At 30.3% G+C, this 118,712-nt stretch overlaps 10 protein-coding genes, 1 long non-coding RNA gene and 6 pseudogenes across 18 annotated transcripts; 7 read left to right on the forward strand and 10 right to left on the reverse strand.

The window, feature by feature from the left end:
- The first annotated feature begins 2,939 nt into the window (after positions 1 to 2,939).
- LOC145192929 (uncharacterized) lies at positions 2,940 to 11,967 on the forward strand. Its single transcript, XM_090100286.1, has 20 exons — positions 2,940 to 3,180; positions 3,729 to 3,836; positions 4,466 to 4,597; positions 4,747 to 4,944; positions 5,231 to 5,419; positions 5,504 to 6,370; positions 7,838 to 8,056; positions 8,633 to 8,771; positions 9,019 to 9,132; positions 9,238 to 9,294; positions 9,398 to 9,524; positions 9,601 to 9,649; positions 9,732 to 9,779; positions 9,903 to 9,950; positions 10,040 to 10,064; positions 10,226 to 10,335; positions 10,455 to 10,541; positions 10,976 to 11,083; positions 11,222 to 11,394; positions 11,471 to 11,967. The coding sequence occupies exons 1-20, from the start codon at positions 3,145 to 3,147 to the stop codon at positions 11,616 to 11,618; spliced, it is 2,982 nt and encodes a 993-aa protein (XP_089956412.1). The 5' UTR covers positions 2,940 to 3,144; the 3' UTR covers positions 11,619 to 11,967.
- A 6,170-nt stretch (positions 11,968 to 18,137) lies between these two features.
- Positions 18,138 to 20,424, forward strand: LOC149882912 (uncharacterized). The gene is made up of 2 exons (XM_090065566.1): positions 18,138 to 18,468; positions 18,590 to 20,424. The coding sequence occupies exons 1-2, from the start codon at positions 18,378 to 18,380 to the stop codon at positions 18,892 to 18,894; spliced, it is 396 nt and encodes a 131-aa protein (XP_089921692.1). The 5' UTR covers positions 18,138 to 18,377; the 3' UTR covers positions 18,895 to 20,424.
- A 462-nt stretch (positions 20,425 to 20,886) lies between these two features.
- Positions 20,887 to 23,785, reverse strand: LOC149882913 (uncharacterized; annotated as a pseudogene). Its single transcript, XR_016456571.1, has 9 exons — positions 23,398 to 23,785; positions 23,145 to 23,309; positions 22,842 to 23,015; positions 22,653 to 22,727; positions 22,199 to 22,559; positions 22,028 to 22,080; positions 21,536 to 21,771; positions 21,190 to 21,367; positions 20,887 to 21,088 (listed from the first exon to the last, which is right to left on the reverse strand). The product of XR_016456571.1 is annotated as an uncharacterized LOC149882913 (transcript).
- A 40-nt stretch (positions 23,786 to 23,825) lies between these two features.
- On the reverse strand, positions 23,826 to 25,075 carry LOC149882915 (uncharacterized). The gene has a single exon (XM_090100918.1). The coding sequence runs from the start codon at positions 25,073 to 25,075 to the stop codon at positions 24,473 to 24,475; it is 603 nt and encodes a 200-aa protein (XP_089957044.1). The 3' UTR covers positions 23,826 to 24,472.
- On the reverse strand, positions 23,826 to 26,201 carry LOC149882914 (uncharacterized). The gene has a single exon (XM_090100917.1). It carries the CDS (start codon positions 26,024 to 26,026, stop codon positions 25,097 to 25,099), a length of 930 nt encoding a protein of 309 aa, XP_089957043.1. The 5' UTR covers positions 26,027 to 26,201; the 3' UTR covers positions 23,826 to 25,096.
- Positions 26,202 to 31,378: 5,177 nt separating this feature from the next.
- LOC149882916 (uncharacterized) lies at positions 31,379 to 39,838 on the reverse strand. The gene is made up of 5 exons (XM_090100976.1): positions 39,703 to 39,838; positions 32,175 to 32,218; positions 31,888 to 31,975; positions 31,706 to 31,783; positions 31,379 to 31,610 (listed from the first exon to the last, which is right to left on the reverse strand). The coding sequence occupies exons 1-5, from the start codon at positions 39,836 to 39,838 to the stop codon at positions 31,447 to 31,449; spliced, it is 510 nt and encodes a 169-aa protein (XP_089957102.1). The 3' UTR covers positions 31,379 to 31,446.
- A 207-nt stretch (positions 39,839 to 40,045) lies between these two features.
- LOC149882917 (uncharacterized) lies at positions 40,046 to 41,304 on the reverse strand (annotated as a pseudogene).
- A 1,710-nt stretch (positions 41,305 to 43,014) lies between these two features.
- Positions 43,015 to 44,212, forward strand: LOC149882918 (uncharacterized). The gene has a single exon (XM_090065461.1). The coding sequence runs from the start codon at positions 43,022 to 43,024 to the stop codon at positions 44,132 to 44,134; it is 1,113 nt and encodes a 370-aa protein (XP_089921587.1). The 5' UTR covers positions 43,015 to 43,021; the 3' UTR covers positions 44,135 to 44,212.
- A 75-nt stretch (positions 44,213 to 44,287) lies between these two features.
- LOC149882919 (uncharacterized) lies at positions 44,288 to 47,317 on the reverse strand (annotated as a pseudogene).
- A 15,040-nt stretch (positions 47,318 to 62,357) lies between these two features.
- On the reverse strand, positions 62,358 to 63,438 carry LOC149882920 (uncharacterized). The gene is made up of 2 exons (XM_090100977.1): positions 62,777 to 63,438; positions 62,358 to 62,662 (listed from the first exon to the last, which is right to left on the reverse strand). Exons 1-2 carry the CDS (start codon positions 62,958 to 62,960, stop codon positions 62,358 to 62,360), a joined length of 489 nt encoding a protein of 162 aa, XP_089957103.1. The 5' UTR covers positions 62,961 to 63,438.
- A 3,079-nt stretch (positions 63,439 to 66,517) lies between these two features.
- On the forward strand, positions 66,518 to 67,487 carry LOC145193160 (uncharacterized). The gene is made up of 2 exons (XM_080070574.2): positions 66,518 to 66,676; positions 66,763 to 67,487. The coding sequence occupies exons 1-2, from the start codon at positions 66,518 to 66,520 to the stop codon at positions 67,183 to 67,185; spliced, it is 582 nt and encodes a 193-aa protein (XP_079926700.2). The 3' UTR covers positions 67,186 to 67,487.
- Positions 67,488 to 68,076: 589 nt separating this feature from the next.
- Positions 68,077 to 90,296, forward strand: LOC145193225 (ranBP-type and C3HC4-type zinc finger-containing protein 1-like). 3 transcript variants are annotated; one of them, XM_090099681.1, is made up of 7 exons: positions 68,077 to 68,194; positions 73,188 to 73,343; positions 73,661 to 73,841; positions 74,087 to 74,290; positions 79,305 to 79,552; positions 81,701 to 81,902; positions 90,133 to 90,296. In XM_090099681.1, exons 2-7 carry the CDS (start codon positions 73,203 to 73,205, stop codon positions 90,267 to 90,269), a joined length of 1,113 nt encoding a protein of 370 aa, XP_089955807.1. In that variant the 5' UTR covers positions 68,077 to 68,194; positions 73,188 to 73,202; the 3' UTR covers positions 90,270 to 90,296. The 3 variants fall into 3 exon arrangements, 1 of the variants encoding a protein (XP_089955807.1); XR_016456197.1 differs by lacking the exons at positions 81,701 to 81,902; positions 90,133 to 90,296 and adding an exon at positions 80,276 to 80,375 and having other exon boundaries at positions 79,305 to 80,213; XR_016456198.1 differs by lacking the exons at positions 81,701 to 81,902; positions 90,133 to 90,296 and adding an exon at positions 80,276 to 80,375 and having other exon boundaries at positions 79,305 to 80,198.
- On the forward strand, positions 83,252 to 84,383 carry LOC145184695 (uncharacterized; annotated as a pseudogene). Its single transcript, XR_016456199.1, has 2 exons — positions 83,252 to 83,517; positions 83,817 to 84,383. The product of XR_016456199.1 is annotated as an uncharacterized LOC145184695 (transcript).
- Positions 86,481 to 88,921, reverse strand: LOC149882921 (uncharacterized; annotated as a pseudogene). Its single transcript, XR_016456196.1, has 2 exons — positions 88,538 to 88,921; positions 86,481 to 88,331 (listed from the first exon to the last, which is right to left on the reverse strand). The product of XR_016456196.1 is annotated as an uncharacterized LOC149882921 (transcript).
- Positions 90,297 to 90,965: 669 nt separating the features above from the next.
- Positions 90,966 to 115,900, forward strand: LOC149882922 (ranBP-type and C3HC4-type zinc finger-containing protein 1-like). The gene is made up of 11 exons (XM_090099680.1): positions 90,966 to 91,202; positions 91,694 to 91,874; positions 92,662 to 92,814; positions 94,465 to 94,703; positions 99,239 to 99,446; positions 100,588 to 100,757; positions 100,832 to 101,013; positions 102,817 to 102,925; positions 103,122 to 103,400; positions 115,429 to 115,572; positions 115,754 to 115,900. Exons 1-11 carry the CDS (start codon positions 91,062 to 91,064, stop codon positions 115,832 to 115,834), a joined length of 1,887 nt encoding a protein of 628 aa, XP_089955806.1. The 5' UTR covers positions 90,966 to 91,061; the 3' UTR covers positions 115,835 to 115,900.
- LOC149882923 (uncharacterized) lies at positions 108,072 to 114,261 on the reverse strand. Of its 3 annotated transcripts, XR_016456607.1 has the most exons (4): positions 113,194 to 113,387; positions 109,310 to 109,406; positions 108,895 to 109,211; positions 108,072 to 108,200 (listed from the first exon to the last, which is right to left on the reverse strand). It is a non-coding gene; the product is annotated as an uncharacterized LOC149882923 (long non-coding RNA). The 3 variants fall into 3 exon arrangements; XR_016456606.1 differs by lacking the exons at positions 108,072 to 108,200; positions 113,194 to 113,387 and adding an exon at positions 114,192 to 114,261 and having other exon boundaries at positions 108,618 to 109,211; XR_016456605.1 differs by lacking the exon at positions 108,072 to 108,200 and having other exon boundaries at positions 108,618 to 109,211.
- Positions 109,495 to 112,707, reverse strand: LOC145189092 (uncharacterized; annotated as a pseudogene).
- Positions 115,901 to 118,712: the final 2,812 nt, after the last annotated feature.

Here is a 118,712-nt window from a genome sequence, read left to right on the forward strand (position 1 = left end):
GATTCGAGCACTGGAGGGTTTCATTGGGTGTGCTGGTACAAAGACGGAGACGCAAAGTTCAGCTTTGACTCTTACGCTCAACCCCCTCTCGTCGAGCTCGTCGATTATTTAAAAAGCCCTGTCTTTTACAACAGCGAAAGGGTTCAATTTGGAAACACGTCTTATTGCGGTCACTTGTGTCTTTACGTCTTGAAAAAATGTGAAGAGGGAAACAGCTTTCAAGACGTTGTCAACACCCTTTGGTGATTGCAGATTCGCTTGCGAATTAAAACAATTTTTTACCCTTTTAAAAAATGATTGACAAATTCAACAGAAACGAGTTCAGCGCTTATTTAGAAAATCTTACCGCAGACTCAACAAGCAACGTTTATATAAAAACGGATGGATCCAGCACCATCACTGCAGACATTGATTTTAACTCTCAAAAAATCATCAACCAGGCAGAACCAACCAACTCGCACGACGCCGCCACAAAAAATTACGTGGACACGCATTCGACAGGAGGAGGAACTGGAACGGTGATTGGAGCTGCGGATTTGGATTTAAATTTTCACAAAGCGATCAATTTGAACGAACCGACAAATGCGCAAGACGCCGCGACAAAAAGTTACGCAGACGTTTTGTTACAAAAATCCAACTTTTTAGGGCTTGTTCCAAATTCAAGCTTTTCGTCCTTAGGATTAAAATTGCAAACGGTAGCATCAGCCGCCACGACAACAGTTTTCACTTACTCAGATGGACCTGGTGTTCTAAGAAGGTTATGGTTGGCTCTCAGTGGAAACTTTCCTGGAAATGTTTTCATTCGAATATTTACAGATGGCGAGATTAACGTTGGAAATTATTCAGAAACCACGGAAGGAATAGGAGTGGACAACACTGGACTTGCTTGCGACTTGCTTTTTTCTCCCATCGGCGGACCTTTTTACGCCAATTCTTTGCAAGGATGTAACGTTTTAAGCAACACTTCGTTGGGAGGATATTTTACTCTTGACATGCCGTTCAGGACAAATGTCAGCATTCAATTGATCAAAAAAAATACCTCTACAATCACTTACTGGATTCAACCGTTCATTTCCACTCTTGCTTCCATTCCTGCCTCCATCCCTCTTTTCAAACTTTACTGCAAGACCTTCAGATATTTAAACACTACATACGGAAACGAATATGTTTTGCTTGACACAAATGGAAAAGGAAATGGAGTTTTTCTAAAATACATCAGGATGCACATCATCGGCGCTTCTGGAAGCTGGTGGGAATCGAGAGTCAGAATGTACGACGGCAATTTACCTCCTGGAAACGGAACCGTTCTCAGTCCTTGGACACCTTATAATACAAACAATTATACTACTTTTTCTGGATATGACGGTAACAGCAAATGCATCTTTTCCTCGTCTGGATTAGAAGATTTTTATTTGTCTTCTTGGAACGGATCAAACGTATCCTCGTTCAACAACACATCGACTGGACTGCTGTTACAATCCAGCTCAACCATAGGTTCCACCACCACCATTTCCTTTTACAGAAATTTTGCAAATGCAGACTCCATGCCCAGCGTCGCAGCCAGAAGAAGGCTCGTCGTCACTCTCAACTCCGGCGACGCGCAAGTCGGTCATCGTCATCGTCATCGTCATCTTCGCTACCCCTCACCCTCGTCAGAGATTTTCATTACAGAAAAAATTTTTCAACCCGCGATTATACAAAAAATCATTTTTGGCTCAAAAAATTTTCAACCCCGCGATTATACAAAAAATTCAAAACGGAGATGAAAAATGGTTTTGTCCCAGAACTCTCCTTTTATAGTAGTTATATAAAAATAATAAAATATACAAAATACAAAAATAATCGTGTGCCTATTGTCCCCTTTTCAATTTTTCAATTCTACTTGCAAATACATTTTCTTTGCTTACAATCAACTTTTTTTAAAACTACAATTATACTACTTAAAAGGCAGATAAATTTGCTTTAAAACATGGAAAAAATTGTTCAAGTTGTTTATGTGGTTCTTGAACTCTTTTAAAAACCAAATTAGTCATTATCATTTCATACAGTCTTCAAGTACAAGAAATTTGTGCAGAGTAACATGCATATAGTACCGCGGATATTTATTTAGAAAAAGAGTTTTGGTTTCAGAACAATGTTTTTCAAACTTGATTAAATTAATATTATGGCTGGAAGATAACGTTCTTAACAAAATGCTGAAATTTTTAATGAGATTAACGTCCAATTCCGTAATCGCAGCTCTTAAATCCGGCTTCACAGAGAATCTGTGAGCTATGTTTTTATCATTTATATTTCTCTAAAGAGCTGTGTTTCCATCATTTATGTTACTCTAAAGACGGTGAAGCACGGTGGGGGTGATATTTAGGCATGAGGAGCTATAACCTGGCATGGTATTGGTCTGCTAGTCAAGTTAGATGAAATTGGATCAATACAAATATAAAGAAATATTACAAAAAATATGCTGATAACCTACCTGTTACTTGAATTTTAATGCCTTAAAACGACCAAACCATATTGCGAGGCTTATAAAAACTTGGCGTAAGGAAAATGAATGTTTTAGAATGGCCACACTAAATTCTCGACCTGAATCCGATTGAGAACTTATGGTTCTATTTTGGGATGACTTTTACAAGATAAACAGACCTTTCACAGGCTCATTTTCATATTCGAATTTAGAGAATACCTTTACAAATTTTAAATAGTCACAACTAAATTGGTATCCGGTAATTATATTGATAACAGGGCACATTTTCATATTCGAATTTAGAGAATACATTTACAATTTTAAAATGGTCACAACTAAATTGGTATCCGTTAATTATATTGATAACAGCTATTTTATAAATCAGTTGACGCTCTTATAATTTTTAAATGCATTTTGTTCGTTACCGCATACAACTTTTTTAAATTTCAAAAGGCGCGTGATGATGTGATCAAACAATAAAAACAGCCAATCAATAAGAGTTAAAGTGAAAACGGCTCAATTTTTAAATCCAGAAACACCTAATCATAACATTCCATTGCACATAAACTTACACAAGTCAGTTTTAATTAGAATTTTCATAGTGGTGGACTGTTAAAAAGCTTTTTAATTCAAATTTTTAATATAAAGAAAAGTTCAGCAATTATAAAGAAAGCTCAATAATGACGAGTGCCGGTAGAGTCGATCCATTTACCCAGGTAAATTCAGTGTTTTTGTGACTTAAAATGCTCAAAGTGTAATCTTTAACTATACTCACACTATATCACATTTATAAGGTGGTCTTTTTTTACTTTGTATTATCTAGTTCTTCCAGATCTCTTCTAAAATCTATTAATGGCGTAGTTTTGTGTTAATTATGACTTCTGTCTGCATGGCTTATATTTACTTATACACTTTTCAATTTTGTATCAATCAAAGCCATTTTATCTGAAAGTTCTTTTTCTATTTTTGTAAAGTTGTTATTGAAAAAAATCTACAAATTTCAGAAATTGAATAAAACATTTTAATCTTAATCATTTAAATTTTCTGGTCATACTTTTTATTCTGAAAACAAAAATATAATCATATACAAATAATAAAAATAAATACAAATAATAAAAATAAATAAATATATATATTTTTGATATTACTTTAGTTTCTCCTGTCACTTACAAGTTTTTCAGTATAAATATCTTTCATACTTTTGTTATTTCATTTAATAAAAAAAAGCATGTCATTTAAAGTAAGTTTATACTATTATTTGCAGAAACTCTTGGAGCGAACAAAAGCACGGAAAGATGCCAGAAATAAATTGCAATCTACAGCTGTTGCACAAAGGAGTCCTTTAAAAAGTATTGAGAATGATATGGTAAAGGTAAGTTAACTTGAAAATTATATTACAACTAAAGAGATATTTAAAAGTATTTCTAACATTAAGAATATAGAGTACTTCATCTAAGTTGCAAATTTTTACTTTCCACCCATTGAAGTAGTAGAAATCCTTCCAATATACCATAATATAAAGACTTTTATTATGGAAATATAGTAGAAGTGAAGCAAATCTCAAGTTTTATAAATGATTGCAAAAATAGTAAATTACAATATTAATTGCTACTCTTTAGTCAGCTGATGTTTATTTTGAAATATTATTGTCTAATTAATACTGATTATATTTATTGTTTGCAAATAAACTTTGGATCAGTTGATCAATTTGAAATAAAAGTTTGGCATGTTTTAAAAAATTAATTTTTAGTTTACTAATGATTGAAGTGTCAATAATGGCAAATTTTTATTGTAAATTAGTTCAATCTTAAAAAAAGTTAAAAAGAAAAGGAATATTTTAAACTTATACATTTAATAGTGTAAATGATGAAAAAAATTATGCTGGTGAAATTAAGAGCTTATTAATCCTTGATGTATTTTAATATCTGTTAAAAAAACATCTAATCTTTGTGTTATAATCATCTTCATGCATATAAAGCCTTGTATTTTTGTTTAATTTAGAATGAACTAGAAAATTCAGAAAAGGCAATTAAAAAAAGACCCTCTTCTGAAGGCTTCGATTCAAGTTTTGAAAAGAAAGCCAAAAGTGAAGTAGGAGATCCTCAAGTTAAGGCAGTTGCATCTTCTCTTAAGGTAAAAGTATCTAAAAAAATTTTGAATTAAATTTTTAAAATGTTGGTCTAAAAGTTGTTTTACTAAACTCCATACCAACTTACCAAAGTAAAGTTATGGTGGAGTAAAGTTTAAATTTTTTGTTAAATAATAGTTTTCTTTTTAAATAGAACCGTCTTGCACATTTAAATTATGATCTTAATGAGCGTAATGGAATAGACCAGGAAGAAAAGAAACGTCAAGATGAAGTGGAGGAGTTGAGAAATCAAAGAAATAAAGAACGATTAAAGCAACAAGAAGAAGAACGCGCAAAGAAAATCCAAGAGCGAATCTTTGGAAAAAACCATGCTTCTTCAGTGAGCTCAAAAGTAGGTTTGTTTTAACAGTAGGCTTAATCATCATCAATGTTTAGGGGAAATGTTTTACTCTAGTGTTCAAACAATTTTCATGTTAAAGTCAGACTTTAGCATGTAAATAGAGAACAAATAAATGGTTGTCAATTAAAATTTCTAATAAATTGAACTAAAATCTGTGAAAGTGTTAGGTTTTGCTTAATTCATCTCATGGGAGTTTGGGAGTCAACCATTTCTCATTTAGACTCATCATCAATATTTTAGATTATTTGAAAGTTTGAGATTTGTAAATTTTTTATAGGTTGAAGCTTGTGTTATAAATAAGCCCATAGCAAAAGAATCTGTGATTCAGAAGTCATGCAATACAAAGTCAAAAACTGAAGTAGTTGCTCAATCAGTTATTACAATAACTGATGAAAGTAAAGCTAAGCCTACAACACAAAAACTAAATTTCCAAAATAGTAGGGAGAGTGTACAAAAAGATGTAGAGGTAATTTATTTTAGTTTAACATTTTAAAAATTTTTTATGCTACATTAAAAATGTGCAACCTTTTGAATTTTACTGTTTTTTTAGATTGCTTCTGTTGGTGACAAAAAAAACATCTTTGAAGAAAAAATGAAGGAAGAAAGATTAGCAAGAGAAAAGGAAATTGAGACTGAGCGAAGATTGAGACAGAAAACACCTAGGGCTCTGTCTGTAGATATACCTGAAAAAGTGGCAAAAAAAGTAAATAAGAATTTAGATAGTAATGTAAAAAAAGTGATTCCTTCTAAAGTTACCACAGATGATAATACTGATAATTCAAAAGGCAACACAAAAGATCAAGAAAGCATACATTTGAATCAACCAGCTGATGTGTTTGATGTACTTCACCAACAACTTTTGGCTTTCAACACTCCCCCTAAAACTGCTGTTCAAAAGACTGAGCTCTCCAACAATTGTAATAAGGAAATTGAAGAAATTTCAAAAAATTTTACTGGAGATATAAATTCACCACAACCCATTGATTGCACTGATGATACACAAGTAACTAATTACACATTACCATCAGAAACTGTGACTGAAATGGCTGACACTAAAGCTTTTGATATATCTGGGATCTTACAAGCAGCTAATGAAAATATAGATGTTCAGCTACGTACCGATCGAACACCATATCGATCCTCAACAATGAAGTCTCAATTGTCAACAGTTCCAAGTATGCGACCTCTTATTGATGATATTGATGTTACTCCTGTGAAGCATTCAGAAGTTGAAGAAGAAGATGAACCTTCTGAGTTTGCTAAGCAGTTACAGTTGAAAAAAGAAGCAATTATTCAGTTAGGCAAAGAAAAAAATCTTAATTTAGAATTAAAAGTTGATGAGAAGAAAGCCATTCCAACTAAACCTCCACGACTTCCACCTACTTATTCAGAATTTCTTTCTGCAGAGCCAACAAAGGTACAGTACTTTTAAAAAAAATAGCATCATTAAGATTTTTTAGTCTGACCAAAGTACCATAAAATGAGGATAAATGATATTGATTTTATTACTATTATTATTATTATTATTATTATTATTATTATTATTATTATTATTATTATTATTATTATTATTATTATTATTATTATTATTATTATTATTATTATTATTATTTATTTGAAAGAAAAGTTGTTCTTAGATAATTTTTGAATCAAAATCATGCTAAAACATAATATCAAAAAACATGTAAAGAAAGTAAGGAATCAAAAATTATGAACCGAAGTTAGAGTAACAACAAAAGCAGCAAAATTATTTAAAATAGCCAATGCATGTTTTTTTTTAACAACTTATGCATCACTTTTGCATCAATTTTACTAAATTGTTGCAAATTTTGTTTGGAACAATTTGTAAAACTGATAATTGAAATCTTTTCTAAATTATTTTCAGCTCTTGTTTCAGGCTATTTATGAAGTTTAAATAGACCATTAGTAACTTCTTTTTCCACCTATTTCCAGATAGATTTGATTGGATTAAAGTTTTAAAGCAGGCCAGGGTATTAGATTTATTCCATTCATGCTTGATTGGTGCAAATTGTGCTGGAGGAGATACAACTTGTTACAATTGCCCTCATTTGTTTTGATCAATCAATATTCTGACATAAACCTGTTTAGGTTAATGCATTAACCTACTCTATTAAATTTAAAATAGCTCAAAGTATATTCCCATCATCAATATGCAGCCTTGGCACAACAACGGCAGCAATAATTTTCCAATTTTTTAAGAAGAATGTTTTTCATTTGAAGTTACTTTCAATGAAAGTTACTTACTTTTCTATGGACTAAGTAACTTTCTTTTTACTCCACCTTAATCTTTTATGCCTTTCTTGATGGTTGCATATACACCAATGTTTTTCTAAGTTAAATGTTTCTCATTGTATTTGAGGAAATACCTTTTTCATAGTTCTTGTTAAAGCTACTCATAAGTTCATGATATCTTACCCTTGGATTGGCTTTTACTTGACCAAATATAAAACTGTTCTGTGGTTTTTTAAGGCCTTCCAGATCCTGTATTATGTCGGATGCTTTCTGTCTTAAAGTCTTTTTAGAGTATTTCTTATCCAGTTCTTAAATAAGCATTCTTCTTGCTTGTTTTTCTATTGCTGAAAATGAAGTCATCTTTCATACCAACAATCTGCTACTTAATTCCTTTCCTCAGATATCATAGATGGCTTTTTTTCTTTCTTTTTTAATGCATACTAAAAAAATCCTTTTTGGAACTTTTTTTTAAACTCTACTCTATGCAAATTTATTGTTAGACTTCATTGCTTCAGGGACTTTTTTCTTTTTTTTTATTCCAATTTATATTAAAAATATTTGTTATTAAAATATTTTTGGAAGTAATGATTTTAATAAAAACAAAATTTTTTTAAAAAAAAGTATTTTACAGGAATCGCTATTAGATGATCAAGCCAAACAAGTTGCTGATAATTTACCAAAGCATTCAAACCACAACCGCAGAAAGACAAGACGATCTGCAAGTTTCTCTAGTGGTCAGCTGTCACCTATGAAACAATCTGGTTACAACAAACAAGAAAGCTCTAAGTTTAATGCATTATCTTCTTTTGACAAACCTGATAAGGAATTCTCCAAGAAAGATAAAATTCAGGTATTTAAACAAACAAACAAGAAATATTAATGAAAAGCTCATAAAATCTAATAGAGTAATGAATAAAAATTCTTTTGGGGTTTTCAATGTGTAAGTGATGTTTATTAAAAGAAAAAAAAACACTTATGTTCTAACACAATATGACTGTTAAACAAATATAAATATTACGCACTATCTTGACAATTGACTAATAGTTTTTCTGATGTTTCCATTGAATATTCATTATGACAACATATTTCCTGTTATCATAGTTTTTACAAAAGAAATTGTTTGTTTGCATTTCCACTATCAATGTTTGTTTGTATTTCTGACATCAACGTTTATTTGCTATGTGATCTCTTATATTCGTGTAATTTATGTTTGCTTCATTGTTATTTTTAAACTTTTCATCAGACACTGAAAAGTTAAATGTAAATTAATTTGTCAGACTTTTAATCTAATAAAACTGTTTTTTAAAAAAGACGTGGAGGAAATGAAAAAATTTGATTTAAATGCTTTGGTAATTTTTTTTAAACTTTGTCTCAATTTACTCTATCATTATGAATAAGTTTAAAATCAATCTTTGTGATTTCTTAGAGTCTACTTGAGGAGGCAGCTTACCAGCAAAATATAGTGTTACAAACATCACAAGCTTTGAATGTGGCTGAGAGTAGTAATGAAGATAAGCGTGCTTCTCCTGAAGTTATTGAAGGAGAGAGATTACTGTTGTTAGCAAGTTAGTTTTCAAACATAAAGATTCATTTATTACTGACATTTTATTTTTCTTTTTAAATTTTTTTTTAAACTTATATAATATTGTTTTTTTTCTAGGATACAATTTTTGTTTCTTATTTTGATTTATGATGTTTAAAAAAATTCACCGTTTACTTAATAAAATGTTTATCACAATTATGTGATTTATTGTTTACAATATTAAAACTAATTATGTATACTACTATCTTCATCATAAGTTATAATTTCAGCTGAAAAGAGAACAGTCTGCCTTGAAGAAGTGCGCGAACTAAAGGAAGGTACTGAAGAGACTAAAACTTATCATGATAATAATCTACCATGCAATGCATCACTTGCTTTAACTGGTATGTAAAAGTTAAAATCAGTAATTTATTTAAGATATTTTCCTACCAAACATTTTTCATCTCATAAAGCCAAGTAAATCTAATAGTTATTTATCATCTTTAAAGATATCAAGTTACCTCTTCATCCTGATTTTCTAGCAGCTTTAAGAAATGGAAAAATGGGTATGTAAACTTTTTGTACCTTCACTATTATTAGTTAGAATATTTTAAGCAGTCTGATTTTTTTAAAATCTTTAAAACACTGTTTGGTATGTTTTTATTCTAGATCTTGGGGTTTTTCACTTTGTGGTCATAGCATCATGTGGAAGTCGAAGTGTTTATTCTACAAAAGTTGTTTCTTGTTTCGATCAAACTGAAGGATGTGCTCTTCTTTTAAACAGTAATATACTGATGTAAGGTTTATTGACAACCTTTTAAAGGAGTATTATTTTGTAATTCTTAAACTTGTACTATATCCCTTATCTCTAGACCTAATGTTGCACATAATTTTACAATTACCGTTCGTGTTTTTGGTTTGGTAAGTTAAATTATAGTGTTTATTGATTTTAAAATGCTTTGGAGTTTTGAAATATATTTATAAGTTTAAAATCATATTTCAGCACATAAAAAAAAGTACTGATCCTGCAGCCAAAGTCAAAAAGTTACATGTATGGATTTACGTATTTTATTTTTATTTTTTTTGTTTTAAATATGCAAGCTTGTCTGTGTTGTGAGAATAATGTTTTTGGATTAATTTAAGTGAATCTAAAATGGTTACTTTTTAATCTTAGTCATCCAGTCAGTCATCACCTGGAAATTTAAAAAGTTTGTTTGGAAAAGTAAGTTCTTGTTTGGAAATTTAGTTTTTCAATATCATTTTAAAACTATGGCAAACTTCTGATTTTATGTCTTTCATTCTTTCATTTAGAAAAGCAAAGATGAAGAATATTTAAGTAAGTTGATTTTTTAATTCATTTAGTTTTATAAATTTCAAAACATTTTCTATTTTGGTTCAGTTGATAATGTTGATTAGAGAGTGACATGCAGGCAGTAAGCTGAGAGTTTACCATCCCTGTGTCTCTGTAATGTTGATTACAATACTTTGCATATGTAGACAATGCTTCACCACAAACTGTATTCAGGACTAGTAACTTTAAGCTGGTTGGTGAAACCAAAATAAGTTTGGACATGTTAGGAAACGGAGGAAAATACTTGCTTTTAAAGGTTTGTGTTTGTGTGAGATTATAAAAGAGCTTTGTCTTTTGACTTATTAGATTTTTTTTTGTTTATATTTTTTTCTTCGTTCTAATTATTTATTTTTTTCTTTGTTTTAATCTATTTAGGTTCCAAGTAATTGTCCTCTTGAGGGTACACTTCATATTAGAATTGGATGTAAGCCAGAATTTACAGCCAAAGCTACAGGCTTCCTTGTAAGTTTGTTCTTACTTTCAATAGATTTAGTATTTTCATCTTTATTATTATTAAATTGTCAGAGTCGCCGGAAGGTTTTACAGGGTGGAGGAGCAAAAAAAGAAGGGAAGGGGGAACAAGTATCAACAGTACAGTCAGAAACTACATTAGTTCTTAAAACATTGAACAAAAAAAAATGAATATTGAGAATTATTAGGTTATTACAAAGTTCACTTTTTTTTTTTGAAATTATTTCTTGGGATAAATACTGCCTGTTGATTAAAAAGAAAAAAGGGTACATTAAAGCAACTCAAAATAATTGGGAGGAGGAGGGAATGTCTCCTCTGCTCCTCTAGTTACGGCGCCTCTGATTATGAAATGAAAAAGAATACGGTATCCTTTATTATTAGAGTACAAAGTTAAAAAATAATTGACATTCTCTTTATACACGCAGACAGTTTTAGAGGATGTTGGCGGTTATACAGCATGGAATCGCAGATGGTGCCAATTAAAAGACAACAAGATTTGTTACTGGAAGTATCCTGATGATCAAGAGTCTAAGGTGTGATTTTTACGTATAACAAAGTTTTACTAACAAAATATCTACGAAAATTCTCTTTACTTAGCTCCTCTCACTTTTTCTAATAATTCAATGTTTTATTATGAATCGTAACGGACAAACTTCGCTAATTTATACAAGGAACCCATTGGAAGTATTGATCTTCGTTATTGCGTATCAAAATCTATTGGCTTGCTTTCACGAGATAAATGCGCTCGTCCACAGACATTTGAGTTAGAGTTAAAGCGCTCTCTTCAAAGTGGAGATGAACCAAATCTAATCACTTCTGTATGCGGGAAAAATGTTTATACAAAGTAGGTGTCTACATAGTATATTTGTTCTTATATAAAATGTTTGTGCAGACCAGAGGAAAAGTCTTTTGCTTTTTAGGTATTGGATATCAGCAGATAATAAAGATGACCGTATCGTTTGGATGGAAACAATTAATAAACAATTAAGTGATTCGCGTGCCTGGCTGAGCAGAAAAGCTAATAAAAGCCCTGGTAATACAGACAAAGGAAAGCCTGTTCCAGTTTAAGAGCTAGCCTCTTTTTTGCTACCGCTTGTGAAGTATTCATTTTTGGTCAACCATTGATTACTTAGCAAAATTACCGCAGATCTGATTGTACGAAGTATGTTTAGGGTTAATCTTTATTGGAGCGACAATAAGTGGAACGTTTTCGAGATTAGTTGGATTATTTAATTATTTTAGAAAAACATCTTGCCTGAACTCATTTTACCCAGAGTTAATTTTACTTTTGAGTAACTTTTGGTATAAAGTTCAAGTTTACTTAACTTATATTTCATTTTGTATCTTTTCGATTAGTTTTTTTTACTTACGTTTGGAAATGAGTATTTGTAAATAAATTATTTTTTCTTAACTCAAATGACCCTTTCGTTTTTCTTTTTTTTCTTTTTTTTCTTTTTTCTTTATGCGGCGATATTGGAAAATGTTGTTTTTCAACATCGCCACTTCCATTCATTTTTTTGAATGGTCGAACAGCAAACTCTACGGATTTATAAATGCTTTGGTTAGATTTGTTGTAATTTTTGTGCAATCTTCTTAATCTTTCGCTTCTATTTGTTGGTCTTATTTGGAAACCAAACGTGAATTCTACTCGACCCTTTCATGCGCACAATTGGGCTCGCGAAAAGGTCTCTATGTCATGTAACCTACTATCTCAGATTTAACACAACAGCTTCATACTTTGTCAAAATGATCACCTACATTACATAGTTTATCTTGTAGTTAATAAATTTTAACACTGTAATCAAGTGGGTTTTTACGATAATGTTAGTTCAAAATCCCCTATTTTAGGGGATTTTTTTCATCTTTTTTTTGTATTGTTTTCGTTTTATGTGTTATTGTAAAACCATACATCTTGGGTGATTTAAGGCCAGTCTGAGAAAATTTCGTTTTTTTTTTCGTGTTATTTTTGTTTAAACGCGTGTGACGTGTTTTCATCTCGCGGGATTGATCGCATTAAGAGTTGGACGTTGAGTATACCATTATCAAAGGCCGACAATAGATAAAAATATACATCTATCAAATCTATACATTCATATTTAACAAAAAATAGTACTTTATTTTTATTAAATATAAATGATTATATTCACCTATTTAAAGTGTAAGTTCTTATTGAACTTGAGGTTCCAAAATGTTACATCCTTTATAGCAGAAACAAAATATTAGTCCTTTAATTTAAATTTAATGGAAATCAAGGAAGAAATTTAAAAAATTTCTCTCTTATATTTGTATAGGTTTTATTTAGACCCACCACCGATTAAGACTTCAAGGTTGACTAAAGACAAATAGTTGAAAAACATTTGGATTAATTACTTAATTACTCTTATCGACTTTATTGCTCTAAGTGCCGTTAACGATGATTGCTTCTTTTAGTCTTGTTGGGGACAACGCCGGAAGGTTATAAAAAACGTCGGATTTTCTAATCGTACCACAAATCACTAGTTGTACAAGTGGATGATAACAATTATCGAAATGTACTAGACTGAACATTACTGGAAAAGATGTGCATAGAGATCATTTTGTTTTTTTTTTTAAGATATTCTCCTTTTTCAGAAAAGACAAAATCCGTCATAACCCATAACGTCGTAAAAAATTAATATCTTAATTTTTAACAGCTTTTGCCTGGTAACGTTCATTTTAGTGAATTGTTTGCCAAAAAAAGTTATGCTTAGAAGAAATGTTTAATGGTGCAACCGAACACTCATAAAAGCGAGACATGCCTTAAATCACCCGAGATGTGACCAAGCTGAAATTTTGCACCTAAATAGATTTGAAGATGAGGAATCAAAATGTTTATTTTGATAAAAACAATGCAAACAAAGTAAAGATAAGGTTTGTATTTCACCTATAGTACATTGGAAAAATTTAATAGATCAAGAAAGATGGCCTGGGAAAGAAGATAATATTATCTTTTTTGTCAATTTTTTTCTCTTTATAAAATACGTATTTTAAAGAGTCTTTTGATAAAAAAAATTAGAGGTGAGTTTTTAAATAATCAAACAGATTTAAGTAATAAACACTTTTGGGTGTTAGAAAATGCTTATTCTGAAATTCTTGAATCCATCATCAATAGTGCATTATGGCTGAGTTGATTTAAAGAATGAACCTTTGGGAATCATCTGTGTCTATCTGATATTTGTGGCCTGTCGTTGAAAATGACAGCGTTTTTAGCATAATATCCTAAATATGATGTTTAGGAACCAAACAACAATCATCTCTGCTGGGACAATTTTAAAAGGGCATTGTTTTCATCAACTTCTAATACCAAGCCGACCTACTTAAGTATATCATATTTGCAGATAAATTTTTCTGCTCTAATTTCTTGGAGATTGCTCTAATTTCTTGGAGTATTGAGCCTGTAAAGTTGAATGTTAAATTGGGTTTCTCCTGCTCAGAGACTCTTGACATATAAGCTTGTTGCATCCTATGGAATAAGTTGATGGAAACTTCTTGTATTAGGTAAGGTCTTTGCATTATTAAATTGGAGAGTAAAAGATTTACGGACTGAACCGCAAATAAATTTCATCCTCATTGCACCCCAAAATATTTAGCATGGTGGCATAAATTTAAGAAATGCTTACAAATTTTGTACTGGCCAGCACAACCATCAGAAAAATAGTGGATTTTTTTCAATTCTCATGTCTGCTATATATACAACATTTACTGATAGCTTTTTTGACGTGACTTCATTAGCTTACATTAACTTTCATTTGCCTAGGGAAATCTTTGCATGTTGTGGAATTCCATGAAGTTATACTGGTGAGACATCTAGTATGTCAAAACTGCTGTTTATAAGTTCTTTTTCTTGAACAACTTCTATCTCTTCATCCAAATTCGTTCCAGAAGGTCATCTTCACCATTATGGTCCTGTAATGCAAACCCATTATCTATTTTTTATACCACTTCTTTTCGACATGAAGGACACATTTTAAAACTATGTTACTACCACACCAATTGAACACATATCTTTTGTCAGTTAAATATTGATTTCTCTCAAACCACCTATAATTTTTAGGAGTAAAAATGGTCAACACAAGTAAGAAGCATAATTTAGGAACTGAGAATAGAAACTAAAAATTTGTTAAACTATTTAAAAGATAGTGTGGATATACTCTTTGTAAAAAGTAGTTGCATGATTAGTTAAAAACAAATAATTTTACCTTTTATATTAACTTTATGCCTTTTAAATGGATCAAAGCAATTCTTCTGAGAATTTAAGAAAAAATTGCTCATAATGAAAATAGATTTTAACGTTAACATTTAGTATTAATAATCCAGATCGTATTAATAATAAATTTTTATCTCTCTCTGAATAACTTGATATATCTGTCTATCCAGTTGATTTAGTGTATATCAAATTTTGAACCAAAAAAAATATTATTAATTTGTTTACTTTCAGTTATGATTACGTTATGGATCGTGAAAATCAACATGTTACAATTATGGAGTTGCATAAGGCGGGGATGCGTGCGGGTGACATTGTTCGAACGACCGGGTTCAAGCAGCGAACCATCTACAACGTCGTGAAATGTTACAAGGACACAAGAGGGACTGCTGACCGTCCTTGAAGAAGCAGTTAAAACCACTGCGACCACTCCGCAGAACACGAACAAGGTGCGATGCCAAATTCTTCGGAATCCCAAGATATCGATGTGCAAGATAGTTAAAGATCTGGATGTCGGTGAAAAAAGTGTCCGTCACTTCGTTAGGGAGAAGCTTGGACTTCGCAGTTACAAGATCGCTAGCGTCCATTTCCTGAACAAAACGACGAAGGCGAAACGGCTGCAGCAATGCTGCCGAATACGTCGGCTGGTTGGCGGTGGTCGCTTGTCACGGGTGTTCTTCACCGACAAAAAGATAACCATCAGAATCTCAGGCAGTTTCTCAAGAAGGGTCAGCTGAAGGCTGTGGCGGTAAAAATCATTGTTCGTAGTCATTTTCCATCCTCAGTAATGGTGTGGGCCGGGATCTGCGCCACCGGAAAGACTAACAGTCTTCTTGCTAGTCTTCTGCCGACCATCGTCAAGAATTTTCCGAAGCGTGTAAAAAAATATATTGAGGTCGATGGAGGCAGTTTTGAGCATTTGTTGTGATTTTTTTTGTTTATTGCTATTGTTATCGCTCTAATAAACTTTGTTATTTCTTGAATCGAATTATTTTGTTATTTATACAGTATTTTCATTCAATTGAAAATTTAAAAAAAATTTCCAGAACTTTTTCCGCGCCCAGTATTTTGATTTTTAAAAAGAAAATTGACAAATATATGGGTTACCTCGGTTAACAGGTCTTTTTTTTTTTGGTCTATTACATTTTTAGAGATAAATTATAAAAGAGAAACAATCCTTAATTGGACCTAGTTTCGATTGTTTTTTATGAAAAATAATCATTATATTCTGATTCCTCATCTTAAAAACTTTTCTTGTGCAAATTTTCAGCTTGATTCACATGCATGGCTTTAAAATAACACCTAAAACAAAAACAACACAAAATCCAAGATAGCCGTCAAACAAAAAAAATCCCCCAAAATTGGTGATTTTGAAATAAAGATATCTTAAAAATCCATTTGATTATAGCACTAAAATTTTATAAGGTAATCTATGTGATATAGGTAATCATTTTTATAAAGTATGAAGAAAATCTGAAATTGTTGGTTACATCCCTACTTCACTTCCTCATGGAATACCTCTTGTCCTTTCCTAATAGTTTATATACAGGGACTACTATATCTGCCATATTTGAAATGAACTTGCGGTAATTATTTTATTTCGTTCTCCAATTTTCTCTGAAATATTGTACGTGTTGGTAACTTGGTAGCACCATATTCTGGGTGAAATTCTATTTGCAATTATGCTGTTTTTAGTAGATTTTCGAAAGTTTTTTTTCCCCATTCAGGCTGTTCTTCAGGCTTAGTTACGTTTTTAATAAGTGATGCCCATTCTGATTAAGAAGCTGGTCTAAATATATCTTCCTTTTTCTATTATTTTAATTCTAAGGTAACGGCCTTCTAAAGGGTAAAGGGGATGTTTCTGGCTTTGCAGAATTTTAGAACTGCATTCTATCTTATGTTGATTTCAGCCTGAATATCTTTTATTTTTCTTAGTCAGAAAATAACTTATTATAGCTGTTAAGTAGCGTATTTAATATTTCACAAACTACACTGTTCACTTAGAATTATTTTTATTTTCATTATACGTCACATTCCAATAATGTAGCACTACTTCCCTTGACAACATAAATGAAGAGATTTTTATAAACTACTTTATTATGGTTAATTATTTCCTCAAATTCTCCAAGTATTTTTCAGTGGTGGTCTCGCTCACAAGCTCGCTTGGCTAAAAATATCACTTTTAATGAATGGCTTCTCTCAAGTTTGGATTTCAATCTGATGGGTTGTTCGGTATGGAGGCAAAAGAAAAACTACACAAAACATCGATACGTTGAAAAGAGGGTTGAAAAAAGGGTTGAAAAAAAGGTTGAAAAAAATAAGCTTCTTTTTTGGTTCCATGCTCTTGGTTAATTTGACATGATTCTCCCATAATTTATATAGACATTGAAGGAACAGAACTCAGAATTTTGGGTTGTTACATAACGCTTCTACGGGGTAGGTAATGAAACATGGATGTATAGAACATCTTTGATATACAACAAAACGATCACCTTGTGACCTTTTTTTTTAATTTAATGTCCTGTATGGTTAAAATAAAAATGAATGCATAAAAAGCAGGAAATAAAAAGAGCTTTTACATAAGGAAGAATAAATAGTTTTGGGAAATATTTTAAAAAAATTAATAACAATAATGATAAAAGTAAAAATATAAATAATATAATAAATTTTAAAACATTTCTTGCTTTATCGAGTAAATTACCCAGACAGCCTACGACACTGGGCTAGAATTCCGGCGAATCATCGCATTCCGTGACGACTAGATTAGTAACGGGTCAGTACTGGCCCGAGTCTGGCATGCTTCTGGCAAGTAGTCGTACGCCATTGCGATGACATTTGATATTGGGCCAACACTGGCCCGATAGTGGCGGCTACAGAGTTTTGGCCTAATGTCGTTTTGCCATAACCGTCAATATTTTGAATATTTTCTGCGTCATCCATGATGATTTTATAGAAGCGAAGCCAAATGCTTATACACGGGTACCCTGAAGGTGACCTAAGACCTTATAACATATCCCATTAATTTTTTTTTTTGATTTTGAAAGTAGTCTATAAGTACATTTCAAAACTATCAACATTTAAATCCTTTTATGGTAGCTTTTCGAGAAAACTTAGTAAGAAGTTTTATAAATAACGATGTTTTAACATTAAAATAATAATTTTCCATCGGCCATTATAGCTGTTTACTTTCTCTAATTGCAACCACGCGATTGGTGATAATAATATTTATTAGTTTCCGATTGGCTTATATTTGTTGTCAACAAAAGACTTAATAATAATGAAGACTTTAGTTATAACAGCGAGTATAATTATAAAATTACTGTGTATTTCAATTTGAATACACAGTAATTATTTTAAAGTAAGTAATTAATTTAAAAATATATAAATTATTTCTCAAGAAAAGAAAAGAAATGCCATACTTTGCTTAAGATCATAACGAGTTTTTAAAATGTTTTTGTATATGCTGTTTGAAAAAAGGCAATGATTTAAGATGCATTCAAACCAAATGCAGTAATTCATGCCCACAAAAAGGAAAAAGTTATGAAAATCCTATCAAGTGATTTTTTTGGGAAAACTTCTCTGTTGAAAACCCTGATCTGCCTAAAATGTTATGTTCAAATTGTAGAAAAAATCTAGTGAGTTTAGAAAAAGCAGATTCAAAAAGCTTTTTATTTACCGCTCGACCTAAGTACGAAGGTATGTTTTTTCTAATAAAAAATAAGTCAATAAAAACTATTTAATTTTTTCATTATTATTATTTTGCTTATAAATAATATTATGTTTTACATTTTAAAAACTAATTTCTTGTTACTTTTAGGTCTTAATACTAGAGTTATTCGAGGTGGGAAATGTGAATGTTTTATTTGTGTTAATAGGCGTACAAATGGTACTAAAATGGCAACTCCTCCACCAATGGTTTCATGTGAAACTAATAAAGATATAGATCACATTCAAAATAATGTGATTTTTTCTTCAACCAATGAATACTTTGTTCTTTTTAGAAGCTGTTTTCAATTTATAGGAAAAGGTGTTAAGCATCCTTGCACAAAGTTAGCTAAGCAAAAGAATTTGGCGCATATTGTACTATCTACCTCACCCGTAACTAAAGGAAAATTTTTATAAACCACAATCAACAATTTAGTAACCAATGACACAGAGATAAAATTGAACACCTTTGGCCCTAAGAGACTTGTTGTTTCTGTTGGAGTAGTTGAACCAAAAACACCTTACTTTTCTCTCTCAAAGCTGAAACAACTACAAAGAAAACTTCATGCAAGATATAAATTGTTTACTACAGAATTCAAAAAATATACATTACTTTAAAAAACGTTCATTTTTTTAAACATTTGTATCCAATTTACTAGTGACTATAAGATGCTAGAGATTGCTCAATTTATAAGAGTGAATGGAGGCAGAAAATCTGTTGAGTCTTGTTTTTCCAAAAAGTTAACAAAAGAAAATAAAAATCTATTGTCTTTGTTTGATGCTGAGCAATAATGCTGATGAGTTTGTTGCAACAGTTTTACAACATAGATCTCTTGAACCAGATAATGTAGATGTTTTAGTTGGGGTAGATGGAGGGCAAGGCTATCTAAAGGTTACCTTATCAATAACATTGAAGCCAGAGCTTGATGCACATTCAAGTGTAAAGAAAAGACTGAAATATTCTGATGAGTATGGATAAAAAGATTTTAAGTTTACTAGTGTTCACAAAACTTTAGATTTGGCTGTATTACCCTCTATTGATGAAAACTAAGCAAACATAAAAATGTTGTTGGATAAATTAAAACTTAACTCTCTGGTTTACTCTATTTCAGAAGATCTAAAGATTCTTCTGCTGATGGTTGGAAAGCAGTCAGCAGCTTCGAAGTATCCTTGTCCATTTTTTGAAACAGAATTACCTAGTATGCTGAGAGCTGAGTCATATTCTCTAACTTCTTTGTGTGAATGGTATAACAAATGGATGGCTACTGGAGGAAACATTGCAAAAGCTAAATATTTTAGTTACGTAGTTAATCCTCCTTTATTGACTGGAAATGTAACAATGAAGATCTTATCAATTGCCAATATACCAGGCTTACATATTTTGCTAGGCATAGTAGACAAACTTCTCAAACTAATTAAAAAAAACTTGTTGAGAGCACTAATCAAGGATTTTCATTTTAGTTAAATGTAGTATTTATGCTTTAGTAAATATTTCTTTTTTAGAAAAAAAACTAATTTACTTAGAACTTTTTATCTCAAATTCCAAGATCATTCTATAAAACCACTCTATTCCTGTAAATTTATCTTATCTTCTTCAATAAAAAAAACTAACTTTAAAAACATTATAAATTTGTCTATATTCAAACTAGAAAACCCAAGTTTTTATCAGAAATTATTTCTAAATCCGATCCCAAAGTGTCAATACAATAGCACAAATAACCAAACAAATTTTATATGGCCATTTGATCCACTCTCAGGGGTCTTAGTATGAGTCAGAGGGGTAATAACCTCTAGATTAAACAAGTATTGTAACTAAGTTTTCTCGAAAAGCTACCATAAAAGAATTTAAATGTTGACAGTTTTGGAATGTACAAATGGATTACTTTCAAAATCAAAAAAAATAATTTATGGGATATGACATAAGGTCTTAAATCACCTTCAGGGTACCCGTGTATAAGATATATTTCGCAAATTTCTTGCTATTGCTGTTGCTTTTTATTATGCTATTATTACAATACATATTGTAATAATAATAGCAAACGTACGTTTGCTATAAAATAGAATGTTACTTTTTTGTGAAAACGTATAATTATGTTGTAATTGGAATTGCAATTACCCAAGCAAAAATTCACAACAGGCGCAGTACAGCGCCAGTACTGTCTAATACTGGTGCAATACTGGCAGTCAGTACTGGTTCTGTATTGTCATTTCCATGGGATGATAACGCTTTGCCAGTACTGAATGTCCAGTACTTAACCATAGCTGGCATCTGGTAATGGCATAGTACTGCCTTAATTAAAAATTCGCAACAGGCATAGTATTGCGCCAGTACTGTTTAACACTGGCGCAAGACTGGCATGACACTATAGCATCAATTTTATAAGGTAATCTTTTAAGACAAAAGTATTATTTTTCAATGTTTTTTTTTGTATAATTAAAAAAAAAAAAATTTATAGAATTTCGTCTTCAATTTCAACACCAGCACCACTCTTTTTATTTAGCAATCTATTTTTCTTTCCACCAGCTCTATCCTTCGCACCTGAAAGCCAGCGACTTATTTGACTAGAAATTTGTTTTTCGTTTATCTCAGGAAATCTGATTGTTATTACTTCTAAAATAAACATCAAAACTGTGTATTTTAAGGGTTAAGTAAGAAATGAATAAAATAATACTTTATTCATGTTTGTTAAAGTTAGAAATAAGACAATATACCTAGCAAATATTTGTAAGTTTCTGTGCCAGAAAAATTCAATTTTTTTACACCATTTGACTCTCGTCCAAAGGCACTGTAAAGCACTTGAATATTCGGTAAAATAATCTTTGGAATTACAAAAGATAAATTTTCCGAAAGTTTTAATGTACTTTTCACATTTAACATCATGAAGCATTTCTAAAAAAAAAAAAATTAATCTATAGATAAAATTCATATACTAAATATCAAATAATTAAATATAACATTAATTATATAATAAAAAATAATATTTAATAAAACAATACTTCGTAGCAGACTTAAAACAAATATTTCTAGCATTTTTTGAATCAATACTAAATTGTTTACCAGTTTTTGAATCATTACTACATCACTCTTCAATTGGTTATCAAAATCATGGAAACTCTCTATACGGTTGAATGGTAATTCGTTAATCGTCTGTTCGGTTATTATTTTTTGGATATCAACAGTGTTATTGTTAAGACTAAATAACGTTCTTGTGATTTTTGCTTCCTCTCTAATACGATATTCAATGCTTCTCCTGGCAGACTCCAGATTAGCTTTCGACGCAGGAGCATCTTTAGCTGTCATGAAAACATATATTTTATATTTGCATTAGTAAAGAAAAACAACCATTTTAAATAACTAAATCAGTAATTAATTATTAAATTATCATTATCATTATGTAATTTTTTTCTCAATGTTTAACGTCCGTTTCCACACTTCTGTGGTTTAAACAAGGTTTCCATAGTGTCATTTCCTCATTCAAGTGAAAAGTTAAATTAATTCTTTACAATGAATGAAGAATTGTAAGTAAAAAATTTTTGACAATATCCTAACCTGCAGAGCCACATGTAGGACAATACTTATAATTTGGATTAAGTATCACATCTAAAAAAATATTTTCAAAATATTACATTTGTAAGTAATGATCAACATTCTAAAAAAGATTTCATTGAAAAAAAATTAAAATAATATTTAAATGTAAACTAAGAATTATATTGATTAACTTTTTTATTTGTTTTATTGTCGCTTAAATGTTTCCTGGTGTCTTCATGTGATATACTGGAATACTTTATCATTTCTGAAAATAATAAACTTTTTGAATAATAAAAATTGCTTTGACGCATTTTTTTGTGTGAGCAACAATAACGGTTATTTGTAATTATAAAGATTTTTTTTATTAAAGAAAACATACGGTTTTGTTTCTCTCTGTTACATTTAGAAGACGCTATTTTCTTTATTTTGGGGGACGAGAACGATGAATCATTAGATTGTTCATCACGAGATGATGATCGTTTTTTCTTTACTTTAAAGGAAACAAAGGACTCTTCTGAAATATCACTATCTCCAGAGCTTTCAATACTAAGCTCTAAAACAGATAAGATATATATATCTAGAAATGATTTTATTTTAAAAAATTAAAATAACATTTATATGTAAACTAAGGATTAAATCGCATTACCTTTTTTATTTGTTTTATTGTCGCTTAAATGTTTCCTGGTGTCTTCATGTGATATACTGGAATTCTTTATCATTTCTGAAAATAATAAACTTTTTGAATAATAAAAATTGCTTTAACGCGCTTTTTTGTGTGTGCAACAATAAGGGGTATTTTTAGTTATAAGGATTTTTTTTATTATAGAAAACATACGGTTTTGTTTATCTCTGTTACATTTAGAAGACGCTATTTTCTTTACTTTGGAGGACGAGAACGATGAATCATTAGATTGTTCATCACGAGATGATGATCGTTTTTTCTTTACTTTAAAGGAAACAAAGGACTCTTCTGAAATATCACTATCTCCAGAGCTTTCAATACTACGCTCTAAAACAGATAAGATATAGATATTATTTTAAAAAAAAACAAAAAAACAGTTATATGGTTAAATAAATCTTTCGATTTTTTAAAATATTTCAAGTAATGTTTGTTTGCAATAATAAAAAAATACCATACCTTTAAACGAAGAGATATCTTTTAAAGATGCTTTAAGTTCAGAGCTGCTTAATTTAACAGGAACAGATTCTCCTTCTGAACTATTTGGATCTTCAAAATTACTGCTCTGTACTACAAATTCAGAGCATGCCCTAATCATCCGTCGCAATCCTTATTCATAGCTTTCTATCATGTAAATAAATATCTTTTAATATGACAACATTTAAGTTAAAACGCATTTAAAATTGATTACATAAAGATTTGAATTACATACTTGCTTCTTTAATTAAAACAATTTCAAAACTCTTCCACAAAACTCCTGGTATTAATGACATTTTACTCATTGAATCAAGCGCATGATACTCGTTTTCAGATGGATATTTACAGAATAATTTGTCTTTTTTAGAATACATCCATAAAATTGGAATAACATCAATACATTCCTTTCCATGCTTTTTTTTCCATGTTTTTTCAAGAAACTTGACTACAACATGAGTTGTACTTGTCTGAAGATTCATATTAATTAAATACCTTATAAAAATAGCAAATTAAATTTAAAATTACTTTTACAAAATACTGTAATTCAGTTACTTTGAATACTGATTATTTCAAACTAAAATAAACAGTTATTGTTCAGTAAATCTGAACAAAAAATATTCTAAAGATAAAATAGTTTAAAGCCTTCAAATATTCATAACACTATTCAAATAAGATAAATCTATTGACAAATTCAAATAACAGACTTGTATTGTATGTTACATTAAACAGTCTAGTATAATACAATAATAATTGATAAATGTAATATAAAGTTAACAAATGTATTTTAGATTTTTTTATGAATCATGAAGATAAGTTATGGCAAATGTATTATCGTTGCTTTCAAACAAAACACATTTTTTAACAATATTTTCTAAAGAAACTGTTTCTTCATTTGTGGATATTCTTCCAAGTTTCATTATTCCAACTTTTGAAGAGGCACATGGATACTGAAAAACATCATTGACATCCATAAATATATAACCTTGCAAAAAGAAATTATGTTGCACTTTTTGGATTCTTGTTATTTTAAAAATATGGCCAGAACACATTTTTACAATGTCATCTGGCTTTTTAATGCTAAGTGTAACTCCTTGAAATATTATACCTTCAAAATTAACATCATCTTCAAGCATAGTATTAAAGTTCATTATAAGAACTTTCTTCTTAATTGCATTTTTATTTTTTAATTTTGGACAGGCTTTTTGTTCAGATATTCTTCTAGCCAACTGACCCAAAGTATTATTTCTTCCTCCAATTAGTCGTTTAATTTTACCAAGATGGTTTTCAAAAGGAAATGCAGATATTGTAGATCAAGACATCTTAGTGTACTCAACATCATCAGCTAAGTGGATTAAATTGTGTATATTCATTACCTGTGAACCAGTGCCATAAAATGACGGAGTTAGCTCAAAGAATTTCCTCAATAACTCTTTGGCATAGTTTACATTATGAAGGCAAAGTTGAGGATCACAAAGTATTCGACAAGCCACAACTAAAAGCAGAAAATGTTTATACATTTGACTAGGCAGAATATTGTGTAGTACCAATGATCCACAGTAATGTAAAAAAAAACGAAATTGTGTGGCTTTCCAATGTGCAAAATTATGTATATCAAATTTTTTTCTTTGAAACTCTTTGGGTATAAAATTCACTAAGATTTTCAATTTTAAATTTAAACATTTAATATCTTCCACAGATAGCTTGCATTTATGGTTTACTTTTTTAGTGCCAATTAACTGCTGCATAATCCATTTCATGACCCCAAGGTAAATTAAATGCATAGAATCCAAGAACATTGATTTAATTGGGTCAAAACCTGGTATATCTAACAATGGGGATTTACCTGAACCTAAATGGTGTTCAATTTGACTTTTCATTTCAAAACTACTTTTTGTTCGTAGCTTAGATCTCATATTAGGATAAACTCTTTTTTTTTAAATTGTCGTCCCTCTGGTCTCGCAACGTTCACATGCATAATAACCACCATGTCCTTTACATTTTTTAACAAATGATCTGGCAGGTGTGTCACAGGAAAAACCTACAACCTCTATTTTAAAGGTCACTTGACCAATATTTACTCCATTTAAAACTAAATATTTTGCTTCAGAGACAAAATCTTCTAAAAAAACATCTACACTTTGTGGTTTAGAATCCCCACTATAAACAGCTATGATAAATGGTTGTGAATTATATTCGTTGTGCAAAATAAGTCCCAAGATAGCCCAAAATTGTTGATTAGAACCATCGAATAATGGTAAACCATCGATATTAAATAATAAACGAATAACACTATCAGTATAATCCTCAGTAATGACATCATTTAAACCTTCTATACCAAGAAACATAAAATATCCCGTTGTGTTTTTTACGCTATTCATTAACTTTATATTTTTATTTGATTTTGTTTGCAACAATGTAACTGCAGACTTTGGTAAATTAGGAATGCTTTCTGCCCTCAGTATTTTTAACAAATCTTCAATTGTTTCAACAGTCAAATGGCTTCGATGTATTACAGCCCATTTTTTTAACTTTTCACAACAATTGGTTTCTGTTAAATCAGGTGATTGCTGATAAAAAGATTCATTACCTGAAAAACTGTCCTCTGGAAATGTACGAGTAAAGTATTCTGAATCAAAAGATGAATCAAATTGGAAAATAAAATTGTTATCGTGTTCAGAAACAGTAATATGAGTATCTTCAGATTGATAGGTTATTAAATTACTAGAAGAATCAATTTCAATAGATGAATCAATTGCAGTGTCCAAATATTCAGATAAATTTTCTTCTGAATAGAAAGCTTTAAATTCATTTTGGTTTTGTTGTTTAAAATGACGGTGTTTCTTTTGTCTATAATATGCAGCCATGCCTTGAAATAACCATAAATAGTATAACTAAATACAACTGAATGTTAAAATATACATTTTATCAATAGTTTTCAAAAGTAAAATTGATTTAAGGTTATCTATTAGCTTATATTTTTAAAATGAAAAACACCCATCTTTAAAATATTTTATAGCAAATACATATATTATTTGATAACATATATTATTATTATTATTATTATGACAGTATATATATATATATATATATATATATATATATATATATATATATATATATATATATATATATATATACATATATATATACATATATGTATATATACATACATATATATATACATATATGTATATATACATATATATATATAATATATACATATATATATATACATAAATGTATATATATATATATATATATACATATATATATATATATATATATATATATATATATATATATAATATATACATATATATATATACATAAATGTATATATATATATATATATATATATATATATATATATATATAAATTAGTAAAAACACTTATCTAATTTTTCTTTTTCTTTGACAGTTTGTTTCTCTATCAGTAGGATCATCAGGAAGCATATATATATATATATATATATATATATATATATATATATATATATATATATATATATATATATATATATATATATATATATATATATATATATATATGCCTATCTCTCTCTCTCTCTCTCTCTCTCTCTCTCTCATTCTGCATTAGTTTCTGGAACAGTAAATACAAATGCACCAAGAATTTCCAGCAGTTGAGGCTTTACTACAGTATTGACATTATTTATAACTTCTAAAACAGTTTTCCATCCTAATAGTATAGGAACAGATTCAGCTTCCCAGTTTTCTAGATTTATATCTAAACAAGTTTTGATAAAACAATAAGAGTCAAAAATGTCATTATCACTTATGACAAAAATAGGTAATGATTTAGTTTTATTAAGAAAATATGTGTACACTTCCTTAAAATCCTCATATAGAAATTTTTCCTTTAACATAAGATATTTTACATTCCTTGCTTCATTACAAAATCAGCCCACTTTTTTAAATAACTAATTATGGTACTATAAAATCTCACTAGAACAGAAACTACATGCTCTCTATCTAATAATGCTTCTGCTTCAAGTTTGTTTGAAAGATTATCTGCCATAAATGGTATAAATTTGCATGCAAGTGCTTGTAAAACTCCATTGATACTTCTACTGCACTTTTATCATTTCCTTCTAACTTTTTGACAGTCTCACCAAACAAATGAAATTGGGATTTTACACAATGTTGAAATTAAAAAGTGATTTCTAATAATTTATTGCTCTGTTCTTTTAAGAACATTGAGCACTCTATTTTATGGAATACATTTATAATTGTTGTTTTATATATATATATATATATATATATATATATATATATATATATATATATATATATATATATATATATATATATATATATATATATATATATATATATATATATATATATATATATATATATATTTAATAATAACTTAACTTATAACAGTATATTAACGAAAAATGATAATAGCAAAATTTGTTTTATATTTTATAAAATTCTAAACAAGTACTTATTAATCAAAACTATTTTTAACTGACAGTTTACCAAGACAAAGATGAAAAATCAAGTAACATACGCCAGATTTTATTAAATAAAAGTGAATCTGGTTTATAATTACCATAATTAATTATCGTGTGCCAATAATTATTGTGACAGATTAATCTGGCACATTAATGCACATGTGCCAAAAAAGATTTTTTTTGGCAAAAAAGAATTCGAATTCTTTTTTCGAGGCCCAAAAATCCGTTATGTGCCAACACTGGAATAAGGGATCATTTTACGTATACACGCGCAGCCTTGTCTAACATTTTAATCGGTGCTTTGCCTGCACTGGCCGGCCAACGATTGGTTAGCCAATACTGGCGCAGTACTTCGCCTGTTATAAGTAAAGGCGCAACACAAAAATTTCCGATTGGGTACTACATCCTAACTCTTGCAGTAGTAAATACTACTGTAAAAAGTTTAGATGTCGTATGATGTAAATAATGTAAATTTCACTTATGTCAGCACACATCATTACAGTAATTTTGTATAAAGGTTAACTATTTTTTTATATTAAACAGTTTGAATAACATTTATGCAAGATATTAATTAAAAAATAAAACAGAAATGGTTAAAGAAAAGGCTATTTAAAGGTTTGAAGATAAAGTTTATATATATATGTTTGTGTGTGTGAATATATATATATATATATATATATATATATATATATATATATATATATATATATATATATATATATATATATATATATATATATATATATATATATATATATATATAGTTGATGATGGTTTTGTTGTTTCACCCTTACTTCACTTGTTATAATTTAATTTGTTGAAATCTGTACTAACTCTATTTTCTTACATTATTACTAACAAAATTAATATGCTTATTTGATACATAGTTTTATGAGGTAGTAATTGAAATATTGAACTTATTTAGGTTAATTTTACTTGTGTCTAAAGTAATTTTCTTTCCTAACAATAACAATTTTATAACAACATAAAATTGTCTATATTTATGCATTTAATAGTTGCCGGTTGAAAAAATTACACTTGGTAAATGTAATTGGCATAGAAATGATACTCATAAATGTTTAATAAATTGTATTTGATATTAGCTGATTGGGCTGTTCAGTTTAGTGTTAATTAGACTACTTGTCATCTTTAGACATCTTTACTATGTATTATTTGTCTAATTCATCCTGATTTGCCTGTTTAAAAAACTCAACACAATTTTATAGTTGCATATCGAGCAGGTGGTTATAATTTTTATTTTGGTTCAGCAATTAGTTTAACAAATATTAAATCATGTTTACAATAAAATTGCAATACTTTCAGCTCCCTATGGGAAGTTGAATATCGATGGTTTGCCTTTGTTTAAAAGTAGCAAAATATCATTTTGGCCAGTTTTGTGTGTTTTGCAAGGTTTTAATTTTAAAAAACCTGTGTGATTCAAGTCTGTTAAAAATCACATTCATTATCGCACTTAGATAAAGTTAAAGACATTGCAATTTTAGATGACAGAATTCTCAAGTGTGTATTCAACAAGTTGATGATGGTTTTTGTTGTTTCACCCTTACTTCACTTGTTATAATTTAATTTGTTAAAATCTGTACTAATTGTTTTTGATTTCATATTTTATATTCATTAGATTTTTGAGACTTTTGGTATTTTGAATATATACATGTATGTATATATATATATATATATATATATATATATATATATATATATATATATATATATATATATATATATATATATATATATACAGTATCGGACAAAACATTTGCAACCAAATAATGCTAATTTAGTTTCTTTATATAAAAGTGCTGCATTTTTTCAATTTAGAGAAATAACTATGTAACTGTTTAGAGACAAAGTTCTTCAAGTTTTATTCATCACAAAGTTCATTATTTGTACACGAAAATTAATAAATTAATCAAAAGTATTAAAAAAAGTTGATTTCCTTCTGGACAAAACAAGTGCAACTCGACAAAATGTTGACCAAGCTGTATTTCGCTATCAATATTTCGTGGCGAATCCTTTGTTGTCGATCACAGCCTTGCATCTTCGAGGCATAGATTCGATCAGGTGATCAATGAAACTTTGTGGAATCGCTGCCCAGGCCTTTTGGATTTGTTCAAACAGTTGATCCTTATTACGAACACTTTCACGATTAATTCTGCGGTTGACGATCTCCCACAGGTTCTCGATAGGGTTGAGATCCGGAGATTGAGGCGGCCAATCCATCATCGATAGGTGGTTGTCTTGAAACCACTGCTTGACTACTTTTGCAGTGTGTTTCGGATCGTTGTCTTGCTGAAAAACCCATTTTATTGGCATATTCCATTCAGCATGAGGTAACATAACATCTTTCAGGATATTTTTATACATGAAACGGTCCATTATTCCATCGTTTCGATGTATTGGACCTAGACCGTTAGCAGAAAAACACCCCCAGACCATTACATTGCCTCCAGCATGCTTCACGGTCTTATGGCAATAACGTAAATCGAGGCGTTTTGCGGCCGGTCGACGTACACGGCAAATGCCATCGCTCCCAATGATGTTGAACTTCGATTCATCACTGAAAAGGACAGTTCGCCATTTCTGCACATTCCAGTCAATATGAGATGTAGCAAACAGGAGTCTTTTCTTCTGGTTTTTTAGTAAAATCAGCGGTTTCTTTGCAGGGCGTCGAGAAAACAATCCGGCTTCAACAGCACGTCGTCTGATTGTTCGGTGCGATACAGGCAGCCCTAATTGCTTTTGTATCTCGATTGATGATATCCAGGGATCCTTCTTGACGGATCTGGCGATCATAGAATCCTCTCTAGAAGTGGTGGAACGCAGTCTTCCACCTTTGTTATCTGCTGCCAACTTCCCCGTAGAACGATATTTAGAACATAGTCTTGATACGGTCCATTTTTTCACGCGATATTTATCACAAATACTTTTTTGTGACACTCCACTTACGTAATCGCCAATAATTTTCTTTCTTAGTTCCAATCCAAGACTGTCGGGAGCCATTTTCGCACTTGAAGTCATAAAGATAATAAATATTTCTGGATGCTACTGGATCCCAGACAGCCTACGACACTGGGCCAGAATTCCGGCGAATCATCGCACGCCGTGACGACAAGATTAGTAACGGGCCAGTACTGGCCCGAGTCTGGCATGCTTCTGGCGAGTAGTCGTACGCCATTGCGATGGCATTTGATATTGGGCCAACAATGGCCCGATTGTGGCGGCTACAGAGTTTTGGCCGAATGTCGTTTTGCCATAACCGCCATTATTTTGAATATTTTCTGCGTCATCCATTGTGATTTTATAGACGCGAAGACAAATGCTTACAAGATATATTTCGCAAATTTCTTGCTTTTGCTGTTGTTTTTTTATTATGTTATTATTACAAAACGTATTGTAATAATAATAGCAAATGTACGTTTGCTATTAAAAAAAATGTTGCTTTTTTTTTAAAACGTATAATTACCCAGACAGCCACCCGTTAGAGGCCCAATGCTGGCCCAGTTCCGCTTGCCACAGTGGCGCGATGCCGGCAATTGATCACGGCCCAATGTCAAAACGGCCAATGGCCCAGCATCGCTAGCCAGCACTGGCCCGGGATCATTTTCCAGCATTCGTCCGTGATCGTATGCCAGCACTGACCCGTTACTTTTAACCAATATACATTCACTAACGCACTATTATTAGCCATTTCTAATGTGATATCGCACAAAAAGCAAATACAAAAGTAAATATTTTTTGATATTTATTCCAGTTCAAATTGACAAAAATAATTTTAAATAGTACAGATATTATTGATAGTTTGAAATAGTGCTATTTATCAAACGGGTTTTTTCGTTCTTCTCAAGCCTTTCGTCCACCATTTCGATCTCCTGAAAGCTGAAAATACTCTTCAGCCAACGCTCAAACTCTTCGCTTGATGCTCCCGAGTTTAAATGATTTAGTTTTACAGCACCTAAATACAAACTTTAACTTGACAAAATTATAAATATAACAATTGAACACATACAAATAAATATATATTAAATAAAAATAAAGATTTCTTCTTACCCAATAAAATCTTTTTCTTCTTCAAGTTTTCCACTGAAATAACCAGCTCTTTTTTAACAGCTGTAAAAATCAGGATCTCTTAGAAAATTCACATTTAAAAAATAAACATTTACAAAAATAAACATTTACAAAAATAACTTAAAATAACTGAAAGTATAAATTCTAAGCATATTACTACTAACCAGTGCAATGAAGTGTTCCTTCACTCACTTTGGCAAGAATCCGTCTGACAGATGAACATCGATTGAATGTCAATGAAGACCCTGAAAACTAAAATTAAGAAGAAAAAATTAATGAAACTGCTTATTTTAACAATAGGTTAATGTGCATTTTATTGCATATTCATACATATATATACACATAGTTATAGTGCATTCCAAAAATGAGGAGAGTGACCATTGACAAAATAATTTAATGAATATAATACAAGTATCAATAAATTACAACCTTAAAAGTTATAAATTACAACCTTTAACTTAAATTCATGACTACATTGCAGTGTACATATATATACTAAAAATACCAAAGTATCTCAAAAATCTAATGCAAATAAAATATGAAATCGAAAACAATTCATTAAACATTTATGGGAATCATTTCTATGCCAATTACATTTACCAAATGTAATTTCTCCATTCAGCAGCTATTGAATGCATAAATATAGACAATGTTATAAAACTGTTATTATAAGAAAGAAAATTACTTAAGACACGAGTAAAATTAACCTAAATAAGTTAAATATTTCAATTACTACCTCATATAAAACTATGTATGGAATAAGCATATTGATTTTGTCAGTAATAATGTAAGAAAATAGACTTAGTACAGATTTCAACAAATTAAATTATAACAAGTGAAGTAAGGGTGAAACAACAAAACTATCATCAACTTTTTGAATACACACTTGAGAATTCTGTCATCTAAAATTGCAATGTCTTTAACTTTATCTAAGTGTGATACTAAATGTGATTCCTAACAGACTTGAATCACACAGGTTTTTTAAAATTAAAACCTTGCAAAAGACACAAAACTGGCCAAAATGATATTTTGCTACTTTTAAACACCACCACCAAAAATAATCACCACCTGCTTGATATGCAACAATAAAATTGTGTTGAGTTTTTTAAATAGGCAAATCAGGATGAAACAGACAGAGAATACACATTAAAGATGACAAAGCAGTCAGATTAACACTAAACTGAACAGCCCAATCAGCTAATAGGGTAGTCAAATCTGATGAGAATATTTCATCATCATTATTATAACTAAAATTTAAATATGACCAAGTTCAGTTTCAACATTAACATTGTTATCTGAAAATATATTAACAACAGTTCCAAAAACTGAATCATTATTATCTACAACTTTTTCACTTATAGCAGGAAAATTGTCTTTTCTAGATATGTATGAGGGGGTAACAGTTATCTCACCAAATGAGTTTTGTAGATTAAATATTTCACAACTGATATCTTCATTAAATATTTGTTTCAAGCTTTTTAAAATAACTCTAACTATATATGTAACAGAACAATACATTATCCCGAAGTTAAGATGGAAAAATATATAAAGATTTAATTTGGATGGCTCACTCTTATATTGAATTGCTAAAATGAGAAAAGTAACAATTGACAAAGTCCTTTCATGATTATAATGTAAATGACAATAGATTACAACCAAGGTCACTTAAAATGAGTTTAAAACTAACTTAAATTAAATAAGATTATTTTAATGACAAGTAATAATAAAGGAGCATATAATAATAAAAACAACAATAAATTAATAACAGCAAAAACAACAACAAAAATAAACATAATAACAATATATATATATTGTTATTATCTTTTCTTTGTTGTTGTTATGCCATTATTTTGTTATCATCTTTATATATATATATATATATATATATATATATATATATATATATATATATATATATATATATATATATATATATATATATATATATATATATATATATATATATTTAATATATGAACTTCAATAAATATGAATTCTCTCAATACTAATTTTTTATTTTATCTAAGAAATTTTCGCTAGATTATTGATACTAGCATCTTCAGCTTTAATTACAAATTATTTATTAAATTAAATTACAAACAAACATTAATGTCACAAAGTGACATTACCATTAATATCTAGTATAATTTTTTATTTTATCTAATAAATTTTTGCTAGTATCAATAATCTAGCGAAAATTTATTAGATAAAATATAAAAGTAGTATTGAGAGAATTCGTATTTATTGAAGTTCATATATTAAATTTATTCAACTCTCATACAAGATGTCATCATTTAAAATATATATATATATATATATATATATATATATATATATATATATATATATATATATATATATATATATATATGTATATATATATATATATATATATATATATATATATATATATATATATATATATATATATATATATATATATATATATATATATATATATATATATATATATATATATATATATATATATATATATATATATTCACACACACAAACATATATATAAATAATATAAAAAAGGTGTTAATTAAAAAACTTCATTATCTTACAGTTATTGTGATTAAAACTTTATCTTCTAACCTTTAAATAGCCTTTTCTTTAACCATTTCTGTTTTATTGTTAAATCAATATCTTGCATAAATATTATTCAAACTGTTTAATATAAAAACATAGATAACCTTTATACAAAATAACTGTAATGATGTGTGCTAACATAAGTGAAATTTACATTATTTACATCATACGACATCTAAACTTTTTACAGTAGTATTTACTACTGCAAGAGTTAGGATGTAGCAATTGCAATTCTAATTACAACATAATTATACGTTTTTAAAAAAAAGCAACATTTTTTTTAATAGCAAACGTACATTTGCTATTATTATTACAATACGTTTTGTAATAACAACATAATAAAAAAACAACAGCAAAAGCAAGAAATTTGCGAAATATATCTTGTAAGCATTTGTCTTCGCGTCTATAAAATCACAATGGATGACGCAGAAAATATTCAAAATAATGGCGGTTATGGCAAAACGACATTCGGCCAAAACTCTGTAGCCGCCACAATCGGGCCATTGTTGGCCCAATATCAAATGCCATCGCAATGGCGTACGACTACTCGCCAGAAGCATGCCAGACTCGGGCCAGTACTGGCCCGTTACTAATCTTGTCGTCACGGCGTGCAATGATTCGCCGGAATTCTGGCCCAGTGTCGTAGGCTGTCTGGGTTGACACGGACCAGACTTAAGAAAAAGAAACAAACCAAAATAGTTGCACTTGTTTTGTCCGCTGCATAATGGCACTTGTCAACGAAATTCTGCCTGTGTGCTGTCACCTGTCAGCTGATTGCTCATGTCATGGCATGCTATGACTGCAGACTCCTGAACTGTTTGCTGTGGTGGTATAGTTCGTTTCGTTTTTAAGACATGTAAAATTAGGAACACTTTTTAGCATTGTTCGATGTTGGTTGCAAATGTTTTGTCCAATACTGTATATATATATATATATATATATATATATATATATAGTTAATGTAATCATACATTAAAGTTAAAATTTTGCTCAGGTGCTATAAAAATAAATCATTTAAACTCGGGAGCATCAAGCGAAGTGGTTGAGTGTTTGCCGAAGAGTATTTTCAGCATTCAGCAAATCGAAATGGTGGACTAAAACCTCGGGAAGAACCAAAATATTCGTTGAATAAATAGTACTATTTCAATCTATCAATATCTGTACAATTAAAATTATTTTTGTCAGTTTGAATCGGAATAAATTTCAAAAAATATTTATTTTTGTATTTGTTTTTTGTGTGATATCACGTTTTCTTCAGAAATGGCTAATAATAGCGTACTAGTGTATGTTTATTGTTTAAGAGTAACGGGTCAGTGCTGGCATACGATCACGGACGAATGCTGAAAAATGATCCCGGGCCAATGATGGCTAGCGATGCTGGGCCATTGGCCGTTTTGACAATGGGGCGTGATCAATTGCCGGCATCGCGCCGCTGTCGCAAGCGGAACTGGGCCAGCATTGGGCCTCTAACGGGAGGCTGTCTGAGAAGTTTCTTATATTATTATTTTTTTAATGAAAAAAAAATTCTTTAAAAAAATAATTAACTTTGTAGCTAAACCGTTTGTTTTGATTTTTTTTAAAGATAATTTCTTACAGAAACTTAAGTATAAAATAGGTGAAAAAATTTTGATAAATAATCAAGAAATTAAGAAAGACAAGCTGAATTAGTTAAAAATAAAATTAAAGTTTATCTTATTAGAAATAAAACATACAAAAAGTTATTTGTTAGTTAGTAGTAGGGAGATGCCGGTTCTACGCCATTGATACTTTTCCATATATTATTTTAATGTGCGTGCAAACTTTTAAAAATGTCGTGCTAACTTTTTTTGACTACCTTTTGTTTTACATTATTGTTTTTAATCTGTAATTGAACATAGTCATAAGAATACATAGTCTGGAAACACGGACCGTTTCCATTATTTTTCGATTTTAACTTGAAAACTGCACAACGACCCGGCTAGGGTTAGGACTATTGTAATTGTAATTGTAAAAATTAAATACAATTACACATTACAATACAATATTATTGTATTGTAATATTACAGAAACAATAAAAAAAATTTATTTTGGTATTGTATTGCTGTGATGAAAAACAATTACAATAAGTATTGTATTGTTTTTTTTCTAACAATACAACAAAATTCAAGAACTATTGTATTGTATTGCTGTGATGAAAAACAATTACAATAAGTATTGTATTGTTTTTTTTCTAACAATACAACAAAATTCGAGAACTATTGTATTGTATTGTTTTAATGAAATAAAATTACAATAATTATTGTATTGTTTTGATGAAAACAATTACAATAGCTATTGTAGTGTATTACTTTACATTATAGCAGAAAAGCTGACGTATTTTAACGTATTTATTAAGGTTGTTCACGGAAGCAAAAGTTGAATTTTCGATAAAAAAAAAAGTTTTCGAAACTCTATTTTTGTTTCGGTAAGCTCGAAATAATTTCAAACTAATTAATTTTGCATCGAAACGATTTTTTCATTTCGAAATTGTCAAATTTGTTTCGAAATATTTTTGCGATTTCGAAATTCTGAAAATATTACCGAAACATTTTTTCACTTTCGAAATTCTAAAATTTGCTTCGAAATATTTTCGTGATTTCGAAATTCTAAAAATATTACCGAAACAATTTTTTACTTTCGAAATTCTAAAATTTGCTTCGAAATATTTTTGCAGGGATTAGAACCCCAAAAGTTCGTTTACAGGGATTAGAACCCTCAGGATAAGATAGGGGGTTGTTATTTTGTGACATTTTGTGGAAAAGGGAGGAGAGGGATCTGAAAAGTTTTTGCGTGACATAATTTGCGAATGACCACTTACATCTACACGGTGAAATGTTTCTTATAAAATATTAGTCCTCTCAAAGTGAATAAAACCTACCTATAGCAAAAGCTACTTAAGTGTTTTTGTCTACAATTTAAATTGTAAAATTTGAACGTAGAGTTTTTAAAATTTTTACTATTTAAATTTTTACTTATTGATTATTGAATGAAGATGCTTAAAAGCATCTTCATTCAATAATCAATATGATGGAGGGAGATACTATATTTTAATTTCTAATTTGATATGAAAGGAAGGGGGGTAAATATTTTATTCCGGCTCTGAAAAAACTACATTCTATTCAACAGTCATATTTGCTTTTGTTAACAAAATAAAATTAAAAAGATTTATAATGTTCAATCAAATAAAAAGATATTAGAAATACATGTATAAGTACTATTATTCAACTAAATAGACTTTTAGTCGATTAGTAGAAAATCCAAAGTCGATTACATCGACTCTTAGATTTTTAAAAGTCGACTAATTTCGACTTTTAGTCGATTTAGTCTAAGTCGATAACAACTTTGAACACTTTTTAATTTTAAATTTGCTTAACGTAAGTTTAAACTTTAGATTTAGAATTTACATAAAAGTACGTGCGCTTTTCATAAATGATATAATTATGATATTTAAAAGTTATAATATGCAATTCCTTTAAGGCCTGTAACGCACGTATATGAAATCATTGTTGCAATGTAAACGGCTAATTACTCTCTTGGGATTATTTAGATGAGATTTACAACAATTTCAAACAATTATATTTATAACTTAGCAATCTTTTTGTTACGTAACTCAAAATTTTAGTTTGAGCTGTTGAGGCGAAATCAAGTTATTAGGTTTTAAAGATTTACTAAAAACACTTGCTTTACAACACATTTTACGCCATTATGGATAGTAAAATTAAAAAAAAAAAAAAGCTGTTTTTTATTTTATTTTAATATAAATTTATTCTCATCAAAAAAAAAAAAAATCATAATTTTGATTACTAAAAAAAAACTTGTTTTCAGTTGTGTGCCACCTTAAATTTACCGAGATAGTATTATTTTGCCATATATACATATATATGTATAATATATCTATATACATTATACATATATATGTATATATGGCAAATTATTATATATATATATAATATATAATATTTAATTGTATAAATATATAATAATTATATATATATATATAATATATAATATATATACATATATATTATATATGTATATATATATATTATATATACACATATATAATATATATGTATATATAAACACCCCGTGGTAAATTATTTAGGCACCCGGATATTTTAATATTATTATGCAAATAAAATATAAGGTATTAAAATTACTTTTTGGAATAAATTTAACTTTCCAAAATTCTTTTTTTTTCTTCTTGTAATTAATTTCACTTTTCGAAATTCTGTTTTTTTCTTTGGAAATTAACATCAGTTTTCGAAATACACATTTTTTTTTCGAAGTTAATTTCACATTTCGAAATTCTGTTTTTTCTTTCGAAATTAATTTCACTTTTCGAAATACACTTTTTTTTTTCGAAGTTAATTTCACATTTCGAAATTCTGTTTTTCCTTTCGAAATTAATTTCACTTTTCGAAATGCACTTTTTTTTTTCGAAGTTAATTTCACTTTTCGAAATTCTGTTTTTTCTTTCGAAATTAATTTCACTTTTCGAAGTGCAATTTTTTATTTCGAAATTAATTTCAAATTTCGAAATTCCTTTTTTATTTCCGAAATTAATTTGGCTAGTTCGATTATCTTCATAAGTTTTTAGAGATTTCGAAAAAAAAGAAGTATTTCGGTACCGTTTTAATCGAAAATTTTCGAAATTTGCAATTTCGATAATGAACCTTAGTATTTATATTCATCTCTGACGAACTTACTATTATTTTTGCTATTTTTTTTTATTTACGGATTTGCAACATATTGGAAATTTTATTTTTTACATATTTAGATTTCGCATCACTTATCTTGTTATGTATTTCTATGCTCTAAATGGCCGCAAAATATTGCCTGTCTGATGATAGCCTTACTATTATGAAAAATAACTTTCATAAATTATTTTATTCAGCCCTTTTATTTTTTCCTCTTGATTTTAATACTGCAAAGGAACTTAAAATATATACGAAAATTAACTTTAGTAATACAAACAGTTAAACATAATATTCTTCTTAAATATAAATGTTAATGTCTTGAAATGTTGAAGAACCAACATAAAAAAATTAATGATGACGAAACGAAGAGCCAAAAGGAGATTTTTCTTGATGCGTTTAAGGCCTGAAAATAAAACAAAATGTTAACCGTACTATTTTTAACAATATCTTCATATTCATTATTTTTCCAAATATCTCATACTTTTTCTTACAAAGATTTTAATTGCTAAAAGTTATACTGGAATGAGTTGTGTTTATAAGATTTTGGTATAAGAATAAGACTATTAGATGTTTAAATATTTCCAACGAATAAATACCTGCACCGTAAAGTTGCTTTTGTTTGAATTCAGGGTGATGTGTAATCATCATTATCATCAAAACTCTGACTTGAACCACTGGAGACCTGATTAAGTTGATCTTCATCATCTTCTAAATCAATCTCTTCAAATTGGCTATGAGATGCATTGCGCTTAACTGAAGTTGAGGTTCTGCTCGAGGAGGCAGCAGACACGGAACTGTTCATGATCAGACTTAGATGGACCTTCAAGTTGACTTGAATAACATTATTTCAGCATTTTTACTCTTCTTGATACTTTGTATCAAAATATGATATTTCCTAACAGTTTTAGTCAGTTAAATTAAAAGTTTGCATTTTGACAGTTTTATAATATATTTATTTTTAATTAAATTTTTTTAATTTAAATTTTTCAAATTAAAGTAAAATCAAAAATCAAGTTGAAAGAATTAAAAAAGATAAATTTGTTACAGCAACCAACAAACCCTCTAACAAACTGCATTTACCTGATTAAAGTTGTAAATCCCACTGAATTATGACTTTGCTGCTGTTTTGATGTATATACACCAGACGAGCCACATTAGTTGGGTCCAAACGACTTCGTAGTAGAGTTACAATATTTTGTGCCTCTGAGAAAACTTGTTTTGATGCTGCAGAAGATGCTAGGACGGAGAGCACAGCACGAGCAGCTGTAGACAAAAGTGGAAATCAAAAATCATTTTGTTTCCACCAGCAAAGGACATCATTATCTTTTGGCACTTTGACTTTTGAAAAAGCTTCCCACTCCATTAAAATAAGAAGTTTCTCTTCAGCTCCAACCATTGGTCTGTTGCTTTTTCTTCATCTCTGCAGGCTTCATAAAGGGGGTCGTTTTTACGGGAAAACTCCTAAAAAACCTCTGGGCGTGTTGCAGAGGTCCATTCTTCGTAGGAAGAATGTTCATTGATAATTTCTCGTTTGACCTTTTCGAATAATGCCAGGGAGAATCGACGTAGAACCACACCACGGTAACGTGAATCTAAAAAGTTGGCTTCAGCAAAAGCTTTCTCATCGCAGCCATGATTCTTAAACTTTTCTTCATCTTAGACAAAACAGCTGCACAGTAGTTCTTCACATCTTCTGTGTTTTCTTCTGTCATGCTGTCAGAGAAGATTTTGTGCAAGTTGAACACTACGGGAATGACTTCATGAATTGATGGCTTGTCTTCAACAGACAAGGTGTTGATTGCGCCTTTAAGCCTTTTCATCAAGGGCAAAACTTTCTGCCAGATTTCAAAAATGGATTCATCAGGAATTTCTCTCCACCAGGTATTCTGCTTGACAGGGAATTCTTTTTCTTTCCTTTTCTTTGTATGTACAAAAGAATAGGCTTCGCATCTAAAATTGACTTCAAGCAAAAAACATACTATTCCAGCGTGTCTTGACTAAGCTTTGAATTTTATGGAGTGGTCCTTCAAACAAATTTTTTTGTTTCAAGTGCGCTGCAGTGGCCTCCATTTGACCTGCAATCATAAAACTAACCTTTTTACTGCATTTGATTAAGAATCTTTCAAAAATTGAAATTTTCTTTTGACTTAGGCAACTCAGAAAGTTTAACTTGTCACGCTTTTATATTGACACGCTTTAACATTGTCTGGACACGGACTGTGTCAATTCTTCCGCGGAAGAATTATTTATTACGTAATAAAAAACCATGACTATAAAACAATAAAAAACCTAATTTGTACTAGTCGGCTGGAAAGAATTAGGCAGTCTAAAATTAAAGTTAAAATACAATTTTAGACTTATCAAAGTTTAAAATTTTAGTTAATTAAACGTTTATTGTGTAAATACTAAGTAGATAGCAATTCAACATAAAATATTTTTTGAATCGGGTAAAATCGGTTGTACCCGAGAATGAACCACAAAATATTTAAGAAGATTTTAGTTAATAATATATTATATAAATTACAACTAATATAATTAATGAAATTCTATATAAGTTTTGGTATACTCTTTTTACAATACAAGACTTTACTTATAAATAGTTTTATTAGAAATTTCCCGAATTTTAAATTGCTAATTCAGGATAATTTCGTAGCAATAAGGTTTTTAGTTTCCGCTCATTGTGGTATTTCATTGGTATTATTACGTAAGGCATACGTTCGCAAATGTTCTTTTGATAATTAATCCGTACCAAATAAAAAGAGTGTAGTTTTTAATTTATTTTGTTTGCAGACAAAAAGCCGCAGAAATTTAATTTTTGATCTTTTTGACTACGTTGGTAGTGCTATGGTGGTTCTCAGTTCTTCAGGAAAAGCTAGCACTAGCTTTTCAACTGTTTTAGCTACTTAGCTAAAACAGTTGAAAAACATCCAGCAATTGTTGATTGTGTTTGTACATTAATGTCATGTTCTGGAAGGTGTATTGAAAATTGCGATTGCAGGTGTTGGAGCTATGTTGGCTGGAAAGACGTTTCCACACAGTATTAGAGTATTACGTATGATCGTGGAAGAACTAATTTCACTTTTGTTCTCTAAAGACATAAGTGATTTTGATTCTTTAAATATTCATCTGAAAAAAAACAGCAAGTAATAGTAGAGCATCAAAACATTGAATCGACTGTTTAATAAAGCCAGTTTTCATTGTGTTATCCCAGTAGGCACGGGACCTAAAGAAGATGTCTTTTGAACGTTGAAAAGACGTCCAAATCGTTCAAAAGAATTTAAAAGGTGTCTTTTTTACGTTCTGTATCCACTGGAAATATTTATACGCGCCGAACGCGAAAGTAACTGGACTTTGCATTTGTGGGCAATTTGACGAGCATTCTGTAGTTTATTGGGCCGGGCGAATAAAAATGAGCAATTGCTTTTACTCAGTAATTGGTCAGCTTTACGTGAATAAAAACTTCAACAACTTTTCTTAAGTTTTTATTCACGTAAAATTGAGCAATTACTGAGTAAAAGCAATTGCTCATTTTTATATATTCGGCAACTAGACTATTAAAACATTTATTAAGTTTTGACAATAAAATAATTTTTTTTATTACAATAACAATATTGTTATAGTATGACAAAGACGAATTACAATACAATATTTATTGTTATTGTAGTGGGTCATTACAATACATTTTTTTTTCAGATATTGTTATTGTTTTATAAAGATGAATTGCAATACAATATTTATTGTTATTGTAGTGGGTCATTACACTACATTTTTTTTTCAGATATTGTTATTGTTTTATAAAGATGAATTGCAATACAATATTTATTGTTATTGTATTACAGAATTACAATAGTTATAAATCACAAGTATTGTTATTGTTTCTAAATTAAGTTAATACAATAACAATAACTATTGTTACTGTTATTGTTTTAATTACAATTACAATAGTCCTAACCCAAGACCCGGCGAACCTGCACAAGTTTAAAAAATGGCATCTTTTAACAGCGATTTCGAGACAAATAGTGATTTAGAATGTTTGTTTGACGTGGTTGAAGGAGGATTTTTGAACAATGACATTAACTTAGTTACAGATATAGATTCTATTGTTTCTGATATCGATATTTATAGAGATAATGTCGAACAACATGCATGCATTCAGTGTCCCAAAGTTTACAAGACAATTAGAGGTTTAAAGAGACACATTGCATCGAAGCATATTTTAGAGAGTTTTGAAATAGGTTCTTCCAAAATGTATAATACATTGTCACCACTAAAGCTGAAAAGCATAGTTGAAGAATGTGCAAGTTTATTGCAAATGGACATGTATCTGCTATTTGATATAAGAAAACAGTTCTCATGTGAGAAATTTAGTTTTTCAAAAGATGATGCTGAAAATTTTTGGCAAAAGTTAAAACCAATAATAGAAAAGTTTAATGGCAATAGTGATTTATTTTATCAAGATTATTATGGATTGTTGAGCGAAAATCTACTAGCTTCTTACTTCAGCGACTTAACTTTGAGTAATACACTACTCACTGAAATGTCTTCTCTTATATTAAACAATCTTTCTGATATAAAACCAAATACTATTGAATCTGTAAATACAACTCAGGAAATAACTGATATAGAGAGAAAGAGTTTACAATATCTTATTGGATATATTTTTCAGAGAGTGTATACTAAATTCAAAAGTAGTAAAAGTGTATGTAAGTATAGCCAACAGTGTGTTTCAATTTTACTGCGCTGCAGGGTTATGGAAGATGATACTCAGACACTTGTAAATATTAGAGATAGAGGGGGTTTGTGGAAAGTAAACAATGTAATTCAAGATCTTTTTCTGACATGCGAGAATATTTTTCGTAGAAAAACAACACAAGTTTTTTCAAAACTAGATCCTGAAGTTCTAATTGAGTCCATGTTGACAAATTATATTGTTTTATCCTTTTATAAACAAGTTTGCAATGATCCAGAATCAACTGAAGTTAGTAAGAATTTGCTAGAACACTTCATTACATTATTTGTAAGAGTTCGTTCCTTTTCTTATGCCAAAGACATTATTGAAAAACATAAGATGAGAAAGAAAACCTGCAAGACTCATTAATTGCGATGCGAAATAAAGAAAGCAAGTGAAGGAAATTAACATAAATATTGAACATAAAAGGCTATTTTCATAGCCACATATCTTTTTAAAGCATTAATGGCATAAAACTACTTTAATTCTGTTTAAAATTTTCCTTAATAGTTACTTAATTTATTAAGATGGTACTTCAATAAACTTTTTGTTAGCTTTTTGTTGTAAATCTTATAGTAAATTCAGGGTTATGATCAATTGCGTATTTATATATTTATATATATATATATATATATATATATATATATATATATATATATATATATATATATATATATATATATATATATATATATATATATATATATATATATATATATATATATATATATATATATATATATATATATATATATATATATATATATATATATATATATATATATATATATACTTCCAAAATAGTTTTCAAGGTCATCTTGGCAGAATCTTTCAGAAAATAAAAATCGAACACCATTTTCAAGTAAAAATTTAACAACTGCTTTGAATGAATGCACTGTAATCTGCAAACCTTCATAAGTTTGAGAAGAAATAAACATTTTTGATTTTGAGTTCTCATCAAAACTTCCTTCTCGCTGATCTATAGATTCTTTCCACAATTTAAAGTATAAGAGGAAGTTATCTAACCAAGCAAATCTTGAATCATCTACTGATTTATTTATTAAGGTTTTAAAAATGCTTTTCTTTTTGTTATATGCTCAACACTGTTCTTTACATTCAAACAATCAAAAAACATATCCATCATTAAACAAAATTCTGCAGTTCCAGCAGCTTCTGGTGGTCCAAACTGCTTTACAACATTTCCTACCGTTTTGCTCAATACTTGGGAGGCAAGACGTACCCTCATCACAGAATATGGTGTTAAGTTTACATGATCGCTTGTTAGTTTAGGAACAAGTTTTAAACCTCTTTCTAAATCAGAATTGTAAAATGTTGAAATATGATTCCAAAGAAGAAAAAATCCACTATTCCACATGTAGCTTGATTTACATCCAGAGCCAGAATTACTTAGGCAGTTTCGAGAAGTTTTGATTAGATGAGGAACATCTGCAAAAAAAAAGATGAATCTATTATCATTACTAAATAAGTTTTTAGTGCGATATATAATGTTTTTCCCTGAGCCACCATCTAATTTTTTATGCATTTTAAAAAACTTCCTATTTGGAGATGCACCATCTGCAGTTGCAGCTATAACTTTCAAATTTATACTCTCCAGATAACGCACTGCTTTCCAAAATATTGGCATAAGTTCTGTTGATGTTACTCCAGTTGTAGCAAATGTTGCTAGACTATAGGAAAGTGGGTTTACTATACTTTTAACATGAAAAACTAAAACATAAGAGGCTAGCTCTCTCACATTTTTAAGTGTTGCATAGTTAGTTTGAATATCTCCTAAATCTACAAATCCAATTAACTCACCAGAGTATTTATCCCAAACCAAATCTTCTTGAACTTTCATTTCATCAAATAGAATTGTAACAAATTGTTCAGAACTATAGAAGTTAGAAGTTTTATTTGCAAGATCATTAATGACTTGAGGATTAAAACCTCTTGAAGGATATATATAATTTTTGTAGTCTCTCAAGGTGCGTAAACTTGGAAGAACTAAAAATCCTGAACCAGTCTTACTATCAAAACGCAAATCAGAATATGCTGACAAAGATTTAGCTGCTAAATTGGGACAAAATTTTATTATCATTGGATGATACTTAACACTACAGGGACTAGAAGCTTTAATATAATTTTGCTGCTCATTCCAAAATAGTTTCATGAAGTCTGGAATATTTTTTTGATTAAAACAAGAGTACAATGTTTTAAGGTCTTGATCAAGCTCTAAATTAACTTTTTCACTTTCCATTTTCAAAACTGTTTTCATATGTTCAATCTGATTTTCCAACTGTTTGCATTTTAAACGATGTTGTTGCAAACTTAATTTAATTCGTTCGGTGGAGGTAAATTTAAGAGGAGTACTCAGCTTTGCAGGTTGGTTTAAAGTTTTATTTTTACTATTTACTTCATAATTAGTTTTAAGTTGCAATGAATGGCATGAATAACAACAATTCTGGGATTTTATTAAAATATTACAATTAAGTGAACGATAAAACTCATCTTGATTTAATCTAGGTTTAAGAGGAAGTTGCTTAAAAAGTAAGTAGCTAAATTTTTTAGTTATAACATTTTTTCAAATTTAAAGTTTTGGTTGATTAAGTCTAAACTTTTTACTTCAACACCAGGACAAAGTACAAGAGACTCAATATGACTTATAAATTTTAATAAAGAAACATTTAAAAAAGATCCTTTATATTGAAGGTACAAAAGATTATCTACTGGTAACATCCAACCAAAAATTCTTATACAATAGTCTAGCAACTCGTCGACATAAATTTCATACTTTGGTAAAATATGTTCTGGAGAATTACAAGTAATTACTGCAAATCTATCATCCAAAGAAATTTTCCAACAATCACCAAGAGAGAGCTTTAAAATACGTTTTGTAAAATCATCAAAAGATTTGTAACATGACGGTGTAGTTCGAGAAATTAACTCTTGCGTCACTAAAAACTCCTCACGTTTGTAATGGATATTGAACTTCGCTGTGGTTGATTACTTTTCTTGGGGAGATTTAGAGTTGGCAATGCTCCATCCTTTAAAATTTTTCGAGATGAGTAAACCCAAAATTGATCTTCAGTAAAGTGAAGCTCACAAATATAAAGGTTGAAGGAATCAATTCGCTTTTTCAAAGAATCATCGATGAGTCTGTCTCTAGTAATTACGTTAATAAGCTCATTTCTCCATTTCTTATTTGCATCATTAGTTGGAGTAGGAACTTTGAAAATGCTGATACCTTTGTGTCTTCTTGAAGTTGAACAACCAAATATTGCACAATTTTCACCAGGCATATCAAAAAAATCAATTTCAATAAAAACAGAAAGACAACTTAAAAAAATGACAGGCAATTGCTATCAACAACCATCTTTTTGTACAGGTTCGGAAGTCCGGAAACGAGAAAAAACAGTATGAAAGAGTTAAAACAATGCGCTATTGTTCGCTTCCGAACTATATCTTTCTTATAACTATGATCTTTCTTATAACTATGAATTGAATTAAAAGAATTTTTTCTTTTTGTTAAAAAGTTTCTAGCGAGAACAAAGCATGCAGGTGAATTGAAAGCGTTGTTTGATCTTTTGTTTAAAAATATGAAGATGGTGAGTTTGAGCATTAGCAAAGAAGGCATTCATATGAAGACAAAAACCATCATTAATTTGATGTTTGAAGTGGATCTTTTAGCTGATCAGTTTGATGAGTATGTGTTTAATTTTGAGGAGCAGTTGTATATTGGCATTGAGAGTTATATCGGCAATGCGTTTAAAGCGATGAAAAATGACAGCACGGTGACGCTTTCGATAGTTAATCCTGGCACTTTAGTGATTGATGTAAAATCTTCAGAAAATTTTGAGTACAGTATTAAGGTGGTGACGGAGAGCGTTCAAAAAGTGTTTTTTCTTAATTATTATGCATATGACGTAGAGTCTCAGAGGAGAATTATGGTTTCAAGATTCAGCGACATGTGCAAGATGATTAAGCCTATCTGAATTCAGCGTGACCAGGGAAAAAGGACTGTTGACATTTTTAATGGAGACTCAAGGTATTTTTTCAGAAAACTTCAAGTTTGGCGAGGAGGATTTGTCGGATAAAATGCAAGTCCATTGCGTGCATCGGTCAGAGCAGCTGTATCGAATTTCAAAGATGGTTTCATTTTCGAGCGTGATTGACGTGTTTGCGGAGAAGGATAAGCCGCTAATAATTTCATCCACTGGTAAAATTGGAATGGTGAAAGTGTATTTTCTTTGAATTTTTTTTTTTTATTTTTGCAAGAATAAAAAATTTTTAAAAATTAAAGAATTAAATTTAAAACGGGGATGCTTGAAAAGGGAGAATTGGGTCCGAGCAATAAACCGGATGCAACGGATTCATGTCCTTTACCGCTTTTTAAGAAGAGTCCGTCTCCATGGACATTTTTAGACCATGGACTTATAATTAATCTAGGTCCTGCTGCAGTCAATTTAAGTCCTGTTCCATTTTTGTTCATGTAAACAACGCCTCGCCCAGCAATTTTATCCACCAAGGCAGAACCGGCAGAGGAGCCTACACCTGCAAGCAGACCGGTAGCAAGAGCTGGAACGACTCTTGTGGCGAGAGTGCTTCCGAGCATTCCTAATAAGGGAAGTAATGCACCAATAAATCCTCCTTCTATTTTTGCGTTGTGCATGAGCTGTCTTTTGCTTAGTTTAAGTGTGATGCCTTTTCCAATGCTGTACGCTTTTTTAATTTTCTTCAGTTGAGACTTTGTCACTGCCAGGGCGTGATTTCCGTCCAAGTCTTGATAAGAGAGCCTTATACTGACGTCTTTTTCTTCTTGAATGGCTTTTTTCTTATACTGACGTCTTTTTCTTCTTGAATCAGCTTGACCCTGTGAAATATATAATTTATTTTTTTGATAATTGCTCATTTTTTTAACAAAAGAAATTTTTTTTCGAATCACCGATCGACAGCACTGCTCGTGAAAAGGTCTTGCAGCACGGAGGATATTCGTTCTCTGATGTGAAATCTGACGATGATGTCTTCGCCTCTAAAATCGATTAAATGCCCATATTGATCTACAATTTGCGTTTCCATTCTTGAAATTTTGTTCACCTCGACGGGCAAGTAGATCAAGTGGAAAAGCTTTTCGCTGATTTTGTATCCTGGAGGAGCTTCTGGATAAAAAGAGTAAATATCGTTTGTAGTTTTTCCGTCCGAATAAGTCGAGCTGATAATGTCGTTGGTCACTCTGATGACTCCCAATTCTTCAATTCTTACAATATTTTCAGACTTGTAGTAGTCGATAACACTTGTCACTTTATCAGGATTCGCCGGATCTTCTTTTTTCTCAACGTATGTGTTTTCTTTTTTGTCGAATCCAAGAAGTGGTGCCAAACTGTTATTGACGTTAAAATCCACCCAATATTTTGTTTTCTAAAGGTTAATGTAGACCTTGAAGTAGTATCGCTTGTTCCAAGAACCACTCCGTCTGATCTGTACAAATTTCCGACTTGCTTTTTCATTTCTTTTTGCAGGTAATCGTTAATATCATTTATTTTATAAGCCCCTTCTTTAACGTAAATGGTGTAGCTATTTGTGCCAGCGTTTGGACTGTACCTTAAAACGTTATTTTTAGATTTGATGTTGATGTAGCTGTGATACGTCTCTAGCCCCACTAAGACCATTTCATACTTTTTGTCAAAGCCCAAATCGATGGGCACGTCAAAGTATGTTCTGATGACGCTGCTTTCTACCTTCGGAGTTTCTTTTTTCGATTTCACAATGAAATAAATTCCAGACATGTTTTTTATACGCTTGGAAAATAAAAATCGTCAAATCCGCTTCTGTATTTTCCATGATCCTTTTTAGAGGAAAAGTCGATGACGGCAAATCCGTGGGGTTGGGACCAGCAGTGTTTGCAGAACATTTTAAATTCTTCTTTTTTCATGTCTACAGCAACGTGGTCTCTGTAAATGTGGTCAATGTTTTTTGAATCCTGTGGAAAGAGACAAATAAAGTTGGCATTTTCTCTAATCGTCTTTCTGGGGAGCATGAAATAGTTTTGAGCCAGCTAGAAGCAGTCGACGTTGGAATGCCTTTCTCGGATGTAATATTTTTCACATTTGTTTTGTTTGGTCAATTGCAGATCGTCAAAGATCATTAAATTGTTTTTCGATGCGTCAAGGTCTTCAGGCTCAGGCACATCGTCAGCTGTTTCAAAAAATTGGCATTCCATGTCTGTTTTTCCGTCCAAATTTTTAAAAATTTCCTCAATGACACATTTAGGGCTCGTGTTTAATTTTTCCATTTTGTTTTGAATGTTGAAAAATTCGAGGATAATTTCTTTCGGCAATTTCTTCTCAAAAGAGCTTTTCAGTATTTTGTATTCAGGCTGGAAAAGGGACTTTCCAAACACCTGCAAGTGGTTATAATCCAACGATCCAGGTCTCAGCAGCAAATTCAGCAGCAACGTTGTTTTTCCACAGCCTGACTTTCCGACGATGATTCCTCTTATACTTCTCGGCAAAAGCTTGTTGTTGTTCCTTTTGCATTTACCGATATTCCATGACAAATCAATGACTTCCATTTTCATTAAAAAAAATTTTTTATATATGTCAAATGTACTGTGTCAAATGCAAAAGAAAAACGGAAACGATTCATTTGAGGAACGAAGTCTCTAGAAAAAACAGAAATATGCTGAAAGGGACTTGCAACGCTTGCGGAACGACAAAATGCAAGTTTGTTCCTTTGCGTGGATCCACAAAAGGGGGAAATTTGGTTGAATCGCTTAACAAACTGTCTAGCAAAATCAAGCTTCTGTGGGCTAAATTCCCAGGAGAAACGCATACTCCAGGCATGAACTTTGCAGGACCTGGCACAAATTTGGACAAAAGACTGACTTCCACCGACATGTATTAGGACTGGAGCAAGCCCGTGGACAGAGTGGACAATGCAGCGTATCACCACGACCTTGCATACAAATATTTCAACGACAGGCAAAACAGGAATATGGCGGATGAAATGATGCTTGAAGAAATTATTTCCATACCCAACCCCACGCCAAAAGAAATCAGTGAGAGAAAAATCATCACTCCAGTGATCAAAGCCAAGGCCAAATTCGGTCTCGGTGTTAAAAAAAAAAAATTCCCACGAGTGATTTGAAATGGACGGATCAGCTTGCAGAGGAGCTTCACAAACCAGTGATTCATCTTTTCAAAAGAAGAAAAGTGATTCTGAATGACATTGATGAATTATGGGCTGCAGATTTGGTTGACATGCAATCGTTTTCAAAATTCAACAACGGCGTAAAATACTTGCTTATGGTGATTGATATGTTTTCAAAGTATGGATGGATAAGGGTGCACCCTTATGATAAGGGTGCAGAAGTAAGGGTGCACCCTTAAAAAGCAAAACGGGTCTTGATGTGGCTGAAACTTTCAGTAAAATCTTCGAAAAAAGAAAGTGCTCCAAAATGTGGGTGGACAAAGGAAAAGAATTTTATAACAAGCATGTGAAAGCGCTAAGCGTGCAATTATACTCCACTGAAAATGAAGAGAAAATTGCGTCGTCGAACGATGGAATTGAACGATGAAAGAGAAAATGTTTAAATACTTTTTAGCCAACAACACCAATAAATACATTGACGTTTTAAATGAAATGGTAAGCAGCTACAACAACACAAAGTACTCTTCCATTAAAATGACTCCTGCTGAAGCCAGTGAAGAAAAGAATAAAAATAAGGTCTGGATGAACCTGTATGGAAAGGTGCAAACAGAAAAACAACAACCAAAGTTTTCCATAGGCGACAAAGTGAAGATTACTAAAAAGAAGTCCAACTTTGAAAAAGGGTACACGCCGAGATGGACTGAGGTGGTTTTCACAGTGTCAAAAATTCAGTACACGGATCCACCTACATATAAAATCATCAACGCTAATGGCGAAGAAATTTAAGACCAAAGCACCATTACTGGAGACTTGGATTAAAATTCCCACAAATTGCTCAATGTCACTGATCCGACCAATTTAAAAGACGCTACGACAAAAGGGTATGTCGACACTAAAGTGGCTTACATCAATATCTTTTACACAGACATTAACATGACGTCGCACAAATTGACAAAAAAATTACGTGGAAACGCATTCAGGGGGAACTTCAGCGGGAACGGCGTACTTGGATTTAAATTCTCATAAATTGATTAATGTGTTCGACCCTTCAAACTTGCAAGACGGGGCGACAAAAAGTTATGTGGACGTTTTGTCACAAAAATCCAACTTTTTAGGACTTGTTCCAAATTCGAGCATTTCATCCTTGGGGTTAAAGTCGCAAATTGTAGCAGGATTAACCACCACAACAGTTTTCAGCTATTCGGACGGTCCTGGAGTTCTAAGAAGGTTATGGCTGGCTTTTTATGGAACCGGAACAAACGTCCCTAGGCAAGTTTTCATTCGTTTTCATTCATTTTCATATTTGCAGATGGACAAATTAGAGTGGGGAATTATTCAACAACCACTGAAGGAATAGGCGTGGACACCACTGCCCTTGCTTGCGAATTGATCTTCTCCCCTCTCGGCGGACCGTTTTACGCAAACTCTTTGCAAGAATGTAACGTTTTCAGCACCACTTCGTTGGGAGGATATTTTACCGTCGACTTACCGTTTACAACAAGCTCGAGCATCCAATTGGTCAATAATAATGCTGCGGCAATCACCTACTGGATTCAGCCCTTTATTTCTACATTCACCACCATCCTTCCTCTTCTCTCCTCCGTTAAATTGTACGCGAGGACGTTCAGGTACCACAACTTATGGAAACGAATATGTGCTGCTGAACACCACAGGAAAAAATAATAGCGTTTTTCTTAAATACATCAGGATGCACGTCGTTGGCGCCTCTGGAAACTGGTGGAAGTCTAGAGTCAGAATGTACGACGGCAATTTGCCTCCTGGCAACGACACCGTCCTTAGTCCATGGAACACTTACAGTGCAAACAATTACACCACTTTCCCTGGGTATGACGTAGACAGCAAATGCATCTTTTCCTCGTCTGGACTGGAAGATTTTTACTTGTCTTCATGGAACGGTTCAAACATATCCTCGTTTAACAACAAATTGACAGGACTGCTGTACCAATCCACCGCCTCCATTGGTTCCACTACCACCATTTCGTTTTACAGAAATTTCGCTGAAGCGGACTCTATGCCAAGCGTTTCCACCGACAGTAGGCTCGTCGTCACGCTCAACTCTTACGACGCGCAAGTCGGCCAATCTGGAAGCTTTTACCTTCTCCTCGGCTAGGTGTATTATTACGCCTAAGGTTCAGCTCAAGCAAGAAAAATATTCTGCAAAATTGCATAAATAAATTTCAGTACAAATGAAAAAATGCCGTCTCCCATTCGAGATTCTTTTTCCATTGAAAAATTTGATCCTGAAATTGGAAGAAATGTCATTCACGTCTTCAGAACAAAGAAAGGTAAATTTTTAAGAGCACTGAGAACTAGAGAAAGAATGTTATATAGATCGATTCTCGAAAAACGAAAAGAAGAAGAAGAATACATCGCCAGACAAAATGCAAGAACCTTCAAAAAAAAATGATCAAAAAAAAAAAAAATTTTTTAAAAACAAAAAGATGCAGCGTGTGAGAAAGATTCATTTTGATGAAAGCAAAAGATGGACCCTGTTTTTCGATAAGCCTTTAGCGCACCCTCCGAAGAAAGTGCAAGATACGAAATATTTGCGCAAAAAGACATTAAATTAAATCGATTTTCTCATCAGAAAATTGCTTTTATGTTTGGAATTGAGAGCGGAATGGCTTTGGTGAATTTGAGGCAGAGCATCAATTTAAAGCTGGATTATTTCAATCACAGCCTGACTATTTCAGAGCCGGTGGATAACGTCATTATGGAAATTCACAACAACAGCGATAAGGACATCATTGTTAAAGAAGGCGAAAGTTTATGCTTTGTGAATTTTGTTTAAAAAAAAATTATTTTTTTTCGCTTAATAAAAATGGAATGTAAATGTGTGTATCCAGTTCTTCCAACGGCTCCGGCAGACGAAGGGCACGTTTACCGCCTTTAAAAAACAAGCGAGATCCAAAAAGAAATGGAGGACGAAAAAGCAAATAGAATGGCTCTCAGAAAAAAGTACCATCGCGCTTTCAGAATTATTTCGAATGTGGACAATTCGCTGCAGATGTTGTTCATTGCTCTGGGGACGGCTGGAATTAGTCTTTTGTCTACCATTATTGCCAGTCCAGCGGCGATTGCGTGCGAGGGTGTTGCCATTGGAGTGGGGTTTTTATCCATTGTCGGAGGTCAAGTGAACAAAAAGCTGGCATTAAAAGCGGAAAAGCATGAAAAATTGAAAATTCTTGCAGAGTCAAAATTAAACACCATCAACAGCCTGATTTCAAAAGCTCTCATGGATGGAAAAATAAGCGATTCAGAGTACGAGCTGATTTTGAGCGAGCTTCAAAAATTTAAATCCATGACGGAAGAGATAAGGACAAATACTAAAATAGGCATAGACAAACTGACCAAAGAGTCGCTGACTCTTTGGTCTTTTACTCTTGATGCTCTTGACGGTAAATCAACTACAGTAAAATCTAAAAGTTTGCTCAAATTTCGAAGAAACGTTAGAAAACTTCCAAAGGAATACAAAATGGGTTTCAAAGTAATTCTTGAAAAAATGACACTTTTTCAAGTGCTTGAAATTATAGAGAAAGTTATTAATTTGCATAATTCTTTTGAAGGTAAAAGTTATCATCCTAAAGGAATTGAAATGGGTCGTACTTTCATTAAAAATGTAGAGAAAATGGGAATATAAGTAGAATTTTTAATTCTTTCCACTGGAGAATTAAAAAATTGAATTGACTTAAATAAATTTTTACACAAATGAAAAAGATGATTTACACGAGAAAGGTTTTGAAAAAGTTGTTGAAAGAAAACAATGTTTCGAAAACGTCAGACACTTTGGTAGCGTTGACACTGATCGCGATTGATAACAATCTGATCGATAAAAATGTGCTAATGGAAAAAACGAGAGAAAAAAAGCCTGTGGGGAGACCGAAAGTACTTGAAAAAAAAGTAAAACCACCGAAGGAAAGAAAGGCCATTGACCCTAAATGGAAAAGGTTAGAAAACATCAGAAATAATCCTTATATTTTAAAACTGACCCACATTGAAACGGGTGAAGTGATTGAATACAAATCTGCTTACAAATTGAGAAAAGCTACTGGAAAAAACTGGCAATACTTTGAAAATCGAGACAGGTATAAATTAGAAATTATTAAGAGACCTGAAAAAACGGTATGAAATTTAAATTCTATTTTTTGGAAATTTAAATTATCTTGCTGAAAATTTTTTTTAAAAATTGAAAATGGCTTAAATAATTTTTTTTCTTTATTAAAAATGGAAGATAAAACGTTAAAAGAATTGCGAAAATACGCCAAAGACCGAAAAATAAAATATTATAACAAGATGAAAAAGACCGATCTTGTTGAAGCTCTTAGGCCTCAAAAACCGGTGCCTGCTCCGCGACCGGTGCCTGCTCCGCGACCGGTACCTAGAGATCTAATAACTTTTGACGATACTGTCGTTATTACACCAAAAACTGCTAGACCGGTGCCTGCTCCACGTCCTGCTTGACCGTTGCCTGCTCCGAGACATATCCTTGACAAGTCTGTTGTAGATTCTTCTCCCGTCATCGCACCTAGGCCGGTTCCTGCATCAAGACCTGGTTTGTTTTCAAGGTTAATGACGGTTGCAAAAAATGTGTTTACCAATGGTTTTAACCATGTGCATGCGCTCCTTGATCCATACATTCCAGGGCGGTGAAGAAAAAAGCGATGTGGGGAACGAAGTGCGAAAAAAAGTAGACTCTCTCAAATCAATGGCTCTCAAATCCATTGCGCGCGCAGCAGTTTACAAACCTCTCATTCATTTTACATTGTCCAATTCAGCTCTAAGATATGTCACCAAGCAATTTTCGCATCAAGTCGCTGGAAATTATCAAGACGCCTCTGCCTTTTTAGACTTGGCAAAAGAGCCAGCGATGAAAATACTAAGCGAAAACAGAAATACAAAAGTAAACCTTGTTTTAAAATGTAAAATGACGCGTGTGAACATTGCCACTGGACAGGAAACCACTCGCACTGTATCCTTTCCATCTAAATATGAAATTGTACTAGAGGCTACGAATTTGGGGGAGACGTATGACAGAGCGAAAGAAGGAATTCTGGAGAACATGACTAATTAAAGCAAGGAAGGATCGAATTGGAAAGTGTCCACCATTTTAAGAATGGACATTAACATGATCAATTACAATCCCCTCAGCGCTTCGTCATGGATAAAGCTTGACCCGTTTCTGAAGAGCAAAAAGGCAATTGAAAAGTCAATATGAAAGTCAATATGAAAAACAAAACTAACAATGAATGCTTTAAATGGAGCGTCACCAGGGCGCTGAACATAAAAGAGGATCACAATGAAAGGATTGACGAAGACTTGATTGAAAAGTCAGTATAGTTAAATTGGGAAGGAATTGATTTTCCAACCCCTCTTCCTCAAATCAAAAAGTTTGAAAAAAAAAATAAGGGCATTAGCGTAAACGTTTATGGATTCGAAAACAAAAAGCCTTACCCTTTACGAATATCGAAACATTGCAATAGAGTGAAAGAAATTAACTTGCTACTCATTTCAAACGAAGACATCAACCATTATTGTTTGATCAAAAGTCTTGAAAGTCGATTTGCTTCCTCACACACATCAGCACATGAGCACAAAAAATATTTTTGCAGAAATTGCCTACAAGGTTACAACTCTGAAGAAGCGCGCTCCAAGCATTGGACTTACTGCAAAGACCACAGCTCGGTCAGAATCGAACTTCCTGAAAAGAATACGTTCATTAAATTTACCAACAAAAACAAGTCAATGAGGGCTCCGTTTGTGGTGTATGCCGACTTTGAAAGTTTCATTAAGCCCGTTAATACAGATGTTGAGTATGATAATAAAAAGTCTTACACAAAACAGTTTCAAAAGCACACTCCGAGCTCCTTCTGCTATCTAGTTAAATACTTCGACGAAACCGTTTATTAAGGAAAGCCTGTCACTTTCACAGCAACAAACGAAAATAACGACGTTACACAAAAATTCGTGGACATGCTCGAAACAGACCTTACAGAGATTTTCAACAAGATTGATTTTAAAGAAGGTATGGTCATAACCCCTGAAAATGAAAAGGATTTTAAAGCTGCGACAGTCTGCCACATTTGTGAGGAAGTTCTCGGGAATGACACAACAAACTCGATATTTTCCAGTCAAATGACAGTGTTCTTAATGAAAGAACACTGTCATTTGACTAAAAAATATCGAGGGACCGCTCACAAAAAATGCAACTTGGAATATCAAATTCCTAAATTCATACCGGTCATTTTCCACAATTTGTCCGGTTACGACAGCCACTTGTTCATCAAGAAATTGAACGTTGGTAGAGTAAAATGCATCCCAACAACGAAGAAAAATACATCAGCTTCTCGAAAGAAATTAAAGTAAGAGAGTTTAAAGATAAAGAGGGTAAAACGCGTGAAGTATGGCGAGAATTACAATTTATCGACAGCTTCAAATTTATGGCCTCTAGTTTAGACAGTTTGGCTAAAAATCTGACTAATGACCAATGCAAAAACGTTGCTGAATATTACTCTGGAAAGCAGTTTGATTTATTGCGAAGAAAAGGGGTTTACCCTTACGATTGGGTGGACTCGATTGAAAGGTTTTCTGAAACAAAATTTCCTCCAAAAGAAGCGTTCACCTCCAAGCTCAATGACGAAGGAATAAGCGATGAAGACTATTCACATGGAGAAAATGTGTGGAACGAATTTGGTTGCAAAACTTTCAGAGACTACCATGACCTGTACAACGTCTCTGATGTGCTGATACTGGCGGATGTCAATGAAAACTTTAGGGACATTCGCGAGAAACACTGCAAGCTTGACCCCGCTTGGTATTACACCTCTCCCGGACTAGCATGGGACGCCTGCTTAAAAATGACCAAAATAGAGTTGGAGCTTCTGAGCGATCCAGACATGGTGCTGATGATTAAAAAAGGAATACGCGGTGGAATTAGCATGATTTCAAACCGACTTGGAACTCAAACAATAAATACATAGGCAATTCGTACGAACCTAGCAAAGAGTCCACCTACATCCAGTACTTGGACGCAAACAACTTGTACGGATGGGCTATGAGCAAACCTCTTCCCACTCGCGGTTTCGAATGGATGACTGAAGACGAGCTTTCTAATTGGAAATCCAGACCATGCATTCTAGAAGTTGATTTAAATTACCCTGAAAGTCTTCACGACGATCATAACGATTATCCTTTGGCTCCTGAAAGAATGACCATTAACAAAGTAGACAAGTTCAAAAGAATTACGTCATCCATCATGGGAGCTTGAAATTGTATGAACAAATGGGGTCAAAAATTACAAATGTGCACAGAGGCATTAAATTTGAAGAAAGTCCATGGATGAAAGAATACATCGACCTCAACACCCATTTAAGAACTCTTGCCCCTAACAACTTTGAAAAGGACTTTTTCAAACTAATGAACAATTCAGTCTTTGGAAAAACCATGGAAAACATTGAAAATCATGTAGACGTCAGACTTGTCACTAAAGAGAAAGAAGCTAATAAATTAGCCTCCAAGCTCAATTTCGAAAGTCGCACAATCTTCGATGAAAAATTGATCGCCGTGCACATGAAAAAAACAAAGCTCTATTACAACAAGCCCATTTATTTGGGAATGTGCATCTTGGATATAAGCAAGACCTTAATGTTTGAATTCCATTACGACTTTATCAAGCCAAAAGTACTCTGATCGTGCAAAACTGCTCATGACCGATACAGACTCTCTCATTTACGAAATTAAAACAGAAGATTTTTACAAAGACATTGCTGGTGACGTACTAAGCAGATTTGACACAAGTGAATTTGATAAAAACTACCCTGCCATAGAAAGCGCTGGTTTCAAGGTCGGAGTAAACAAAAAGGTTACTGGCATGTTCAAAGACGAAACCGGAGGAAAGCAGATTGAAGAATTTGTTGGACTACGGTTGAAACTGTACTCTTACAAGATCCATGAACACAAAAGATGCAAAGGGGTCAAGAAAAATGTTGTCCAAAAAAAAATCACACATGATCATTACAAAGACTGTCTCGAAACTAAAAAAGCTCAGAACAATGAATGTCATACGCTCCCATCTGCACGAAATTTACACCGAAGAAATTAACCAAGTTGCGCCGACGACGATAAAAGAAAAATTTTACAAGACGGAATTCACACGTTGGCGTACGGACATTACAGATTAAAAACAATAATGTAAACTAAAGTTAAGTTAAAAAAAGTTTGCACGCACATCAAAATAATATGCGGAAAAGTATCAATGACGCAGAACCGGCATTTCCCTACTACTTTAGTTAACTAAATTTCAGTTGTTTTATGGTCAGAAGCAGGTCTGCAGTATTTTTTCATGCAAAGAAAACTCCACCAGTTTTGTATTATTTTGGGAAACACGATTGACAAACCCGAGGCTTGCAACTTTACTGGTGCAATATTGCATTTCTTTATCTGCTTTGACTTTTTGGCTTCATTGTCTTACTTTAGTTTCTCAAGTACCTCAGATGTACTTAGACACTTGCCTTTAACTCTCGTAATGTTGACTACCTTGATTTTTATTGTGTGTTTGCTAACATGGTGGCACAGTGTAACATTTTTCAAATTGTCTTCAACTCTTTTTGTTAAGTGCTGCAACTACTGACTTTTAAGTAGTAGTCATTGGCATTTTGCGAATATGAATTGTGAATAAAACAGTGTTTTGAAACCCAGCGAATATTTGTCTTCGTGTAAATGTATCACCGGAGCTAAAGTCTTGCTTGTAGTTAAACTTTCTTTTGTTAAATTTATAACTCCATATAACTCTGTAAGTACTTTCCGCCAAAATCGTACCGTGAAGTATGTAGAATTGATAAAACCTGATATTATTGTTAATCCAAATACAGGGCTTGTAAACCAAATCACTTTGTTTACTCAAAAGAATGACGGTCCGCCGTGATCATGATATTCGTACACAACAACCTCAAAATTTAAAATCGTAAGGTTACAAACATCACTGGGATACAAATGAGGACGGTTCAGAATATTAGGAAAGCTTTTTTGGAAACCAAGAATCTAAGGGCTGTCATCACTCACAAAAACATGGAGGAAGTCAAGAGAATGAGAACTCGCGAATTTGTCGAAAAAGTGCAACAAATGGTGGACGAAAACCCGGCAAAATCGTTTTTATCAACCGCTAATGAGTTGAAGTACAGTACTAATATAATCAGATTATGCTTTTTGGAAGATTAGAGATTTCAATCTTATCGAATGCAGACTGGAGAAATGCTTGTTTAGGTCAAAGATAGGAGGCTGCTGAAATCGATTTGGCTCCTCAACAAACTGAGCACCCAAAAGAGCCCAAAATGATCTGGTTTTTCTCTGATGAGAAAAACTCTTTTCAAGAACAGATTTAGGTACAACAACCACTGGAACAATCATGAGGCCTTAGTATATGCCTCGCATAATGAAAACAAAGTTTCCAGCGATGGGCATGGTGTTTGGTGTGGTTTCAAGTGATGGTGACGTCATGCCGCCGCACATTTTCGAGAAGGGCATGAGGGTGAACAGCGATATCTATTTGAAGGTCATAGAGGGTAGAGTTCTCCCCTGGATCCAACAAGTTGCTGGTGAGAGACCACGGGTGTGGCAGCAAGACTCTGCCCCCTAACATATGTCTAACAGATTTCTGAAGAAACTAGCTGAGTATTGCCAAGACTTCGTATTGTCAGCTACTCTGACGCTTAATTTATGACTCGTTTTGTAAAAATTTGAAACTTTTTAAAAAAGTTTGAACTTTGGTTTAAAGTTGATCATTTTCAAAAGTAAAATTTGTTAAAGTGCTACAGAAAGTCATCTAATATTTAAAAACTTGTTTCAAGATATCGTATTTACATATAAATTTGGAATATTATTTGAACAAATTTAATTTGTCACTTTTTGCCTCAAACAATCATTCAGCATTTTTTTCTGAAAAGTCTTTTCGTTTACTATCAATTACTCCTCCCCCACAGAGTTTACTCTTTTTGAATGAACAATTTGTGGTTTGAATTACAAGATGATCAATTGTAACTTTAGATTTAAAAATGTTCCGTTTCCTCCTTCAGTAAAGACATGGAAAATGTGAACGTTCCAAACTCTTACTTTTGTTGTATATAATAAGTTCAAAGTTTTATTGCTAATCTAAAGTCCTTCTCTTTTGTTCGGTATGTTTTTTAAAAACATCATCAAACATTTCGTCTAAAATTCCATATATTTAAGAAGTGGAAATTGGTACATTTTTGTAGTAATTACAAATATTGAATTTCAAATAGGAAAAACTGCTGATAATTATTGCTCTTGTGCTTCAATTAGATAAATCGGTAGATTTCATGCTTTTTTTTTCTCTTTGTGTACACACGAAACTCCCCGCTAATTTTTCTCCTGCTCAGTGATGCTTTAATTTTGTATATTCCAGTGATCTTCCATCCAGTGCTTTAATTTTGTATATTCCAGTGATCTTCCATCAAGTGCTTTAATTTTGTATATTCCAGTGATCTTCCACATCTGCGATTTTCTACATCCGCATTCTTCGACAAACTTTTCTAAAAAAAAAAAAAGTTTACGAGCTGTGACAATTTTGATTTCGATTTATAGTAAGCTAATATTAATTTAATCAAGTACTGTTAATGATTCTTTCAAAAATGAGAGCAAGAAAATAATTTCTAAAGATTAGAACTGCTTTTTCAAAGTATCTTGAAGTTATTTTTATCGGTCCACAAGGAAAGTGAAGAAAAATGAATTCGATAAATATCTTAACTAAAAAGTGCTAGCGGCATGGTTATCTCTAGAAGAGGTATTTTAGGGCAAAAGTAAAGATAAAAGTGTTGAATTTTTAATAAGAAATTTTTTTGACCTTGTATTTATCTCAAGCTCTCCTCCGGTTGAAAACTTAGGAGAATGATATTGGTACCAAGAATGTTGTTTCATAATGTTCATGCATGTTTGGGGGAATACCAGGCCTTTTAATTTTGTAATGCTCCATTTTCTTGAATACTTTTAAACCATTCTCTCGAGCTGTATATGCAAAATGAGCTTTTAAGAACAAAAAAGCATAAAAAATTTCCTAAAAACTCAGCAAAAACGATGACACATGACATGTCACTTGCAGAAAAAAGATTTGAATTGAGCTGTGGACTCATGAAATCGGAACAGTATTTCGGTACAGAGGGGGTATGCTAAAGGTTATTTGCATTAATCTAAGGATTGCAATCCCGGAGGTTATTTTCAATCCCGGGATTTCGGGATTGAAAAACATCAATCCCGGGATCCCGGGATTAATCCCAGGATTGAAAAGCAGATACGACATCTATATAGTATTAAGTAGAATAAAAACATTACGTTTAACTAAAAATATATTTATTAAATGAATTCAGTTTAACATGTTAATTAAATTTCACATGTTAATTAATGTTAAAAAATTATGTTAGAAATAAGGAGATATATTTTTTTTTTGCGCTTCGAAATGCGACATCAGAAAGCATAACGCGTCCAAAGTTTCATTGCCCAAGCGGTTACGAATTTTTGTATTGAACAGTCCAGTGGAAAAAAATTCCCGCTCAGCCTCGACACATGTCAGTTTCACAGTCATTAGAAAAGAATAAACTCTTTCTAAATAATCGCCACGTGTACCCCCATTTCCAAATAGTGTCATTTCTTTTTGAATTTTTGATGACAATATTTCATGTCTAATTGGTTGTATTGATGATTGTCCTTCTTTAATAACACGATCTAAAATAACACGATCTAAAATAACACGATAAAATAACACGATAAAATAACACGATAAAATAACACGATCAAGTTCCTCTTCAATACTTAAAGTAAAAAAACTTAAAGTATTACTCTCAGACTCAGGTGCCATTTCAGTTTCCTCAATCAAATCCAGCATGTCAAACTCAACTGATGCTCTTACTAGAGCAGGATTTGAAACATTTAATCTTTCCAGCAATTCTAATAGTGTCATTTTCTGTTGGTTAGCAGGCAGCAACCTGCCAAGTTTTTTAATAACACAAGCTCCGTCGGTCATTATAGCCACAATGTCGCTGTATAGATCAAGACTACGGTCTTTAAGTCTTTTTTCTAATAGTTCAATGCACTTTTCTGCTGGTATTGAATCTGTTATTCGCACTAAACCTAAACTCCAGAACTAAGAGTTTTGTCCGTGAACGTTAATATTCATGTAGCGACGATTTCGAAGTGACATCTATTTATCAAAAGACAAAGAAAATCTCTCTCCTACACCGAATTCCGTTTTTTTGCGCACTTCAATTTGATAAACTAAACCTAATCTTATTTTTTTGCTGTACTCTACTACATGATTACGAAGTGTGTTTACTGACGTTGGTAGATTTCTGAATCCCATAGCAGTTAGAGCGGCACGTAAGTCTGTTGAAGAACAAATCACATTAAATGAAAGCCCGTCAGACGCCGTTAAACGAGCAAGTGTAGCACAAATTGTTTTATCTTCCCTCTCATAAATCGGAAAGTAATCTGTTAGTGGTTTAGATTTCTTTTTTGGTGGTTTATTTGGTGTTCATTCTCCGGTAATATTAGGTTGGGTTGGAATTTCGAGTTTCACACTTTGCACCGACAACATATGTCTTTATTCCTTTTGTTGAGCAACCACCAATTTTTAATTTTAAGATTCTACCTTATAAGAAACGCGCTTTTCTTTAGTTTAAAAAAACTGACAACAGTAAATAAGCCATTAAAAATTATTAACAATAATAACTAAGGTATTAAATAATCTAACTAATTTAACGCGTATATTTTAAAAGTGTTTACGTTAATAACTTTTTAGAAACAAAGTAAATTTGTATTACATAACGAGTTATTATAAAATAAATATAAACCGTAATATATAATGATACAAAGCGTGGGTATCGCAAGCAAGCATATTATAACAATATTTTTCATTGCTTACAAATCTATTATTTAAATCAGATCGTATTTAATTTTTAAATAGTGTATATACTAACTAACATGACAGTGCGAAGATTTTCACTTTTGTTTTTCTCTAAATCAATCCTTTTTGGTATCGTATATTATTATAAAGGGTGTTTTTTTTAGAGGTATAGAACTTTAAATTGCAATAAAACAACGATGGATTATTCGATTGACAAGAATTTTTTTTTATTAGAAAGATAATCTTGTGGCATTACATTTTAAATATAATTTCTGGCATATGACCGCCACGGCTGGCTCGGATGTAGTCCAATCTGGACGTCCAATTTTCGATGACTTTTTCCAACATTTGTGGCCGTATATCGGCAATAACACGGCGAATGTTATCTTCCAAATGGTCAAGCGTTTGTGGCTTATCCGCATTGACCAATGACTTTACATAGCCTCACAGAAAGTAGTCTAGCGGTGTTAAATCACAAGATCTTGGAGGCCAATTCACAGGTCCAAAACGTGAAATTAGGCGGTCACCAAACGTCTCTTTCAATAAATAGATTGTGGCACGAGCTGTGTAACATGTTGCGCCGTCTTGTTGAAACCACAGCTCCTGGACATCATGGTTGTTCAATTCAGGAATGAAAAAGTTTGTAATCATGGCTCTATACCTATCACCATTGACTGTAACGTTCTGGCCATCATCATTTTTGAAGAAGTACGGACCAATGATTCCACCAGCCCATAAAGCGCACCAAACAGTCATTTTTTCTGGATGTAATGGTGTTTTGACATACACTTGAGGATTATCTTCACTCCAAATGCGGCAGTTTTGTTTGTTGACGTAACCATTCAACCAGAAGTGCGCTTCATCGCTAAAGAAAATTCGCTTATGAAAATCGGGAACAACGGCAATCTAGTTTTGGACCCATTCGACGAATCTACGCCTTGCTTGATGATCGTTTGGCTTCAATTCTTGCACGAGTTGGATTTTGTAAGCACGCATACCAAGATCCTTCCGCAAAATCTTCCATACAGTGGATGGACACAGATCCAATTCCTGTGCTCGATGGCGGATAGACTCATTCGGGTCTTCCGCAATGCTACGCTCTACAGTAGCAATAGCTTCTTCTGTACGCACCGTACGGCGTCTCTGGGGATGCGAGTTATCAATCAGAGTAAACGTGGTGCAAAAACGTTCCATGGTTAATCGAATTAACTGCTCTGATGGATGATTTTGTCGAGGATAAAATGGACGTAGAGCGCGATACGTATTCCGCACAGAACCATTATTTTCGAAATAAAATTGAACTATTTGCAAGCGTTGTTCAGGCGTGAGTCTATTCATGATGAATTGCCAAACCAAACTGAGAATAAATCACTTGTCACCTGTTAAATCGGTCGCCATCTTGAACAGTAATGCCAACTTAAAGTTCTATACCTCTAAAAAAAACACCCTTTACAACCGAAAATTCAATACTTTTTACAATTTTATACTAAATGAAATTATTTTGAAACGCAAAATTGTTGTTATTTTTATATATTTTTTCATTACGCTTTGTTTTGTTCGATCTTACAGGGAATCCCGGGATTGATGTTAGACAATCCAGGCATTGCGGGATCATAAAAAAGGCCGGGATCCCGGGATTGCAACATTAATCGAAGAAGAAAGTGTGCAAAATAAGATGGGTTTATGTAAAATAAGAAAATTCCAGGAAAAGTCTGAAAATAACAATTTAATAAGACTGGCAGAGATATTAAAGATGAATTTATAAAAAAGTTTTATAAACACACTCGAAATCGAAAGAACAACCTAAACTCAAAAGTTTTGCAGAGAATGACGGGGGCTAATGCCGTTTAGCGTAAATGATTCGTTCGTTTTTACATAGGTAATTTCCTAAATATCGTTTGTAAATAACCAAATTAAAGACTCTTTGTTTTTATTGTGGCTAAAATAATACATCATTTCATACTGTACTAATGAAGTGCCAAGCTTGGAAAAAACTTAACCATTTTATAACTCAATAAATAACCAAACTAAAAAATTAAACAATTTGTTATCTAGAATTATTTTCAATTTAAATTTGTTGATTCGATGATAGTTGGTGCAAGGTAGAAGGGTATTATTGAAATGTTAAGGTTTTGGTTTTAAATTATACTAAAAATTTGTACAAGCTAACCAGGCTAGCTATGTATGGTAGCCTGATTAGCTTGTACATTATGAATTTCTCATGTTAAAACATATTTATAAGTTAATATACCACAAATTAATATAACAATAATATTTGAATATAGTTTGCTTTAGATATTTCTAATTTAAAATATCTTTTATGTTCTGCAGAAAATTACACTTTATTTAAATTAGTACAGTATGGTTCCTAATATAGAATCTTTCCAATATAACTTTTATTAAATTGTTGTAATGTATTACAAGAGATAATATATTTTTCAGTTTAGTGGCATTGCATGATTTAAAAGTTAAGAATAAAGGGTCAAAAAAAGTAGGCTGGTATATTTTGTATACTTATAGCCTTAACTCTCAGATAAATAGATATATAGCAAATATCTTGTGATTAGAATACACAAAATGTATCTATCTACTTTTGTTTTTGTTTTTTTACACACTGTTATTTTAACTATTAGCTGATAAAAAATATTCTTTTTTAGAATAAGTAATTTTAAAGTTTTATGATGAAGGTAGTTTTAGTAGGGAACATAAATGTGGGAAAATCATCACTCTTTGTGCGTTTTAAAGAAGGTAGATTTGTTGACAAACTCAACTCAACTATAGGGTTAGATCAAGTTACTAAAGAGGTAGCTATTAAGGATGGTGATAAAACAGCCAAGGTTCAATATTTTTTATTTTCTTAATAAATATTAGAATAATCTGTTGAGTATTAAAAGTTCTTTTCAACAATATACAATAATTTTAGATTAACCTCTGGGATACTGCTGGTTTAGAAGTGGCAGGGTATATGACTAGCAATTATTACAGAATGAGTAAAGGTGTTATCCTAATGTATGATGTAACACAAAGAGATAGTTTAAACTCTCTGAGAATATGGATGGATGATGCTAAACCTTACATTGACTCTAAGACTACTTTCTTCTTGGTTGGGAACAAGATTGATAGCTCTTCTTCAGAAATTGATGTAAAAAAAGAAGATGCATTGAATTTTGCAGAAACCAAACAAATACCTAAAGAAAATGTTTTTGAAATCTCTGTTAAGACAGGTAAAGGACTTGAGGAGTTTATGAGTTCTGCTGCAACAATATTAAACCACATTGAATGTCCCTCACTTCAACCAAAAGTGATTATTGATAATTCTACTAATGAAAAGAAAGGATGCTGTTAAAAACTCAAGCAGATGTATAGTCTATAATTTAAAAAAAAACTGTAATTTGTTATTTTATTAGTTGATAAAAGATAACGTGAGTTTACTATGTTAACCTCACTTTGTTTCTTTTTATGTTAATTTTTTTTGTTAATCTTTTTACAAAATATGGATTTTAACCTGTCTAAAAACTATTCATTAAAAGAAAGACTATGAAGTAGTTGTTTTTTTTAAGGATGAATATATTTTTAAAACAATAGTTGAGTTTTTACTATGTTTCATAGTTTTTTTTTTATGGATATATCATTTATGCAGTAGATGAAAAACTCTCTATATATGTTATTTTTTAAAAAAGTATTTTTGATATTCATTTTTAAAATAATAATTTGCTACATGTTTGAAAATGATTTGATTGAAGATGATTTTTTTTTTTTTTTTTTAAATCTAATCTATTACTTTTATTAAAATTTTTAATAAAGATTATCCTATTTACCTAATTGCAGTATCATTTCTTTTCATTTTCTGACTTTTAAAAAATTATAATAGAAAAGTTAATTCTAAAAACAAAAGTTAAGTCTAAAAAGTTTTCAGTTAACATTTTACTGCGACCTTTTACTTTACTGCCACTGTTTTTTAAATTGGTTTTATATTATCATATTCAACACTTTAAAATATGTGTTAAGATTTTTTAACTTTTTTATATTCTAAATAATATATGTTTAGATTGCAATTATTTGGCACATTTTTAAAAAAATATTTTGAATTCTTGTTTTACACAACCATGTAAACTTTTCATAAGTTGATGCTGAGCTTTTAATTAAAGTTTATGAAAATAAAGATAATAATTTAATCTTTTATAGAAATTGACAATTTTTTTTGTAACAAAAAAAAAAAAAAATGTTGATACATTTGTTTAGTTTAACTTATAATGTGGTTAAAGTGTTACATAATCTATTCTTCTTAAGTTTTCAATAGGGAAGTAAATGAAGATGAATCATCTGTCTTAGTAGAATAAAAGAAAAAAAGAAAGGTATATTTTTCAATACTAAGATAATGGAAACACAAGTTGGTAAACAATTTTCATAACTTTAATGTGAATATTGAAACTGTATGATTTTTAAAAGTTTAGGATTAAAATTTGCCATAACTGAAGTAGAAGTAGTGTAGTATACACCATGCATTTTATAAAAGAATGGAATGAGTATTTGAAGAGTTCCAGAGTTCATTTAAAGTAACTCCCTGGACACCACATAGTTACTTATCACTCTTAATTTGGAGTCACTACGTGTCAAATCACCAAGCACATGTTACTCTATTTTTTTGAATTTGCTAGTTTTCACATATGTTAAAGAGGTGAAAAAATGATGAAAATCTTTGGAAAACCTGGAATTTTGAAAACAAACTCCTTATGGTTCTTGAGATATTTACATTTTAATGTATGCATTTTTTGAAGCATAGTTTACATCAAATAGCAATATTGAGTAATACTACTTGAAGTTTGCTCAACTTTTCACACAAGGAATTCAAATATCACTCTTTAAATGTCTGTAAAACAACATATATGAATTGATTAATAAAAAAAAAATAAGACTTAAAATTTAAGGCATTTTTTAAGATCAAAATGGTGATGTCACCTAAAAAAATTTTTTTTTCTATTTACAACACAAAGTTAAGGTATCAAACATTTTTAAAGCATAAAAATCTGCTGTATTTTAAATCTCTTCTAAATACAGTCTTTTACTTAAAACTTATTTTCTTGTATGTTTTATATAATAAAACAAAAAATGCCAATAGTTTTATTTTTTGGCTATCAGAACATCAGAAGAGTAACTCAGTTTAATGTACCTTTATAACAGGAAGTCATAATTTATCATACATCTAAACAAATAAACACTTCATTTGTTAAGTGTTTTTTTATAAGTTGAGCAATATTGATATTTTTTAGGATATTAAAATAAGTTTTAAATAATGGTATTTTGTTGGATTAGAATATAATTTTGACTAGTTTAACAAGAAGGCAACATCTTTTAAACACATCAACATTTTGAAATGAACTTAAATCATTGCCACATCTCAATTACCGAACAGTAAATTTGACCAAAAACTGAACAGTAAATTTGACCAAAATCTGAACACAAATATAAATGTTGATGATTTTCAGCAGGGATGGTAAAGAATTCTTAACAACAAAGTTTTAAAATACCAATGAAGAAATAGCACTTAACAAATGGCAGTATACAGATAGAACAACACTGATTAATCAAAAAATGAATTTAGTGACTTTACACACTGTTGTAAAAAATGACCAAAAACTACTTTGAGCTGACCCGAGAAAACTGCTTTGACAGGGTGAAACTACAATGTTTCCTGACTCCAAAAATGTAAAATTTGAAATCTATCTATTTCGTCCGAGAAAATAATTTCGATTTTTAGTTTATAGTACTTTGCACAATAGGGCGAAATGACAGCTTTTCAAATTTTGCATTTTTACAGCATTCAAAAACTCTTCAAAATAAGCATTTATTACTCCAAAACATAACTGTCTAAAATTCACTTGAATAATAGTTTATTCTGACACAACTGATATAGTTTTTCATTAACAAGATGGAAATAATAAACACTTTCTTAAATAATTCTTTTAGTTATTCTAAGCCAAAACACAAAAACAACCTCTTGATTCTAAACACATAAAGAGCAAATGGTACATAAAATAAATTCTTCTCAATATTTGATTCTTCACAAGCATTTGTGAAGAATCAAATATTGAGAAGAATTTATAGAGGCTTCTTTCATCTGTTGTAGTCCACAACACATGAAAGAAGCCTCTTTGCATACTCAGGATGATTGCGGTCTCTTTTGTATCTCTGCCAATGTGAGCTGAAATTATGATGCATTGATTCTGTTGCCTGCTCACTAAAGATCCCCAAGGGAGCCCTTTTGATCTCAATGAATTGCTTCACATGCAAGAAAACAGCATGAACTTTTGGAGTCACACTGATGTTCATGATTGCCAAATATGAATCTCTGAAGCGATCAATTTTTTCAGAAAAGTCATCCTCCAGAACCATACCAAAACATGCTGTCACCACAGACTTAAACTTTCGAAGGGCATCAATGATTCCAAAGACTTGAAAAGCAGACTCAGTCTCTGCAATTCTTTGAAGGAGGTCAAGATTGCTGAGAAGCTTGTGACAGGCATTCCCTGCAAACTGCCCACCATGGTATGGTTCTTGTTGAATGTGGAGAGCTGAGGGCCACTTGACAACATTGGGCCAAACTTCTGTCATGGCTTTGTACATGTGATTGACCACACCAAGGAGAAGATGGAGTTCCATTGGTGGTATGAGCTCCAAGATGAGTTTGTTTTCAGAACCAGATAGCAAAGGCTCATGCACTACATTGCCAAAAGATCTTGCCTTTTTGATATCACCACCAGACTTAGCAAACTCTTGATAACAGGCAACAAGTGAGCCTAGTGTCCTCAAAGATCCTGATTGAGAAAGATGCTTTGATTCTGTGTTGCACCAAGAGCAAGGGTGAGTACTTGCATGGCTCTGAAGGCCACAAAGGATGTTGGCAAGTTTCATGTCGCATGAGACAACAAAGTTGACTTTGTCTAACTTGATTAAAGACAAGATCTGCCTCACATTTTCAAAGTTTTCTGGTAGTCCTTCTGATAAAGCCACAAGCATTTGGCACTTTACACTACTGTCTTTGGCAGTCCTCTGAGTTAAAAGTTTTTTCAGTGGTGGTGACCTTGAATCACAGTGAGAATCCAACTCCATGATGCTAAGAGAAACTTTCAGAAATCCTCCACCTCCATCAATTCCCAACTTGACAATATGATTCTGCAAAACTCTTCGAGAAAGCAGGACTTCATTCAAAAGCTCGGCAAGATCCTTGCAATGCACAACCACAAAGTCAGTGGAGTTACTCTCTGATAAAACTTGGATGCTGGTTTGAGTAAAAAACTCAGACAACTGTTTGCCAATGGCTTCAAACTTAGCTAGAAAACTAGTCTCCACAATCTTGGTGTCACTGACTCTGTTGATGGTTGATGCCAATTTCTTCATGCCAAGGTTGGACAGTCCTGTGTTTAGCTGAACTTGTACAAGATCTTCAGTTTTGATGCTGGGTTCAGGAAAAAGAGCTCTTGGACTTGAGCTTCCTAAAAATGAAATTATATTAACACTTTTTGTAATTTTAAGTTTTAAAATTAAAGGTATTCCCTCTGAACCTGCCATCTTTATATGTATATATAAAAGTATCACCTGTTTTAACTCTAAGTGGTGGGCCGCCTTTAGGATGCGATATTTTGGCAGTACCACCAGGTGTGGAAGGTTTAGTAGAGATGACTTGAGTAGCTATTTGCTCTGCAGCGAGTGGATCAGCTGTAGCTAGCTGCTTGAGATTCTCTCTAAAAGTGAATGGAGTGCACTGATGTGGCAGACCTCTTCCAACTAGACTCAAACAATTAACACATCTTTGAGGGGTACAATCTTCCACAGGTTTAGAATAGTCCACTGGGCTCTTCTCATTCAACTTCAAATGCCCAACTTGACAAATAAGACAGTTGCAACCTTGATCTCTTGTTGGTGGTCTAACTTTATAGATGAGAAAGGAAACAAAGGTGGCAGGTTAACATCTTTTCCTTCATCTTTTCTCCGAAGAATTGTTCGACATGAGTCACAAATGCCTCTTGGCACTCTGGTATCAGTCAAATCAAGACTTGTATGGTAATGCTTGAGGATCTTTTCAACAAGGAACTGTATCAACTCTCGAGAGCACTTCTTCAGACACAAGACACAGACAGATTTCCGACAATCTTCATGATTTTTTGAAAAATTTGGCATTTTGAAATTTTTCTCACACAACTGATAAGTGAAACACTTTAAATAAACATGTTCACTGCCAATTCCCAGAATTTTTAGCTTGTTTACAATTTTGATGCAAAACTTAAAACAAACATGTTCACTGCCTATTCCCGGAATATTTAGCTTATTTACAATTTTGATGCAACAAAATGTTTATAATATAGTTCAACCATGAAATTGTAGGTAAAATTTTATCTTCTGAGTTAAAATAAATACAAATTATACTTGCTATATAGACTGTTATGTTTTAGAGTAGTAAATACTAATTTTGGAGAGTTTTTGAATGCTGAAAAAAATGCAAAATTTGAAAAGCTGTCATTTTGCCCTATTGTGCAAAGTACTAAAAACTAAAAATCAAAATTATTTTCTTGGACGAAATAGTTAGATTTCAAGTTTTACATTTTTGGAGTCAGGAAACATTGTAGTTTCACCCTGTAGTTTTTGGTCATTTTTTACAACAGTGTACAGAGAACTTCCAGTTTGCTATGCAGGATGAGCTGCAAAGTTACCACTGGTACAAAGTACAATGTACGCTTCATCTTATTGTTATATTCTATAAATAAAATGATATACTGATATCTAAATTATTTCTTATATATATATATATATATATATATATATATATATATATATATATATATATATATATATATATATATATATATATATATACACACACACACACACCCAAACACATTTAGATAAATTAATGTTGTTCTACAGACATTTCAAGAGTAATATTTGAGAATTCCTTGTGCGAAAGACTGTCTAGATACCAAAGTTTGGGTTGATACATCATTTGGTTTATTCAATATTGCCATTTAATTTAAGAGCTGATAAAAAAAAAAGAAGCTAAATAAGCATAAATTAGCAAAAATTGAAATGCGTCTCAAAAACTGTAAAGAGTTTATTAGTAGCTATTTTGTTTGGCCGAAATTTATAAATTAAAATTTTTGTTGATGGTGAAAGTATTTGCAAAAAATTTTCTTATAATAAAGAGTTGATTTACTAAAATTGAAATGCCTTTTTGAAAAAACTGAAAAAACTTTTAATTTAAAATAAGTTCATAATTCTGGATTGATTATCCTGCATTCTGAACTGTACAATATGTATCTAGTTAACTTGCCTTTACATTTTTTATAATTTTAGTTTTAAATCCTTAAGATGGAGAGAAAACAGTATGTTATTGGAAGCCCAGCCATTTTAAATGAAACAGCAAAATGGGAATACTTTTGTGATGCTCCTTGTAATATTACACTTATGAACTCTATGAACTCTATGACACTCTCTGTTATGAGTGCTCAGGTATGTTAGAAAATTGAAAATTCAATTGATCAGTGGTGCGCCTAGGATTTAATCAATATGATCCACAATTTTTAAAAAATTTATTTTTTTATGTGTGAATGTAAATGAAATACAACCATTTTTATATTATATTTTGTATTAGATTGAAAAGCACATATTATAATTACATTTAACATAGTAATTTAACATGAAATATTTTATGATAAGAAAAAATTTTGGTATTACTACTTTTTTTAATTTATTTTTAGAGGAGGCATCCAGTCCTCCTCCCTTCATGACCAACTGAGATATATGAATTCATTAAATTATTTTTAAAGGATCAAAGTCTAATCAGAACAATCAACTTTTCTGACTTTCTTTGCTATGACCAACCATCCTTGGAGCAGTTTCATTTTCAGACTGCTTCTGGATCTTACAGTTTGAAAGTGTATAGTAAAATAGATGCTGATGTTGTAAAGACATTTTTGGAAAACGTTGCCACTCTACTTAAACATAGTGGTATTTATCTTTACTCATTTTGTTTCATTTTTTTTTGTTTGTTTGTTTCATTTGTATTTCCTGAATTAATCATCTTTTTTTTTTTTCAAAATGATCTTACATTTGTCTGATGATCTGTTTTACTTAATTCCTTTATGACTTTATTTTTACCTTTTCACTTTATAAGTTTAGAACCTCATATTTTACAGAAGTCTTTTTAAAAGTTTAATTGCATTTAAGAGTTGTTAATTGATATACTGTTTTAGAAACAAAAGCATTTGGGACAAAAGCTAAAATTCCAATTCCAAATTATACTTATGATGCACTGAATTTTAACTCCTTAAATAAAAGTGAAAAACAATCAGATGAGGAGCTTTTGAGCAATAATTTATATGATACCACTCAAAAGATCAACCCCATTCCTAGAGAAATAGTTATAGATTCAGAAAAGAAAGGCTTAAATGAAGAGGGTAATTTTTGTATTTATTTTACAATTATTTTTTATATGTGGAGATAACTTATAGCAGGATAATTTAGAAAGATTTCTTATCATGTACAATTAAATAGAATTATAAAATAGTTTCTAATTGGTTAACAATATTCATTACCTATAGTCAATGATATTATCCTACCTAGAATTACCATTACCTAGAATCAATGGTATATATATGAGACCGTCAGCTTCAAAACCGGCCCTTTGCACTAAAGCAAATTTTACAGGATACACTTTTTTTTTTGTGCAAATAAAAAAATTAAAAAAAACATATACACCTCATGTTTAGTCACTAATGAATGGTTTTCTATGTGAATATCAGTAATTGTGATAATCATTGAATAGAAATATTTAATTAAAGGGCATTTTTTTCAAAAAAGGGCCGGTTTTGATTCAGCCACTGCACATTTTAATAAAATTTTAATTGTTTTGTGATTAATTTTGTTGGAACCCATGGTTATTTAAAGTCCACCGCGATTTCACACGCTTTTCAGTATATTTACGCCATCTATGGACATTTTTAGAAAACTCTCTCCCCCCTTTTTTTAGCAGGATAGCCCGCTAATGTTTTTTAAAAAGTTAAATATATTTCGAAATAATTTTTGCTATGCATTAAATTTCTATTAAAATGCAATAACGTAACTAATTATTAGTGGTCATAAAAATTGAAGAAATGCCTGCAATTGAAGAAAAACCTGCATCACATGTCATATAAGTTTAGCTACCTGGGTTTTATAGTAGAAGCAACAAAACACGGAAAAAATTTTTAATGAGAAATTTATTATGGTTCTTGCAATATGTTGTTAATAAATAAATTTATGGTGTACATAAAATTTCTGCTAGACATGTATAGGCCACAAATACATGTGTGAACAACATTTAAAGGATTAAATTTACTTATGTAATAATTATATAGACAAAAATTATATAGCTTTCTTTTTTTTATATGCACCTTAAAAAACACATTAAAAAGGCAAGTCAATGTCATAATAAGAAATTCTTTACAATAAAATAGTTTCAAATTCACAAAATTTAAATTACTAAATCCTAACATCAGCATCATCAACATCAGATGATCCATCTTCACCACAGCACAGCTCATTATTTTCTTCTGATTCACTGTCCTGATCAGAGTCAATGCCATCTATTTCCTCATTAGGTATGATTTTATTGTAAAACTCAATATTTTGAACTTGTTTCCAATCAACACCATAATGAGAGTTGAATAACTTTTCTGCATCCTTTATTTTCTTCGGGTTAATTTTAATTTGTGAATGAATGATTGGTAAATTAATTGAATTAAAATTTTTACCTTTCTTGGTCAATGACTTAAAAGCATTAACTTCTACTGTATAAAAAGGTTCACCTCTCACCTCAATAATTCTTGGTCTTTTTAACACAATGATTCTTTTACAACTAGCTATTTTGAAATGCCAAGAAACATTATTTCTTAGAACTGTTTTCAAATAACTTTTCCAATCAAAAATTTCATAATCTTCTCCTAAGTGGAAAACTGCAGAATGTTTTTCAATGACCTCCACATACTCTTTGGGGCTAACAATGATCTCCTTCTTATTGATGACCTTTTCAATGGTGCCAAACACCCTATCTGGTGGAACAAAGGAGTGACCTGTCACTGAAATCCAGTTCCACTGTTTGAATATGAGGATGAGCTTTATTGTGGAGCCAATAACTGATCATACCAATCATTACTGTATTCTTATTTTGCCCAGGGCATCCATCACAGCACAATCTGACTCTTTTTATGTTGCTAGACATGCTTAAATTATTCAGAGAAAAATAAAGAGCAGATGCAATTTCATTTGATCCCTTAGATTGCTCCCCCTCTATCCAATAGTGAGAATCAGTATTTTCTTTGTTAAGTGTTTCATGAGAGCTCCCTTTAACAATTGTAAAATTATAAAAGTTGAGCTGCCTCCTATAATATGCAGCTTGATCTGATAGTTTAGGTAAGACTTGGTTCTTCTCACAATCAAATGAGAGGGTAACAAGGTCATCACTTTCTTCCCTCAGCTTGTCAAAATAAGCATCAGCTCTTTGGCAATGGATGTTTAATTTTAAAACTATTTTTTCTCTGGCTTGGAGATCTTTTGTATTTTTGATTTTAGTTTTAAGTTCAGAACATGCAGAGCAGGTGTCAACTCTAGGGGTCCCAAAACCTAGATTATACTCTGTATTGAATATATTAGTAAAAAACCATTTGGTAACTTTTAATTGACTATCACACTTTTTGTTATACATCCTCCACATTGCAGCAGTTGAGAGTTCAGCTGGTAAGTACTGCCTACATTTTGAATGTGACCTACAGTAGTACTTTTCACTAATTTGAAATGATTTTATGAATTTATTTACTTTCTCTTTTTTCTCAACAAACTTCTCTGCTTTCCTGTCTCCAACTCTACTTTCTTTGGCTGAAGTACCAGATTTGTGATATCTACTGATAACTCCAAGCAGTCTATGTTTTTTTATGCCTAATATTCCTAAAAATGTTCTCCTACAAACTGGTATTCTTATAGAGGAAGAGACAGCCTTTGTAACAAAATATTTTACAGTAAATTCTCTTTTCCTATTTGATTCACCTTAAACACGTTTCGGCTGTAGGGATGAACAATGCTTCAAAATGAAGTTGTCCTGGTCCATTTTCTTGCTTGTTTGATAAAATCGCTCATTGAAAGTGATGACATCACTCTGTGACAGGCAGTGACATTGGAAAGCACCCAATTTGTGCTTGCATGAAGGGATTTTTGGTGGACTCTTCTTTGAATACCTGCAGAAAAATAGAAGTTAAAAGTTAATAAACATAATTACAAATAATACTTCATCAGTAATGCATACCTGGCTTTCTTCTCCCTTGGTCGTTTTGTGTTTTCGGGGTCTGCCACGCATTTGCGTGACTGCAGTCTGCTTGTTTTTTTCACTTTTCGATCGTTTTCCATCGCAAAAAGTCTGTAAATGTTTAGTTAATTAATATTTCATAAATATTTTCTACTTTTTCTATTACTTACAAGACAAATCACGAAGAATTTGCTATTTCCAGAGGATAAAAGCATTAAAAACGAAAGTATTTTCAATATCAGCTGTTGTGATCACGTGGTATGATAAGTGCTTTCCCATTGGCTGAAATAATAAACTGGTTTTGAAGCAGCTGCGCAAACAAAAAGAGCCGGTTTTGCATCATTTGCTGAATTTTACATAATAAAAACTATAGGATTGAACAGGTTTTGCATCATTTTTTTAATTTTTCAATATAGTGCGAGCCATTACGAAACATTAGGCGTGCTTCATTCAAAATCGAAAAAAATGTCAAAGGGCCGGTTTTGAAGCTGACGGTCTCATATAAACTAGATATCTAACTCATGTTTCAACAGTAAAGCAAATTTTTTGCCAACCAAGTTTGTTTTGCCAGTCAAGTTTGTTTTGACAGTCAGAAATGACACAATGATAAAAAAAAAACTAAACAAAAATTAGTTATTGTCAATTTAAATAAAGCAGCTACTGGCATTAAAAATTTTAAAAACTTGCTTCACTTTCTCTTACAGAATTTTTGTGAAGTTAGAAGTCTAGTTGATATATATCATTGTCTAGAATATACCAGTCATTTGGCTTAAATTTACAAAAAATCACTCAAAATATGTAACAAAGTACATATTTTCCAAACTAAATTACTGACAAAGCACTGATTTTTGTAATTTTCTTTTTAATTACTGATACACATTTGCAACTCAAATTTTCGTGTGATCTAGTGAATGATTATATTTGAAGAGATATTGTTTAAAGATGTCATTTTTTGCATTGCATCTGCACATCACATTTTATTGTGTTTCATGATCTAGTGAATGATTATATTTGAAGAGATATTGTTTAAAGATGTCATTTTTTGCATTGCATCTGCTCATCACATTTTATTGTGTTTCATTACACTCATTACTTATTCTTATTAATAAAAAAAGATATTCTATGCTATACTTTTATATTATTGGTGTTTATTCTTAATTGTTACAATAATAGTTACAATAATTTTACAATAATTTTACAATAATTTTACAATAAGGTTACAATTATGGTTAACAAATCCAAAGCTGAGTTAATATTTAGCATCATTTCCTAGATCTTTGATGTTAATATCTTTTGCCAAAAGATGCTACATCCCGTTCTAAAAAGACTTCCTCTATTATTTGAATTAGTAGGAAAAGCTTGTGTCAGGTTTTTAGCAATAATCTTTCTGAGCACTTTTAAAGTCAAGGTTCCAATATTCAAATTTTGAATTCCAGCATAAGTTCTATTTTCGTAGCAGTATACAAGTTCTCATCATATTTCTAAAAAGCACAGTGACTGAGTGTGAGTTTATGGTAGAAATTGATAAAGACTTAGTAACAAAATACTTCAAATTTTGAAATTACTTGTTCAAAATAGAATGGTTTTATAATATAAAATATAAATAGATAATTTACATAGAAGAAGATTTTTAGTTACAGTAAGTAGATTTTGGAGCATCATTATTATTATTATTAACGTTATTATTTTTGGTTAAAAAAATCTCCAATAAAAAGTGGGTTGAAGGGGTTTTGGGTACTTGATTTTAAACAAGCCTTCCAACAACTCACCGAGATATTTTAAAATTGTCTAAATATAACTTGAATTTTCTTAAAGTATTACATAGAATAGATAATTAAATTTATTTGTATGAAAACAAATAATTGACCAAGTTTATCTAATTCTGGGATCATCAGTTTTATAAAACTCCTTAAAAATACAATTTTAAAGTTTATAATAAATACAGTTTTAAAGTTTATAATAAATACAATTTTAAAATTTATAATAAATACAATTTTAAAGTTTATAATAGATACAATTTTAAAATTTAACTTTAAGGGATTTTGTAAAACTGATGATACCTGAATCCTTGCTTAATCCTTGTTACAATTTTTTAAAATGTTAAAATATTTTTTTCAACACTGATTTATTTATAGAAACAATTTGTGAACTAATTAGAAAAGCTGTTGAATTTGGTAAAGTAGAGGAGGCCAAAGATCTTGTAGAAAAGTTAGCAGAAAAAGGCTCAAAATTATCTGTACATGTGTTATATGAAAAATACCCATGCAATGATTTTTGTATACATGTTCAAGTTGCAGATAGAGATTCATTAAATCAAGTTGAGCCAGTGTTAATTATACCTATCAACCCTTTTATTACTACTGTTAGTATGCTGAAATGTAAGGTGAATTTTTTTAAATGTTAAAAAATATGATTTGTTTGTCATTTATGTAGTTTTAGGTTGTAATAAATGTAAGTATTGTTTGAAAAGTGTTCTCAGCCTAATTCCCAGTTCTAATTGTAAAAGCTAAGTGTTCACAATCTAAATATAAAAGCTAGTGTTCATAATCTAAATATAAAAGCTGGTGTTGCAGAATATTTACAGTTATAGGTTGTATTATACAGTTATATTGTAATGCCAAGAATTAGAGCAACATAAAAAGGAATAAAAAAAACTTGTTCTATATTAGACTTAAAAATAAAAAAAATTTTATTTGAACAAAAAGCTAAGTAACATACTATGCTATATATTCACTATGATATACTAGATAGATTAGATTCTGCTTAAACCCTGTGCAGAAACTTTTATCTGCATATTTTTTATCTTATTTTCATTAGCAAAGTATTTATTAGCAATAATAGCAAAAATAGCAATTTGAATTAAAAATCAATTTCAAACTCAGAAAATATTTTTGTTAACAAGCAATTGAAACTGAAATGCACCAAACAGATTTTTTAAATAAAATTCAAACTCCTTTTTAAGATTATGATAATGCATGTTTCAAATTTGGAACAGTAAAAACTACTTTGCAGTTTAAAATACTATCTATGCCATTTTTACAAATGTAACTTTTGAAAAAGCTCAACTTTTTCAAAGAATTTTGAAAAAGGTGAGCTTTTTCAAAAGTTACATTTTGGATTTTATAGAAAAAGTTGAAGTTTTTGTAGTTTTGACTTTCCAAAAGTCTGACTTTTTCTATCAAACTATCACTTTTAAAAAAAAAAAATTAACCTTTTTTAAAGCTCTGCCTTTCAAAAAGTCAAAACTTTTCTACCAGCTATATTTTTTAAAAAAGTTAAATTTTTTCAAAGCTTCACAAAGTGCAACTTTTTTTACAAGTCCATTTTTTATCTTTTGTAAAAGTTTGACTTTTTACAGTTTTGTCATTGAAAAATTACTTTTTTTTTTATTCAATTAACTTGTAACTGTTTTATTATCTGCTAATTAGAAATGAATATTTAATGAAATGAATGCTAATTAGAAATGAATATTAATGAAATGAATGCTAATTAGAATATTAATGAAATGAATGCTAATTAGAAATGAATATTAATGAAATGAATGCTAATTAGAAATGAGTATTTATGAAATGAATGCTAATTAGAAATGAATATTAATGAAATGAATGCTAATTAGAAATGAATGTTAATGAAATGAATGCTAATTAGAATATTAATGAAATGAATGCTAATTAGAAATGAATATTAATAAAATGAATGCTAATTAGAAATGAGTATTTATGAAATGAATGCTAATTAGAAATGAATATTAATGAAATGAATGCTAATTAGAAATGAATGTTAATGAAATGAATGCTAATTAGAATATTAATGAAATGAATGCTAATTAGAAATGAATGTTAATGAAATGAATGCTAATTAGAAAGAAAAAAACTCAAAGGTTTCAAATGTTCACTTACAAAGTATTTATCTTATAAAATGCTTGATATGATTCTTGTTTTTAAAAATAATTTGTTGGCAAATGTTGATTTAGTTTCGTTATTGAAAATTTAAAGAAAATTATACTTGGATTAAAACATGACAAAATTAAATACAAATTGTGAGAAAGAATGAATAAAAAAATATTTTTTAGTAAAAAGTTCAAAAGATTTTTTAAAATGTGATTTTCTAATGACAAAGCTATAGAAATTCAAACTTTTTAAAACAATGACAATTAGACTTTTAAAAAAGTTGATCTTTTTGAAAAACAAAGCTTCAAAAAAACTTTTTTCAAAGAAAGACTGTTCTGAAATATGAAACTTCAAAAAAGCATGACTTTTTTAAAAAAAAATAATATTTTGGTTTATGAAAAATCTGGCTTTTTGAAAGTTAGTAAATATTTTAAATTTTTTTCTAAAAAATGCAGTAAGAATTTCAAAAAAGTTGATTTTTTTTTTATTGGTGAAGCTTTTTAAGAAATAAGTATGTCTTAGAACTTTTTCAACTCTGTTTCATACAAAACTTTTGTCAGTCCTAAATTACCTTAACTATCTTTCTTTAAAAGTTTAAATTACTTTTGTTTTATATTCTTGTTTTACACTTTTGTTTTCAGATATCTAAAAAGTATCAATTTCCTTATTCCTGTCAACGTTGGATAATAAATAATAAAGTTGTAAAAGATCATGAGTTGTTATCCATGTGCGGAGTGCAACATTCAGGAACAGTTATTTTTTTATATTTGACTTCAAAAGTTGCAAGGACAATGGAAAAATCTATTCAAACAGATCATGAACCTGATAAGTTGGGGTCACTAGGTAAACATAAGCAGCCTGTTAGTTTTCAATCCATTTTTGACTTTTAGTTTACTTAAAAGAAATGCAATATATTTTTGATAAGTTTAAGATTTTACACGAAATAGTTCTTTCCATTTTGAATTCACATTTTCACACTTTTAAATGTTTTCTCAAATAACATAAACTCAAAAAAATATAAAATTGATATTAAGTAATATAAGTTTTTAAATAAATATTTTAATTTAATATAATTTTTTTAGCTTTATTTTATGTAAGTTAAATTGGGACAAAAAATACTATATATATATTGCCATGGATTGTCAAATAAGTGACATCATTAAGAAACCCATCCTCTACAAAACTTCTTCAAAGAAAAAGGTGTTAATATTGAACCTGAAGAAATTATTTGTCTTGATAATTTGGAGGAAGAAGAATCTTCCTTAGATTATTCCTATAAAGATGCTTTATCAGATGAAGCTATAAGTTTTGGAGTATAAATATCAAATCCTCAAACTTGAGCAATTTTGTAGGGGCTAGCATGAACATGAATAACAAGACAATCCTGCTCTCACACCCATCTGTAATGATGCCTTTTTTATTTCAACATTAGCATTTAAGTTGTTTCTCAATGCAGAATATGTTTGCCCATGTATTCTTTCTATTTATAAAATGTTGATGTTAAAATTGTCCCAATTCATCTCACTCAATGGCAGATTCAATTAATGCTAGACATTTTTTATCTTTCACACAAATTAACAGTTAGTTGAATAGCTTATAAATTTTGTTATTCATTGCATCAACATTTTTTAAACTCTACAAATTTAAAAGTGCTTGATGTGCACTATGTATTATAGCTCTTGAAGTCACCATGAATTATCATATAATAAAATGTTATTTCTACACAGAAAGCAAAAAAATAGTTTTTACTTTTCTTTGAAAATCACTTCCATTTTCAAGCTTATTTTACATTCAATTAAATTTAAATGTTAAAAAATGTTTTATTTATAGTCTGATTGTTGTGATGGTAGCTTAGGCTGAAGTGAGCAATCAAAAAGATGATTTCTTTTAATAAGTTTTTGTTCTTATTGGGAACTGTAAAGATGAGTTTAAGGCATGCACTTTGTTTATAGGGTCAAATCATTAGATTTCAACCAATTTCAAGAAAACTTTAATACTCAAAAAATTATTTAAAAATTCTGAAAATAATAAAAAATATTCTGAAAGAAAAGTATCTACAAGTTCACTGACAATGCAAGCAGCAAGTGTAAAAATAGGTAAGTTAAATTTTATATCAAAATATTTTTAAATTTTTTTAATTAACAGTTACCTATTCTAATGAAACTGTTTTCAGTCCTTGAAAAAATCTTTTTCATTATCATTAACTGAATAAGTATGCTTTTTCTTATTGTATTTTAGGTTTAATTTGAAAAACCTGTGTTTTCATTAAAAAGACTATGGACTAAACGCAGGTTGGCATTTTTTTTGGGACTGCACATGGAAAAAGTGCATGTGATGGAATAGGTAGTACAGTGAAAAGAGTTATTCATAACCTATCCCTTCAAAGGCCAATTGGCAATCAAATTTTGATGCAAAGTGACATGTTTTTAGTTGCTAATGAAAAATTTAAGAATGTCAGGTAATAGCATTTTATTGTCAAAGTGTATGAACATTTATGTTATGATCTTTTTTCAAATAATTGGTGTCTTGTATCATAATGAACTTTTACTCAAAAATGATGAAAATGATTTTTTATGTTTATTTTTTATGTTTAGTTATAATAAGTCAATCCCAATTAAAAAATTATAATTTTGTATGTTTTGCTATAAAAAATTTTTTCAAAGATATTTGTATAGAAAAGGATTTGTTAGAACAATACCTTACTAAATACGTTTTTGGAAAAAAAAAAAGTGATGATTTGTGTTAAATTTCTTTCAGATTTCTCTACATTTCTGAAACCAAAACAATTGCTATTACACAAGAAGTACTTACTAAACAATTTGAGAATGTTCCTGTTATCAAAGAAACTCACTCATTTCATATTTTTCACCTCGATCATGCTGTTTAAAAGCTTATTTGACAACAAATAACATTTACATATATCAATGAGCATTTTGACATTTTTCACATGCTGGAAGAAATTTGTGTTAATACACAAAAAATCAATCAATTTTGACATCAATATTAATGATTGGGTGATTAGTGAATTATTTTGGCAAATCCTTTCCTGGAAAGATAACTGATCTTAAAAGGTGACACATTAGTGTTACCTGTTTACAAAAAGCTGGAAATTATTTCAAGTATCCAATAACAACAGATATGCACTGGTATCCAGTTAGTGGCATTATTATCATTATTAAGGGAAAATACAAGAATTTTGAAAAAAAGATATATATAATTTTGTAAAACAAACTACAAATATATTACATCCCTGGCATGGGCCAGGAGGCAGTTTGGAGGGGCACTGGTTTCCAATAACGCATTTTTTAAAAAAATGAGTCACTTGTTGAATCTTAGAAAAAAGTTTTAAGGCTCTAAAGTTGTCTATTTTTACAATTCTTGAAATTGAGGTGTGCCACCTGAGAGTATTTGTAAGGCTATAATTTCTAAACTGCTGCACTTGGAACTCTGAAATTGCAAATTTAACCTATTTACATAATGTAGATAATGATATCCAAAAATTAGAATAATCAGAGATGGTGTCCCACAGGTCATTGGTTGAAATATAATTGATCTGACCTATAACCAAAAAAAAAACATTTACTTGTAAAATGATCAGTTGCAATGTCCAAATTTTAACATTACATATTGCAACCTAAAATTTATTTAAAGAGAAGTTACTTTTCTTTTTTAAATTACACTTAATATACAAAAAGTGCAATAATCCCTTGAGTTTCTTTTTAAAGATTTCTTATGAAATCTATTTTTCTATACGGGTAATTCCATGTAAAAGTGGGACAAAAAATTGAAATTTTTCAGTCACCCTCTCAGATTTTTTTCAAATTTTAACCAGTGGTACCTATTAATGAAACATGAAAAAATGCAAAATTTGAACTCCCAAATCCAAACGGTTCAAAAGTTATGACATTTTGAAATTCAGCCTAAAACGTTCATTTTTTTACGAAGTCTGCCATTATGGATTTTGTAGTTGTACTTTTAATTGAATAATTTAAGATCTAGTGGAAGAATGTGATAAAAAATTGGTGCCTGACCATTTTTGAGGGTGCTGAATTCAAAAATGTAGATAAAATAGAGAAGCTTAAATTTTTTGATAGTTTTTTTTTTTATTTTAAAATGACCAGTCAAATTTTTTGTTTTGTTACCATGGGTTGCACTTTCATTAATTCCCGGAGTTGCCCAAGTCTCATGGATTCGATTTTTTTTTCAAATGAATTAGGTGATCCTAGGCTATCTTTATAAAAAAGATGGTTTTGGTTTCTTAAAGTATAATAAAGATATGTCATTTTGAAATTTAGACAAAAAATATCTTTATTTGGCCGCTATTCTCTATTATAGATTTTATAGCGATACTTTTTGTGTGAATAATTTAAGTTCTAGTACAGAAATATGACTGAAAATTGGTACCTAACCATTTTTAAAGACGTTGAATAAAAAGATGAAGAGAAATTAACCCAATTCCTAATATTTTGGAACAATTTTTGAATTTTAAAATGTCAACAGTCCTTTTTTTTTCTTGTGACTTTAATTTGCATTTCACTTTTTTCTGGAGTTGCCTTACTCTCATTGTGAAATAAGATGTTTTTGAAAAGTTTAGGTCTCTGACAGAAAATAAAAAATTCTATTGCTTGGCATAACTTGCATATTTATGATCAATATTTTCAAAAGTATACATGAAAATATAATTTACTATGCAGCAAATTGAAAAAATGATTTCTTTTTTTATTATTTTGATAACTAGGTATTATTTCAAAATATTGGTTGCATGCTAAAATTTCAGGTTACATGTTCAAATGTTGTGTTAAAAAATAAGAAACTAAAATGCAAACTTTTTTGAAAAATATTAAAAACCTGCTTTATTGAAAAAAGCTCAAAAATAAAAATGAAAAGGAATAACCAAATATTACTAAAATTGAAGTTTATATCATTTAAGTAATAAAAGTAAAATATTAATCAACTTTCACTGAAAAGATAAAACTTGTTCAAATAGAGTTTCATCTTCTTTTGAGATATGGTACTGACGCCCAGAAGATGCTGAAGGTGTTTTAACAAGAGAAATTACATTCATTCTTGGCACCCAGCAATTATCATCCCGCTTTGGCCAGTAGTACGACCGACTTGGATAATGTGGATGCATAAACTTTACCATAAAATCATCATTCTCTTTATCAACTTCAGAAACCATACCAAGCCAGTAAAAATCGTCGTATTTGCAAAATAGGTATTGTGACATCATAACATTGTCAATTTTAATAATTTCATATTTTTGTTTTTTGAGGAAGTCAAATGTAAGAGCAAAATCATCATCATCGGATACCCTTTTCATTTTTATTATTGAATGAGAAGATGGTATAAATTGATGGAAACTTCTTGTCCCAGGAATAGTGGTTGCTATTAAAAGTCTCTGAGTAAGTTTGTTTCTTACTAGCTCCATTTCTTCAGCAGTGAAGTACACAAACGTAATCCCACTGATTGACTTTTGACAGTATTCAAACATTGCTTGAGAAGACAGTATATGACCTGTGGTTGGACTCTGCAAGCTAGCTGTTGCAACAAGCCTTTTAACAGTGCCACCTATTCCATCGCATGGAGATTTGCCATGGCTTGTTGCAAAGAAATTCCAGATGCAACGAACAGAAAAATCTTGAGCGTGGTGACATAAATTGTAAAAATGTTTGCAGTTCTTATACTGCCCTGCACAGCCATCAGAAAAATAATGAATTTTTGTAATTGTGGGACAAAGATGAGTTTTTATATGATTAATGGTTTTATGCATAACTTCATTGATAAATCCAACATCATGGTTCAAATCATCTGAAATTACACAAAAAGAAGATATTTCCAAGTTCACTTTCTTGTAGTAGATGACAACTGGATGAAGGGAACATTGACTCTTACTCCAATGGTAACTCTGTATCTCGTCTTGTACTACAAAAGTGTAATTCTCTGCAAAATCTGCCAGTAAAATAGCCTCATCAATACAAATTGTTTCTTTGAGATGCTTTAGATAGCTAAATTGTGATTTAAATGAATGAGAAGCTATAAATGAATGAGAAGTAATATTATCAAGTTTTTCACACAGGAGCTCTATGAATTCATTTAATGGAAGTTTTATTGTTAATAGTTCAGTTCTATCTGTTGTTGTCCACTGTTTGAAATCCACTGACTGTTCATTTTCATCACTGTCATATTGCTCTTTTGGATCATCATTTTGTGTGAGATACTGCTGGAAATAATTTTGGGCAGCTTGTATGCCAGGACAACTATTGCATCGGTGAACCATGCAAACTTTAGATTTTCTGCTGCAGACAATCTTTTCAATGATTTCATGGTAAGATGTTTCAAGGCCTATAGCACTCAACATTAATTTAACATTTTAGTGTATTGTACATACACAAACAGAATGTGTACCTTTTGGACCAGCAAGGATGCACCATTTAGGCCGAAGACTGCAAAATTTAGAAAAACCAATTTTATGGCCTGGGTACTTTGTCTTATATGCCACATAGAGCTCCTTTAAGTTACACAAAATCAATTTTTTTGACATGTATTTTTTTTCCCCAACACTTACACAGTCTTTTTTACCTGGCATTTGCCTTGAATACTCATCGTCACAATAAAAAAGCTTTACAAGTTCTATAACATCTTTACTGATTCGATGCCGTTCAACCACATCAGGGTATGCTATGATGCCTTTTTGGTCGCGTAAAAACATTGCATTTTGAATTTTGTGTTTTGAAACTGAAAACTCTTTTGCTGCTTTTCTGATAGACCAAGATTTTGGGGTTAATGTCAAAATTTGAAGTTGCTGCCTTCTGTTAGAAACCTTAAGTTTTTCTTTCATGCATTCTACAAGGAAGTCTAGATCGCCAGCTTTGGTTTGATTTTCCTTTAGAACTTCATTTTTTGGTGCAACAAGATCGGATTCGGTTACATCCAGAGCAGTTGCAAGCTTCTTAATAACTGCTTCTTCAACTTGCTTTATCTTTCTCTTTCCAATTGAAGGCTTGTTAGAGGTTTTGGGAAAATGAACTTTTAGAGGAGACACTTCAAGTTCGCATAAAGTACTGTTGAGTAATGATCTTGTTGATTCCATTATAAGTTCTTTTTCCATATTATCTTCAGTTAATTTTATCTCCAACTTGTTCTCTTCTGATTCTTCACTTGATGCTAATTTATGTCTGCATTGTGGACAAAGTTTTTCACCTGGAACTACGAATTTGCCTTTACTGCATAGGTACTTTGCTGTATCCAAGTTGATTTCACGAAGACTACCTAAAAAAAGGGAAGAGCTCTTTTAATATGTATAAAAATTTTAATAAAATCTTAAAAAGTTTAAAGTTGCAAGGAATTTAATAGTGCACTTTCAGAAGTCAGCTAAAAGGTTAAATATAGCTAAAATAGAATTTGGCTGCCAATAGTTTCATTATTGTAACTCACAACATTTTCAGAAAACTGAAAGTTATGATTACTGTAAATACCTTTTATTACTTTGTTATGCGTATTAAATGGATTGCAGCACCGTGTTAATTTAGTTGTATAACGGTTCAAATAAACATGTTTATGATGGAGACAAGTTGTTGGTTTGACATTTATTATTGAGAGCCCAGTCCTCCACATTAATATTTCTCTTTCATATTCAGGAATATCTTCAAAAGGTTCAATACCCAGCAACGATGTATATGTTGTGAGATGACATTCACTTTCTAGGTTGATTCCAATAGAGCACTGTTGGCTGTTTGCCATGACTAAGAAACTGAATTACCAAACAAGATTTAATAATTATTTAATCTAAAATTAAAATAATTTTTTTTATTGAAATTTGTTATTGTTAACTGTTGTTTCAAAACTATATTTAGACGACATAACTGACGTCCCAAAACTATATTTATACATCACAGAAGGCGTTGCAAAACTATATTTTTCTTTATAATTCACATCACAAAACTTTATTTATATATCAAAACCAACCATAATAAACTGTTTTTACACACCACAATTGAACCCACGAGAGTCAGGCAGTTTGTGAAAATATTACCCCGTTTTATGGTTAAGTAATATTATACCATTTTAAAATTCAAAAATTGTTCCAAAATATTAGGAATTGGGTTAATTTCTCTTCATCTTTTTATTCAACGTCTTTAAAAATGGTTAGGTACCAATTTTCAGTCATATTTCTGTACTAGAACTTAAATTATTCACACAAAAAGTATCGCTATAAAATCTATAATAGAGAATAGCGGCCAAATAAAGATATTTTTTGTCTAAATTTCAAAATGACATATCTTTATTATACTTTAAGAAACCAAAACCATCTTTTTTATAAAGATAGCCTAGGATCACCTAATTCATTTGAAAAAAAAATCGAATCCATGAGACTTGGGCAACTCCGGGAATTAATGAAAGTGCAACCCATGGTAACAAAACAAAAAATTTGACTGGTCATTTTAAAATAAAAAAAAAAACTATCAAAAAATTTAAGCTTCTCTATTTTATCTACATTTTTGAATTCAGCACCCTCAAAAATGGTCAGGCACCAATTTTTTATCACATTCTTCCACTAGATCTTAAATTATTCAATTAAAAGTACAACTACAAAATCCATAATGGCAGACTTCGTAAAAAAATGAACGTTTTAGGCTGAATTTCAAAATGTCATAACTTTTGAACCGTTTGGATTTGGGAGTTCAAATTTTGCATTTTTTCATGTTTCATTAATAGGTACCACTGGTTAAAATTTGAAAAAAATCTGAGAGGGTGACTGAAAAATTTCAATTTTTTGTCCCACTTTTACATGGAATTACCCATACTGTATAATCAGTTGTTTTAGAAGCTAACCCTGACTATTTATATGCTCAAGTTTAAGTTTGCATTTAAGAGGTTTTTTTCTGTAAGAATTTTTGTGTGCTGTAAGAAGAATAAAGTTATGTAGTTTATACATAATGATGACATAAAGTTTATCTAGTTTATGCATAATGATGACAATTCATATAAAGGTTTTTTTCTTTGACTTTGTATTGATATTTATTAAGATAAAGCTTCCTTTTTTTAAAAAAAATTTCTTTATTTTTTTAAGAATTTGGTGGTTGGGAATGTCCTAAATGTACATACATAAACAATCCTACTGATATCAGTTGTAAAGTATGTTCAGGAGGTCGACCTTTAAACTATTTTGTTCCATCAAGGTTTAAATTACCTCCAGAAAGGCTGTGACACTTTGTAACAGATTGTTGTTTTTTTTTAAATAAAGTGTTTATTTTTTGAATTTTATAGTTAAATATTGATTTAATGATTTACAAAATTAAATTAATTATTTAATTAAGTTGAATGATTGATTTAAAAAGTTAAATTAAACATTCAATTTAAAACAAGAAACGACACAAGAAAAATGGAATAATAAACAAGTGAGTTCCTTTTATTTGTTTTATTATCTGAATCATCTGTACTCTGAATCATCTGTACTCTCAATCATCTGTACTCTCAGTCATCTTTACTCTCAGTCATCTTTACTCTCTATCATATATAGTGTAAATCATGTAATGCTATAAACGCTTTTTAGAGCTTTTCCAATAGAAATAATAATTATTTTGTTTTTGAATTGGACGATTTTTTAATTTTGAATCTATAACATTTTTTAAATATGTTTCTATATCTTTTGGACAAGGAATGATTGTATATCTTTTGGACAAGGGATGGTTGTATAATTTGAAGATATTTTTGTTAACAATAACACAAGTTTTCTTGTGCTTCATTATCCATATACAAACATATTTAACTTACCTAATAAAAGTGAAGATTTTTCAAAAAAGTGTCTTAGGTCTTTGATGTATTTAAATAAATGAAGTTGGAAATTATATTTACTGAATTTGTTAAAATATGCTAGTTAAGATAACGTTTTCATTTTTCAACAGTTTTATTTACAACAGTTAAATATTCTGCTCATTATAAAAGAAGATAAAAATAAAGTTGGATCAATTTTTCAACAAATGCAAAATAAATCTAAAAATGGAAAGAAAGCAACTCTGTTTGGGAAAGCCATCATATTTAAATCATACCACAAAAACCTGGGAATTGTTTTGCAATACCAATGACCTATGTTCCATTTTTCTTTTTGGTTCAAGCAAACTTTCTATAATGAATGTTCAGGTATATTTTTTTAAATATACTTTACAACTACTTTTTAGGGATGTTGCAATTAATTTAACTGATATAAGTGTGTGAATGGCAAAAATGTTTAATAGAAATGGTGTAATAAATTGTATGGAATGATAGATGTGGTTAATATAAGTGTTTGTAATTAACTTTATTTTATGGATGATAAAATTGTTAAGAGATTTATAATCTTTTAAATTAATTTCAAGGAATGAAATCAATTAATGAAACTATAAACTTTCAATAGTTTGGTGAGTTTAAAGCTCCTAGCACTAGAATTTTTGTTGTTGTTGAATTAAGATTTTTGTTGAATTTGCTCATCTTTATTACTTTAGCTTACTAAGTTGATTTTGTTCCAACACTTGAATGAAAGTTGCTGTTGTAATGATCATCATTTATGAAATCAAAATGTGTTTTGAATTTTTTCAGATATGATTGAACTAATGATATTTGGCGCAAAGAAACATTTTAAAATTTCATTTTAGGAAAATAGGCAATATGGTGAAATATGGTTTTTGGATTTTCTGTTTTTCAATCAACAACCAAATAAACAGTTTCTGTTTCAGACAGCCTCAGGAGTTTATGGATTGCAAGTTTTCAATGAACAGGATGCTTATGCAGTTCAAAGTTGTTTTGAAAAAATCAGCACTAGTCTTAAAGGAAATGGTAGTTACCTAAATTCTTGTGTAAAACCTTAATACAAGTACAATAATCAAATAATATTTTCTATAGTTTTGTATCGCCTAGCAGAACAAAATTTTTCCATGAAAAAGTTGCACGACATTAGTGATGAATGAAGCTATATTATTATATTTTATAGCATTTTGACATTTAATTTAATAACCATTTATTATAGACCTTCCTTTAGTTTAAATGTGCTGCAGTATTTACCTTTCTCCGGTATCTTTTTAGTTTTTAATTAATGTAATCTAAAAAATATTATTTTGAGCCACAATCAGTGATTAAAGTATTTCTAGAAATTTCCAATTTTATACAAAAACAATTTTTTTGTTTTTGCTTTGCAATTAATATTGCATTAGTGGTCTTCATTATTCAAACTACAGTTGTTTACCATATTCTTTTCTCATTTTATTAACAAATTTACTAAAGAATCAAAAATTACTGAAACACTTTTTATTAAAAAAATTTGAAATTACAGGAAAAAAAATTTTTTTTCTGAAAACTGTTGGTAAACTACTTGCTGCTTTCTAAAGTATAAGAAACATTTAGCTTTACTGTGAAAAAATATATACCTAAATTTTATGGTGTAATGTAATAGTAATTTAGTATATAGTTAACAACTTGTTTGAAGCTTTTTTTTTTGTTACTCATATAAAAAAGAAAGCTAATCTAATTAGCTGATCTGATCTAATTTATAGTGTTGTAAATACCATTACATGATGTTTTTGAAATTCAAAAAATGATTGTAAAAAAATGATTTTATTAATTTCAGTTTCAAAGATATTGGATAGCCCAGTTGCAAAGAAACCATCAATAGAAAAGCATGTTAGCAATCCCAACATAGAAACAAAAGATCTTTCTTCAAGAAAAAATGCTTCTCATGAGAACAACATTTTTGAAAATACAACTGCTCAAAAAAACTATGGTATGATATTGTTTTTATTTTATTGGTTATTCTAAATTTATTCACATTATAAATGAAGAGTTTGTTTTCAAAACCCAATCTACTTTTATGATTTTAAGAAATTCAAATTGTTCTTCTATGTAACTCATATTTTGGAAAAGCTTAATATCAGTTTAGTTATATATACATGGTATAAATAAGACTAGGATAGTTACTGAAATGCTATTAAATAAGTTAGATGTTTACTTTTGTTTTTATTTTTACTTTTGCTTCAAAATGCTTACAACTACTGTTTAATGAAAAAATTCTTCATTTTTGTAAGATAATACTTCGAGCATCATATGAACATCAGCACTAAAATTTTGGAATGTTTATTTATTAAGAACAAAAAAGACTTTTTCCAAATTAATTATCTATTTCTGTATATTTAATGTGTTTGTATTGTAAAATTGCAGTTCTTAGAGCAATGTGATGCAAGTCAAGCAATATGATGTAAATGATGCAATATATGACTTAGTATTCATGAAAGTAATTGTACTTGTATTAGAAAAATGTTTTAAATAGGAAACAAAAATTTATTGGTTTAATTACATTGTGAAAAGAAAAAAAAGGGAAATTGTTTAAAAGAAATTCTGCACTTTCTCCATATGCATTGTCAGTAGTATTATATATATTGACAATGCTACTCACTCAGACAGAGAGATCAAATACTCAGATGGGGTGAAAATCTGAAATTTAGAATTTTTTAAAAAAGTAAAATCAAATTTTTACTTCCAGCAAAACCTTTAGTTTTGCTAATGTCACCTACAAACCTTTTATCAATATCAGAACCAACCTTTTGGCTGCAAATTTAGTGCCACTACCTGATGGCCATTTTCTATTATATCAATATCAGCATTCAATAATTTTGCATTATCATGGATATTTGCAAAATATCTAGAACATGTTATAAGTCTGTTGATTTTAACTGAAATCTTCCAGAAGAGAAGGTCATCATTATTAACAACACCATTCTGTGAATCTGTATTGATTTCTGGTTTGTTTTTTTTTTAATAAGGCATTAGTAAGACATTGTTAACGCATTAGTAAGATATAATATTTTTAATTTATCCATAACAAAGATCTGTGAACAGCAGTCTTGTACCAGAAGATAAAAACAATAACGCAAGTTACTACACAAGACCTGAAAGTTTTCTTATATTTATTAAAACAATTTCATTATTTATATTATTCCATGTTAATATGTGTTTTTCTTTACTCCTAACTTAGTTGTCTGTTGTTTTTCTCCAATAACATAAGGCCTCTTTCTTTTATACTCTTAGTTACACTGGCAAGATTCTAAAAGCAGAACACTTAAGCAGTACACACTGGTTTTTATATACTCTCAAAGCAATATGAATTGAATTTAAACTACTTTTGTTAGAAATTTGTGTTAAACAAACATTTACTTATAATTCTGAGAATAACAATTTGATTGGGTATTCAAATTAGTAGAGATAATAAAAAAGTAAATAGAAATTTTGTACAGACATTTTGTACAGATCAGTCCATAATGTTCAAATAATAGGTTATTTGAGTTTAGAAATTTAACTTCCAAGCTCTGAATATACTTCATACATTTAGTTTAACTATATATATATTTTTTTCTAAGATTTCTTTTTGCACTTTTAGAATTAATATGTGATAGATTGAGAACTGCTATTGAGTTAGGAAACAAAGAGGAAGCCAAAAATCTGATTGCAAAGTTAGCAGAGAAAAGTCTAAAACTATCTTTGCATGTGCTGGATAATAAAAATTCACACAATGACATCTGGATTCATGTAAAAATTGAAGGTCGTGAAGGCAAACCAACAACTATAGCTTTATCTGTCAATCCCTTTGAAACAACAATTAAAATGCTGAAGTTAAAGGTAAAAAGAAAAATTTCATTCCAATGAATTTCATCAGTAAATTGCTTTATGAAATTTTCTTCTATTATTTTTGAAGTTGGTTTATAAGTTACATGTGAACAGACAAAAAGTAAAATTTGAAAAATACCATGTAAAGAGTCTCATTACTTAACAATTTAAATAAGGACTATTGGGTGGAAACAATGTTAAAGATTTTAATTAGAAAAATACTTTTCTTCCTAGTAAATCAACTTAACTTCCACTATTGCAGTTTTGTGTGCAAAATTTTTCAATTATTGAGTTGAGTAATAACAGTTAGTTTGAATTTTTTGAAACAGAATAAAATATTTGTTTCTATATCTATCTATTTCTATCTATAGATTTTTTTTTTTATCAAACATTTAATTCAAGACATAACAAACAAAGCTGTATATTCACAAAATGAAAAAGGTTCTTTATCTTCAATTTTTCTTGATATATAACAGTTACCTTTCATTATAGTTTGGACAATATTCATATTAATTTTTTTCAATTGTGTCTTAATTCATAGCTATATACTGTGATAAAGCTATAATTCAGCCTCCATTATACACCAGCTGAGCCAAGATTCTCCAAAAATCTTCAGCTGGTCAAACTTTTGGAGCATTTGATAACACTGGTAAACAGCTGTTTTGATGCCAGGATATTTTTAGCTGATTCTATATGAATTTCTTGCCCTGAATTTAGATATAGCATTAGTTTTTTTCTATGAGCTCTAGTTTTTAAGATATATCGGTTTAATCATTTACATGATATACTAACATTAGTTGAATCAATGTAACATAATTAAATGTTTAAAATTATTTTTATTAAAAATATTTCCACTTTTTATATACAAATATTCACAAAAATGTTCAGCTGTAACAATAATTATATTATTATAATAATAAATTAATGAACATTTAAAAATTTTTTTCTCTTTGCCATCCTTGAATACATTTTGGAGCAGTCTTTTTCCAAACTCCAACAGTAATCTGCCATCATATGATGGCAGATTACTGTTGGCATTACTGAGGCATATTTTCTACTAAATACAAAAAACATGATCCATTTTTATCTAAAGCTTTCACAAACTGCTTCATTAGACCTAACTTGATGTGCAGTGGAGGAAATATTATTTTTTCTCTGTCAACTAGAGGTTCATTAATGATATTGTTTTTCCCAATGTCCATGCTTTCTCTGTTTGGCCAATATCTTTTTATCCAGTGGTTTGATCTAACTCTGCTATCCCAAAGACACAAAAAGCAAGGAAACTTGGTGTGACCACTTTGCTGTCCAAGTAGAAAATTTACCATTTTTAAATCCACACATATGACCCAATGATGTTCATGGTATTTTATCTTTTCCAACACTAAAGATATTGTGTTATAGTCCTCTTTCATTTTTGTTGAATGAGCTATCGGTATTGAGCCTAATTTGTTCCCATTGTGTAGAAGAACACATTTTAAACTGCGCTTTGAGCTGTCGATAAACAAACGCCAATCATGTGGAAAATATTCTGTTAAGCCCATTTTTTCCAGAAGTCCTCTTACTTCGTGACAATATTCAAGATTGTTTTCTTGAGAGAAGAAAGGTAAAAGATTCTTTTCTCTTGTACGCTAATAAGTAATTTTTGTTCCTCTTTCCAGCAAGTTTTATTCATTCAATCTGGAAGCAAGTAATTCAGAAGCTGATTTTGACTAGTTGAGGTCTCTAACCAAATCATTTAACTCTTCCTGTCTGAAACGTTGAGGTACTGATGACATTCCTTCATAATCACCATCCCCTTCATTTAAATTGTTATCAGAATACTGATCAGATGAAAATTGTCCATCTTCGAGTTCTGATAGTTGGTGAAACGTTGGTGTTGGCACTTCATGTGAATGAGGACTCGAGCGTCTAGCAGAAGATGGATCGGGATAAGTCCACTTGCTACGGTTATTTCAATTTATTCCAGTAATATTTACCATGCAAAAATAACAGTCATCAACGTGATTTTTGGGTTCTCTCCACACCATTGGGATACCAAATTTCAAGTTCTTTCTTTTTCCGGTAGTCCACTGTTGTAAATGTTCAGTACATGTTTTACAAACCTGGTGGGGCGCCCAGTTTTTATCTTGATCACCAAGTTTAACACTGAAGTAGCCAAGGTAAGCTTTTTTTATAAAATCACTAAGAGTTTTTTGGTTTTCCTTGAATGTGTATTCGCCACATATATAGCAAAAACTGTCAGGATTGTTTAAACAGCTTCTTCTTCCTGAACTCATTTTATTTTATTTCTGAAAATCCCAAATATAACGTTAAAAAAATGTTTCTAGTCAACTACTTCAGAACTAGTAAAGTTTTAGTTTGCTGCCAAACGATAAAAAACAATACAATATGGAGTGTGAACCGAAAGTTAAAAGTGAACTTATCTAAAAAAGTAGAGCTGCTAGAAAAAAACTGATTTCATATTTGAATTCAGCATACCAAATAACTAAAATCAGTTTTCAAATTCTTGGCACCAAAAAAATTTTTTCTGTTGACCAGTGTAATTAATATGTTTTGACACAACTGGTTTTTTTTTTTGTTCGTTTATTCAATCTGTTGTCTTTTTGACTTAGTGTTAGCTAGCCAGATCCGACCAAAAAATATAGTTATCCTTATGATTTTGATTGATAAGTTTAATCAAGTTTGGTTAATATTATTAAACTAGCTGGTCAGTACCTGGCGCTGTCTGGAATAAAAAAGAAAACCTCCAAAATATACTTAAAAATATTTTATATAGAAAAATCACAATTATGCTTTTTCTTTATTCTTTCCACTGGTAACAATCAAATAACATTTGTGCAAAGATTTTAGTAAAAACCAGAAGGCTCACCATTAAACTTAAAAGCTCCACAGTGATTTTACTGGAATTTCGGATTACCGGTTTTCGGTAAGTTTTTTTCCATTACCGGTAATTACTGGCTTTAAATGATATTTTAAAAAAATTTTATTATATTGAAAAAATGTCTTCCCTAAATGATGATCTATTGTGAGTACCTTTGTGTTTCTTGCTTACAAAATTTTCAATTAAATGTGTGAAATAAATAAAAGATTAATTTATAGAATCATTAGTTAATGAATAAGTATTTACTAAATTTAAACCTTTTATAACATTTATTTTTATTTAGATGAGTCTTTTATATTTATTAACAATCTTGTATGTAAAAATGCTTTTGACTGATTAATCTTTAATTCAATAACAAAGAAATATGTCGACCAAAAAGTCTTCAGTTTGGTATAGTTTTACAAAATGTGGTCAAGAATCTGCCATGTGTAATTTAAGTAAAAAGGTTGTTAAATGTGCTGGCGGATCAACTTCTGGGCTTAGGGCTAATTTAAAATCTCAACATGACAAAATGAAAAGGATTGAAGAAAAAAATATGTTATTACCTGTAAAAAGGCAAAGAGAGATGACAGAATTAGTAGAAAGAGAAACTATGGCATCAATATATGCCAGGTTGCCTTCAGTTGATGGCTTCAGCATTCATGCAATGACTAACTCTCAATTTCTTAGAAAATCATTCATCAATATACACCTTAATCCCCTAAAGGATTACAAAACAATTCCAAAATAAAAATTAAAAAAAGAAGTAGCTCACGATTTACATGGTAAACATATTAGCTTGACTGCTGATAAATATACAAGTGTGAATAATCAAAGGCTTCCAAATGTCAATGCTCATCTGGAAGGAAAATCTTACAATTTGGGGTTGATCAAAGTACATGGTAGCCTTCCATCTGAAGAAGCTAAAAAGTTGCTTTCAAGAAAGTTAGATGAATTTAGTCTAAATTGGAAACAAATGGTTTGTCTCACAACAGATGGGGTATCTGTTATGGTCAAACTTGGGAAGATGTTGCCTTGTTCCAACCATTTGTTTTGGCACAATGATTGCATTTGGCAGTTACTGATGTGTTTTATATGAAACATATAGAAATAAATGGTGGTATGTATGCATGCCTGTATGTATGTATGTATATATGTATGTATGTATGTATGTATGTATGTATGTATGTATGTATGTATGTATGTATGTATGTATGTATGTATGTACGTATGTATGTACGTATGTATGTACGTAGGTATGTACGTATGTATGTACGTATGTATGTATGTATCTACGTATCTATGTATCTAAGTATTGTGTATCTATGTATGTATATTATGTTTAAAAAAGAAATTGTTTTTAAGCATCAATATATATAATTATATGTATGCAATAAAGTATATTTTAAGATATAAAACAATTGCTAAGCAATTATTGAAAAACGTTTTACTTTTAAGTTAAAGCTAAAACAAAAATAAAATTTTAATTGGAAAAGTAAATAAAAAGGAAAATATCCCTTTTTATGAAATTCATTTTGTTTATTGATTTTTTCTTTATAAAAGTTTTCATTCTCTATAAATGTTCAATGTAAGTTGATTAACAAATACTTAATGTAATCACAGATAATTGGTTTAAAGTGTGTGGCTTGTACAAAATAATTTATATTTATATGAATTTTTATGTCAGATGGCTAAAGAATATCAACTTCCTACTTCGTGCCAACGTTGGATTATTCAAAAGAGAATTGCATTAGACGATGAGTTGTTGTGTAACTATGGGGTAACACAGCCAGAAACAGAGATTTTTCTATATTTGGTACCAATAGATGATGTCATTAGTGAAAATGAAAAATCAAGTCAAACTGATGATAGTCATTTGGAAAAGTATTCTGCAGGTAGAGGAAATATTTAATGATCAATAACTTAATATCATTAAGTTTGCTCCTTACAGAAATTATTTTTAGACCAGCTGCTAATTAGAAGTAGTAGTATCTGTAGCTGCAGATCAGAAAATTAAGGTGTTAGGCACTTAGCAGGAAAACAAAATTATGACAGTAATTGACAACTTTTGAAAAAAGTGTAGAGTAAAGATAAATAAAATTGTTTAATTGACCTTCACTTATGATTAATTGATTGATGATCATGATCTATTAATTGTCACTCATGTTATTTTAGTTGATACTTATCTTTTCTTTATTAACTAAATCTTGTGCTCTATTGATCAATAATTATAGTTTACTGAATGCCATTAGCTTTACTATATCAGCTATGCTATATTATCTTTGCCACAGTTGCCACTCATCCTCTACTGACTGCTATTCATGTTCTATTGATTTTTTTAGTAAAAGATCTTTCTGCAAGTTTTACTTAGAATCTTTTTTAGTTTTTGTTTTCACAGACATTAACACTCTAGATAATTATAATTTTAAAACTATAGCTCACTGACCATGAACCATTGAACACTCATTTCAATTGTTTAAGAAAATAAAAAGTTGGGAGGTTAAACAAAAGAATTCAATTTCTAGGAATGAAGTTGTACTTTTCTTAAGAAAAGCCAAATACTTAAATTTGTTAAGTTATGACTAAAAAGTTTCAAAAGCAATTTATAAACTTTCTTTTTGCATTTTATTGATTTGAAATTGTATTCATTCATTTTCTACTGAGAAATTTTTTTAGTTCAGAAACAAGTAAAAATATTCTAGGTAAGAGGAGATTTTTTACATTTTGCAATTTTCATTATCTTTTGCTTGAAACCATTTCATCTAAAGTATGATATTTTATGCAAATTTCAAAAGGACTTAATTGCTTTAATTATTTTTTTTAATTTATTTTGTTAAAATTTCAATCTTTTTTTCAATAACTTTTTTTTTTCTGATTTTTGATACTTGAGGAAGGATGTGCTGTCTTGGAAGGCTGCATTTTAAAGTCTTTTGTCAATTTTCAAATTAATTTTCTTGACTCACAAAGTTTTAGTGGTCATATGTGAAGGCAGATGTTAAGACTGACATTAGCCTCAGGTAAAATACTTTTTTAAAGGTTGGGTTTGTCCTCAGTGTACATATTATAACATCCCAACAATTCCTGGATGCATGGTTTGCTCAACTGAACGCCCAAAAGACTACATTGTTCCTAAAACGTTTGTTTTACCTCCCGAAGAATTATTTAGGTTAATGAAGGAGCAAGAAGCAGAGAAGCTCACTCAGCAGGTAAAATTAAAATAAAAATGATGTAAACTGTTGTTCATAAAGGCATAAATACATTTTGCTTTTACTCCACTTAGTCAGAAGAAGAACGCAAGGTGGTAGAAAGATTAGAAGCTGAGAATAATTACCAAGCTATGTATGATTTAATGCAAATGAAGTTGTTAAAAAATGAAGAATCGTTTGAATGCCCAATTTGTTTTACTGATGTAGAAAAAGGAGATGGGGTTGTACTTCGAGAGTGTCTTCACACATTTTGCAAGTAAGATGTTTGGTTTCTTATTGCAAATTTTTTACAAAAAAAAAAAATTATTATTAGAATATTTGAAACTCAAAGATATAAAAGATGATTGTATGTTTAAATATTAACTAGGATGCTTTGTATGTAGAAAAAAAGAGGCCAAAGAGAAAAGTTTTTGAGTACTCTATTTTTAGTAAACTAGATCTGTTTTGGGAAAACATATGGAATAATTTAAAAATTTAATTTGGTAAACCTTATTGGAGCATATTTAGAGGTTACTTGTGATCAATAACATTAACAAATTCTTCATATGTTATGACATGGCAAACACATGTGTTGATACTTTTAATTTTAATATTGTTTAACACATTTAAAACTTTTTACAACTTTATTGATGCAGGGTATCAGGAACATTTTTGTGATTTTTATTGAGTTTTCTGTTTTTATTTCAAAATGGAAAAAATGCTCATAAAAAGTTGTATGCCATAAAAATGTTCTGTGTCATATAAAAGTTGTCATAAAAAGTTGTGGTAAAAGTGTCAGAACAAGTTTGGTTAAATTTGATTATTGCTATTTGATGTATGAGATGCACTCTGCTCAGGAAGGTCAATTGAAAGTGAAAATGAAGCATTGAATGAGTTTGACAAAATTTTCAATTTGAGAAGAAAATTCAAAACTTGAGTGTAACGTGTGCTTTGCATGAAATTTACTTTCCAAGTTAAAATCTTTTAATCTCTCCTTAAAAAATCTCTTTTTAAAATGATTAGTAGGCAATTAAAAAAGGATAAAAAAAGTTTATCAAGAAAATAATTGTTGAGCAATCAAAATAAACATTAAAGAACAAAATTGGTTGGTTTTAAAAAACCTCATATTATAAGGATAATACAACCAGGTTTTCTATTAATCAAGAAGAAGCCAATAAATGAAGAAGAAGTAAAAAGTCTAAAAGTTGATAAGCACAATCAAAAAAAAAAAAAAATAGAATTCAGGAAAAATCTAAAAAGTAAAAGACACAAGTTTAAGTTTAAAACAAAAGGCAAAATTGTTCTTAAGGTTTTTTGTTAGATGGTTGTCAAATTTCTGCTTAATCTTAAATCAGTAAGTTTCATAAGTAAGTTCGTTATTTATCACAGAGTTGTTTTTTTAGTTCTATGGAATATTTAGAATTATTATTTAGAATTATGGAACTGAAAAGAAAGAGCACAACTATTTCTACCAAAGCTTCTTTTAGAATGAAGTTATCCTTATTATAAGAAGTTTTATTATGCTGTTTCTACTCTATATTTTCTACTATGATAGTTAGCAATAGTTCTGCTGAGAGGGCTATCATTTCATTTTATGCTGTGCTATGCATCAGTGTTTAATTGCCTTGAATTTTTATGTGGATTTCTCTGATATATAATAGAATAAATCTAAGGGGTGAGAACAATCAACTTGTTAACTTTCATTTTGACTAGCATATAAGGAAAAAAAATCCAGTAAATGCAATTTTTGGTCTCATAATTATCTATGCAAACAATTAAAATTTGAATTTTAAAGTGTTTTAAAACTTACATTTACTGATTTGTTAGGAGAAATAAATATTTGATTTTCTCAATAATATTCATATGCAATTGTTTTTTGTTTTTTTAAAGAAAATAAATTTAAACTGAGGTTTTTCTTTCTATCAAAGATGCAATAAAAATGTTGGTAGCCCTTTTAATAACAAATTTTAATTTTTTGTTATAGTTAAACCTTTTTAAAGAACTAAAACAAAATATTTATTCAATCCTCGATTTGTAACACAAGAACATACTTTACATTAGGTTTTTGAATAATTTTTAGAATTTGCTTAATGGAGACAATAAATAAAAGTGACAATCCTGAGGTTGATTGTCCATACAATGATACATATGCTTGTCCTGCAAATATCACGCATCAGGAAATTGAAGAGGTAAAAAAAGATTTAGATTTTTTATTTTATAAAAAAAAAAATTTTTATTAGAAAAGAGTTTTCTCAAATTTATTTAAATCTGAGTTTGAAATAAAAGCAACTTAAGCAATAGAACAAGCAACAAAAAGCAATAGCAAAATCCTAATAAGAAAGTTACCATGATGCTATAATTGTCTATCATTTTTTTCTTCTTTAGATTTTGAACCCAGAAGATTATGATAAGTTCTTGCAACGCAGTTTGAGAGTAGCAGAAAGCTCAAATCCAAATAGCTTTCATTGCCGTACACCAAATTGTGTTGGTTGGTGTATTTATGAAGATGATGTAAACTTCTTTGATTGCCAAATATGTAAGAGCAAAAACTGTCTTACTTGCAGAGCTATTCACTCTGAGAAAACATGCAAAGAATATCAAGAGGAATTAAAAATAAAAGCTCAGAATGATGAAAATGCTCAAAAAACTCAACAAATGTTTGATGTAAGTTTTTTTGTGATACTAAAATTCTGTGAAAAAAAAATAAAAATATACATAACTACCTACAATATACATAACTACGTAAAACATACATAACTACTTACAACATACTTAACTACTTGCATGCACATCTTTTGTATTATGTAGTAACGCTTTTAAAAATTTGAGTTCAATTTAAATTCAACTTAATTCTCATTTAAGTCATTTTTTAGGAATTGTTATTAACCTCATCTTTTTTTTTAATGAACTTTTGTTTTTAAAGGTCTACAAAATGTTAAGAACAAAATGAACCTTTTCTCCTAGAGTTCTTTTAGCATTCAGTTAAAGAAAAGGAAAAAAAAAATCTAGAAAAAGCGGCATGTATTTTTAGTTCTTTTTGACTTTTTGTCAGGATCATTTGTGTCGCTTTACTTTTCCATTTAACTTCTTTAGGAGAGATTAGCCTTACTGCTCTTTTAAGAGATTTAGATTTGAACTGCATATATCAGGAAGGTAGAGTTTTTCCTTAGATTTATTTGGCTCATTAAGCACAGCCAAAGTCTTGCAAGCTATTGTTGGAGATTCAACCTTAATCTCACCCAGAGAAACGAGTTGTACCCAACGTGTAAAATTTGATTTTCATCATTGATTTTGACTTAAAATTTAAACATTTATGGAAGAACTTGAGTTTAAGTCTAAGTTTAAGGATCCTGGAGTTAAAAGGTCCTCTTATGTCCTAATTCTTATCCTACAGCTTGCAGGGAGTTTTCCTGCAAGCAATAGTATGAATTTCTCTGTAAATTATTAAAAAGAACGCTCTTTTCTTGAATTTTGAATAAAGACTGAGCATAAAACCAAGTTTTTTACCACATGCAGCAATGCAACAACATGAGTTCCTGAAACAAGTATTCGAACCTGATATAACTAGGAAAGCCAGTTAGAAGGAGAGAGATCCACAAACGTCTCTTAAGTATCAAGTGCACTTTTTGAATGATTTAATCAGAACTTCATTTTGCGGCAAACAGTTGAGTGCTTCATTTCATTTATTTTATAACAGTTGTGGACAAAATGATAGTAGTGGCTAGTAAAACAATGATTTGTGATAATAATTTTATGTAAATTTAAATATGAATTAATAAATTTAGGCATAACAGTAATACAAACACTGAATAATGAAATGGGAGTAAAAAATGTTGGTAACAGTGTTCAAATTACTTTAGGGAAGTCCCGAATTTTATATACGAACATATCTAGATTTGTAGGTTAAAATAACATATCTGTTGTTTCCCATCAATTTATTTATATTAGCTTTTTGTTTATTTGGTTTTAGTAAGACTAATTAAAGGTAAGATTAATTTTAGTGTTAATTTAATGAAATATATAAAATAATCGTATAAATTTATTTTATAAATAGAAATTATGGGTCATGCAAAGCATTGTAGTGCAGAAAAGAGACACCTAATTATTAAATTAAAACAAGAAGTGAAAACATACAAACTTATTCAAGAGACTTTAAGTTGTTCTCCTATGATGATTAGAAATGCTCTAAAATGGAAAAATGTAGGCGAAACAAGGGGCTGAAAACAAAAAACGACTGAACATGAAGACAGATTGATAAAACGTGCTGTTGTTCCCTATCCTTTTGTAACTTCCCGCCATATTAAAGAAGATTTAAATTTAAGCGTTTCTTCGAGAACAGTACGTAGGCGGTTAGTACAAAGTAAGTTAGTCGCCAGAAGCCCAAGAAAAGTTCCCCTTTTGAAAAAAAGGCATGTGGTAGCAAGATTACATTTTGCAAAAACGCATGCAGATTGGCCTGTTTCAAATTGGCGTATTATTTTGTGGTCTGATGAAAGCAAAATTGTTTTATTTGGGTCAAGTGGACGCAGGATGTATGTAAGGAGGCCACCTAACTCTGCATATAAACCGCAATACACCATAAAAACTGTAAAACATGGCAGAGCAAAAATAAATATTTGGGGTTGTTTTTCTTATTATGGCGTAGGGCCAATCTATAAGATAGATGGTATTATGGACCAAGACATATACCTTCAAATATTACAAAATACCATGTTGCCCTATGCAGAAGAAGATATGCCCCTAGGATGGGTTTATATGCAGGACAACGACCCAAAGCATACCAGTCGCAGGGTAAAAAGTTGGTTCATCGAGAATAGGGTTGCAGTTATGGATTGGCCTGCACAGTCACCGGATCTCAATCCGATCGAAAACCTTTGGACGGATGTAAAAGAGGCAGTTTATAGTCAAAAACCAAAAAATTAGCAGGAGTTATGGCAAGTTGTCCAGAATGCTTGGAACAACATTCCTTTAGAACGTTGTCAAAATTTGATTAACTTAATGCCGAATAGATGCAAAGTTGTGATAAAAAACCGGGGGCATGCGATTAAATATTAATTATTGTTTAATTAAATTTATATCATTTTTTTTGTTGATAAAATAAATTATTTGCAATATAACATTATATAAATTAATACTTCTATTATTATGTCCAACCTGTTTTTTATACTTATATAATTATTATAAATAAAAGCAAAAATTTAAAATTTTTTACTAATTAGTTTATCATCTCACACCGATTTAATTAATAATCCAGTATTACAATTTCATTTTCAATAACTGTTTAAAGATAATAATATTAATTCGTTAATTTTAATCACACTACTATTATTTTGTCCACATATCACATATATATATATATATATATATATATATATATATATATATATATATATATATATATATATATATATATATATATATATATATTTAGCCTAGTAAGATAAAGAGAACAAAGAAAGTTTTAGAGAGAGCAAGAGATTAAGTTGTATATTGATGAGGTGAAGAAACTGCTGTGTATTGCACTTGATGGAAAATAGAATATGGCTCTAGTGATATGATATCAAATGTCATAGAAGTATGAAAGAGGAGCACTATGTTATAGTTCTTTTCCAGAAAACAGATATATTTATCATGTAGTTCCAGAAAGCAATCAAGCTAATGATGTTGTCAATGAGATCATACAAGTCCTAAAAGAAAAAACCTATAGACACTTTTCAAACAATATTAGGTGATGGAACAAACAACAATACCGGTAACAACAATGACATATTGAGAAAAATTGCTGGTTTGTCAATTACACATGAATAGGGCTGTTATCGATTAATCGATTAATCGTTTATTTTTTGATTTGATTAATTAATCGATTATTTGAAAAATTAGAACGATTAATCGACTTTTTTTTATTAGGATAAGGTTTTATATAAAAAAAAGCACTTTAAAGTTTTTCCGTCTTTATACACCGGATCGTTGACACTGGATTTAGTAATTGTTTAGGCAAGTTCGGTCTGCAGCTCAAAAACCACATAATCGCTATTATAACAGATGAATCGTCTGTAATAAAAAAAATGGGAGATTGATGGGTATTTATCATCAAATTTGTCATAGTCATGGGATACATTTGGTTGTGGTAGATGTTTTATATGCTGATCATACAAATTTAGTATAACCTGATAACGAATATTTTGAAACAGAACTTGATAACTCTTCAATAAGTGACGAATGTGATGATGATGAGGAAGATTTTGAAAAAAGCGAAGGACAAAGTTGGGTTGAAGTAGCTCCTGGCAATTATGAAATCGAATTTGTTCAAGATTTTTCATGAGCAATAAATAAGATTAGAAAAATTGCTCGTTTTTTTTAGAAAATCGCCTGTAAAAAATGATTTTCTGCAAAGAGAGTGTCAAGAAAAACTGAGAAAGAAAAAAATGATGATAATTGATGTATGTACACGCTGGAACTCAATGTTGGCAATGTTAAAGCGGTTCTTGGAGTTGAAAGAAATAATAAAATCAGTACTAATAAATTTGTCAGTTATTCATTTATATCAAACAAATTGTGAAATTAAGCAGGTTGAGGAAATTGTAGAATCATTAGAAATCATTGAGGTAAGTTCACTTGCATTGGGAAGGCGAGATTTATATATAACTGATGCTTTAAAAATATTTGACATTCTACTTTCTAAATTGAAAACTCAATCAAGTGAAACTGTATTGAAATTCTATGAAACAGTAAGTAAAAGATGAACGTAGAATTAAATATAAATTTGAACGTAGAATTGTTAATGTAGAAGGCTTGTTAGAATATTTAGATGATCCCAACACTTATCTAAAAGCACTTACACAAGAAAATGCAATATTAAAACGATCAACAAGAAACGAAATTACTCTAACAATTAAAGAAATTGTTCATCGTTTATTTCTCATTGATGAGAATGTTAATGAAAATAGTTTAAATTGAGAAGATGAGGCTACATACGAATGTACTGAAAACATAACAAAAAAAGAAGAATTGAATCGTGTTTTGTCAAAGAAAAATACCAATTTTTCAACTGTAGTAAATTTTCAAAATAACGCTTTACCTATTAAAAAAGAAATGAGCATTTTTGAAAAAATTAACAAAAGAAGTGGAAGTCATTTATTTGAACAAATGTACAATGCTTTGTTAACTATTCCACCATCGTCCGTCGAAGCTGAAAGATGTTTTAGTGCGGCAGGGCTTTTTGTAACTACCCAGCAAACATTAAGCAGGCGGACCGACAACGGACCACTGTCAGCACTTATGCCGTGTCAACGTCGGCCGCTCGCTGCGTTGCCGCGTAGGCTTGCATATCGTATTTACATCGGTCCGTTAGCGGAAAGCTGCAGGCGGTTCGGCAGCGGACCGATGGCGGCAAATCGACAACTTTTGAACAACGGTCCGTCAGCGGCAAACCGATGATAAAGCGATAGCGGAATAGCATAGGACCTATAATAAGTTTTGACTAAGATTTGAATGCATTGATATACATATTTTTTTTGTATTTTTGTTTGAATAGAACGCAATTATCGTTAGCAAAATTGTGTATATCTTTCAGCGCAATTTTTACTCATAAAAAAATGGCAAATCCTGCCGATGCCTGGAAGGCACATCAAATACCTTTTGACTTTGTGCATAGGTATATAGCCATTAAATACGAATTTATTATACTAAAATTCTCCTTGCACCAAAAAAACACTACCCCAACTGTAAATCATTAGGTCATACGTGGCAACGCTTAAGCTCGGTGAACAAAAAGAATAATCAGAAGTTATAATAAAAATCATTTTAAGATTGCAATTTACAATTACAATATGAATATTAAAGTCGCAATAATTTTTTTTTATTTAAAACAGAATATATAAAATATTTGTATCTATAGGTTATTGTTTAACTTGCGTTTAGCGAACGTTTAAAATATAAAATATAAAATAAATAGTTAATTTTAAACATATCTTTAAGTTTAGTTTATTCTCATTTCAATCGAAAACTAAATATACTCGGAAAGCCATAATGTGTTGAAAATCGATTTACTTTGCAGTCTACAGACTTCTAACTTTTACCTGAAAGTAGACAATGATATATAATGAAAATATTGAAACAGTTAAGTTTAGAGCTATTACAACAAAGATAATAAACTTACCTTCTCAGCCCTTAAAAACGTTTTTGTTTAAAATAATCTGATCATCAGTTATTGACAAATAACTCCAGATACTAAGTTTATCTTCTTTGAATAAATACAAATTTAATTTTATTATTTAAGCATAATTTAAAACATAAAAACAACAAAAACATTGCTTAATTACATTGCTACATTATCTTAACTAAGGAAACATCTTTAAAAAAAACTATATAAAAATAAAGTCATATTTCGTGCCTTTTTTTAAAAATAAAACTTCATATACAGTAACCTTAAATACTCTACCTGGTATACCGATTCCTTCCAATAAGCTTGAGGGGCTAATAAACAATAAAAAAAAATTGTTGTTTCATTAAAAAAATTATCTTTAATTTTAATTTTAAGTTAACAAATAAAATAGTATTTAAAAATGATATACTTATATGCCAGGTTGGAAATCAAACTGTGAAACCCACAGCAACTTAAGGGCAATGGTGAACCTTTTGCAAACCATAGGCTAAGACACAAGTGCAGATCTGAAAAAGAATGAATCAGAGACAGAACACATCAATAAAAATATAATTTGATGAACTAAAATATATACTATGAAAATACCTTGAAAAAATATAAAGAAAGCCAAATAATTGATTGAAATAAAATGGTTTAGTAAATAAGTATATAATTTTTTCAAATAGTAGACAAACTCCACAACTTATATTTTGGATTTCTTTTAAAAACAACATTGAAACAAATAACATTAAAATAATAAAATCTATCTTACTTTATTCACTGGTAACATTTAATATCACGATCAATTTAAATTCTCATTAACAATCTCATATACAAGTGGTTACCGTAAGATTGGGTGGCTTTGGCCCATTTTGCACCTTAATGTCTATTGCATGAAAGCCACAATTATTTCCTCAAACACTAAGTACTATTAGAAGTACATAGAAAGGACAGTTAGAACTATCTGTCTCCCATTTGAAAATTATTTACCTGAAGTATCTTTTGGGTGGTTTAAATGGTGGGCCAAAGTCGCCCTGTGTGTTAGGGTGACTTTGGCCCAACCCTGTAAAAAGGGACTAAAGGAAGCAAAACAACAATAAAAACAACAATATTTAGGCAAAGAAAATAAATTTACAAAAATAAAGTGACAAAAAAAGATGTAGTAACAAAGTTCTTGTACACAGTAAATAAAATATTGGTACAAGCTAAACAAGTATAGGTACCAAGTAAACAAAACAGTTTAGGTATAAAGTAAACAAAAATGGCTTAATAAATGTTTTAAAAAATTTAGTAAAAAAGTTCTGGAACTGAATAAATTCCTCTTTTCAAAATTTTCTTTGGTTCCTCAATAAAATCGACTATTTCAGACTGGGGAAAAAATAGTTGCACTGTTGGTAGTGACCATTTCCAGTTAAGTCCATTTTTTTTCATAATAGTTATTTCTGCTCCATTTTTTCTTAATTTTTTCAACTGCAGAAAAAAAAATTTCCAAAGTTACTTTAAAATTATTCAATAGTTATTACATTAAATAATATTAGTTATCAAAATAATTAGTTATATAGTTTACTAATTGATTAGCTAAATATAAATAATTCAAAATGAAAAAAAAAACCTGTCCAGGATTTAACTCTCCGTTGCATTTAACAATTACATAACAATTCTCTACAAGATTTAACAATTTCTCCTTTTTACAAACATTTTTTGTTTTATCAATATTTTGAAAGTTCTTTTTGCCTAATGCTGAATGATCTAAAGATTCTGTATGACTTTCTACGACTAAACTTACATCCGCAAAAATTAGATTAGAAGTCTCAGTAGTTCCAGTATTTGTACTTGGGCCAGCAAAGTCAATGTTGTTGGTCTCAATTGCATTTATAATACTGATAGGTGTATCTACATTATTTTCATTTATAACACAAGATGATATATCTGTTGAACATAAGCTTTTACCTGGGACAGCATATACTTTACATCACTTTGGTTTTTTAGAACCATCTGAGGGATCATCCAGTGATTTACATAAATGATCTAAAAATGATTGGCTTACTAAATCAGTAGTTGAGTCTAAACATTACAACATGGTAGTCATGAAAGCACTTGAGATTTGTCTAATGGAAAAATTCCAGTTTTGCAAAAACCAGCTCTAAGGTTATCATTCCCATGTTCATTAAGTTGGTAATTAAATGGTCTAAAAGTCTAGGAAATTCATCTTTAGGAAGAGAAGCAAATGTAAAGATACGTTATCACCTATAATGACACTTCTTCCTTGAGCCTTCTTAAGTCTTGGAAGAAGTAAAGAGAAAAACCAGTCCTAAAAACATGTTGAGTCAAACCAACCACTTTTTGATCTGTTATAACGTGCTTTTGGTGGCCCATGTTCCATCCATGTATTCCATAACAACTCAGCTTTTAAACAACATAAGGTGGTAGCAATTCACCATTACCATTGCCACAAAACATTACAGAGAACGAGGTCTTTGTAGAATTAATTATGCGTTCAGGATACTTATATCCACGCTTTGTTAATTTTTTTTTTTACCTGGATCATCACTGAGATTGGTTTCATCTTAATTCCATATATTATCAGGTGATATATTACTTATTTCATTTGATAGATTTGTAAAGTAGTTATCAATCACAGTCATTCCTATTTCTGCTCTCTTTCGCTTTATGTTGCTTGCAAATCTTACTGTGAGTTCTGGATTTCTTTTTAAAAAAGATCAAATCCAATCGCCACCTGGAATATTATTTTTGAACTGAGGTATAATGATGCCTTTTTTCTCTAAATACCCTTTTACTATGCATCTTGCATCATATTTATCAACAGGAAAACTAAACTCAGATGATTTTATTGCATATGCCTTAAACATGTCCTCTTCTTTTGATGTAAATATTTGCTGACCACCATACTTTTTAGGATATGTCTGTTTTATTTTATTTTTTAATGTTGATCTTGGTATATCGTATTTCAAAGCTGCTTGTCGTTGAGTAATTAAACCATTCTTTAAATCTTTTAATGCATTGTCTAACTGTTCTAAAGTATAAGTAACATTTTCTTTTTCCAGGATTTGGCTTGTAATTTTTTGGCATATTTAAACTAAGAACTAAACAAATTTCGCTATTTACTAATACAAACTGTTATACTGATTTTCTATTGCATTACTACTACAAAATTTTTCATTCCAACATAGTAACTACCATAATATCTATAAATGATAACTAAAAAAGGTTTACTCTAATACATGGGGTGACTTTAGCCCGGGCCAATGTCACCCTATGTAGTGGGCCAAAGACAACCTTTTTTTTTTTAATCTCAATTGCAAAAAAGTAATAAACTGTTAAGCTTTCAAAACAAGATAGAATCAAACACTAATTATTTAAAATTAATTCAGTGTATATTCCAATAAAAAACCTTCTCCAGGTACTGCTATCGATGTAAAAGTTTACCCACCTAAGAAAATTCGGATTTTAGGTGCTTCTAAAGTGCAACTTACAATAATATCACAAAGACTCGAGTTAAGTAAACTAAGTTAGACTAAATAAATAATAAATTTCCCACAGTTTGCTACTAAACATTAACCGGCATACCTTGAGGTATCGATTTTAAACCATTTTTAAACAAAAATTTTGATTGGGCTAAAGTCATCCCGTAGGGCCAAAGCCACCCAATCTTACAGTACAGTAAAAGGGAATGAATATGAAAAACATGGAAACAGTAATATTTATTGCACAAATACTTTACTCCAGTGAGTTTAAAAAATAAAATATTTAAAATTATATTAAATATTGTAAAATAAACATAACAAGTTGTAAATAAAGATGTTTATTTTATTTTAAAATGTTATTCATCTTCTGAACTAAAAAATGCCTCTTTATTTAATGACATTGGAAAACTTTATTTAATGGCCTTGGAAAACTTTATTTAATGGCATTGGAAAACTTGATGTTTGTCCAAAAGCTCATTATTGAAACTTATATAAATTTATATAAATTGTTTTATTCACTAAAGCTGGTATATATTAAAAAATACATATAATATAAATCGCTGGGTATATTTGGACATTATAAAAAATAATTTGAAATCAGATGCTGCTAAATTAAAGTTTGGAAATAATTGGATATTTCAACAGGATCGAGATCCAAAACACATTGCTTATGTTGTAAAATCATGGTTGCTCTACAATATTCCAAAACAACTGCATTCTCCTCCCCAATCACCAGACTTTAACCAAATAGAGAATGTGTGGGATTATTTAGACAGACAAGTCAGGAAACATAGAATAACAAATGTTAATATGCTAAAAAATATCTTACTAGAAGAATGGAATAAAATTCTGTCTTCTTATACCGAAAAATTACTGTCATCGATGAACAGAAGATTAAAAGCTTGTGTAAATGCCAATGGATGCTCAACAAAATACTAAAGATTAATTTTTCATATTCTTTTTTTTTTTACAAGTTTTGTTTAGTGTAGGAAAACTTTTGTGACATATTATAAATTCAAAAATTAATTTTTTTCAGTTTTACAAATAAATATTTTTATTTAGTTAATTATTTTTTATTTCTTGTACGATATATTCTTGTTACTTTGATATGAAATTATTTTTTTGCATTTAAAATGGTTTTTATTAAGTGTTTTCTCTAAATTGTAAGGTGTACGAAAACTTTTGTAACTGACTGTGTGTGTGTGTGTGTGTGTGTGTGTGTGTGTGTGTGTGTGTGTGTGTGTGTGTGTGTGTGTGTGTGTGTGTGTGTGTGTGTGTGTGTGTGTGTGTGTGTGTGTGTGTATATATATATATATATATATATATATATAAATTAGTCTTTTTAATTTTGAGTCTTATAAATATATATTGAATCTATATCTATACTTTATATAAATATCTAAACTTAATACTATAAAGTATAGCTATAAGATTATAACAATGTTAAAATCATATAACTTTTAATATTTATAAGCAATAATTATCGCTATATTTTATAATATAAAGTATAGATATAGATTCAATATAAATTTATACATATAATTTATATTTTAAGACTAAAAACTAATTTGATTTTTTTTTTACATCTTATTTAATACTTACTGTTTTCCTTAGTATATAATTTTATCAGAGTTATAAATATTAAGTTAACTATTGTTAAAAATTTAATGTAATAACAATTTTAAGCATATATTTAAACACTAATAAGTAATAATCAGTGAATTTTTTATAAAACAGTCACCATATAAAAATCGATCAATCTAAGTCTTACCAAAAGCAGGCATTTCAATTGAAATGCCTGCTTTTGGTGTTATAACGACAGCTTACCGCTATCCGAAAGCCAATTCTGGATTGGTGTTGGCAAAACAATAATGTATCGCCATGTGTTTACCGAAACTGGCATGCCGATTTAAAAACGTATCCACAACGAAGCGTTTTGCCGTTTTTCAGCCAACGGTGGTAAGCCAACACAAAATCGAGATAACTGTCCATCATCGGATAGGCATCACAGTGGGCCAGCAGCGGCATACCGGCGGCGGCTTTACGCATCACGGTCCGCTGAAAGCATGTTTGCTCGGTAAATTGAGAACATCCTTAAATAATGAAACTATTGATTCGTTATGCTTTCTTGGCTCATATTTTTTACAGAAACAAAATGGACATGTAATAAACGTTATTTAAATTTACTTATATTAAAAGTTTTTTATAAAACTTATATTTGAACTTCTGAAACGTTTTTCACTAATGTATTACGAATTAGTTATAAAACTTATTATGTTTTCAATAACTATATAAATTAAGATTCTTTGCCTCTTTTAACTATTATAATATTATAACCATTCCTTTTACAATGGAATGTTTTATTACTTTAAAACAAAATTAATTTATATTAAAAAAAATAATAATACTATTTATTGTGTAATTAAAGAGAAACTTTATTTTTATTTTTCATAAATTAATCGATTAATAATCGATTAATCGTTTTTTTTAAAACCAATTAATCGTTAATCAAAAATTTCTCAAAATGATTAATCACAACACCCTTACACATGAATGAATTACCATTATATTATCAATATTTATCTAATTTTTATGGTGGACAAACGACTGTACCTGCAACATCATTTTTTATCACCACTAAAGCAGTTATGTTCAATCTAAAAGACATTCCAATTGTTGACTATTTCCCATTACTGAAAAAGTTGTTGACGTTCCTGATAAGGTCTGTAATGATTATTAATGAAAATTTTACCAAAGACTTTTCAGAAGGATATATATTACAATCTGACGGTGAAACGTCATGGTGATATGGAAGATGTCTTCCCAAGCAATCAGATTAAGTAAACCCTACCTGTATGTTTAACTTGCGTTGGTAGGATGTGATTCAAGTCAGTACACGCTATTTCTAGAGTGTAAGCCAACTAGATAATATAAATCATGCTTATTGGGTCACGAAAGCTAGCCGAGTCTTACATTTATCACAAACAGATGATGATCATGATCATCATGATTATGATGATGGTCCATGATGATACACTTTATTATATGCCTTATCTAACTTTAGGAAATGATCAAGCGTGGTGATGCCATGTTGTGCCCATCTTGTTTAGTAATGGTTCAAAAAAAAAGTGGCTGTGATTGGTTGAAATGTACGATGTGTAAGACAGAGATTTGTTGGGCTACAAAAGGACCTAGATGGGGCCCTAAGGTATTTGTTTCATAGGCTACTATTTTAGTTAAGTTTCTGTATGCAATTTGTTAAATTTTTTGAAAATAAACATGTTTCAAAAAAAGGCTCCAAGCAAAAAAGTTGACGGCAAAATCGTCTACATGTGCTTTGAAGAGTAAAAAATATTTAAATGATTTCTTAAAAATACATTTTTATCTAGGGTCCTGGTGATACAAGTGGTGGTTGCAAATGTCGTTTGAACCTGGAACCTTGTACTCCTACTTGTGGAAATTGTCATTAGTTTTTTTACACCTGTGATTTTAACTGCTGTAAATGAAATTTTAAAAATAAATTAATTTTGGATTAAGACTTTTTAATCTTATCTTTTTGTTTAACTTTTGTTTAGGTATGGTGTATAGTATAAGGTATGAGGGCAAATTTTAATTTGAGAAAAAATCTTTCGTACTGGAAGAATTGATGGAGGTATTTTCATTTGAAGTTAGAGTAGACACCCTCAGTAACTGACCTGTTACTAAGGGTTATTTATGAGTTACAGAAAGTTTATTAAATTATTTTTATTGAAATAACCAAAGTTAATTTAAGTGAAAAAAAATAGTCAAAAATATCGAAAGTCCTTTTTTCTGACAAACCAGTTTTTGCTGTTCAGTAGAGACGGAATCGAGTATTCCAGACGTCCAGTAGGAGATAGACTCAATCCAAAATATCAGTTACCTACTGTTAAACGTGGCGGAGGAAATTTTATGGTTTGGCAATATTTTAGTCGTGATAATGTGATTTCCATTCATCAAATAAAAGGTATTATGAAGCAGAAAGTTTATTTAGACATCGTGAAGAATGTTATGCTGACACATGCAAAAAACAAAATGACTCGCAAATGGATCTTACAACAAGATAATGACCAAAGGCATTATCTTGTTGTAAGATCATTATCATCATTGTGCTGGATCTGTTAAGGATTACTTTAAATCATAAAAAATCAAAGCCCTTACAGAGCCCAGATCTCAATCCTATTGAGCACCTTTGGGGGAACACCGACCGCCAATTAGTTGGTAAAAAACCAAAGATCATTTATTTGCTTTGATTAAAGAATTTTGGTATAACATTCCTCAGGATGTTCTCATTAATTTAGTTGATTCAATGCCTCGTTGCCGTGATGCTGTTTTGAAGGCAAATGGATATGCCACCAAATACTCTTATTGAAAAGTTAACATTTTAATAATTTTTGAAATGAATTTTCATCTAAGTTCAGTTTTTTCAAAACTTTAGAACGGAAGATTTTTAAAAAAAAGATTAAATTTTAAATAACTTTATAATTTGTAATTTTTGCGGTTTGTATTATAAGTTGTATAATTTTCCGGTTTGTAATAATGTAAAGAACATTTGGTAAATTTTTTCAACTGATTTGAGAAAGTTTGTGAAAAGCTATGTTTTAAAAAACTGCAAAAAATTTGGTGTTTTTAAACTTTTACACGCTACTGTACATGGTATTGTACATTTCTAGCTTATTCCTCCCTAGACCACCATAACGACTATTACTGTCAACAACTGGAAAAGCTCTGGCAAAAAAGAGGCCAAACGCGGCTAAAGCATCAAAAGATTTATTTCTTGCTTTACAATGCGCGGCCACACAAGGCAAAGTTAACATGTCTTAACCTTATAGAGATAGAATAAGAAATCTTGCCCCACTCACATTATCTCCAGGTGTCACTCCAAGAGACTTTCACCTTTTGTAGAGCCCTGCAATTTTACATGTCAGAGTAGAGCTTAGATGATGTTTGCGAACTCGAAACCTACATTTGTTAATTTTTCGAGGCGCAGCCTGGCAGCTTCTACAAGGATGGAACCTTGCCTATTAAATGGAGAATTATTGTTGGTAATAATAGTGATTATGTTGTAGAGTGATTATGATGTGTTTATTCTCAGAGAATTGAAATGTATTAAACTATTACATGAAAGTGTGATGAACTGCGAAAGAAACATGCGAAAAAACGTTCTTCCCAATTTTTTAAAATTTTTTTTATAAAGAGGAAAGAATAATTCCTAAAATAAATAGTTCTGAATTTGAGCTACGCACGATGAAATTTCAGGACAACATTAGCACTTAACATTTGTTAATAATTTCAAGAATAAAGAATCATCCACGATCACAATTCCAAGATTTTACCAACTTAACGTTGTTTAGAACTTGTGCAAGAACTTTAATAACGTTGTAATTAGAAAAAGGCCTCTAAGATTTATTTTTCACCATTAAAAATGAATACGAAAAGGGTAAACTTGGGTAGAGGTAAATAAAAAAAAAAAAAAAAAAGAAACTTGAATTTGCTAGTAAATGTTTATAGGGGTTTGGGGGAAAAGTGAACATGCTAACTGCTCTCACATGTATTTAGATGAGCGTGGCTAAAGTAATAAAACTTTACTAATCAAAACTTTTTAGTGTTTTTCCAAAAAAATTTTATAACAAGTGACTCGTATTTACCTTTGTAAACCTCAAACAACTTACTTGAAAAACAATTGCAACTTTCAGTAGAACAAATCAAAAAAAGACGAAATATCATTCATTAAAGTTTTAGAGGCATACAATATTCCAAAGGCAACTCTTCACAAGCTTGTGCATAACAAAGTCTAATCGCAGCAACAGTTGCTACAACAATTGAATTTACTCTTGTTTTAATACTTATAAGTTTAGCAGATTAGGGATTCGGTGGAATGTTTGCAGATGTCATCACAATGCCTAGTCGCTAATTAAATCTTGTTTAATTTTGAACCTTGATAGTCTAATATTTTATATACCCCTGGATACGTCACTGACGTACACACACATCTAAGAAAATATTTAACAAAAGTGGATTGTTTTAATTTTAATACGTTATGGCTCAGTAGTCTCATGCAAAATGTAGTCAATATTTGAGAAAGGATAACCTACATGCACAAATTTAAATTTGAATATATTTGGTCATAAACACTGATATTATGCGTTTGTGCAATTAAAGATGAAAATAGTATTTATCAAAGCTCGTGGGGCCTGAAAGCCATAACTAATCTAACTGAAACTTATACATATCACTTTTGATATATAAAACATATACAGTATTGGACAAAACATTTGCAACCAACATCGAACAATGCTAAAAAGTGTTCCTAATTTTACATGTCTTAAA

The sequence above is a fragment of the Hydra viridissima genome, unplaced genomic scaffold (genome assembly GCF_058129835.1).
Source record: "Hydra viridissima isolate aposymbiotic clone 2 unplaced genomic scaffold, HvirCarnegie_v1 scaffold_10, whole genome shotgun sequence".
Lineage (NCBI taxonomy): Eukaryota > Metazoa > Cnidaria > Hydrozoa > Anthoathecata > Hydridae > Hydra > Hydra viridissima.

Bases quoted from the DNA above. Each gene is read 5' to 3' on its own strand.
- LOC145193160 (XM_080070574.2), top strand. From the start codon at position 66,518: ATGATGAAGGTAGTTTTAGTAGGGAACATAAATGTGGGAAAATCATCA. The intron at 66,677-66,762 runs GTTCAATATTTT...CAATAATTTTAG, and splicing joins ATGGTGATAAAACAGCCAAG to ATTAACCTCTGGGATACTGC.
- LOC149882920 (XM_090100977.1), bottom strand. From the start codon at position 62,960: ATGACCGACGGAGCTTGTGTTATTAAAAAACTTGGCAGGTTGCTGCCT. The intron at 62,663-62,776 runs GTAATACTTTAA...GTGTTATTTTAG, and splicing joins AATGGCACCTGAGTCTGAGA to ATCGTGTTATTAAAGAAGGA.
- LOC149882918 (XM_090065461.1), top strand. From the start codon at position 43,022: ATGGCATCTTTTAACAGCGATTTCGAGACAAATAGTGATTTAGAATGT.
- LOC149882912 (XM_090065566.1), top strand. From the start codon at position 18,378: ATGTTATGTTCAAATTGTAGAAAAAATCTAGTGAGTTTAGAAAAAGCA. The intron at 18,469-18,589 runs GTATGTTTTTTC...TGTTACTTTTAG, and splicing joins CGCTCGACCTAAGTACGAAG to GTCTTAATACTAGAGTTATT.
- LOC145193225 (XM_090099681.1), top strand. From the start codon at position 73,203: ATGGAGAGAAAACAGTATGTTATTGGAAGCCCAGCCATTTTAAATGAA. The intron at 74,291-79,304 runs GTAATTTTTGTA...ATTTATTTATAG, and splicing joins GAAAGGCTTAAATGAAGAGG to AAACAATTTGTGAACTAATT. The intron at 79,553-81,700 runs GTGAATTTTTTT...TTTTGTTTTCAG, and splicing joins TTAGTATGCTGAAATGTAAG to ATATCTAAAAAGTATCAATT.
- LOC149882916 (XM_090100976.1), bottom strand. From the start codon at position 39,838: ATGAACAGTTCCGTGTCTGCTGCCTCCTCGAGCAGAACCTCAACTTCA. The intron at 31,976-32,174 runs GTTGTAATTTAT...TCTTAATTTTAG, and splicing joins GTCATGAATTTAAGTTAAAG to TTTTCAGGGTCTTCATTGAC. The intron at 31,784-31,887 runs GTTAGTAGTAAT...GAATTTTCTAAG, and splicing joins AGGAACACTTCATTGCACTG to AGATCCTGATTTTTACAGCT.
- LOC149882914 (XM_090100917.1), bottom strand. From the start codon at position 26,026: ATGGCTGCATATTATAGACAAAAGAAACACCGTCATTTTAAACAACAA.
- LOC149882915 (XM_090100918.1), bottom strand. From the start codon at position 25,075: ATGAGATCTAAGCTACGAACAAAAAGTAGTTTTGAAATGAAAAGTCAA.
- LOC145192929 (XM_090100286.1), top strand. From the start codon at position 3,145: ATGACGAGTGCCGGTAGAGTCGATCCATTTACCCAG. The intron at 5,420-5,503 runs GTAATTTATTTT...CTGTTTTTTTAG, and splicing joins GTGTACAAAAAGATGTAGAG to ATTGCTTCTGTTGGTGACAA. The intron at 9,295-9,397 runs GTATGTAAACTT...TTTTTATTCTAG, and splicing joins TTTAAGAAATGGAAAAATGG to ATCTTGGGGTTTTTCACTTT.
- LOC149882922 (XM_090099680.1), top strand. From the start codon at position 91,062: ATGGAAAGAAAGCAACTCTGTTTGGGAAAGCCATCATATTTAAATCAT. The intron at 91,203-91,693 runs GTATATTTTTTT...ATTTCATTTTAG, and splicing joins TTTCTATAATGAATGTTCAG to GAAAATAGGCAATATGGTGA. The intron at 91,875-92,661 runs GTAGTTACCTAA...TATTAATTTCAG, and splicing joins CACTAGTCTTAAAGGAAATG to TTTCAAAGATATTGGATAGC.